The following is a 144,179-nucleotide window of genomic DNA, read 5'->3' as shown; positions in this document are numbered from 1 at the left end:
GGCCTAAAACTGCACTGAAGTTCACTTTTACATAGTCAGTATGGTGGATCAGACTTAAGAGGGCCTCAGCATGTTATGTGACATGACTCTGTGGCCAGTAAAGCATCACAGACACAGACAAATGACTCGTCTGATGAACACTGATGATACGAGGACATTTATCTGTCTGTAAATTGGATTAAAGGGACATAATAGAGAGTCTGAGCTTTTTAACGAGGTATAACATGCCCACGTGGACTATCAGCCCATATCAGCAAGATAGGTCCAACCCTTCCAGACCACTTTGGAAGGTCATACATCCAGCGACCAACTTTGGATCCCTAAAAGGGGGAGTATGGATCACTTTATGTAGTGGAAACACTGGGGCCATTCCGTCCCGTACCAGTCCTATTGAAATGAGGCGATAATGTCCCCAGTGTTAGATCCACGCTCCCCTTTAGGCCTCCCTCTGCTCTGTAGCTCCACTGCTCTTTCTCATGCTAATCCCAGTGAGCGCAGACAGACTCCCAGCATGCATCTGCTCTGCTCAATAGTACTGGGGCACAGGCCCGAGCCGCTGCACACAGCTGATTCTACTGTACCATTTTATATCCGACATTTGCAGATTTTACAGTTTGTTTATTTGTACCAAACAAAAGCTTTTCACAACATGCATCCTCTGTGTGTCAAAAGAAACTAAACACAACTCCAGGTCTGTTTCTGATGCCGTTTCCGACATTAGAACATTAAAACATATGGGCCCTTTAAAAAGAAAAAACAAAGGAAATGTTGCATTATAACAAAATCATCCAAATATTCTACTTGGGATAGTAAAAAAAATAAATAAATAAAAATGTGTCTGTATCACTGTGATAGTGAATGAATGCTGTACTTGTGCTCTTTAACCTCATGCCTCTAAAAACAATCACAACCACATGATTTACGCACACACACACACACACACACACACACACTCTCTATTTGTAAATCACAGGTGACCAAAGAGCTCCTTCATTCAATATGTCAGTGAAAAAACAAATCTGACTGCAATGTAAAAAAAAAAAATGCAGACATGTCAGTTTCCAGGCAGTGAGAGTCACCATCAAAGTACAGTTCCCATTCTTTTTTTCTTATAAACTTTTAAAAAATTAAAATTAAAAATGGCTATTCAAAGTTGAAAAGTTGGCTCAGGCATAATCAGCTCTGTGGTAACTAACGATCACATGATGTTTATTATTTTACTTTACTTCAAATCTGTTTCTAAAATGCTATAAACCGCTCAAACCTTTTGCAGAATCTAGTGTTTTAAATGTGCTTTTTGGACTTAAAACAGCTGTGTTATGGACATTAGCTGGTGAGTCTCCGCAATGTTGAAGTCTTAATATTAGCAATAATAATTAATGTAATTAATAATAATTCATGGAATGGCTCCATTCCCTTTCTACTAAAAACTGGTGGTCCCTCTCCTGTCAGGCTCGTCAGTCTGACTTTAAAGTGGTCCTTAAGGTTGGTTGGTTGGACGGTTGGTTGGTCAGTTTATTAGCTCTTTGGTTGCTATGATACACACACTTGGATTTCCAAATATGGATCTCTAAATTAGCCGAAATAAGAACTAACTTCAACTGGCTTTATTTGGCTGGAGCCGAACGCCGTGGATGACGTCACATACCACATCTTCAGCTGACTCACTTTCTCAATTCTGCTTTCTATTGTCCCATATAAATCCTCATAATCTAAATAAAAAAGATGAGTCAACTCACTAATACACACTGTGGTTGACAAAGCCCTACAGCCCGACAGACCTCTGAGGCAACTGCAACAACACACAAAACCCACACAACACTGTAGCCACAGCTGCCCTGACCTGCCCCCATCACAGGCCTGGTGTGTCTGACTCCGACCTCCCTCACACACACATGCACACACAAGCATGGCAAGTGTTGAGCCCAACGACACAACAGAAATATGAGGTGAAGAGAGTGGGATTCTTTGAAAATGATTTGATTACATTTGAGCCTGGATCAGTGTGGAGCTCTGATAACAGTGAGGTGAGTCAGAGTTCAGGAGGTGTCAAAGGTCTGTCAGAACATAAACCACAGACTGAAGGTCTCATCTCCTCATTGAAAACTCCTCAGCACACTACAACATCAGTGTTTTAAAAGCCGACCTGTTTCTTCACTCGTCTCATCTGAGAAAGGGCCATAAAAATACTGTGCTGTGTTTCCCAGGTAACGGGACACTCCAGGATTCCCATAACACCGTGCAACCGCGCCGGACCCACCACAGCCCGCCAACAAGCTGGGAAGAATACTTGAACAAAGTATTTAGTTACAGACTACTGCATATCTCTATTAACATATATTTTGTAACATATTACATTCCCTGGTTCAATCAGAGTAGCTGTTGTATACCCAATACTACAGTTGTATACCCAATACTTGAGTTGTATACCCAATACTTGAGTTGTATACCCAATACTACAGTTGTATACCCAATACTACAGTTGTATACCCAATACTACAGTTGTATACCCAATACTTGAGTTGTATACCCAATACTACAGTTGTATACCCAATACTACAGTTGTATACCCAATACTTGAGTTGTATACTGTTGTGTGCTGAATACTTGAGTTGTATAATGTTGTATATTCAATACTTGAGTTGTCTAACTTTTAGTGTAACAGTTTGGTGATGCACTAGAGTTGGTTTGTCCTCAGTTACATTTGTGTGAGTCACTTTTTAAAGAAATGTTTCCTTTTCAGAGTACTTTTCACCATCTACCACTTTACTCCTACTTGAGTAATATTTGTTTTTATTGAAGTAACAGTACTGTGACTGTGTGAAGTTGTGGTGACTCTTGACTTGAACATTTGTGTTTCTTGCAGTGTTCCTTCAGATGACTCAAATGTCATTAAGTCCATATTATAAATCACGTTTGTCCAAACAAGTTACTCTTTAAGTTACTCTTACTACAGTAGTTTTCACAAATATATAGTTTGACTCTTCTTTGATGTAACATTACTCTTGAGTACAATTGCTGGTTACTCTTCCACCTCTGGTCTAAAGTTTCAAACAAATGTTTGAAAAATGTTTATTTGTTGCTCAAATCAAACTCCACCTGCGAGCAGCGGCCTATAACGAGCACCCGAGTGAACTTACTCTTTCATTTCGTCCTTAAACACCAGTCTAGAGCAGCATGTAGAGTACACAAGCGCCCTGCCCCACTGCTCCACTGCTCCACTGTCCCATCACAGCGCGGACTAGGCCACGCTTCAAACTGCGCTCATTCGGACGCGTAACAAAGAGGTGAATAGCTCTGTGTGTGGCGTCCATGGGAACATAGGCTGTGCACAACAACACCGCGGTCAGCTGCCTCACCTTTTGGCGCAAAAACACGGAAAACGTGCAACAAAGCTGCGCGCAAAAGCAGCCAGGAGAACGGGCCATAAGAAGGGTCCAGGCGCAGGTGCCAGAGCGGTCCTGGGGAGGGAAGCGGGACAACACGAGCTGCGGGCTCCTCAGCGCGGACAGGACAAGGATGTAGCCGAGACAAAGTTAAGAATGTGCGGATTACATGGGCCAAAACGAGCCAGTACAGCAATACAAGTAGCACCGTGAGTAACAGGTTGGCGTGGTTCAGAGCCGTAGCAAAGAAACAAAACAAAGCGCCACAACTTACTGTGATGTTAACTTCGTGCTTTTTCAAACGGTACTTGAGGCTCTTCATGGCGCACGGTGTTTGTTCCACTTCTGAGCAGTCCCCTTTGGTCAAACTAATTCATAAATAATTGAAAAATATCCCGAAAGTTCCAGCAAAGTGTGTGGATTCCCTGTCCGTGTCTCTCCTCCTCTCACGGGACGAGTTTCACCTGACGCCGCAGCCACAAACCAAAGGTCCGGCCCGAGTGTCCAATCACAGGCCGGCGGGGGCGCGCTGGAGGCGGGGAGAGCCAATGGGCTCGCAGGGGAGGAGGGACTTCCTGGTTGAGAGGCGCTGGGACAACGTAGGAGGGATCCTGAAGGAGGACCGTGGTGACGTCACGCACCTGTAAGGAACACCTGGAAAATGACCTCAAATCTGTTCTGTTTAGTTTAACAAGTTAAAGGCGCTGTGTGCGTGTGCGTGCGTGTGTGTGTGTGTGTGTGTGTGCGTGCGTGTGTGTGTGTGATTTTATTTGCACAGAATGAGCCTCACGTGACTCTCATTTGTGTTGCCAGTTTCAATGCAGAAATCCATTTGTTTAAATCTAAAATGTTTCTCTGATCTGATGGTCTCTCCCTAAACTCCAGCACCTGCACCAGCCCTGAGTCAGTGCTAGTGCAGCCTCTGCAGCTCAGGGAGAGAATTCTAGAGGTTCTGAGCTTCACATGAGGCCTGTTCATAAACTGAGAATGAGACACACTTGGATGTGTCTCTGTCTGCAGGTCAAGGCTCTGGAGACACAGGTTCAGTTGTGATTGTGATTGAAAACAAGAAAACAACTATATGAACACTACATACAATTTCTTTAATAAAGACATTTTTCCCAATTTTATTTTATTTTTTTAAGTTTTGCTTCCTGTAATATAAAAACTAGATTTAAAGCCCATCAGAAGATCTGTTTCTAGCACTCATGTTTTCTTTGTTCCATGTTCTGTTTGTTTTTGAAGGACTCGACTGAAGTGATTCATTCATCTCTTACAGTGTAATTGTTTTTTTAAAGTCATGCTTTGAATCACGTGATTCAACATGAGTGATAAAACTTTAAGATGATATCAGCTCTGAGACAAAGACTGTTTTCTTATCACAGTCACTTATTTCAGGTCTAATAAACTACTCTGATAAATGTGCTGTTTTTATTTATAAACATGTGTCATGGGCCTTTATGGACTGTTTATGGTCTAGTGGCAGTAGGCTGGTGCGCTGAGCAGGTTGAGCCCATCTCATTCAACTTTTACTTTCTATTTTCTCAGTGTAGGAGAGAGTCTGACACACTCAGTGATCAAGAGCACGTCTAGTCATTTTATCTACTCTGGAAACAGAGACTACCTTTAGTAAGTCAGTAAAGATGCAGAAATTGGCCTCCAGTTGCAAAAAGCAAAAAAAAAAAAAAAAAAATGTATACAGAGTTTTAGCGCCCCCTGTTGGAGATGGTCGGTGTGGTGCCACTGTGAGTCAGTTATTACATTAGAGTTCAGGGTGTCTTCACACGGACCAGGGGCCTCATTTATAAAAACCTGCGCAGGAGTTGTCGTAAGTTAGTGCGTACGCCTGTAGCTACGAGAGGCGTGTGCCACGCGAACTCCATATTTAGAAAACCCACTGCACGCACCAAACCACGCAATCTTTGCTTTATAAATCCCACCTGCAACTACAATTTGCGCACGTAAACCCACGTCACGTTACGCCCTGTCCACACCTCCACCTCACCATAAAAGGAGCATGTAAAGTGACTGGTGAATGAGATTTCCCTAAACATGAGCCGATAATCAGTGGGTTTGAGCGAGACACGCGGGACAGAGGGAGGAGGACGCTCCACGCAGCACCACGTGATCACGACAAAGACTTTATTAAAGACTTTATTAAACAAGGTTTAATAAATAAATACAAAACTAAAAGTGACAACAACGACTCATCTGTTCATTTAATCATATTTCATAACATTTAGGCAGCACATATTTGCAGTAAAGCCCATGTGTTTTTTTCTGTTTCAAGAGTTTTATCGCTATATTTTTAAGTCTGTCTATGAAGTGTGTGTGGACTGGCCCTGTATATTTATGCATATGCACGTAGATACGTGCACGCGCTGATCTGAATGGTCAAATTATGAGCGCGTGTGAGAGATTCAGATGCCCTCCCCTGGAGAGGGAAAGGAGCGAGGGAGGGACACGAGGACACGAGGACACAGATTTAGCATGAAACACATCAGATACAGATGTTATTCTGCCAATTAAAGTCCACTTGCTGAACCTGTGAGTGTGGGTCTGGGTCTGTGAGTGTGGGTCTGGGTCTGTGAGTGTGGGTCTGGGTCTGTGAGTGTGGGTCTGGGTCTGTGAGTCTGTGAGTGTGGGTCTGGGTCTGTGTGAGTCTGTGTGGGTCTGGGTCTGTGAGTGTGGGTCTGTCTGTGAGTGTGGGTCTGGGTCTGTGAGTGTGGGTCTGGGTCGGGACGGGCACAGGCATTATTCTGTTCTTCATGCAGTCAGAGAGCAGCTCTCATGTGCTCAGTTCCCCATTACACAAAAATGTAGGGCAGATTTTGGTTGGGGTCAGGTTCGGGCAGTAGGCTTCGTGTTGTCCGCAGACTCGTGTCACTCTGGCGCTCGGTGCGTAAAGACTAAAGTAAAAGTGTTAAAGTTGCGTTCATTAAATCAAAGCCTGGCTCCTGCTGCGTCCAAGGGAAGAGTTTTTCTCTCAGGTCGGGTCATTATTTCGTCCTCTGTGTTGGTCACAGTCTGTGTTCTATAGAAGTCTATGGTCGCGGTGTGGACTGTGGGACTCTGCACTTCACCGTGTCCGAGAACGTGGCCGCGCTCGTGCACGAATGTCAAATGTATAATATTGTGGAGAATAATGAGTGGAATAAACAGCCCTTCTCCGTGTTTTGGCGAATCAAACACTTAAATGCGCAAATCTGAAGGTATTTCTTCTGTATATGTGGATTTTCTGATCAAACACTTCCTCAAACTCTGTTCACTTCTGCTTCTCTCCACGAGTGTCGCTTTTTCCCCGTGTCCCAGACTTTGCGTAGAACTTACAGGAGGTCCCGAGTTGGCGTGGAGTTAAGCAAAGAGCCACGCCTCAGGCGAGTTTCATAAATACCGCGGTTGGCGTAGAGAGCGCGTACGCACGGGTTTTTGCGTAAGCGAGATTTATAAATGAGGCCCCTGGAATTTGAAATGTGGTTAGACCAATCACACTGTTCTTATAGCTGTAGACTCTGTAGGTCTCTCTCTGAATTGTGTTTGTGGGAGAAGTTTTGGGTGTTTATTTGTTCTTTAGCAGCAGCAGCAGCAGTAGCAGTAGTAGTAGCAGTAGCAGTAGAAGTAGCAGTAGCAGTAGTAGTAGCAGTAGTAGTAGTAGTAGTAGCAGTAGCAGTAGTAGTAGCAGTAGTAGCAGCAGTAGCAGTAGTAGCAGTAGTAGCAGTAGTAGTAGTAGCAGCAGTAGTAGCTGCAGTAGTAGCAGTAAAAGTGTGTGTAGCAGAAGACTCTATGATGTACGTGTCTCATTTCTCAGTTGATCTGAAAGTTATGCAAACGATGATGCTTTTCATGCTTTGTATTGTTGTAATATTTCCTGGAGCACATGTCAGACAGTTGCCATAGAAACACCAGTAGATCCTGTCAAACAGTGCACTTTGTGCTTCAGGCCCAGTGTAAATGACTCTCTGTCTCTAAAAATAAAATCAAATGTGGAAGTGGAATCTGAGCTTCAGGAGTGACCAGTGGAGTGAGTGTAAGCTGCATGGAACAACATGTGTCTAAACAGAGAGATGTTCTGCAAATGGACTTTTCAGAGTTTTAACCAGGTTATCATTTATTCTTCTCTTTTGAAACTGTATTTAGAATGATTCATGGATGTTTGAGTAATCTCTATTCTCCTGTATTCAACACATCTTTGCTCCACTCTCCCCCCCATTTTCACCATCATCAGTACACACTGTACTGTACTGTACTGTACTGTACTTACTGTACTGTACTGTACTGTACTGTACTGTACTGTACTGTACTGTACTGTACTGTACTGTACTGTACTGTACTGTACTGTACTGTACTGTACTGTACTGTACTATACTGTACTGTACTTACTGTGCTGTATTGTACTTCAGTCTCCAGTATTGTTTTAATCGGTGATTCATGTAGGAGTTACTCCCCCTAGTACAGACCTGGACATTGTGCAGCTCTGGGGCCACACACGGCCCTGTCGTTGACTCTGACCGGCCTGTTTCAGCTCACTTGAAATTACAAAATAACCATCATTTTATTATTTGACCTCATGCCTGGACTAAAGCTGCATTGCTTTTATTTTAGCGCAGGGGTGTCAAACCTACGGCCCGGGGGCCGGATCTGGCCCTCCAAGACCTTTAATCTGGCCCTCGGCTGATTTTCTACTAAAATATTTTAACTATATTTTTTATTAAAATCTTGTTAATTTTCTGTGGTGTTTATCACAGCAGTGTCTCCAGCGTCTCTGTACGTGGCCCCTCCCACCAGAGCAGCACAAATAAAGACTTGTCTCTTTCCAAACGCTCTTAAAGGACGATCGTTTTGACTGTTGACCGTGACACCCTCATCAGAAAAATGTCCAACAAGAGAAGAGTGTAGCCAAGTGCAGGATTTTCCAAGAAAAATTGACTTATTCCTGTTTGCAAACAAGTTGATGTTAAAACATTGTGTTGCATTTTTCTTAAAGTTTCAGGTTGTTCATAATGTTATAATATTTTGTAAAAGAAAGAGTTCATCAATTAAAAAATATTTCTGTAATAGATTTGTGTTTCTCTGCACAAATATTTGAACTTATTGTTATTTTTGGGGTTTATATGGCATGAGTTTTCTGATCCGGCCCCTTTGGGATCAAAGTCGGTTGGATACGACCCCCGGAACAAAATGAGTTTGACACTCCTGGTTTAGAGGGTTTTTCAAATGACATATTTTGTTCAGTAGCCTCATTTTTTCATTGTTTAGTCACCACATAAACTCTTCCCAGTCTGAGCAGTGTTTTAGAACAATGATATTTACTTTTACTTTATAAAGAAATACACTTAATATGATGCAGAATTGAGTAGTTTAGCATTTTGGCCTCAACATTATTTTCTGTTTCTCCTGTGGCCCCATGGAAAAAAGATTTGCCCACTCCTGCCCTGCTGTGGTGTCCAGCTTTCCACAACTGCACGATGTCAGATCCCACTGGGCACCACAGGTTTTTTTTTTAACACAGAAGTCAGTGGATTTACTTCTTGTTTTAAGTCCTTTTAGATTAATATTGTAATTTAAAATGTGAATAGTAAAACATAATGATCCACGGGTGTCACAGATTATAACTAGGTCTTTAAAGTCTACAGGCCTGTGTGTGCGCGTGTGTGTGTTTCATTCATTTCATGTCAAGTTTGATTCTCACGTCCTCACATCAGAGTTCTCAGGTGGAGTTTGTGTTTAACTCACATTGCAAATGTGTTGACCTGCTTTATGGTTCGTATCTCTGTAATTCCTGGACTAAAGTTTGACGTCAAAAATGAGATAACATAATAATCCAAAAGGGAAAATAATCAGCAGGGGGAGGGGGAGGCAGACAGGAGGTGACAGGTCCTATATGAGATTTCACACGTTTATTATTCACATCACACCGGCTAATGAGACTGCAGCAGAAGTTTGAGCGACAGACAACAGTTACAGCTCCACAAATGAACACTTCTCAGGCATCTCATCTTATCTGCTCTTATTTCACACAGACTTTAACTCAAAGGACACATGAATAACTTTCATTGCATTGAACTGCATCTGACCCATGTCCAGATCGCTCGGCCTGCTCGGGACTGTAGCATTGTGTGTGTTTGTGTGTGTTTACTTTTACAAAATAAACTCACTTTAAACTCAACTTGTTTGGGCTTTAGGTAGTTTATTTCTTTATTTATTTGGCTCTTATTATGAAGGCAGTACAATCAGCTCGTCTTCCTGGGTCCAGTGAAATATAAACTCTCCATTTCAACATTACAGATGCACATCATTAGTCAGGCTGGAACCACCTAGTGCCTCCGCTCAGTTTCATTTCTCTCCAGTGACTAGGTCAGGAATCAGAATATACTAGACGGTTCACAAAAACCCCAGAAGTGCGAGTTCGGTGAAGAGCCACATATTCAGTGTTGTCAATGATTCCCGAGATCGAGGATTTAAAGCCAGAACAAATAGAATGTTTGGTGAATGTAACGAACGGCCTGTTCACATGCACTTTCATTCACTTTGCACTTTATATATATACACATTGCCCTTTATAGCACGGAGCACTTATAGGATATGCAAATTTGCACATATTAAGAATTGCACTCCTTTGTATTGTTTTAAAAAATATATATTTATTGAAAACTTTAGCGAGTGTCACGTGGGCCGGTCGGACGGGCACTTCCGGGTTTGGCGGCCGTCAGTCTGCGGAGATACACCAAAAATTACAAATGGGTATTGTGCAATATATGTGCCGCATTTTAAATGAGTTGTGTCTGTGTGTGTTTGCGTGTGTGCCATGTGGATATTTTAGAGGGTGAGAGTGGTATGTGTGTGCATGTTTGGTATTTGATAGTGCTTTTACTTACCTGTGTCTTCTGTCCAGGTGTCTGGCTAAAAGATTCTTTCTGTTCTGATTCACCTGGGTGACCATTTTGGATTGGAGATTATACCCCCACCCTGAATCTCCCCCCAGCCATCACATCTGTCCACTGTCAGTAAACATCATATTCCTTTGTTGTGGCGTGGTCCTTTGCCTGAGAAATGACACATCAGTGTGTGGTATAACACAGTGTCCAGTGTAATTTAAAGTCTTTGATTTAAACTGAGCCATGACAGAGAGGAACATCTGCTCTGTCTCAGTCTTTTTACTATTAAACCAACTGGATTTGAGCATTGGAACTGGCAACCTGATGAGAGAGAGTCATGTGACGCTCATTCTGCTTTCTGATTGGAGAATCATCTTGAGCCAAAACACCAAATTATAACATATAAACACCTTGATCATGTCCAACATTTTTGTAATTAAGAAAAAATCATTTGATTTGTCAGTAAAAACTATATTTGATTTGAACGTGTTTCGCTCATATGTGAGGACACAGACAGATTTTTAACTCCAAGGAGCCGTTAACAGTTAACACATCACATATTTAGATCATAATGTGACTTTTATTGTTTAGAAAATACTGAATTTGCCAAAAAACAAAGTATTAAGATAGTCCAATGAGGTTCATTTGGTCTCCCAATATTTTATGTTATTAGCTTCTTTTTCACACTAAGTGTTTGTTTTCATCCCTGACAGTTTTGACAGTTCCCTGCGTTCTTCCTCTGAGTGGTCATGTGATGTTGTGGTGTGAGAGTAAAAAAAAAAAAAAAACATCGCAAAAGACCACTGTAAAAGACATAAGCACATTCTGGACTGGGACAGAGGAAAACAAACATCGTCACATGTGCCTATGCAGGGTTAGGGTTAGAGGCTTTTTTATTCTCACACACCTGGGATACTGTCCTGAGGAAGTGGGACTGCAGGTGGCGCTGTCGTCCTGCCTACACCAGGAGTCAAACCTGTTTAAATCAGCTGAGCGACACGTCACAGAAACATCACGAGACTCTGAGGAAGAGAGCAGAACAAACTGTCAGGGATGAAAACAAACTCTTGGTCTGAAAAAAGAACCTCATAACAAAGTATTAACAACAACACAATGAAAATAGTGCATATAGTGTCAGGTTTGTGATGTTGTAGTGTGTTATTTTGTATCATGTTTGTGTATGTTTAGGGAGAATAAGATCTATTCACGCTTACATCACAAACCAGGAAGACGTTTGGAAACATGCGATGACAACTTCTGGTGTAGTTCTCGACACTGGACTCGACCAACTGTGATCAAACCCTCTGAAGTAAATGTGATCAGTGGTAAAATGAAGCCTGAAGATGTATGTGCTGTTTGGAATCATCTGGAGTTTGTCCCTCATCTCTTCTAATCACATGTACCAGTGCATTTAGAGTTGTGTGTCAGTGGGGAAATGATGAAAACTGAGGGATGGTTGGAATTGCTGAATAGAACAGAACACTACAATGACATGGTGATGAAGAAAACTGGGATGTTTTCTGAATTTTTCCTAGATTTGATCAGACTTACTACTGCGCACAGAGCCAAAAGGAAGTTGTCATTGCATGTTTTCAAATGTCTTCCTGGTTTGTGATGTAAACGTGAATAGAGCCTATATAGGGCTCGGGAGAGATTGCTATATTACTCAAACATGCATGGATGTAAAACCTTTTCATGCATGTTTTTGATGAGGGAACAACATTACAAACAACTTTAAACAAACCTAAATACAGACATATAAAGTGACAAACCTGAAACAAGGTCATATAAAGTGACAAACATTAAACTAAGTCATATAAAGTGACAGACATTAAACTAAGTCATATAAAGTGACAGACATTAAACTAAGTCATATAAAGTGCTTGTTCTCCGTCACACAACAGTGTTGTATTAATATGTCGGTGGGGGAGATGATTTATAATGACTGTTGATGGCTCTGCTGCTGCTGTGTGCTCGAGTGCGTTTGTGTGAAAAACAGGCTTGATTAGCTGTTAGCAAACAAGCGCAGCAGGTGTGGAGCTCTGTACACTCGGGACTACACTTTTTTTTTAGAATGTTACACAATATGGCATTAAACATTTGTGTCCGATGATTATTTCATTACAAGTGGTTTTTCTTGCTGAAAAAAAACCCCCAAAAAAACTGTAATCCTCTCCACAGATTATAATGTAGTTTCCTCCTCACAAACATACTTGGAGTTTTGTTTCATTTTCACATGTTTAACACACAAACCTTGCAGATTTAGGCCGAGTTCTTCTCTCAAACAGAAAACACTCTGTTCCACCTTGTGATGTCGTGTGGTAATACAGGAAATGCTCCACTGTGTTTTTTATTTCCACACGTCTTCACTAGAATCATTTGGATGATTTCAGCTCTGGAATTGCTGATCTCTATTGAACTAAAGGTAAAAGGAGCTGTTCTCTTAAAAACTACCACTTCATGACATCACAAGGTGGAGCAGAACATTTTGAGCATTGGGGATGTAGACAGATTAATAATCCAGGGTTACTCAAACATGTAATTGATGAGGGAATAATGCTGGAACATAATTTATACTCAGTAGAATGTGTGGCCAAACCTTGTCAAAGTCTGATCTTGTCTGAGGTCAGAAGCAGCTCTGGGTCTGCTCAGGATTTGGACGGGAGACTGGAAATTCCAGGTGCCACAGGGGGGCGCCAGTGGTAAAACACTGTTGTGTCCTCAGGCAAGACACTTCACTCACATTGTCTAGTATGAATGTGGTGTATGAGTGTTGATGGTGGGAGCCAAAGGTGCACATTGGCAGCCTCACTTCTGTCTCTCTGCCCCAGGGCAACTGTGACTACAATAGTTTTGTATCACGTCCAGGTATACAGTGAATGAATAATGCACCACACTGCAAAGTGACTTTGAGCACCTGGAAAAACATTTTTTTATAATATATGTGCATTCTAAGTAAAACAGTAACACAGATAACAGAAAAATGCACCTGAAAACTGCACTTTGAACAGAGTGGTCATTTTTCTGAGCATAACGAGTTGGCACATGTTCACGGCTTGAATGACTCTGGACTTTATGTAAGAGTGACGCCCGTCACTCACTGCGCAGACGGAGACTGTCCCAGGCTGGCAGCTGTTACTAAGCAACCCACAGCAGCAGGGACAGAGTGAGCAGACAGGGACAACAGCTCACTTAGACCAGAGTATGACAACACTTTTCATGCTATTATTCTATGTCTATGATCCAAAACCAAAACACTGTAAGAGTCATATTTTTAAAACTGGAGTTCATTCATGGTCAGTGTTCTCTTAGACTCATATTTAACTAAAGTTAAATCCATGTTTTTTGTGTTTGTTACATTGACATGAGGGATTTAGATGCTGTGTCACCACAACACCTGCACATTAGTCAGGGCACACTGTATGGTCACAGTTGTATCAGTTTCACATCATTTAAAGTGTCAGTATCGGGAAGGCACCGATCTGATACTGGTATCAGATATCAGATGGTATCAGATATCAGCGCTGATACTCAACATTTTTTCTGGATCGAATATCAGCTTCCAAAAAACAGTTCTGTCAATAACCCGGTTGGACAGTTCATGTATTAATACTGTTTACTGATCGTAGTTGGACCAGAAAGTCTCATAATGTTTGAACTTGTATTTCTAGAGTTGGTTTGTCTTATTTTATTTTAGTTCAAAGGGGGAATAGTGCTTATTCTTCATATTGGACATCGGCAGATACTTAAAGCTGTAATATTGGAACTGGTGTCAGAACTGAAAAAGCTGGATTGGTGCATCCCTAGTATCAGTAAACATTTTATGTACATTGTTTTATAATAAAGTCACAAACATCTCCAGGGACCTTTTCTGATGATATAAAAAGGTGAAAAATAAACCAGATGCCAAAGTATTTACCTGATCAATATTTATATATATTAGTAGAGTTTGTGAAGGTCGCTCATATTTAATCTAATTAGTTTTAAGATAACTCACTGTCTGCAATTTCTTTTAATGATCAAAACAAAAAAAACAAAAAAACAAAACAAAAAAAAAACCCTCCAAAAGCAACTTGGTCCCATTCATTATTTACCCATAATCCACCACTGCAGCCCTGTCAGATTTAGTCATGTGGTACAGGAGCTCTGTATCAAAAAAATAATTCAAGGGAGGTATTATATAAAATATATAAAATATATATCTTTCTACCATGATATAACCTTGTTCCCTCGTTAAAAACATGCACAAAGAAGTTTTAAATGTCTTATGTTTAGAAAATGTATTTTATCTTCTTATATTGAAACTTTGTGTTTTCCTCTAATAAGACGGCGCTGTAAAAAGTAAAATAGCATGTTTACCTGACATGTTACGAGAGGCTAGTGACTGAAAACCTTGACGCACACACGGGACTCACTTTTCCAGAGACCCCCACTGGGAATTATTTTCTGTGTTTTTAATGTTTCATTCATGTTAATTCACCATGCAATTTAAAAGGGGTGTAATGGTCTCGTACATGTGTCATAAAGAGAAGTCATTGTCTGAACTTTAAAATGTCAATGAGTTTGGGACATTATGATGGACTTTGTGATGTATACGAGACATAAAAGGGGAGTGTCTGAACTCTTTAACATATGACAATCTGTGATTACACTGTCTGAGTCAACATTACTGTAAATTTCCTGTAAATACCAGTTATAGTCTGTCAATATTTTGAGGAGATGGTCAGTATAAAGCTGCCAGTTCTGTTGTACTAGGAGAGGTGACGTGGAGAGATGCTGTGTCAATCAGCTTGAATCCTTGAAGACCTGTACCTGCCGAATAAAGAGACATGTCTGTGAACACCTTTAATCCTTCTGGACTCTCTTTTAAGACTCTTTTCAGGCCCCTCCAGGAAAAGCTAACATCTTTTTACAAAGTTGTCTTGTAAGAAGAAAACATAAAGTTTCTATAGGTTTTAGATGTCATCGTGCATGCTTGAGTAATTTAGCGATCTCTCCTGGTCCCACGAGCCTACGTCTTCCATCCTCTCACACGACAGTTCTCCATAAATTGACAAAAACACAGCCTCTTGGAAAAAGTGATGCTGTGTTCGTTAGCATTAGTGGGATGCACACTGTCTGAAGGGGGAGTGACTTAGCACAGAGGGCAAAGGGAGGGAGGAAAAACAAAAAACAAAAGTCAAAAACAAAAGTAAAAGTAAAAGTTATAATGCATATGAATATGTTGTTTTCAGTGAATATAGCATTTTCAAAACACTAAAAGCTAACATGGTAAATAAATGTTTTTTGTGTTACACTTCATACTAGTGATGGGTAAATGAGTCGGAGCTCCGGAGCACATCTCGTTCTTTCTGAAACAAATTACTCCGAATCTCTGCCTCAGAGCTCGTGTCGCAGCCGCTCACGTGACCAAAGTGTGGAAGTGTCGGTCCCTCCCCCTACTGCTTCACTGTGTGTCGATCGCTTCAGTGTATCGAAGCGTTTCATTGGCTCAGCGAATGTTCCGCTCTGCGATTGGTTCAGAGTGTTCAGCGCACTTCTGTGGTTTGACAAGCGCTAAACTGCTACAGTATAAAAGATGCACCAATATTTGTTAAAAATGTTGGGTAGTGAGGAGTATTGTGTGATGGTAGTGATGGCATCTACAAGTGGAAAAAAGTCATCCATGGTTTGGGATCACTTTGATCTAATTCCACCTAACAAGGTCACCTATTTTCTTATTTACAGCTGCTATTTATGTTGCTCTTTACATATTATTTGAAATCATCATCATTATTGTTGTTGTCGTTGTCTACGGTGTATGTTCTGCATTAACAATACTTCATCGATGTTGAGACACCTGTGTGCCAATGGTTAAATTTGTCCACTAGAGGTCAGTGTTTGTCCGAGGCCTCAGACACGTCGAACCATTTGAGACAATATTGTGACTGAGGTGTCAATGCTTCTCGAGGCTCCACTCGCCCATCACTACTTCATACCCATAAAAGTAAAACACTCCCTCTTTAAAGATACACCATGTCACTTTTCTGGTTGTCTCAGTGGATATGTTACTACTGAATGTTCCAAAGTATGGCATTAACCATCTGAATACAGCCAAAAATTTCAATGTCCTCACTCCAGTTTTCCTAGAATATTGTCTATTCAGTGGAGTCCAGCGTCTGTCAGAGCCTCAGGAGAGCAGGTTCTGAAAGAGCGATGGGTTTGTACTGGAGTTTAACAGTAGTAAGTTGTGATCAGATCTTCCAGTGGAGGCAGAGTCGCGGTCGTATAAGCATTTCTCAATCATTCTGTTCTTTCTTGTTGAACAATCCCCAGAGTGGATAAAGGAAGGCAAACAAGAGTCCAGTGTGACCTGATGGTGATTATGAAAGCTCCAGGATGCTGCGTCTGGAGCCTTGAGACTGTGGAGTGGATGATGTCACACTACATCCGCTTGTGCTTGTGGAGGGATGTAAATGACAACAGCCCCCAAAATATTTGCAGTAATTTATTGTTGTCACTCTTGAAGTATGTGTTTGTACCGTTGAGTCATTATTACATAATATTACACTGTAAACAAATGGTTCTAAACTTATATACTTAAAGTTGGTGCTCTGTGTACCTCTGTGCCACTAAAGGAGCTCAGGGTAAGTACAGTGCCAGCTCATTCCTCCACAGCATATGCACTTAAGTTTGCTTTTATTAAATGTAGCAGAAGTTAGTCTAAGTGGTTGATATTGATTTATAGTACATTACACATGAACATAATGCAAACACAACACACACGTTTTACATAAATGGGACTAAAATTATGATGAATGAAAATATACTAATAAGTAATTGTGCAAAACTGTTGCCCCAGACCACTTGCTCTAAAGTTTGTTTTTATTACATGTATTTAAAGTTGTAACTTCAATAGTATTCAATATTTTTTACTATTGATTTATAATGTACTACTCAGAAATATAGTTGTGTTTAAGTCATGTACTTGCAGTTGGATTAAATTATACATGTAAGAAAGCCCTCTCCCCAATGACGTTCTATCACCACCACCAAGCCTCTGGAGCAGAGGAAGAACTGCTTGAACTTCTTGTCTGATTGATGAGGATGGCTCATCCACTCGATTTGGTGACTAGTGTTTCTAAACTAACACACTCAGCCAGTGCTGCAGCCATTTTAGTTCAACATTTGGTTCAAGGTGTTTGGAGTGGAGCCTGGCGGCTCGGGGCCTGGCGGCTCGGGGCCTGACGGCCTATGTGGCCTGATTATTCTTGGTGTGGAAGCTGTAGAGGAATGAGGCCATCCAGTTTTTTTGAACGTGTGAACTAGGGCTGTGCAAAAATATTGAAATATCAATATATCATATCCTTTAATGTGATGTGAATACAGTATCGGTATCATGGGCTGATGTATCGATATATCGCTAAGAGTATTTTCTAGTATATTTTACTTTATAATTTTGTTACAGAGCTACAGTTTTGTTCTTTGTTTAAAGGACAGAAACTCATTTATGCAACACATTTGACATTTTCACTGTTTTAAGAATTATCTGTATTATCTGTATTCATCCTCATTTATCTGTACACATACATGTGTGCTGTGTGTGTGTGTGTGTGTGTGTGAGACTGAGTTGTGTGCTTGTGTGCTTGTGTGGGGGGGTAGAAGGGCCTATGGGGCATATGGGACTGTTTTTTAATGACTGTAAAGCACTTTGTATGAAATTGCTTCATAAATAACATTTGATTTTATTTTTTGACTGGGTAAAAACTAATGATGTGCCTTGATGTTTTTGTAGATTGTTCTGGTGGACTGAGGGCAAAAGGAGAAGCTGCATCCAGAACATAAATACAATAGTTATGTACATGTAAATATTGGATTCAATATGTAAAATGTAAGTAACATATGGATTTTTTACACGTGCAGTCCATGCTGAGTTTACATCCAGCTCGATGTGTGTACATTGTTGAGGTGCATGTGAAGTTTTATCCATAAACTCTTTTACTGTGTCTTTTTATCAAGTTACTCAAATAAGTAAGTAAGTAAGTCTTTATTTATATAGTGCTTTCACAGACATTTCTGCCCCCAAAGACGCTTTACACTTTATTCAGCATTATTCATTCACTCTATACCCTGGTGATGGTAAGCTACTATTGTAGCCACAGCTGCCCTGGGGCAGACTGACAGAAGCACGGCTGCCATGCCACTCGGCGCCATCAGTCCCTCCGACCACCACCATCACACACACACACACACACATCACTTTCATACTAGACAAATTGGGCGAAGTGTCTTGCCTAAGGACACAATGATTGAATTGACTGTATTTTAACTGACCTTGACTATCAACTGTTTATGGAGTCCTATGGAGCTCCAGCACACACTAGAACAATCTGAAGTGTGTTGATGTGTACTTGTTTTTTTTAATGCTAATGTGATTTTATTAGTGCACTTAGTGTGGAAATAACACACATGAGTACACTGATGTAAAGTGTGATATGTTCATGTGTGATCAGTACTCACTGCTGTGTTGTACTGCATCCTAAAGTGCTCTTGGAGGACAGTGTGACAACATTTGAAGTACACTGTAAATCACCACTGAAGTGTTTCATCAAACTTATTTGAAATACCATGAACTACCATTTTTATATTTTTTACTCTTTGTTGTGTCAATATATTGTGATGTGAGACTCCTGTGTCCAAATGATTTTCCTTGTGGATTAATAAAGTTTGTCTAAGTTTAAATCTAAATACAAAGAGTGTGCCTAAACTGCATTGCAAAGATACTTGAAATCATCACCAAGAAATACACTTGAGTGTGCTTTAGTGCTACTTTATGGTGGACCATAGCACATGTTATGTGTGCTTTTCAAGTGTTACTACTGATATATCATTAGTGCACAGTGTATTTCAGTGTGAAAAGAGCCCACTCTAACATGCTAATCATGTTACACTTCAACATGCTCATCTCAAGCACACTTATGCTCTAAGTGTACTTGGATTTAGTACACTTCAGACACAGACACAGATGTGGACAAAATAGTTGGTACCCCTCTGGCAATGAAAGAAAAATCAACAATCTTCACTGAAATAACTTGAAACTGATGGCCTCTCATTGTAGTTTTGCTGACGTTGTTTACGGTGGATCAGGTTGTGCTGCTGAGTAAACTGTGCTTGTTTTGTGCTCTGATAGATGTAGTTCATTCTATAGTGACCAAAATGAATACTATACAGCTTATATATAATACATATATCCATAATATACAGATGTGTTCAGAATTGTTGGTACCCCTCTGGTAATGAAAGAAAAATCAACAATCATCACTGAAACAAAATGAAACTGATCAAAGCAATAATAAATAAAAATGTACAAAAAATTGTCCAATGAAAATCAAACATTGTTTTTCAGCTGTGGTTCAACAAAATTATTAGAAAAAACAAAATAATGAAACTGGCCTGGACAAAAAATTATGGTACCTTTAATTTAATATTTAGTTGCATAACCTTTTGAGGCAAACTCTGCAATCAAATAATTTCTGGTACTTTAACCCACTCCACTCCACTAACCCTAACCTGTTCCACTTGGTCCAGGAGTACGGCATCACGACTCATCAATTTCTGGAATACTCACAACTCAAACCCTCGGTACAGTCAAAAATTTATACTAGTACAGCAAATCTATGCCTTCCCCCTGCAATCTCAAAATGAATCAATATCCCCAACCCCAAAAATCTCCTATCAAAGATTTATAAAATAATATCTCACTCCGACCAAACTATATCATTACCGTCAATAAAATGGGAACAAGATCTCTCCCTCACTCGTGATGCTGACTTCTGGACCCAGATCTGTAAAAACATTTAGCTTATGACAAAAAATGCAAATCTACAACTCATACAATATAAGGTACTCCACAGAACTCACTACACTGGTCAAAAAATGCTGAAAATGGGATTCACATAAGAAATTAATTGTCCAAATTACACACAAAGCTGTCCCGACACTTCTATTCACACCTTCTGACATTGCACACCCATCAGGCACTTCTGGGAAGAAATCACGGACTCACTATCCCACTTCATGGGTTGTCGCATTCCCATGTCCCCCTCATGCCTTCTAGGAGACCTTTCAATAATCACAATAGATAACACAAACCTTAAACTTCTCCTTGTGGCACTAACTATCACCAAGAAAACTCTCCTCATGAACTGGAAATCAAGACATAACATACATCTGACACACTGGAAAAATCTGCTCATTGACCATATCTCTCTGGAATACACATCTACTACCCCCGTCAGCACAACAGCACCACACTCACCCTGGTCCACCTTCCTCCATTTTCTACAAATGTAATTTCATATTTGATTATTTATCTCCTTGTTCCCTAACTCTTTTCTTTGTCTGGTAGCCAACCACCTTTTGCCTGACATTTAAATAGATAATGATGTCCTGAGAGAACACACACACCCATACACACAACACACACACCTGTACAAACACACGCAATGTCAAACACTCACACACCACTTTATTTTAAAAAGAAACAGAGATGGGATAGACAGGCTATGTATAAAATCTTACTTTAAAGGTTGTATAGAGGATTTTCCAAGGAACGAGAAATCCAGTGACTGTTTGTCCTTTTTCAAATGTTGCGCATGCGTGAAACCACCCCCCCTCCCCTACAGCTCCTACGTAGAAACGCCTTCTCCCGCCTCCTCCTTACGCCAGAAACAGGTTTGTTTACAGCCGGTGCTGCACATGACTTGTAAACAACTAACTACAGTGTTGGTTAGGCAAGACGGAGAAGTGAGGAGGGGGGGGAGGGGGTGTGCGGACATTTCGTTCGCGGACGAGAAGTGAGGAGCAGGGAGAAGAGCGGAGCAGGGAGAGAGGAGAGGAGAGAGGAGAGGGGAGAGGAGAGAGGAGAGAGGGGAGAGGTGCGCGGAGATTCCGTGCCCGGAGAAGTGAGGAGCAGTGGGGAAGAGCGGAACGGGCAGCGGGGACAGGAGCAGGAAAGGGGAGCAGAGAAGAGTGCGCGGAGATTCAGTGCGAATGAACTAGCTACAACACACAGCAGCAAGCGGACTCTTTCTTTGCCTTGAAAATTACGTTTTCAGACATAGGATATCGCTTTCGTGTCCTGAAAAACGTTTGTCTAGCTCTTGGAAATAAAGTACGTTTTCATAATAAGCAGAAGTGACCTGTCCAGGAGTAATTTGGCGACCAATGCGTCAGTCTTTAGACCCTGCGTCTGCTTCAGTCGCGCCATCGCTGCTTTTCCCCTTGTCTTCTTCTTTCAGCGACCTCAAAAACTGACTTTCTTTTGCGGCTAACTGCTCCTGGATTCTTGTCGCCATTGCAACAAACTTTGTGCTAACTGCGAGGAAGATATAGGTAAAAAAAAGCCGCTAAGAACTGTTGCGTTGGTGGAGTAAACAGCGTCTGTGCGGCTTGCGTCTGTGGACTGCGTGACAGGCGTACGTAAACCATGTACCGGCAGCGCGCAGGCAAGTCAGTTACGCTAGAAACGTAGGGAGATTGATTGACAGCCTGTCAGCTAACAGATAACGAGGCAATGTTGTTATCTATTGGCAAATGTTTAGCTGGCCCCACCACGTCCAGAGTTGATGAATTTTTATTCTTTTTTTTTTGGTCATCATAATTACAAGGCTACTGCACCTCTATAATGCTATCATTGACAACTTGAAACAAAAAAAACAAAAACAAAAATCCTCCATACAACCTTTAATACACTAAAGAACACAGCACAGAAGTTGTCTGCCTCAGGTTCCTAGTGGGCTGGGCCCTCTCTGCTGTCGCCTGGTTTTGGATGTGGGGGTCCACCTACAGGTGCCCAGGCTCGTGCTCTCCCGTCCCCTCAGGGCCTCCCCTCTCTGCTCTGCCTCCAAGCTCCTTACCTCCCTGATACTTTTAATGCATCAAACCCAACTTTTTTTTCATATGTCAATCATGGATGAATGTAGGTTCATGTGTGTGAGTGTGTGAGTGTGTGTGAAGGCTTGTGTGTATGTGGTTGTGTGTGCATGTTCCTGTGCAGGCCTATATGAGTATTCATGTCATGCTCTCTGCCTGAGGTTTACTCACTGAAAACGTGGTGGAACATCAGGAGGAACAGTCCAAACACATGTGACATGAAGAACATCAGGAGGAACAGTCCAAACACATGTGACATGAACATCAGGAGGAACAGTCCAAACACATGTGACATGAAGAACATCAGGAGGAACAGTCCAAACACATGTGACATGAAGAACATCAGGAGGAACAGTCCAAACACATGTGACATGAACATCAGGAGGAACAGTCCAAACACATGTGACACGAAGAACATCAGGAGGAACAGTTCAAACACATGTGACATGAAGAACATCAGGAGGAACAGTCCAAACACATGTGACATGAAGAACATCAGGAGGAACAGTCCAAACACATGTGACATGAAGAACATCAGGAGGAACAGTTCAAACACATGTGACATGAACATCAGGAGGAACAGTCCAAACACATGTGACATGAACATCAGGAGGAACAGTCCAAACACATGTGACACGAAGAACATCAGGAGGAACAGTCCAAACACATGTGACACGAAGAACATCAGGAGGAACAGTCCAAACACATGTGACACGAAGAACATCAGGAGGAATAGCCACAAATGCACCAACTCTGACTGGTTTGTGCTGTACCATTTCAGTTGGAGCTCCTGTCCTGTCCTGCTTCATGTTCATGGCCATGATCCATCATGTGTGATGTCAGGGGTGAGGTCAGGTGAGGGATTGATAGGAGGGTGGCACCCCTTTCTACACAACCCCACATCACTGCAGTAAGGGCACAGAAGCTCTTTTTGACATCACATGTTCTTCCTGGTGGAGGACGTGTTCTTCCTGGTGGAGGACGTGTTCTTCCTGGTGGAGGACGTGTTCTTCCTGGTGGAGGACGTGTTCTTCCCGGTGGAGGACGTGTTCTTCCCGGTGGAGGACGTGTTCTTCCCGGTGGAGCACGTGTTCTTCCTGGTGGGGGACATGTGAAGGTGCATTGGAGCTAAAGAACATGTGTACTAGTTTGGTATCACAGATTGTCTCTCTTAAGCGTCCACATACTTTAGAACAGGGGTGTCAAAGTCATTTTGGTCCGGGGGCCGTATTCAACCTACTTTGATCCCAAAGGGGCCGGATCAGAAAACTCGTTATTTTTGGGGTTTATATGACATAAGTTCAAATATTTTTGTAAGGAAACGCAAATCTATTACAGAAATCTTTTTTAATTGTGGAACTCTTTCTTTTATAAAATATTATGAACAATCTGAAATTTTAAGAAAAATTTAATTTCAACACAATGTTTTAACATGAACTTGTATGTAAATAGGAATAAGTCAATTTTTCTTGTAAAATCCTGCACTCGGCTCCACTTTTCTCATGTTGGACATTTTTCTGATGAGGGTGTCACGGTCAACAGTCAAAACGATCGTCCTTTAAGAGCGTTTGGAAAGAGACAAGTCTTCATTTGTGCTGCTCTGGTGGGAGGGGCCACGTACAGAGATGCTGGAGTTGCTGCTGTGATAAACACCACAGAAAATTACCAATATTTTAATTGAAATATAATTAAAATATTTTAGTAGAAAATCAGCTGAGGGCCAGATTAAAGGCCTTGGAGGGCCACATCTGGCCCCCGGGCCGCATGTTTGACACCTGTGCTTTAGAAAGTTCTACTCCCAGTACATGAACACACAGGACCTGTTCAACAGCAAAACCAGTACATATGTGTGTAACCTGACTGCACCCAGTTTACATCAGGACCAGTACATGTGTGTGGCCTGAAGGTCACGTGAAGACGAGGCTGTGGAACGTTCTCCTCACGTCTCCTGTCCTCTGCTTTAACATGGACCTTTTTAAATCCAGAGTTACATGTTTAGTACATTATGGGCTTATTCCATTTAAACTTGGCCTATGTTATTACATTATCAGTTGTTATTACATTTTCAGTTGCTACATGTTGCTCGCTCATGCACCAAACCACCGTTGTGTTCCAAAGATCTCCTCATACCACCACTTTGTGTCTTCAGTATTTCAGAGCTGCTCTGGGTAAAGTGCAGTGATGCTCTCTGCTCCTGGTGTTCCTGGTGCTCCTGGTGCTCCTGGTGTTCCTGGTGCTCCTGGTGCTCCTGGTGCTCCTGGTGCTCCTGGTGCTCCTGGTGCTCCTGGTGCTCCTGGTGTTCCTGGTGCTCCTGGTGCTCCTGGTGCTCCCGCCTCATCTCTACTTCAAACAACCGCTCTGCTGCACTGCATCTGTGTCCTCCTCCTCCTCCTACTTCCTCCTGCATACTCCAGCTCCTGCTTCCTCCTCCCCCTGGGTTCTCCTCCCCCTGCATCTTCCTCCTCCTACCTCCTCCTCCTGCCTCCTCCTTGTGTGTCATCCTCTTCCTGCCTCCTCCTCCTCCTTCCCCTGCATCCTCCTTGTCTTGCATCCTCTTCCTGCATTCTCCTCTTGCTGCCTCTTCCTCCTGTCTCTTCCTCCTGCCTCCTCCTCCTGTGGCGTTCACATGTATGCTGCATTAGTATGAGTGCAATGTAAATTGCGGTGAAAAGGAATACTACAACAAGAATGCGTGCATAGCAAAAATAAACGCACAGGAAACACACTTGCACAGCTGCTCCTAAAATAGAGCGCAGGAGAATAATATCTCCATTGTGTGAAATATGCTGCTGTCTTTCTATATTCTCTCTCTTCATTCAGTAAAAGTGCAGAGAACAGACAATAAGAAGACGGGCTCAGGGGTTGCACTTGTGTGTGCACAGAGCCACTGAAAAGCACAGTGTGAAGATGCTAAAAAGAGGAGCCACTTCAGTCCACATCGTCACGTGCCCTGTGCTCCACTCACCAAAAACAGGCCCAGCTGCTCCACGAGGAAAATACTGATTAACAGGAGAACTACTGATTTGTAAGAATTCACTGTTGATAAAAGATTACATTTTTTCCCACTTTGAATTTGAATACAGAGTGGATAAAGGAACTGTATTAAAGATTTAGTTTTTGAAATTCCACAAATTATTAAAGAAAATCAAAACTTTTACTGAGAGACATTTTAAAGCTGCGTTGTTGTTCGTTAGGAAAACTGCATGTGATTTAATGTTCCTAATTTTTTAAATCTGAAAATACATGTTTGAATTATTTTTAATTTTTATTCTGAGCACAATATTCAAGCCTCAAATTCAAAAGTCAAAATTCAGATTGTAAAATTCGCTGTGTAAAATTTCACAACAAAGATTCATGATGTCAAGGCAGAAGCAATCGATCCTGTGTCCTGTGTGTGCGAGAAGGACAGAGGCTGTTTCCTATTGGCCGCTCTCATTTGTGGGCGGAGTTTGAGGTTTTGATGAGGCAAATTTTGACCAATCAGATCACTTCACTGCACCATTTCCTCCTTGTTACTAACTTAGATTGATCACTTTTGGATTCCTTTCGATTCCTTAGGTCTTGGCATCTTGGAACTTCCTGTGAATTTTTTTCACTGCAAATTTTACACTCTTGAATTTGAGGGCTTGAATATAATTGTGCTGAATATTTAAAAGGTGATTTTTTTTTTTTTTTTTAATTTAAACAATCTGAAAATGTACGCTTAAAATTTCAGCAACTAAAATTCAGAATAAAAATAATTCAAACATGTTTCAAAGTGAGAAATTCAACTGCATTTAAAATTCTAAATCTGATGAAACAAATTATCTTCCATACTCATTTAGGTTTCAATGCTGAAATCCAGCTGGTTTAAACTTGTCACTCTCTCTGATCTGATGGTCACTCCCTAAACCCCAGCACCTGCCAGTCCTGAGTCAGTGCTAGTGCAGCCTCTGCAGCTCAGGGAGGGAATTCTGGAGGTTCTGAGGTTCTTCACATGAGGTCTGTCCATAAACTGAGAATGAGACAAACTTGGATGTGTTTCTATCTGCAGGTTGAGACTCTGGTGACGCAGACTGGCAGATGACTGACGCCCATTTCGCTGAGGGTCAGGAGAGGATGAGGAGGTCCTTCACAGGCTTCATGGTCACCAGCGCCTTCGTCATTTGAGATCTAAAAACAGACTCCAGCTGCTGTGTGATGTCCCTCTGTGAGGCACATGTGGAGCACTCTGTTCTCACAAGTGTAACTGTGTCAGGTCAGGTCCTGTGCTCTGCTCATCACGCACAAACTCCACTGAACAACACCACAGAAGAGTGTTTTACTTAAACTGGAAATACACACTGTGGCACATTTAATTAGGTTTTAACACTCAAATCATAAACAGAATTCATGTGATATCAGAGCAGTCCTTTTGAGGTCAGACCGCCCCATGCTGCTGACCCGGCTGATAGCCTGTCTTTCATCACACCAGGGGTCCCCCAGTGACTCACAACACACACATTAGTACACACAGCCAGATCAGTCATTAGGAGATCTGTACACTGAAAAAAGAATACAACATCTATTTATACGAAACGCGTTCAGGGGCCTGGACTCAATCCTGCTTCTGTTTAGGAGTTTGATTTTCGACAAAAGGGCTGAGTTTCTACTGCAGGTGGATAAAGCCTGCTGCATAATCCTGTGAGTTTACAGTTTGAGAGAAGAACTAAGTAAAGTAAATCAAAGCTAAATGTGCAGGGTTTGTGTGTTGAACATGTGGGGATGAAACAAAACACAACTCCACGTATGTTTGTGATGAGGAAACTACATTATTACATACGCCATAATCTGAGTCGTTTAAATAAACTCGACAGTCAATACTGATTCCAATACCACTTTTTCTTTAAACATATGTGAAGAATCCCTCAATCATTCAGGTAGAGTCCATGGTGAGGAGAAAATTCTGTTTGACAAAAGTTAGTTTGGTTGAAGACGTTTCTCAGCTCATCCAAGCTGCTTCTTCAGTTCTGGTCAGACGCTGGTGGACACTTCCTTATATCTGTCTGCAGAGAGGAGCTAACTACACTGAAACTACTCTGAAACTAACAAACACACGTGTTTACAGTTTCTGTTAATTATGTCTATTGACCTGTACAGGGTGTGGGTGAGTAATTAGCAGAACAATTCATGGCCATAATGGAGCTTCCACACCTCTGGACCTGACCTGACTACACCTGTTGTTCTCTTGTTTGTTTTGATTTAGGTTTGAGGATGGAGTTGTGAATAGGAGATAGATGGTGTCTGAGGCCTCCATTTCTGTTTAGAGAAGGATTCTCTTTCTTAACAAAATGGCTTCTTTCACTCCCCTCTCAAACCAATTCTTTTGTATGGCTAAAATCTGGACCTCGCTGTCCTCAAATGAGTGGCCTGTGGATTGTAAGTGGAGATGAACAGCAGACTGTGGTCCACTGTTGCTCTCTCGTCTTTGTTGGTTCATCCTCTTGTGAAGTAGCTGCTTAGTTTCTCTAATATAGCGTTCACTGCAGTCTTCACTGCACTGAATGGAGTAAAATGGAGTTAAAAGCCACAGTTTAGACCTGGTTTTAGTCCTAATTTATTCCTGGTTTAGACTTGGTTTAGACCTGATGTAGTCCTGATTTATTCCTGGTTTTACTCCTGGTTTAGTCCTGGTTTAGCCCAAAATGTGAAAACAGGAACATACCGTGATGTAATCCATTTATTTCAACAAAGTAACTGTAATCCAATTACCACTCACTGAAACAGTAACTGTAACTGAATACAGTTACTCATAATTTGTACTCTGATTACATAACTCCGGTACATGTAATCTGTTACTCCCCAACACTGATTACTATTATTAGTTTGCACGACCATAAACAACAACAAGAAAAAAAACTTTAATTTTTCATTCTCATTACTGTTTATTTTGTATGATCATAAACGATAAACTTTGTGCCTACGATAACATTATTGTCAGTGTTGGGAAGGTTACTTTTAAAATGTATTCCCCTACAGATTACATACACCAACATGTAGTTTGTAATGTAAACCATTAAGTTCCTTAAGGTGAGTAATGTAATCTGAATACTTTGGATTACTTGATATTGTCATGTTTTTTAAAACTACATGAATGTACCAACCACATCCTGAAAATTCTTGTTTGTTCTTTTCAAATTGTCTGTTGAGCCCAAGTCTCCATGAACAGACTTTTGTTTACTGTAGAGAAACAAAGACTAGAATATGTTAACATGAAATGTTTTATCTGCTTTAAAGACAATAAAAAGTCCAGACTTTCCTTAACCAGATTAAAAAGGTTATTGATAGAGAAATGATTTTTCTATGAGATCACTGCTGCCTTCAGTTATGTTCATCCTACTGTTAGTGTCATACTGTTTAGTCCTGGTTTAGCCCAAAATGAGAAAATGGGAAAATACCACAATGTAGTCCATTTATTTCAACAAAATAACTCTAATCCAATTACCACTCACTGAAACAGTAACTGTAACTGAATACAGTTACTCTGATTACGTAACGCTGGTACATTTGTTACTCCCCAACACTGATTATTGTTAGTACGACCATAAATGAAAATATGTTTCTGCATGTGTGTATATGTGCGTTATGTATATGTGTATAAACATTTATATTGAGAATATGTACTGGATATCTATGATGTGTATATATGTGTGTATGTATGTGCATGTGTGTGTACCTGTGTGTACATGTTTATATATGTATGAGTGATATGTTTTTGTATATATGTGTGTATATTTCTGCATAATAACAGGTAAGCACTCCAAAGGTGTTTTAATTAATTAATTTTTTTTAAGTATGAACAATGTGATTATGTAAAACAACTGGGGTAGGACTCTAATATGTTTTGTAAACTTCATCCTTCTCCTTTTCAGCACCAGGTCCCAAATATGTTTCATGTACATATCACTATTTTTGTTATTGTTTTTGAATTTTGTTGTACATGGCTCAAACAAAAAATAAATGAAAATGAATGAATGAACACAGGTCTATGTGCTCTTCTACTTGTTCTGACACAGATCAACATCATTCTAAAGACATTGAGTAAAGGCTCATTTTTGTGCTGTGAATGCGACTCTGATACTGAATGCGAGTATCTAGTTTTGATGCTTGTTTTAATATCGATTTTGTGATTTTCTGTACTTTTGAAAACCATACACTCTAATGTCAAATGTGGGCTGTGTGGGTGTGAAATTGATTCTGATCTTTCTGGAGCTGGGACACAGTTTGCTGCCTCTCAGGAAACTCTCTGTGAAATGTCAGGTGTGTGGGCCCGCTGTGCAGAGGGGACGTCAGCAGCCTCCAGCCGCTCTGAGACTTCACAACTGGATCAACACGACCACACGTGCCCTGATGGAGAGCACCCATGACTCACAGACCTGCTAACTATAAAAAATGTTTTCCATGTATTTCAGCAAATATTGACCAAAGTATTGAAAATCAGATACTAATCAATTAAAGCCAGTATTGAAACCAAATACCCTCTAAAAAAAGTCCCATTAACAGCATAGAAATTAACCTTACCTGAATGATGCTGAGCTGTATCAGAACAAGTTTACGAGCACATAGACTAGTACACACACATGGACCAACATGAGCCTACTGCACCACTACACACATATAAGACACACGGGAATAAAAAAGAAAGTACCATTTAATGTTGTTTTCTAAATAAAGAAAGTTGGACATTTGAGATGCTACAAGCTTTTATACACCATATGTGACAACAAATGTGACAGAATATCTTCCAGAGGAAACACTTGGAGGGAATGAACCATTTTATCACCAACTGAAACACCAGAGCAGAGTAAGAGTGAGGCCTCTTCTGTTGTGTTCACCTGGCGCCCCCTGGAGGCTGATGTGATGCTGCAGGACACAGAGGAGGAACACTTTGTCTCTTCCACAGGATCTGCTGACCCTCCCTGACCAGTGCTCCTGTGAAACTGACCTGAGACCTTTGACTGACACACAAAGGACATGCAGTTGCAACAGTTTGCTGCAGTAAAACTTGACTGGTGTTATGATTCGTGCAGACGTAGTGGCCTCTCGCTCTCGTTGTCAGCGCATGAGACAGAGAGAAACATCATTTGGATTCTTTTGTATGTCTAGAACATGTGAAGAAATTGTCAATAAAGCTAATTTTAAACTTTAAACTTTTGAACTTTCATATCAGAATCGGTATTGAGTGTGGTTCCTCAGTTGGAGTGTTTGTTCACTGATCTGTCCCACAGGCTGGGGGTTTGATTGCTGCTCCCACAGATGAATGCTGTTGTTGTGTCTTTGAGCAAAACACTTAAACCCCTCGCCCCCAGTGTCTGTGTACACTGGTGTGTGAGAGTGTTGAAGGTGCTGTATAAAAATGTGACCATGTGTGTCTGTGGTGTGTGTGTCTGTGGTGTGTGTGTGTCTGTGGCGTGTGTGTGTGTATGTGGTGTGTGTGTCTGTGGTGTGTGTGTGTCTGTGGCGTGTGTGTATGTGGTGTGTGTGTCTGTGGCGTGTGTGTCTGTGGCGTGTGTGTCTGTGGTGTATGTGTCTGTGGCGTGTGTGTATGTGGCGTGTGTGTCTGTGGCGTGTGTGTGTGTGTGTATGTGGTGTGTGTGTCTGTGGCGTGTGTGTATGTGTCTGTGGCGTGTGTGTGTGTATGTGGTGTGTGCGTCTGTGGCGTGTGTGTGTGTCTTGTGCACCTCCTTCTTCTCTGGGAGAATCTTATTTCTCTTTCCTCGCTTCCTTCTCTTTGATTCTTCTCAATTTTGCAGGAGATGCGTGAGGAAGCCTCACCCACAGAGGAAACACAGAGAGGAGAGAGGAGAGAGGAGAGAGGAGAGAAAAGGAGAAGAGAAAGGTGCAGAGGAGCAGAGGAGAGAGAAGGAGAGAAGAGGAGGAGAAAGGAGCAGAGGAGAGAGGTGAGAGAAGGAGAAGCGAGAAGGAGAGGAGCAGAGGAGAGAAAAGGAGAGGAGAGAGGAGGAGGGGAAAGAGGCAGGAGGAGACACAAGGGTGAATGGGACAGTCTTTCCTCAGGTGCAGGTTCTGACCAAAATGACCTTATAATGAGGACTATACTAAGGACTATTTTATATCATCATTTCATTTAGAGATAAATGTGTTTGAACATTTTTAATGACTGAGGATTATGTAACATGTGAAAGTCTTTGCTGCAGTTGTGACAATATTATTCAATAAAACTCTGATGTGTGCCTCCCCTTTTCTTCTTCTTGCAGTTTTTCCTTCCCTTCTCTTGTCTGAGCTTTGGGACACCACTTAATATGATGCATTTGATTGACAGAGGAAAAATGGGGAATCGAGGAGAGGAATTGAGGAGATGCGAGGACAGAGGAATGAGATACACCCTCTACACACAGTGTGTCCTCGGAGCTAACCAGGCTGCTTCACACGCGTTCAGTCAAAAGCTCGGAGCGTGTCTGAGGATCGCTCCACGGGTGGCAGTAGTTCAGTTGGTAGAGCATTCGCCCACTGATCTGAAGGTTGGCGGTTTGAATCCAGTTCTCAACATAAAAAACATCACAGGTTGAGCGGTCAGATCCACTGACCCACAGGTTGGCTGGTGTGATTCCAGCTCCCACAGATGAATGCTGTCGTTGTGTCCTTGGGCAAGACACTTAACCCACCTTGTCCACAGTGTCTGTGTACACTGGTGTGTACACTGGTGTGTGAATGGGTGAGTGGTTCCTTGTTGTAAAGTGCTTTGAGTGCCTTGAAGGTGGAAAAGCGCTATAGAAAAATGTGACCATTTGAGCTGCAACAGTTTAGGGTAAACAAAAATAAATCATATAGCTATTGTGTTTAGATTTATAAATTATATTTTAAAAGTTTGCAGTGCACATTTGAAATATCATCAACGAGCAGCGAAATCAGAGAGAAGAATGAGACATTTATTTAATACAAGATTTATATTTATGGGATTTCAAAAAGGTTTAAAATGGAGGTTTTCAACTGACAACACATAAAGTGGAGCTGTGAAGGACCAAAAAGGTGCCCAATTGTTCACTTTTATGGTACAAGCATGAAACTTTGCCAGATTAGTAACATCCCTAGGACCAACATTTCTGGATATGGAACCAAGCCCAAGTCGACCCTGGAGTCGAGTACCATGCATGTCACAAAATGGCTGACATGGAAACAAGGCTGGGAGCTAAATTATTGCTTAAACTGCCTTTTTTTTTTTGGGAAAATAATGTTAAATAATCATATAGGTTATTAAGAAGAATATGTATTCTCAAGATAGTAGCTACTGCAAAGCGGTGTCAATGCTGTTTTTAAAATGAAAGTAAAAATGAAATCACAAAAAGATATTTGTTACTAAACTAATGGTGTTTTTTTAAAGGTGCATTGTGTAACTTTTCTGGTCGCCATGGAGATGTTATTGCTTGCTGGAATGTTTCACAGTATGGTATTAACCATTTCTATCTCCATGGAGACTAAACCAGACCAAGTTACAGGTCAGATCTGTGGAGAGGCCACCCTGCTCACAGTCACAATGCCTGTTTTTCTAGGTATTTTTGAGCAATAAAACCACCTGTGATTGAATACATGTAAGGTAGATCTGTTTAATGTCATACTGTGGAACATTCCAGGCAGAGCAGTGACATATCCATAATAACAAGCAGGTGACAGACCCCCAATCAAAAAGTTACACAGTGCATCTTCAATAGTATTATTTACTGTTTCTAGTGCTTTTATTTTTTATTTTTTTTGTTAATCTTAGAGCAAACTAGGTAAATTTGCTAAATAATCTGATCAAAAATGTGTAAAAATTAGAGTATGTGAACTCTAGTGGCCTCTGTGGTATCAAGTACTATGTGACATCACACAGGACTGCCCTGATTACAGCCTGTTGTTTCTGTTTATAAAACCCTGGTTATGAGGGGGAGTTTGTCATGTGGATACCTGTCACACTGTTCCTTATACCCCCTAGCCCCGCCCCTCAGTTTATCAGATCTATTTGAAATGTGTTTGTGGGTGGAGTTTAGGTGTTTAGTCCCACTTTAAGGCGAATGTAAAACATAATTTTATGTAGGTTTGATTTTCTATCTTCATTTCTCTCTCCCTCCTCTTTGTTTAGCCTGTAGATTCAATGGTTCAATCAGCTCTTTGGTCTTCCTTTAAGTTTCCTGGTTTAAATGGTGAAAAAACTACTCAAAATCTGTGAATAAAAGTACAGTTACATAGCAAAACATCTACACAATTACAAGTACTACTGCGAAACTTGTACTTGAGTGAAAGTATAAAGTACACATATAAAAATCACTAACTACACAAGTGACTAGTATTTAAGGCTTTGTACATAAAACTTCAAGCTGACTTAAGTTTCTTTAATGCAGGCTTGTTATGGACGTTACAGCTGCTTGTTACCATGGAGATTTCATTGCTTTGCCTGAAATATTCAGCAGTAAAGCATTACATTTATTTATGTAACCTTCATTTTATTTGGGTGTTTTAATTGCTCAAAAATACCTTGAAAAAATATGAATTCTTATTGTGAGTGGGGTCACCTCTCCATAGAGCTGACCTGTAAACATGGCCTGGTTGTGCCACTGGCTTGTCTCTAAGGAGACAGACAAGTTTAATGCCATACTGAGGAACAATATAACACTGCCATTATCGCTCCCAGCAGAAAAGTTACATAGTAGTGTAATGCTACTAACAAATTTCTGCCCAAAAAATATCTGCATTAATATTAGAATTGCCAGTGTGTAAATCATCTTGCATTTTATTATCCTTACCATAATAAATGAATGTTAGATTAGCAACATCTGTGCTTAAATTGTCTTTTAAGGGGTCACGGTGATGAATTTAAATTTGGCATGTGCCACGAATAAACCACAATCATCACCAAATGAATGTACCCTAAAACACATCACAGTATCATAATAACAATCATGACAAGAGCAGAGGTGGACGGCTCATTCCAGTAATCCCACACCAGACTGAAAACACCTAAAAAAATTGTGAACATGGTGATTTGGGATTATGACCAAATTAAGGCAAGATCTGACCAGGTTTTGTGATGGTGTCGTATTTTCATTGTGATCTCTCAATGTGGAATGAGCTGTAGATATTCAGACTATAATTTAATCAAAAAGAGGAGGCTCTGTTCACACCTGTACTACAGTGAGATATGGATTGTAATAAAGATATAAACCCATTATTAAGACCACAAATGTACTATGTTTTAGCTTCAAATGTTAAAATAAAGTCTAATTAAAAAACAAAATGCTTAAACTGCTGAAATAATGTTTTTGTTTGTTTTTTTCTTCCCATAATGTGAGATGGCTATGTAAAGGACAATGCAATTTAACGTCTTTAGGTTCACAATGTAACATTTCCAGTGGAAGGTGAGATACCTGCTTGTCTCCATGGAAATGTTATTGCTTTGCTTTCACCGTATGACATTAACCTTATCCATCTCCCTGGTGACATGAGACTCTGCTAAATGTAAGAATGTCTGCATTTTAGATATTTGAGCAATAAACACATTTTCAATCTTTAACTGAATGAACACAAGACTGGTATGTTTAATGCCATACAGTGGAACATTCCAGCCAAAGCTGTAACATCTTCATGAAAGAAGCAGGTTGTGGACCCCCCACCAGAAAAGTGATAATGCACCATTAAGAATTTTAGAATTTTAAGACACCAGATCTGCCCAGCCCTGCAGATTGGGGATGGAAGCGTGATTGCAGTCAGTGGTTAGGACAAGTGGCAAAGGACACATTCTCTGATCTTAAAAAGTGTGGATGCAGAAGCCTGTGCTGGGTGATACAAGTGCGCAAAGACAAATTTGGCATGTACAGGGTCATGCAAATGTGGCAGCAGCTGCACTTAGAGCACTTTGAATAAGTTTACTGATTTAAGGTAGATCTCTGTTCTGTGTTTGGGGTTAAGCTTCCACGCAGCATTTAACTATCATTATGAACCATGATATGGCACTTACAGATCTTTAGAGTTGTAAAATGTGTTTTGTTATCAAAAACCCAATAAATATGGCCAAGATAAAATATTGAATTAACTTGGATTTCAGCCACAGGGAACCCACACAACCCTTACATTCTCAAGGAAAACGATCATGTGACTGCCTTAATGCTTTGGAGTTTATGAAAAATTGTTGCTCAACATTACAAAATGGATAACGAAACAAATTCGACTGTCAGAAAGGGATTATGTAGTATTTTTTAAGTCAACCTCATTTTCTTATAGTCCATTTTGTGACATGTCCAGTTCTCAGCTCCAGTGTTGAATTACACTTGGTTCCATATCCAGAAAATAATAGTCCTGGGGGTGTTACTAATCTGGCAAAGTGTCATGCTTATACCATAAAAGCAAACTATTTTGGTCCTTAACAGCTCCACTAAGTAGGACTCTCTCTGTAATCATTTTTTCAGTCTATCTCCTCCTCTTATTGTTTCTTTAATATGTTCAATAGTACAGATTTTCAGGCTTATACAGCTGCCATGGTTGGCGTCTTTGTAATGCATAAGTGGTGTTACAATTAATGAATGTCTTAATACCAAAACTTTGACCTGAGTTCATGTCTATGAAGGAGTTAGTGTGTAGTAGTGTTCACAACAGGTACAGTTACCAGACCTGGAGCAGCCTTAGTGTCCAACCATGTCTTTTGTTTCAATGGAGGAAGAGAACTGTTCACCAGCCTGTCACTGAGCGCTGGGGCTTTTCTAAAGCTGATGGTGGGGGACGGTTTAGACCTGGTTTAGTCCTGGTTTAGACCTGGTGTAGTCCTGGTTTAGACCTGGTGTAGCCCTGGTGTAGCCCTGGTTTAGACCTGGTTTAGTCCTGGTGTAGTCCTGGTGTAGTCCTGATGTAGTCCTGATGTAGTCCTGGTTTAGACCTGGTTTAGACCTTGTTTAGACCTTGTTTAGACCTGGTTTAGACCTGGTTTAGTCCTGGTTTAGTCCTGGTGTAGTCCTGGTTTAGACCTGGTGTAGTCCTGGTGTAGTCCTGGTTTAGATCTGGTTTAGACCTGGTGTAGTCCTGGTGTAGTCCTGGTTTAGACCTGGTTTAGACCTGGTTTAGTCCTGGTGTAGTCCTGATGTAGTCCTGGTTTAGACCTGGTTTAGTCCTGGTTTAGACCTGGTTTAGACCTGGTTTAGGCCTGGTTTAGACCTGGTTTAGACCTGGTTTAGGCCTGGTTTAGACCTGGTTTAGTCCTGGTTTAGACCTGGTTTAGACCTGGTTTAGGCCTGGTTTAGACCTGGTTTAGACCTGGTTTAGTCCTGGTGTAGTCCTGGTTTAGTCCTGGTTTAGTCCTGGTTTAGACCTGGTTTAGACCTGGTTTAGACCTTGTTTAGACCTGGTTTAGTCCTGGTGTAGTCCTGGTTTAGTCCTGGTTTAGACCTGGTTTAGTCCTGGTTTAGTCCTGGTTTAGTCCTGGTTTAGTCCTGGTTTAGACCTGGTTTAGTCCTGGTTTAGTCCTGGTTTAGTCCTGGTTTAGTCCTGGTTTAGACCTGGTTTAGTCCTGGTGTAGTCCTGGTTTAGTCCTGGTTTAGTCCTGGTTTAGACCTGGTTTAGTCCTGGTTTAGTCCTGGTTTAGACCTGGTTTAGTCCTGGTTTAGTCCTGGTTTAGTCCTGGTTTGCTCCACTGTGTTTTTAATCTGCACACACTTTCAGTAGAATCATTTGGGTGGTTTCAGTTCTGGTATTGCCAATCTCAACTGAACTAAAAGTAAAAGGAGCTGTTCACTTAAAAACTACCACTACATGACATTACAAGGTGGAACAGAGCATTTTGAACTTTGCAAATGTAGACAGATTAATAATAAAGTGATACTCAAACACGTGTAGATGAAACAAAACACAAGAGCAGGTCTGTTGTTCATGTGCAGTGAAAGGTAGTGTCATGATCATTTCACACAATACAGCAGGAAACTTGGGGGACAAGAACAGTTGGTGTGAGTGCTGCATTTGGCCCCAGGTCATAGGACACTCTTGACTTTCAAAATAAGCATTGCAGTTTTTCATTGTAGTATCTGTAAGTATCAAGTAAATCTAGTGTTGGGGAGTAACAGATTACATGTACTGGAGTTAGGTTAGGTTTTCCTGTTTTTACATTTTGGGCTATATCCCTTTTTTTCTTTTCAGTAATTTCACTCATTGCCGGACACTAAACAAGGTCTAAACCAGGACTAAAACCAGAACTAAAACCAGGTCTAAACTATGTCTCAAACAGGATTTAACAGGACTAAACTAAATGCTGTGTGGACCATGTCTCCTCCTCTTCTATCAATAATATTTTTAATTTCATTAAGTAAAGACTTTTTTATTGTGTTTTAGCAGATAAAACATCTTACATTATGATTTCCTTGTCTTTGCTTCTCTACAGTAAATCAGGTAATCCAAAGTATTCAGATTACGTTACTCACTTTAAGTAATTTAATGGATTACGTTACAAACTACATTTTGGGGTATGTAATCTGTAATCTGTAGGGGAATACATTTTAAAAGTAACCTTCCCAACACTGAGTAAATCTGAATGAGGCCAGGGCAAAGCCAAGTCTACATCAGGTACTCCTGCCTCACACGGGCCCCAACAGGAGCAGAGGAACCCAGCAGCACTTCCAAAGGAAACACTGGTGTACTCATTCTATTTCCCACACAAAGTGTGCACATGAAACAGACTGATGAGTTACAACATGTGCAAGTGTAACGTAAGATCAAATCTGTTCACAGCCCCATGCTCCATCCAGAACTACAGGTCAGATCCTCCAGCTGAAACAGTCCTGAACCAGACTTGCTTTGATCTGGAGTTTGGTCTCCAGGTGCTGCACTGTTGTATTTTATTTACATTCTTTCAGTAATCCTGGTTATGAGGCTCTGGTTCAGTTTCTCCCTGATCGTTCCAATAATCCTTTCACTGTTTTAGTGTTTTACAGCCTTTTTGAAGCCTCTCAAAGCTTGAGCAGACTGAAGCAGACTGAAGCAGACTGAAGCAGACTGAAGCAGACTGAAGCAGACTGAAGCAGACTGAAGCAGACTGGGCAGACTGGGATAGACTGGGACGGACTGGGACGGACTGAGGTAGGCTGATGGAAAAGAGACTATGATTCACACCATCAGACTTTAAGACTACTACCACTCGCACACTTCATACGCGGCAGGGTGGGTGAAGTGTTGTGCTTCGGGACACAAAACCAGAGAACTTAGTGTGATGGGGACTCGATCCCCCGACATTCGGGTTGGTGCAGGAGAGTTCTAATCACTGAGGCAGTCTCAGGACACATAAAAGTGTTGTGTGCAGTTTTAAATCCATCACTGTGAACAAAAGGCTCTGTTCAGAGCTGTCATGTGGCCTAATGGTTTCATTTATTCATTTTTCATTGTTCAGTCTCTCTGCTGTCAGCACACACACTGACCGCACAACCAGTCCAGACATGACTTGTGGGCATAAAAACTGAGAACAAGAATTCAACATTTTTACCTGTGATGCAAAAAATTCAGGCAAAATTTAGGATGTTTGTGTTCTCAGAGATGACAACTTTGGATTAGATAATGAATTAAGCAAAAAAAAAAAAAAAAAGAAGCCCAGGCATGTTTTTGATGATGGGAAAAAAAGATAACATGGTTGAAGCTCCAAAAGGCAATTTGGCATGTTATGTGTTCTGTTAGAAGTTAGAAAATGTGAAACGTTAACACAGAGATGACAAAGTATGATTAACATGACAATTCAAGAATAGAGAACATGAGTGTGCTTCACCTCCTCACGAGTGTCTCCAGTGCACATGTGCGTCAGAGCTTCAGATCAACTTGAGCTGAGGTCAAGATGTCGTTACAGCCAGTTCTAAAGGATCAGCCGGAATGATGTGTACAAAAAGAGCAGATGCATTCTGGGACAGGGAGACTCCAGTGGACGGGTTTAGTCAGGTCAACCTGTTCACAAGCCACCACACACTGTGGCTTTACATGTCTGATGGGGACATGTCATTTTCTGAAGACTGAAGTGAGTGAGCTGAAGGTTTAGTGTTTTAGGTATTTCCACAAATACCAAAATAGTGTTTAGACTCAGACTTAGACAAACTGTATTGTTTCACAGGACACAGGAGCTCACACATCACAATATAATATAACAACAAAGAGAAAAATAGAAACTGTAATAAAACTCTAAATTCTAAATAAGTAGCAAAAAAGAGCAAGAGACAGGTGTCAAATAAGACATAATTATATACAGTATCTTACAAAAGTGAGTACACCCCTCACATTTCTACAAATATTTAATTATATCTTTTCATGGGACAACATTGAAGAAATGACACTTTGATACAATGTGAAGTAGTCTGTATACAGCTTGTAATAACTCGACACACAGACATTCATGTCTAAACTGATGGCAACAAAAGTGAGTACACTCGTGAGTGAAAATGTCCAAATTGGGCCCAAAGTGTCAATATTTTGTGTAGTCACCATTATTTTCCAGCTTTAACCTTCTTGAGCCTGGAGTTCACCAGAGCTTCATAAGTTTCCACTGGAATCCTGTTCCACTCCTCCATGACGACATGACAGAGCTGGTGGATGTTAGAGACCTTGCTCTCTCTCCACTACCCTCCGTTTGAGGACGCCCCACAGATGCTCAGTAAGGTTTAGGTCAGGTGACATGTTTGGCCACTCCATCACCTTCAGCCTTAGCTTCTTTAGCAAGACACTGGTCATCTTGGAGGTGTGTTTGGGGTCGTTATCATGTTGGAATACTGTCCTGTGGCCCAGTTATGGAATGGAGGGGATCATGCTTCAGTATGTTAGATGTTGCATTCATGGTTCCATCAATGAACTGTAGCTCCCCAGTGTCAGCAACACTCATGCAGACCATGACACTCCCACCACCGAGCCTGACTGTAGGCGAGACACACTTGTCTTTGTACTCCTCACCTGGTTGTCACCACACACACTTGACACCATCTGAACCAAATAGTTTTATCTTGGTCTCATCAGACCACAGGACAAGCTGCCAATAATCCATGTCCTTCGTCTACTTGTTTTAGTAAACTGTTTGTGGGCTTTCTTGTGCATCATCTTTAGAAGAAGCTTTCTTCTGAGACAAAAGCCATGCAGACCAATTTAACCAAATTTAACAAACCTGCTCCACACACACCTGAGACCTTCTAACACCAACAAGTCACATGACTCCAGGGAGGAAAAATGGCTAATTGGGCCCAATTTGGGCATTTTCACTCACGAGTGTACTCACTTTTGTTGCCATCAGTTTAGACATGAATGTCTGTGTGTCGAGTTATTACAAGCTGTACACAGACTACTTCACATTGTATCAAAGTGTCATTTCTTCAGTGTTGTCCCATGAAAAGATATAATTAAATATTTGTAGAAATGTGAGGGGTGTACTCACTTTTGTAAGATATTGGACATGTAAATGTACAAGTCAAAATAAAATAGAAACTTATTGATCATCTTTAGTCCATCAAGACTTTCTTTAGTTGACTAGAGACATACAGCACCCATGTCACTGGTTTTAGTATTGATTAGTATCTGATTTTCGATACTTTTGACATCTCAGAATAACAAGGCCATACAAAAACTTACATCTCCTGAAAGTAGGTCAGCTCAGCAGGAGACTGAACTGTAGAGCACTCGAGCGGCTCACGACGAGACCAAGAAACAAGGAGGGATTTACCTTAGTCTGACTCACACTGAAGAAGAAAACTACAGCACACACACAAATCAGCACGTAGAATGGACTAAACCAGGATTAAGCCGGCACTATAACAGAAGTAGTAGGACTAAACCAGGACTAAACATGGTCTAAACCAGGACAAAACCCCTGGACTTTACTGTGATGGAACTATCAACACAAATATAAACTAATAAGAATATGAATAAACCTGTTTTATACATTTTCTGAGTGTTCTTCTACATTTTCTGAGTGTTCTTCTACATTTTCTGAGTGTTCTTCTACATGTTCTGAGTGTTCTTCTACATGTTCTGAGTGTTCTTCTACATGTTCTGAGTGTTCTTCTACATGTTCTGAGTGTTCTTCTACAGTCCCTGACAAAAGTTTTGTCGCTTATCCATTTTGTAGAAACAAAAGCTTATAACCTGACTTTAAATTAATCGATTGGTTTTAGAAATGTCTCATATGAAGCTAAAACCCTCCCAAATTATGCTCAATATACTAAAATAAATTTGCTTCACTGAAGAAAGATTGATCATTTAATGAACACAGAAAGGTCAGATTTTGACAAGACAAAAGTCTTGTCACCTACAGAAAATTGAACAAATAATTTACTTCATATACAAAAATATGTTGCATAACGTCAGTGAATGAAGTAGTGGTGCTGTGAGATCCATATTTAATATCTTGTATGACGTCCATGAGCTTGAAGGATGCATCCATGCGGTTCAACAGTGATTCATACAATTTGTTGATGAAGTCATCAGGAATAGCAAAGAAAGCGTCTTACATGCCTCCCAGAGTTCATCAAGATTCTTTGGTTTTGCCTTCCATGCTTCCTCTTTCATTCTACCCCAGACATGCTCAATGATGTTCATGTCTGGTGACTGGGCTGGCCAGTCCTGGACCACCTTGATCTTCTTCGCCTTGAGAAACTTTGATGTAGAGATAGAAGTATGTGATGGAGCACCATCCTGCTGCAAAATTTGACCCCTTTTATGGTTGAGAATGTAAGAGGAGCTAATACTTCTTGATTTTTTAGGTTATTGATATTTGCCTTCCACCCTGCAAATGTCTCGCACACCCCCATACTGGATGGAACCCCAGACCATGATTTTTCCTCCACCAAACTTAACTGTTTTCTGGGGTGAATCTTGGATCCATGCGGCTCCAGTAGGTCTCCTGCAATATTTGCGGCGGCTGTGATGTAATTCAACCGAGGATTCATCTGAGAAATCCACCTTCTGCCACTTTTCCAGTGTCCATCCTTTTAGCAGGCTGTGGGCCTTGGCAAATGCCACACGGTTTTTTAATTGCCTTTTTGTTTAGTGCTGGTTTCTGTGCACTGATTCGACCATGGAGGCCATTTCCAGACAGAATTCTACAAACTGTTGTGGTTGACACAGGGACTTGAGGTGACCAGGTCTGGTGGAGTCTGCTGCAGTGGAAAAGGGGCCTTGGATTTTCGAATCAACAAACGGTCCTCCTGAGCAGTTGTCTTGCGGCGTCTGCTGGACCTGGGCTTGTCAAAAACATCTCCAGTCATTTCAAATCTTTTTCTTCTTCTTTGTACTTGATGCTGAGACACATTGAAGGTGTCACCACCTCAGCAGTGGATCTGGTCTTCAGCCTCTTGATAATTAAGGCTTTGGTCTCAGGGTGGATCTTAGGCATGTTGTCAGAGGTCAAGTTGCAGTTGATGTGAAGGTCTGGTGTGCTGGGGTTCTTTTTATACACACCCACTAATTGATTGATCAGTAACTGATCACAGGTGAGGCTGTAATCTAGGATTGGGTGCATCATATGACAAGACGACAAGACTTTTGTCTTGCCAAAATCTGACCTTTCTGTGTTCATTAAATGATCAATCTTTCTTCAGTGAAGCAAATTTATTTTAGTATATTGAGCATAATTTGGGAGGGTTTTAGCTTCATATGAGACATTTCTAAAACCAATCAATTAATTTAAAGTCAGGTTATAAGCTTTTGTTTCTACAAAATGGATAAGCGACAAGACTTCTGTCAGGGACTGTACATGTTCTGAGTGTTCTTCTACATGTTCTGAGTGTTCTTCTACATGTTCTGAGTGTTCTTCTACATGTTCTGAGTGTTCTTCTACATGTTCTGAGTGTTCTTCTACATGTTCTGTTCGTGTCTCTCATGATGTTATGGCATTTGTGTGAACTCCAAACACATGAAGTGACCTCATATATTTGTGATCCTCTCACAGCAGAGCTCCAGACTCATTTCTGTTCCATGTGTTCTTTTAGATGTATACTTAGAGAGTGACGCATGCTTCCCACACAGTCAAGTACTCTGTCAAGTACTTCACTCAAGTCTAATCCACAGCTTCATGCCTCTGCCATAATTATTCTTGTACATGTACTCAAGATAGACAGACTCAATGCTCTTTATGGTTCTTTATGTTTTTTTGTGGCTCTTTATGGCTCATTATGGCTTTTTGAGGCTCTTTATGGCTCTGGCCAGCCTGTATTTTCAAGGTTGTTTGTGTTTTAGTCCACTCTGCCACACTGATGAAAGGTGAAAGTAGGAATAATCACCTAAACACGGGCCATAACAAATCCAAATCCAAACACATACTTAATCCATTTAATCCCACTGGTCATAATAGTGACTGTAAAAAAAAGGTTTCATTTCTAAGGCTATAAAAATGTTCCTGAATGATCTATCAATGCATTTCCAACAGATACTGAAATAATAAAGGGTCTCGATGAAATCTGTGCAGTGTCACATGGTTACTGTAAATAATCACATGACCAGAGCTGTTTACTGTCTGTTTGTGCCAAGAGAAGAGGACTGCAGCAAGAAAGCTCCCAAAGAAAAGGAGAGTAATGTATGTTGAGATAGAGATAGGATGTAGATTTTTTGTACACATCATGTTTAAAGTGTTTAGTATTGATTTATTTATTTGTAATTATTCAACTTTGTTTAATGTGGTCACACAACTCACAAACACAAACCGGCAACAACAGTGACCAGTGGGAAAAGCCATTGTATCTACATGTTAATACACACAGACTCACACACTGCTGCTACACAACTGTCTACATGATTTTACACACACAAACACACACATGTACAGAAACACACTCACACATGCACACCTTCACACATGCACACACACACGCAAACACACACACACATACATGCAAACACACACACAGACATACAAACACAGACACACACAAACAAACAGACACACATACACATACACACCCTCTCATGGTGCAGTGACACACACATGCACAAACACACAAACAGACACACATACAAAGACACACACACAAATAAATAGACACACAGACACACACACTCTCTCATGGCGCAGTGACACACATATGCACGAACACACAAAAAAACACACAGACACACACACACAAACAGATACACACACAAGGATACACACACAAATAAACAGACACACACACACACACACACACACTCTCTCATAGTGCAGTGACACACACACACAGACACACACACACAAACAGACACACATACAAACAAACAAACAGATACACACACACACACACACCTACACACATGCACACACACACACACAGACATACAAACACAGACACACACACACAAACAAACAGACACACATACACACTCTCTCGTGGTGCAGTGACACACACACACAAACAAACAGACACACACACCTACACACATGCACACACACACAGACATACAAACACAGACACACACACACAAACAGACACACATACACACTCTCTCGTGGTGCAGTGACACACACACAGAAACACACACAGACACACACACCTACACACATGCACACACATACACAAACACAGACACCCAAACAGACACACACACAAAGACACACACACAAACAAACAGACACACAGATACACACACTCTCTCTCTCTCATAGTGCAGTGACACACACACCCACAAGCACACACACAAACACACACATACACGCACACCTACACACATGCACACACACGCAAACACACACAGACACACACAACAAACACAACAGACACAACAGACACACACATGCAGACACAGACACACACAGAGACACACACACACAGACACACACAAACAGACACACAAACAAACAGACACATAAACAAACAGACACACACACAAACAAACAGACACACAAACAAACAGACACATAAACAAACAGACACACACACAAACAAACAGACACACAAACAAACAGACACATAAACAAACAGACACACACACAAACAAACAGACACACAAACAAACAGACACATAAACAAACAGACACACACACAAACAAACAGACACACAAACAGACAGACACACACACACAGAAACAAACAGCAACACACACACAGAGACACACAAACACAGACACACACACAGACACACACACAAGTAAACAGTCACACACACACACTCTCTCTCATGGTGCAGTGACACACACACAAACTATACTATACTACTATATTGAGTCTGTCCAGTGGTTGATATAACACAGTGTCCTACAGTATCACAACTGTGCCCGATCATAAAACACACTTTTTTCACACACATCTCTGAAAATGTCTAAAAATGATGACTGATTGTTTCAAAGGGATACTAATGACACATGAGTTGGATATTTTTGTGTCTGGGAAAAAAATTGGGAATAAATGTTTTGAGAAAAAATGTTTAGTGTATATTACTCATGATTTGATCTGTTTTAATGTAGCTCCCTTATCACAAACGGAGCTGCAGTGTGCTCCTCTGTGTTTTTAAACATCATGCATCTTCACTAGAATCATCTGGATCACTTACAGCACTGCAACTGCCAGACTTTGAAGTTACAGCTCTTGTTTGTTGAAACATTCTCTCTGCTCGGTGCAGCAGGAGATACTGGAGACTGAGGCAATCTCAGCTCATCCAAACCTGTTGTTATTGTAGTGCGCTGAAATCAGTTCAGTCGAGGCTAAAAATATCTGTCATTTTATAAAACTACCACTTGATGCCATAACAAGAAGGAACAAAGTATTTTGAGCTTTGGAGATGTAAACAGACTAATAATCCAGGGTTACTCAAGCATGAATGAAACACAACATAAATCCAGGTCTGTTTTTCAGGGGGTAAAAAGTCACATGGACAAAAGCAGTTCACAAGAGTCAATTTTTCATAATATAGCACTTTAAATCTAAGAAAACAAAAGATAACACAGAGAAAGAAATGTAACTTCTACAGAATCAACCAGGGGATTCAGTCTGGCCCATATGGAAAAAACTGGAAAAAAATATAAGAACTGACCACTGTCTTTGTAGTAAATCTGTTAGGATTAGTTTTTTTGTTCTCTCCCTCTCCCTTTTTGTTGCAGGGCTTGAGTGGGGCAGGGGGCGTGGCTCGCTTCTTACGGAGCAGATGAGACACACCTGCAATCAATTCCTTCATCAGCCTCTGTATTTAGCCCTGGTCTTCTCACCACCACTTTGCCAGATAATTCTGTCATGTTAGGTAGCGTTCTATCAGGCTCTTGGATATATACCGGTTTCGTTTGCTGTTTGTCTTGGACTTACCTGCTCCTGTTTTCGCCCAGGTGTCTCCGTGGTTGTCTGCTGTTGCCTCTGGAGAAGCCGGCCAGCTCCCTGCCTCCTCAGCCTGCCTTCCGTTTGTAAAATAAACTCTTAAAACTTGACTGAGTCCCGGCTCTGCTTTGGGGTTCCTCTTGCCAAACCTTAACAAAATCTTTATAGAAGGTTTATATGTGTCATGTGTGGTTTACTCCTGCATTTTTCTCATACAACTATATTATGAAAAACTAGTAAAGATAAAGTGAACATTTTGCATGACATTTACAGGTCATGTGCATGATCAACTACATTTTCTTTGTATGTTCCATGTAATGTTCGTATTCTTTAATTTTATGTTGCAGTTAAAAAAAAAAAAACTAAATCCCAGTCAGAAGGGGGCTTTGAACCCAGGTCAACATGTGAAAGTCCAGTGACCTACAAGTTGAGCAAACCAGCTGATACCTGAAGAAAGAGCAATAGGAGATGTTGAGGGCAGTTACAAGTACCCTGGTACTTGTAGAGGCAACAAGGAAAGTGGCTAAAAATCTTTTCACATCATGTATGTTCACTGTGATATCAGTGGTAGAGTGTATATCTCATGTCTTTTTAAGGTTGTAATGCAATATTTGTATTACTATGTTTACCCCCATGCTGTCCAACACACACTCGCACACACAGTGATAATTTCATCATCTCATCATTTCACTTGTTTTTCTCAGATTCTGTGGTAAAAATGACCTTTGTCCAACACTTGTGAGGATGTTGTATGTGGGATTAGTGTCATGTTCAGCCCTTGCAGGTTACAAAGTTTTGATATGTTTCATGCTGCACATATTTACCAAAGATCTTGTAACTGTTTTCACTGTCATATACAAATCTTTTAGGATTCAGATAAAACACGTTCAAATGGTGTATGATTTGTCAAATGGTGTATGATTTTTGGGGGATCTGCCAGGGGAGTGAAGCAGCATTCATCATAATCATCATTTTAAATCTTTCAAATGTGCAACATCATGTCACGTCACACATGATTGACCATATGGTTTTTGATTCACGAGATCGAATTCTCCACATGCTGCTCTCCCCTTTCCTTTTACGAGGCTTCTTCCACTTCAGATCTGAGCAGACGACCAGAACATGTCGCTCATCTGTCATTTCTGATCTGACCGTTCCCTTTAAACCTTCTGGGATGGGACTTTGGGACAGTCAGTTTTCTCATACACAGCAGCAAAAAACTGGAACATGCTTTCAGCTGAACTTTAAACTTGCACTAACTCCCAAACTTTCTCTCATGGGCTAAAATGACGTCTTCAAGCAGCAGAGTGTCAACACCAGGCTTCTTCAAACGTTTGAACATTCTGACTGACTGTCCTGTAGACGTGTTGTGGAGATGGAAATGTGTTGTGTTTGACTCATGACATTTGTCTTGATGGTCGTGTTGTTGATGAATTGTATTTTAGAGGATAATTACACCAATACGCCAAAAGTGGAGTGTTAAAATTGACTCTCACAGAATCAACTTTAACATTTTCTCAGAGTTTATATGAGTCCAATCTGTTCTAGAGTTAATTTAACATTTTTGGAAATGTTAATCAAGTAACATTGGACCAAAGTTTCTGTTTAACCCCAAAATCCAGAGTTATATTCATGTTTTGAGAGTAAACAGATCACACTTTGTAGAGTTATTCTGATTTAGCTAAACAACACACATAGAGGTATTTTATTTTTTTACTTTATTTGAGTTAATTTAAGATGAAATTATGTACAAAACTGGTTCAAAGTGATCTTCTCTCACAAGAGGTTGAAGTGGTGAACAGAAGGAGCCAAATTAACAATAAGAGAAGTTGAATTAACCTCAACCACATCAACTCTGACAAATAACCCCAACTCGAACCCCCATTTAACTTTCAAATAGTTAAAATAACACTTTTGGTGTTAAAAACAACTCTAAAATATTTTACCCTAAACTTTTAACCCTCCAGTTTTTGCGGTGTACAGATGAAACATACATATTACAGGATTTTGATGACACTAACATTTTTAGAAGATAATGATGAACTTGAAATCTTGGATTGATGGAAATTAGAATGAATTAATTGTGATTGTTTAAATGATGAATTTGATAGTGATTATTTTAAGGAGACACTGTTAATGATGAATTGTTGTGTCAATAGTTTCCTTAATATGTAATGTGTTTTTATTTATTTTATTTTTTTATGTATTATGTACCTGAGGACTGTGGATGGAAAGGAGCTTGTAGCTGAATGTTGCACAGAGCATCTTTTCTCTCGGAGTGTTCTGTGTACTGTCCTTGGTTTAAATCAATAAAGAATACAATAAAGCGTCTATAGTTTTGATGATTATTGGCACAGAGTCTTCAGGCCTCGTACATTCATGGCTCGGTGAATCCAGACTCAAACCTTTCTGTTTTATCAGTCTGGTCCCTGTGCAGTCCAGTCACTTTTGTTTATTTCAGTGATGCATGTGAAACAAAGGACCATCATTTACAAACAAAATTTCCCACTCCTGAACAGAGTTTAGAGCTTCTTTCATTGATTCTGCAGAAACCTGATGTTTTTTTAGTCCTCTGTGATATTTTTGCTCTTTAGTTTTCCTCTTAAGCAGCCATATTTGTTTTGATACGGACAGACCGGTGCTCTCTCTGATTGGATAATTCAACTGTCAGTCGCTCTGAACTTGGGGAGATTTACCAGTGACAAGACCAGAGGTGGATGGAGTATCACAAATGTACTCCAGTAAGAGTAAAAACATATGTGGGAAAACTACTGTTCAAGTAAGAGTAATTTAATAGGCGAGTTTCAGCTGACGTCATTGTTGTTAAAAGCCCGCGTTGCATGCTGGGAAATATTTTGGTCAGAATCAAGAAACACGATAGCGGTCAAACACAGTGCGTAACCTCTCGTATTTCTCCCCGATAATGGTAAATTCCTGCTGCATTATCGGATGCACAAATAGAAGCACGGAAGAAGGAAAATGTCTTTTTCGTATTCAGAGTGAAAAGAACCGCTAACGGTGAATTAAATGGTTTTCAAACATTCGCAGAGCAAACGCAGAAGATCCTAACAAACCGTGGACTCCAACAAGTTCAACAACACATTGAGACTCTTGGAGGTTTTCATCTTTTCTGCTGTGAATGACCCAGGAGTTTCCACCAAGTCATTGTGGATATCACCAAAGTGAATATTTGTCCAGGTAGTTGGAGATTCTGACCAGAAATTTGGTTTGGTCCACCTTTTGTCGGGGTTAAAAAGGGTGATTTGGCTCCATCGATGTTTATGACCAATTTCTGGTAAAATGGTCTTGGGTCCTCTGTCGTTAGAGTGGATAAATAACCGGGATCAATACCCTTTACGTGCTTTCTCGCTCCGTCCATGTTGAATTAGTGTTTATTGTCGCCAACCAAAATAATTCCCAGCATGCAACGCGCGCTTTTGTCAACAATGAAACTGGCCTACTGTTGGGACATAACTTCTGATTACTTAAGAAAATGTAACTGAGTAAATGTAAGTGGGTACTGGACAAGTCTGACAAGCTGCTAAAGCGCTGCAGAAGTGTGTACTCTGGATCCCAGGTGAAGAACAGTGACAGATGTTGTCATGTTGTGTTGCCATGGTGACGTTCACATGTGAGTGGGATGTCCAGGCTCACGTGGAGGCACAGACACTGGATCTACTCTGGGTGTTCTGAGGTGGGGACAAGGGAAGGGTTGGTGCTGTGAGGACTCTGACAGCTGTGAGCAGAGGAGCTACCAGATCATTTACAATATGTTGTTTATGAAGAGAAAAGAGTTTTTATTTAAGTGGGCCAGTTCTGCAAAATCAACATTTCAGAGCTTTTGACCCTGTTATATTTATATCTCCTTCTCATTGACCCTCTGAAGTTGTATGTAGAATGATTCATGCATATTTGTGTTTTCTTTATTCTTCTGTGTTCAAGACTTCATTGTTCTGATCTAGCTCTGTTTTCAGCTCCACGGTGACACCCACTGTGACACATGTTCTTCACTTTTATTTTCTTAATTGTGATAGACATATAATGACACAGATTTGATTTAATTTAGAATTATTTAAAATCCTCTACTCACAAGTGTGGTGTGCAGCTATCCATAGGAGGGGTCCACAGCGTGCGGCGCTTTGTTCTGATGATGTTTATGGAGGTGTCAGCTCCCATTCACACAGCAATTTTATAAGAGTAACTCAGGCGACCTGGTTGTTTTATTAAAGAGACAGTCTGGAATTTTGGACATAGGGCCTCATTTCCATAGTGAGTCAGAGTGTTGGAGACGTGTGGAGACACTTTTTGAAATGTTCCATCCAGTCCTTGTATTTGCAGAGGTCGCTGGTGGAGACTAGTGCATGTCAATGGCCATAGTTCTCCTGCCACTAAAAACAGTCTTACCCACTCCACAAAACACCTGAAGAAAATCTATTATTACACCAGACTGTCCATGTGAATGTCTGTGTCGATAGAATAATGCTTGAAATAAAACTAACCTTGCATCACATGAATCGTTGAGGGGCTATTTTCTCAGCAGCAACAGAATTTTACTTTGCCTGTAAGATCAGTGTTAGGTGATATCAGTCCACCGCTGCTGAGCTTTCTATCAGGAAGTATAACTCACTGCTGCTCAGACAGAAATCCTTCAAATGCAAGGTTAGTTTTACTAATACTGATAATGATAATATAACTGCGTAACAGATTGTAAGTATATAGCAGACAAAAGCAACATATGTGCTCTTTAGGTTCATTGAAATACCTGTGGGTCTGTTTCTGTTAGTTTCCTTCAGAAGTCTCTTGGCCAACTGAATTGAATTTTCTTTTTCTCTTACCTGGCAGACTGCGGGATTACTCACTCAGACATGTGCCCTTTACCACTCCAGACTCTTGGACCTCACAGTCATGCAGCTCATGTGTAGTTCATGTGGTCCTCACTGCAGGCTGTTGGAACAGGCCTGCTCCTTCCTGCTTCTGGTCACTAATAATGGAACTAATGACTCTACTTCCTGTGACTTTGTGCCGGGTTCTACTGAAGGTCTTTTACTTCCACAGTCATCCTGCCTGTACACCTCAGTGCTCAGTGCTATGGGCCTCAGTGATGTGGACCTCAGTGATGTGGACCTCAGTGCTGTGGATCTTATGAATAACATGGACAGATGTGGGCCATTGTGACAGTAGCTGCTTGTTTTTCTAGGTTTATACAGAAATCTACTTCGCAAAACAATAACAAAGGCCAGGCTCAGGCAGACGTGCTTTTCATGTTCACTTTATTGAGTTGGAAGAAACAGTCTGATACTAAAGTCACAGAAACACTGACCACTGGTTCAATTGTTCAGAGCTCAGATTTCATGTCAGTCTTTGGCTCCTCTTCATCAGATAAACACCTCCTCTGCCTCACGTGACTCTACAGCCCGTATCTCTTTGTTCTTCCTCTGGGACAAATCTTCGAAACCGTGTCTGCACACGGCACTCACCATAATGATGCTATGATTCATGAAACATAACGGCGCTCTGGAGCAGTACAGACATGTGCACACAGACATGTGCACACAGACATGTGCTCACAGACATGTGCTCACAGACATGTGCACACAGACATGTGCACACAGACATGTGCTCACAGACATGTGCTCACAGACATGTGCACACAGACATGTGCACACAGACATGTGCACACAGACATGTGTCGATACACACATGTATTATTGTAAATGTATTACATTATTAGAACATTCAGTAGTTTCATGATTTGATTTTTACAAACGGCTAAAGTCCCACGTGTCTGGCCGTGAAACACTGCAGAGTGTTCTCCGTTACATTCACCGTCCCGCGGAGTGACAGAAACAAAAGCGCACAGTAAGCACAGCGACTCTCTGGTTTGGACACTCCACTTTACGCACATTACGCACAGACGCACAAGAGCGCATGGTTTAGTGACAGGTGTAATGCAGATGTATGATGTATGTATGACATGATATATGATATGATGTATGTATATATGATATAAATGTGTGCATTATGATATCCAACAGCACTTTAGGAGCGTTCGCCTAGCTCTCTGCGTAAATTACGCACGGCATTCTTCGTGCGTCCTGGTCCACTTTGACGCACCTAGCCCCGATGTACGAGCCCCCGGAGCTTCTCTCTGAACTCCTTCCTCGTGAGGCAGTAAATGACGGGGTTCAGGCAGCTGTTAGTGTGCGCGAGGCACACGGTCAGAGGGAACACGTACGTGTGCACCACGTAGTACGCCTTGTCGAAGTGTGCCGCGTTCAGCTTGACCAGCACGCTCCACAGAGTGATGGCGTGGTTGGGCATCCAGCACAAGAAGAAGGACAGCACCACGATGGTCACGGACCTGGTGACGCGCGACTGTCGCTTTGGGTTGACGCATTTCATGCTGCGGTCCCGGATGACCCGGAGCAGGAGCATGTAGCTGATGGACACGATGAACATGGGCAGCACGAAGCCCACGAGGATCTTCTGGATGTGGTAGAGCGCAAGCCAGTATTGCCCCCCGGGAAAGCGCAGCAGACACAGGTTCTCACCGGTCACGTTACTGACCGTGGAGAAGATGGGAGTGGGCGCCGTGGCCACGGTCGCCAAAGTCCAGATGAACGCGCACTGCCACTTGGCTGAGCACGAGCCGTGCGTCTTGGTGTTGTTGAGCGCCGTGGCCAGAGACCAGTAGCGCGTGAGGCTCATGGCCGTGAGGAAGAAGACGCTGGCGTACATGTTCATGACCGTCACGGACAGGACAATCCGGCACATGGCGTCTCCAAACGGCCAGCTGAAGTCCAGAGCCGTATCCACGGCCCAGAATGGCAGCGTCAGCACGAACTGCAGGTCCGTGAGCGCGAGGTTCAGAACAAACAGGTTTACGCGGGAAGTCTTCCGCTCATGCTTCACCCGTATGAAGAACAGCACAAGCAGGTTACCCACCAGCCCCGTGGCGCACACCACGCTGTACACGAGGCAGATGAGCAGGCGCAGGACGGGGCTGCCATCCGCGCTCACATCTATGTCCTCCAGGTCCAAGAAAAGCTCCAGACCGGACACGTTCAGAGCCGCGCTGCTGTTGTCCTCGTTCATGGTGACTCTGGTTTAGACCCAAAAGGCGAACACCTGTGCGTATCTTTACGCACCTGTGCGCACTGGCTCACGGGTTGTGTCTCATATCCTTGACTTGTCTCCAGCTCCACGACAGCTCCAGTCCAGTCCGTTCTCCGGTCTGATGCAGAGCGCACGATCCTGTCCTCTCATCAAATTCTCCGCGCGCACAAAAAACCCTGAGCGCGCGCTCTGGAGACGCTCTGTGCGTAAATGTCCATTAACTGGCAAATGTATTCGTACTCCGTTCCACTTTAAAATATGGACTTCTTCAACATGTAGGGAGGTCCACGTGTCGGAGACAGTGGAACACTGAAGGAGGAGAGGGAGAGACGAGAGCTTTATGCTGATGGATAGGTTCTACACACCGGGTCTCTGTCGCCACCTAGTGTTCAGTCTAGACTGTGAAACGTCGCCATCTCCTCACATTTACATAAAAACACAGGACACCGTGAACACTAACATCTCCTGAACACATGAACACACCTCTGAGGGTCATATCCTCTGCATTTGATCCATCTGTCAGCACTGGGGCACCCTGTCAGGAGCAGGGACCCACCTTCTGATCCTGAGCCGGGCTTTGTCAGGAGTAGAATCCTCCAGAACTGGGTCAGACGATTCTGCTCTCAAGACAATAACCTAAAGACTTAAAAGTGTAACAAGAACCCTTGAAACTAATTTTTATTTTTTTTTTGGAAAATGATATTTAGGTAAAACAACAACAACAACAACAACAGATAAAACAAGAATAATTTAACAATTTAAATCAATAAGGAGCCAAAATACAATAACAATAGAAAAGTTGTTCCATATATATATATTTTTTTAATCTGCATAAAATTAAATTAAAAATTGAAAAGTTTAAAACTGCTCAGTATGCCAGACAGTCAGCCACAAGAGCAGCCAGTCACTGCCATGATGAGATTCTTAAGGTATTAGTTAACTGTGTTTATCTGATCACTAAAATACTGTCAGTGTCTGAACATTAATATTTGCTGTAAGTACATGTGCTGGTTGGACTAATCAGTCTCCATGGAGGATACAGCACGCAGGAGTCAGTTAACTTAAACTCCCTGTATTTAGGGAGTCCCTCTTGCTCCATCTGGGAGTTTGATATCATCACATCTGAAGGAGTGAAAAGCACCAGAGCAGCGGACATCATGACTCTACACTGAAATGAAGGAGACCAGAGTTAACAGAATGCATTTATTACATCTAAACTTTTCTACACAAACGGTAACATTCAAGAAGTAAACAATGTCTTCCAATGCAACGTAATAAATATTTGTCACTTGTTTTTTACAAACTCACTGTACACGTCCCGCCCCCTCTCCACATCTGACCAATGGTGAATATCTTAAGGCAGTGAGCTGTGGTCCAACTCCCACAAGAACAACCAACAATGTTTCAGAGTCCACAGTCTGTCGTTTTCATCAAACAACTTTCTTTTTCTAAAAATATATAAAATTATTGACACACAGATTTGGGCTTTGTGGTACTTTGTGTGTATCCCTCCATTTATGCAATGGATAAACAGTGATAAACACATCACTCCTTTTACATTTCTACTTACAGCCAGGTATTGTGATACAAACACCTGGCTGAAGGGGCGGAGTTTGAAGTGCGAACACCTGTCAGCCCAATCACACTGTTCCCTCTACCTCCAGACCCCATGAACACGACTCCCACACCTCACTGTATGCTCTGAATCATGTACATGGACGTTCTTTAGTATGAAAAAGTACAGTGAACTGTTGAATCAGAAACACTATTTCAATGGGCACAATAATTGCCTATAATTAATATAAAGGCCCCTCCATAGAACTAAAAGTGCTTGCGTCCTCATGGGGTGTTACTCTGTGTAAAAGCTGCTCTCCCTGTGGTTTCCACTCTACACACATGTTCTGAAATACATGGGAGTCTTTGTTTAGCAGCTCATGGTTTATTCTCGTGTTCATGTGTTTACAAAGGGAAGTGTGGATTTGGGGGGGGGTGACGTCTGTGCGGTATTGACTGTAACACAACATATTTAGATCACCATGTTGCCTTTAAGTGTTTTGAAAATGCTATTTTTGCCCAAACCAATGTATTAACATGTTTATAAATCTCACTTTTGTTTTTGATAGTCTGAGTCTCAAACTCCAGAGTCACTCCCCCTTAAGAGTGCTATCACAACACAATCCACATGCGTCCCGCTAATCAAACCACTGCACATCACATCAGGTTTGTCAAGTTAGAATCCTGTGTTTGTATATTTATGGAGAGCTGTCGTGTGGCAGGATGGGTGATGTAGGCTTGTGGGCGGAGTCTTGTACAGAATCTTACAGCTAACTATAAGGAGGGTTTGAATAGTGCCCAGGAGAGATCACTAGATTACTCAAACATGCATGGATACAACTCAAACCTCTTCAGGCATGTTTTTGATGAGGGAACATTATAACAAGGTAGAAACTCTAAAAAACAATTTTGACATGGATGAAAAGATAAATTATGACAATTAAGTAGGGAATTGAAATGAAAAATTGAAATAAGACCATTGTAAATGAACACAATGCAGTAGACAGATCCTAACGGGGTCACAGACTGTATAAAGAAGTGGACTAGAGGAGGGTAACATCACTCACAGCATTTGGCTCCAGTCTTTTAAACCTCACTGAGGCTAGAGGTTCTAGGGGCAAATTTGGAGCAGAATTCCATATTTGGAATTCCGACCACGAGTATCATAGCAACCAAAGAGCCAGGGAGAGGGCGCTTAGCAACGCTGTCAATCTAACCCGCTGTTAGCACTAGTGGGAGCGACTTCATGGAAGAAGGTGTCTGATTTGTCTGTTGTTAATGTTCATATCTTGATTTATGCACAAAATAGCAAAATGAAGTGAACTGGAGCCATTGTTGATGGAGCCCAAAAGTGTGTCCATCTTCACTTCCAGTTTGGACAATGGTGGCAAGTGGGTGAACTATGTCCATTTTTATATACAGTCTGTGGGTGGGGGTCAGGACGAGGGGTCAGCAGGCCGCGCATGTCTCCTAGAGAATCAGGCTGTCTCACACCACTGGAATCACTGGGTTTTATTACAGTTTGGTTTTACACATTGAAACAGCTCTTTTAAACAGCTCTTGTGTCACTGTTGGAGGCTTTGTGATTCTCAATACAGAGTTTTTAAATGCTGCATTCATGAGTTAGGACAGCGTGTTACTGACCATGTGTCTTATCTCTGCACAGGATACATTTATTCTAAATCAGCCGACACGAAGAAGCACTCAAGAGACACACATCTTACTTTAGAAACCAAGGACCAACAGAAGAATGTGACACTAAAGGTTTACAGACTCATCACTAAAGGAGCATTCTTGTTCAAATGTGATCAAGTGGACAGTACATTTACATTTTCAAATTTGGATGTAAATACCAGTTTAAATGTAAAAATGTAATTTTAAAAGTTTAAAAGGTAGAACTAGTTCCACTTCCAGAATTCCATCTCCAGTGCCACTTTTGCCTCTTCATCTAATTGAGTACACACTATAATATAAACACAAGCATTGGCCTGCACGTCACACTAAGGAGTCACAGATTTATTTTCTTTTAAGACAAAATGATGCAATGCTGCAGAATCCTACATGTATCACCCAGTAAGAAAATCAAACTTGTCACTGTGGGTGTGTCAGTGCGGGTGTGTCAGTGCGGGTGTGTCAGTGTGGGTGTGTCAGTGTGGGTGTGTACTGGTGGCGGTGAAAATGGAGACTGATAATATGTAAATGAGAAGCAAACAACTATCACATGGTTAAAAGGTCTGAAAAGTCAATTTGGCATAGTACAAATGCTTCAATAAAATTCACCAAAATCTTCAAATTAGACAAAATCTTATATCATTAGGCAAATTTTAATGTGAAATGCGTAATATCTGCCAGACTCTGGGCAAGTAAAATGCTTCTAAACAACTTCCATGTTTTATAAGAAAGTACTGTTATTAAATGAATGAATGAAATGAAGATCACATTTGAACAGTCACTTGATTTGAGTGACAGTCTTTCTGTGTCTCCTGACTGTGGCCCTTCAGTGCTTCTGTACAACATGGAACACTGTACAATACATTCACAAGAGAACCCTGCTGTGGTGAACAGGGAGCAGCACAGGCAGAGAGCGCCCCCTGTAGACGCCCTGTGTGCACTGCACTGGCTCCGCGTGGTACCCCCTCCCATGGCCTGTCTCTGGGCACTGTCCGCCTGCACTTCTTTGGGCTTGAGGAGGGACGGGACTAGGCCTGCCACGAGAAAAACTTATACTTCAAAGTATTATTCAATAAATGACAGAACAACTAAATGTGTATGTGTAAACCTTTAGTACTACTGAGTACGTGTATACCATATGTACTGTGTTAGCATTTAAGATGAAGAGTTGAATGAATTACCGTCTCTTACTCATTATAAACACCACGAGCCACAAGTGGGGCTCCAGTTCTGAAGGCAATGATTTTGGACAACACTTATGTCTCATATTTTGTGCATATACAATTTTAAGTAAATATTTTTTGTTATAATTTGGTGCAGTATTCCAAGTAAAATGTAACACAGTTTATTTGCCAACTACATTCTGCCCCAGCTCCACTGGCCCCTGGGGAGCCAATCAGATTTCAGAGCTGTGTTGTCTGGCCACTCCCTAAACACTCCTGCCTTCACCTCAGCGAGTTTATGAGTGTGTTTTAAAAGGATTCAGAGCAAAGAGCAAACTAGGTGTCACGCAGCAACTAGCATGCAAACAGCACACCTGATTTGTGGCAGATATAGCCATGTTTAATTACACACATACAGCACATAGTGGTCTGATTCTGACCCAAGAGCTACTTCTACAAGACGTGTACTGGAGAAAAAATATGGACAGAAATGAGGTACAAGTGATATTATCTGTGGAAATATTCACTTCAGAATGTGACAGAGTGACAGTGTTCTCGTGACAGGCCTAGTGGAGACACACAGTTTAAGACATTCCTGTAGTTTTGGCCCGGTGTAGGCACTCCCCCTTGTGGCTGTGCAGGCCTCCTACACCCTCCCAACATTTAGGACACGTGGCACACTACTGCACTACAGCTTACATATCAACATTTTTGGCATTGTGCAAAAAATAAAACAGAATAAACAATAAATGGTTTCAGCTGGAATAAACACCTTCAAACTGATTCTGCTCGTAGCTACGGTGGCCCAAGATGTGCAAAACTAATTGGCAAAAAACAAATACTGTCTGTTGGAAAGAGTTGTGAAAACAATATCACCGTCAATTTTTTTATTTCTATACATTTTTCTCCAGAGGTGGGTAGAGTAGCCGTAATTATACTCCATTAAAAGTAATGTTACTTCAAAATGATTTCCCTGTGCAGCTATAACCACACACTTTGACAAAACGTTACAAAGACAAGGGGCTCTGCAGCTGTGTCCTGACTCCCTGATTTCAGAGGCCGTGACTGACACAATCGACACTCGAAATACCAAACTATAGTTTATCTCAGGTAAAAGAAACTATTTATTTTGTTCTAAACGTTACAATAATTTACAAGAGGTGATGCGTTCTGCATCTGAGAGACTTTTGATACAAATGAACAGCTGTGTTTGGATCGTCTCAAGGTTTGGATGGAGGTTTTTTTACTCTCTGTGGTCCGATTCCAGACTCTTCTGGATTCTGGAATCCTTCTGGATCAGAATGTAGAAGGGACTCACTGCTCAGGCAACAAACTAATATCACTCAAGTAGAAGTACAAAGTAGTGGTCTAAGAAATTACTTAAGTATAACTAAAAAAGAATTTGGGAAAACTACTACGCACATAAGAGTAACTTAAAGAGTAACTGTCGGGACATAACATCTGATATATAATTTGAAGTTAAAGTAATTCTAAGGAAAAAACATGAAATAATGCACAAAATCTGTATTTTCAAAGGACAGGCACAAAATGAGACAAACTAAATATTATCTGAAGGAGCTGCAAGAAACACAAATGTTCCAAATCATTTCTTATTGTCACATAAAGCTTTTGTTACTTTAGACTCACTCACAGTGGGAAGAGGAACCCAAATCTACTTGGTACTACAGTACTAAATGTATCAAATGAATACTAAAACTATTACTTCAATGAAACTATTACTCAAGCAAGAGTAAAAGTATTCTATGACAAAAGTACTATCACTTTAAAAAGTTAGTACTACCCACCTCTGATTTTTTATACAATCATTTGGATCTAGCGGGGAACACAAACAAACCTCCAGATAGTCTTCTGAAATAGTTTCAGTTGTGATGTTCTGTTAAATGAACATAACAGAGTAAGTGATAACATTTGAATTTTTAAGTAGAAATAAATGTACACACCAACACTTCTTTGTGCATACATTATAAAGCTGTTCACATGGACTCGGTTTTGTACTTCTTGGCCATTGCGTTAAAATCTTGCAAAACTGTAAAAAAAAAATCTAACTAAAACAAAATGGCTAAACTCCACTTACACACTCCCATAGCAAGAACCTGGACACCTATGGGAATGCATAAATATATATATATATATAGATATAGCTGTTTAAATATTATAAATAACTTAATAGCATAAACAAAATCATACACTGAAAGCTCCAGGAGGGGAGAAAAAATCTTGTACATGGCAACCGGCGAATGTACAGTCCAAGCCTTGAGTGGGTGAAAGCTGTTCGTAAAGCAGCACTAGACTGTGGTCGGCGTCGGCGTACAAAAGTAGGAGGAAAATAGATTTTGTTCTCTGTACACAGTGCCCCCTTTCGTAACAAAAGGTCATTACATGTTTTGTGCCACATCGGTACCGGTTCTGCGGTTCTGTGCACAAGCCTCCCTCCTCCCCAGACTTCATAAACTGGGGCTAGTCCGGCCTCATGGTGCTCCTAGACAGTCTGTAGCCAAAAGGTTTACCCTGCGGATCTCCAGAACAGTCATTTCTTTAGGTCTAAACTGTTTCTTAGTCAGTCTAACGATATGATGTCTGGTATTCCTCCGTATATCGCTGCCAGAGCCGCTTCGCTGCTGGCGCGGCTGGCTAGCACCCCTGGGTGATGTGTGATGTGTGAGGAGGCGTGTGAGGGAGGGTGCGAATTCAGATGCGGGTCCCTTAGCTGGCTGTTGTGGTGGTTGTGGTTGCTGTTGTGGTTGCTGTTGTGGGTGCTGCTGTGGGTGCTGCTATGGGTACTGTTGTGGGTGCTGCTATGGGTGTTGTTGTGGGTGCTGCTGTGGGTGCTGCTGTGGGTGCTGCTGTGGGTTGTTGTGGGTGCTGCTGTGGGTGCTGCTGTGGGTGCTGCTGTGGGTGCTGGACGAGCTGCTGCTGCTGCTGACGCCGTTGGTGGGCGTGGTCAGCGAGGGGACGGAGCTGGCCCCCGATTGGTTGAGGTACATGTGGGAGTGGCCTGAGGAGGAAGTGGTGTAGGGCAGAAAGCGGTTGAGAAGGAGCTCGTGGTCATCGGAGGCGGAGGCAGCGGCGGCGGCAGCCATGACCATGTTGTAATGCTGATGACAGGAGCAGGGAAAAAAAAAAAAAAAAACAGAATTACTGCATGTATATTTTCAGTATGTCACAAAAAACAGCCTAATATATCCAAGAAGTGAAGACCATGCTGTACGCGATGAGAAAACAGAATATTCAGTGCATTCAAAATTCTAGTGACATTACTGTATTTTTCGGATTATAAAGTGCACTGGATTATAAGGCGCATTAAGAGAAACAAACAGACAACACTTGAGACCGATTTTTAGTCCAGGCGTCCACGATCCATCAGCAGATCATGGCGTAATTCGCCCGGTGTTGCCTCCCTGTCTTGGTGAATGTGTGTTATGAAAGTGAATGTGGGTGGATCATTTAAGCTTTTTTTTTTTTTTTTTTTTTTTTTTATTCCTGCGAGGATGGCTCAAATATACATTGAGTAATAATGTGTTTAATGCAGCTTTGACACATTTTACGTGTTACAGAAAGGAAACTTAAAACCACATGGCTCATTTGCATAAACTATAAGTGCCGAAGAAACAACTCGCTCCTTGTGTGCTGATGTGGCAGCAGTGTGCGATGAGTCGATGCAAAACTGTACTTTGCCCTTTAGTCCGTGAGACTCCTGACTGTAGTAGCCATAATGCTCTGACAATCCATCAAGCAGTGCAGCTTCATAGTTTACCAAAGTCATACTAAAACATTTTGACAGATTTTTGAGCACCTTGTACCACATAAAATCTGTTTGAGGTCAGTAAGCACATCCCGAATTACTACATAAGGCACACCAGATTATAAGGAGCACTGTTGATTTTTGAGAAAATTAAAGGATTTTAAAAATATGGTATAATAAATGCCTTCAAAGTGAAGATGATCTGGATAAAGTAGTTCATGATCACTGTAGTACATGACATGAAACAAAAGCTTTGGACAAGTGTGGTGATGATTTATCAAATTAAAAACACAGACTTTCTACCTGTGGTGCAACAATCCTAGGAAAATTTAAACCTTGTTTATTCTAAGTCTGAGAGACAAAGGACTTATGTGGGAGTTAGCATGGGAATCATGGAAATAAACAGGGAATGAACACTAGTGAAACTTGTCTTTAGTAGGAGTGATGCACAGAAACATAACCTCATTTTATAGAAATAAACTGAGATATTTGTGCTGTCACATTAGAAACAGCAACAGCCTCAAAAAACTTCACCAATGAGGAAGACATTTTGGGCATTTGATTATTGGGAGTGACTTCACAGAGGTATAGACAAGGCGCAGTGCAAAAAGGTGTTTAGAGCATATGACCTGTTCCATAGCACATGCATAGTGTTGAAAGATACTTTTACAGAACGGTCTTTTGTGTAAGAAGACTACATCTTTTTTATACTGAAAATTTAATGGAAAAAAATACATAATATAGGTCAAATTTCTAAAACTCCCCACTGTATAATTGGCCTAAATTCTAAAAAGAGACAATCAAGTCCCCGTGGATTGTGGATTGTCTAACAATGGTGGGGATCTTCTCTGTGTGTAAATGTGTCCAGTAGATGATCCAGAGCCACACAGTTACTGCAGTTAGTGCTCAAGCATCCGCACCATGTGTAAATCCACGCTATTCCTTTTAGTAATGTAATAATCAGAGCGTAGAGGTCCAGTACAATGGTGGTATTCACAGTAGTTAGTCAGATGTGTCATAGGCCTCTGAGATGTTTTTTTTTTTTTTTTTTACAGATCATCAGAAATGTGCTCAAACATGTCTGTAAATATCTTGGTCAAGTTTCAACTATTGTGCAAAAATTTGAATGTAGTGTAAAACAAAACACCACCACACAGAAATATCCCCAACACCTTCATTTTGTGTCATGTTTATTACAGATGAAGGTACAAGATTACTCTGAAACTATTCTGAAGGTGCACATTTTGAATGATGAACAGACTGCAAACTAAGAGCTATTGTGTACTTGTAAAACAACCCAAAACAACACTATTCACTACACACTCAGATCAGATATCATCCTAACTCTACTGTGATGCTAGGACTTGTCTTTGGAGGGGCTGTGGGTGGAGAATGCTGCTACTGCTGCTGGTGCACAGTAGAGGGGGCAGTTACCTGATGATTGTCGCCTTGAAGAAAAGAGAAGAAGCTCAATTCTGCACAAACACAAAAGGAAGAGTCAGTTTCATCACAAAGAAACACACACAGTTTAAGAGAGGACACATCTGGAACGTTGTAAAAGGACATTCATTTCTGTAACAAGTTTTTAAGAGTGTATATGTCTGGCTGCTCATCCTAGAGACTTTTTCAGTTCTGTTCTGGTAACTCACCACCTTATATCAGTCTGAGGGGAGGAGCTAACTAAACTTAAAGCTGACACACCCTAGTTACAGTTACAGTTACAGTTACAGTTACAGTGAGGAGGATCTGTGATTAGTCCACTTTGGCAAGGTCTTCCTCTGACTCGCATCTAACAACAAACTGCTTTGTCAAAGAAAAACCAACAGCTCATTTCACAAAAACATTTCACAAAGGACACAAGTAAGGACTTCGAGGTTGGTTAAAATCCCATGATATGATGTTAAAAACTGAGCTTAAAAAAAAACAATGTTTCAACTGATGAGTGGATGAATACCAAAATATCAACCGATCAATAGTGACTGAGGTATCAAGAAGGATTGATTCTCATAAAAAACATGATATGGATATTTAAAATAGACTTTTGAGTTACGTTGTTTAGAATGCTGGTACCTGATTGGTCACTGGGCTGTGTGGTGATACCTGATTGGTCACTGGGCTGTGTGGTGATACCTGATTGGTCACTGAGCTGTGTGCTGGTACCTGATTGGTCATTGGACTGTGTGCTGGTACCTGATAGGTCATTGGGCGTGTGGTAGTATGGCCGGTAGTCTTGGATGAGGGGGGGCACTGGGGGCACGTAGCCCGTCTCCACAGTGGGCATGCTGGGTGTACGGCTCACAGGGGATGCCTGGTGGTGCAGGTTCAACACTCTGTACACATATGAAGAAGCAGACACTATTTTTAGCATTTGCGCAGGTATGAAATATTCATGTTTCATAAGCAGGGTGTTCAGACTGCAACTTTTAAATGAGAACATCTGGGCTGTCAGAATGTGCTTAAAGATGGGGTATTATGCTAAATAGACTTTGTGGAGCTTTCTACCTTGTTGTAACGTTGTTCCCTCATCAAAAACATGCCATGGAAAAGAGGTTTTAGATGTCATCCGTGCATGTCTGAGTATTTTAGTGATGAATATAGCATTCAAAACAATACAATCTAACGTGACAATTTAAATAGGTTGTAGCAATCAATACAACAAAGAAGTGTAATACCTGTTTTTTAAAAGACAGATTATGTAAAATAGACTTTTGTGACCTGCTGAGACAAGCCTCCATCCCGAGTCTTTACCCAGCCACCATACAGTAATCAGTCCATTACATCATTCATCAGTGAATATCTTAATTGCATATTACAGTTGAGGTGTGCTCCTTGAAACTGAACTGAATTTCATTCTTTTAATTAACTCATAGAAAGTTTTTTTTAAACAAATTTCTTGTCCATAATACAAGAAAAAAAGTATAAATGTGTACTGACCCTTTGTTGATGACAGGGGGCGACGTTGGGGACAGAGAAGGGCAGGCTCTCTTGATGGGTGGAGGCTGCGTGTGGGGCTGTGTCTGAGCCTGGTGCTGCGGCTGCGGAGGAGCGGCCGGTGCAGAGACAGGGGCGGGGACAGGTGCAGGGGCCGGAGCGGGGGCAGAGACAGGTGCGGGGGCCGGGGCGGGGGAGTCCGGGCCCTCGTCCTCAGAGGAGCTGTCCAGGGTCAGGTCGATCACCTCCACCCTCTTACTGCTGCTGCTGTGGTTGTGGTTGGAAAGGGCTGAGGAGGACGAGGAGGAGCTGTGGTGCTCTGACGATGAAGAGGTCCGACACGAGCCTGGGAGGAGGAGGATGAGGAGGAAGAGGAGGAGGAGGAGGAAGAGGAGGAGGTAAAGGGGAGGAGGAGGAAGAGGAGGACCATGGTTAATAAAACCATGTCACTGAAGAGATTATTATTACTAGGTCACGATAATTACTGTATTGATTTTTGTTCCATCAGTGCTAAGTGGAACAATAAAATATGGGGGTTGGTAATCACCCGTTATGATTAATCCTTCAGTCTGCCCCAGGGCGGCTGTGGCTACAATAGTAGTTTCAAATGAATCAGAAAACACACACCAAAGTTCTTGTAGAGGAGCAAATGCAAGGAACAGTAAAATAAAAGTGAAAAAATGCATAACACACTCAGACAGCTGATGTCCAAAAGCTTTTTAAAAAATTTTTTAAATAAACGTTTGGGCAGAAAAGCCTTGGTCAGATCATTTTTCTTGCTTTGGACCACAGTATACAATAGCAGCTTACCACCACTTAGTGTGGAGTGAATGAGTAATGTTCTGTAAACAGCTTTGGGTGTCATGAGAGGCATCATATAAATACAATGATAAATTAATTAAATTCATTCATTCATTATTGTGGGTTTGTTTTTGGGTTTTAGTTCATTTTTTTGTAATATAATAAGATTTCAAGTGTAGAGGTTTGAATAACTTTCATCTATTGCTCATTTGCAAACTACATACTGTGTTTCATACTACTATTGATTTATTACAGCTTATGTTTCTAACCAGATTGTACTAATCTAACTAACTAACATGAACTGTCCCGACACTGTGAGCGTTGTCCATTCCAGTCTAGTGCAGCTCAGTCTGCTACGCTGACTGTTCTGAGTACAGCCCAGCAGCGCAGTTTCACTTATCAGTAACAGAAATAATCAGGGTCAATATTTGTGAATTTACCTTTTGGATATTTCATGTCAAAGTACAAAGTAATCGATAGGAAAAAACTGGACCCACCTGTATGACATCATCACATTCTAGAATCTGAAACCACCTATAATCTGTATTCACATTACGTCACAAACCAAGAAGACGTTTGGAAACATATGATGACAACTTCCGGTTTAGATTCCGACACTGGATTCGACCGACTGTGATCAAACCCTCTGAGGTAAATGTGATCAGCGGTAAAATGAAGACTGCAGACGTATGCGCTGTTTGGAATCTGGAATTCTGGGCCTCAGTGCACTCGAACTTGTGTGTCAGTGGGGAAATGATGAAAACTGAGGGATGGTTGGAATTGCTGATTCGCCGAACAGAACGGAACACTACAATGATATGGAGATGAAGAAAACTGGGACGTTTTCTCATTTTCCTAGATTTATTCAGACTTACTACTGCGAACAGAACCCAAAGGAAGTTGTCATCGTATCTTTCCAAACGTCTTCCTGGTTTGTGACGTAAGCGTGAATACAGCCTATTGTGTCTGTGGGAATAAATTTGTTTCAGTATTTAATGTTTATTGTCTATATTTTCAACACATCGCCTTCAAAACTGGGAGTGATGACGGGACTAAAGTGTTCAGAGGAATGGCTTGATTGTCTGTGGTAAAAGTCAGGTATTCTCGGATTTTCTGAGTCCACATTTGACTTGGATATTTGCAGCTCTTTGTGCGCTCGTGAGGTGGGATTATTGAACTTTCTGTCCATGCCAAAATTATGCATCTGATTTAAAATTGAACATAGTGGTGCTCACTTAGAAGGAGGTTCAGGTTTCAAATGTATGGCCGGATTTCAACTGACATCACTACATTTCATCATTGCACAGGGATCGGGGCACGTCACATGACAATCGTTCAAACGCACACAGTCATTCATTAATCTACTTCGGTAGTTTATGGAAAGGGAAATAGAACTAATCACATTCCCCCTTCTGGGAGTATGACATCCTCACATTCAAAAATCTGAAAAACGATATAACAATTATAACGCAGAAAATAAGTTAAAAATGGAAGGTAAAGCGAGAATTCCTATTTTGCCTGTATCTTGTTGAAATGTCCACGTTCCCTTCCTTTGCAGCGTTGTATGGGGTTACTATGGGAACAGACGTTGACCGTGTGCTATGCTAAATGATGGCTCAACAAATTTAAAGTGACAGGCATAAACAAAGGAGGGGCCACGAAAATGCTTCTCTTTAATCTGAACTTCATTAGCAGCTCTCCGTACTCCCTCCTGTCTCCCCCTCCCCCATATCCCGACCTCCCCGCTGTCTGTCCCTCCCTCTCCCGTCTCCCCTCCTTCCGTCCCTCTACTCCCTCCGTCTTACCGTCCAGGCCGTTGTAGGAGGCGGCCGACACCTCCTGCACTTCCTTCTTTGCCCTCATGGGGGCCCAGCTGCCGTCCTCCTTGAACTGAATCTCGTCACAGTCGGTGCAGTTGTTGAGGATCTCCACAAAGAGCCTGCGAGGAGGAGGAGGAGGAGGAGAGCAAGGGGACGGGGAGGAGATGAACAGGAGGGGGAGGAGAGGAGGAGGAGCGCAACAATGTGAGAGAACGCAAGGATAAGTGGGTGTAATTATGATAATAGTAGAACAATTAAAGAGTTTTAGAAGAAACAATGGCACATCCTGTATTTTTCAGGTTTTAAGAAATTCAAATTCTTCCTTTAATGTTACACAGAATGCAGTCTAGAGGCCAGTGGCAGCTCACACTGTGGGGTGATGCAGTCCAAATAAGTCTAAAAACAATAGCTGCCAGACAGTGGTCATTTTGACAACCAGTTTTCATTGAAACTTAGTTCTTTGATTTAGCTTTTGTTTAGTCTCGTCCTGTTCATTTAGTCTACTCTGTTTCATTCAGTTAACCAAAAATGTATATATTTATCCAAGAGCCCATATTACTGTTAACAGACAAATTGTGCATGAACAAAACACTCTGATCCACCTTGTGATGTCATGTGGTAATTAGAAAGTGCTCCACTGAGTTTTTTCAACTCTTTCACCTGCACAAGAATCATTTGGATTATTTCAACCCTAGAACTGACAATCTCCATCAAACAAAAGGTAAAAGGAGCTGTTCACTTCATGACATCACGACATGGAACAGAGCATTTTGAGCTTTAGAGATGCAGACAGACTAATAATAAAGGGTTACGCAAACGTGTGAATGAAACAAGGTTTTTGATGAGGAGGCAAGTTTTAACACGATTTAAAGTTCATAAATCAATGTTGCATAATGAAGGACCATTACATTTATGATAATCAATTACTGACAGGGATGTAACAATAACTGAAATATCGTGATATTGTATCGTCAAAGTTCTCACAATAATATCGTGGACCATCACAATATATCATTTACAATTACAAGTCTCTTTGCTTTAATTAAGAGTTATGGTGCCGCAACAGCTAAAAAAAAAACACAGAGTGAACTACACAGACCATGATACTTTGCTCCATTTCAAGAAATAACTGTTATAAGCACTTTTAAATCTCAGTTCTTTGGATTGAGTCTTGTCGAGGCATTTTAAGAGGAAAAAGGAGCATATTCACAGTTTTGTCAGTCTCCATAAAATATCACAATAAATATCGTATTGTGAGATGTATATCGTGAAAATATCGTACTGTGAGATTTGGATATTGTTACATCTCTAATCGTGAGCGTCCCCACTTTATCATAAGGTTTCCCACAATATCACAATAAATATCGTACGATGAGGTTCATACAGTGAAGATATCGTATTGTGAGCCTTGGATATCGTTACACCCCTAATTACTGATTATTAAATTATCTCAGTGCAAGAAATGTGAGCGCTGAAATGATCAAATGAGGCTGGTGAAGATGAGTGGGAAACTAATAATACAAGGTGAGCTAACAGTTTTGACGTCTGGAGAAGGGAATGAATGTTTAAAGGGATTTTAAATGCAAGATTAACACTTATACTGACAATAATCACACAAACAGAAATTACATTTTTGGTAAGAACGACTGAACATGTCCAAACAAAGCTGGAGATAAATCATGGCTGATTGCAGAAAAGCAGATGTTTCAGACAGATAGGGCCATAACTCACAGATGATCACATGTGAATCAAACTCCACTCGTTTTTATGATCAGTTTTATCCCCACAGCAAGTTCCAGCTCGACTTCACCCAGAGGACGTCCCTCATCTCCCACAGGCAGCCGTCACTGTCTCTCACCAGTGTGTGTCTCATCAGTGTGTCTCTCACCAGTGTGTGTCTCATCAGTGTGTCTCTCACCAGTGTGTGTCTCATCAGTGTGTCTCTCACCAGTGTGTGTCTCATCAGTGTGTCTCTCACCAGTGTGTGTCTCATCAGTGTGTCTCTCACCAGTGTGTGTCTCATCAGTGTGTCTCTCACCAGTGTGTGTCTCATCAGTGTGTCTCTCACCAGTGTGTCTCACCAGTGTGTCTCTCACCAGTGTGTCTCTCACCAGTGTGTCTCTACCAGTGTGTCTCTCACCAGTGTGTCTCTACCAGTGTGTCTCTACCAGTGTGTCTCTACCAGTGTGTCTCTACCAGTGTGTCTCTACCAGTGTGTCTCTACCAGTGTGTCTCTCACCAGTGCAGGATTTGGACGTTTGTTAGTCAAATGTGTGGAGACCTCAAAGATGGCTCATTTCCAGTTGCGTAAGAAGGTGCAGTGAATCTTTGGTGGTGTTTCCTTGCTTAACTCATGAAGATGTTATTGCTTTGCTTCTAATGTTCCTCAGTATGGCATTAAGGATAAAATCTTGCATTTGTTCAAATACAATTTTTTTTATTCCAAAAAAACAACACATTGTGGAACATTCCCCTTTACTGCCTCAGACCCTTCCCCCCTCCATCTCCCCTCTGTCTCCCCTTTGGTCCTCCAGGCCCCGGGCCTCCTCCCCCCTCACTCTCCCCTTTAGTCCTGAACATGACCATGCGTGTGTGCAGCCTCACCCGTCGATGATGAGGTGCCCGTAGGGCGCCTTCTTGTCACACACGGGGCACACCCAGGTGGGCTTCTTCTCGTTCATCTGGAGGTAGAGCGTGGCGTCGAAGCACTGCAGGTGAGAGCACGTGAGCGCCCGGCACGGCACCGTCAAACGCATCTTCCCTAACTGTAGAACAACACAACACAGGTCAGAGTACTGCCCCCTGGAGGCCACTCACACTCACAGGTGGAATAGACAGAGAATGTGACACAAGAAATATTGATAAACTAAAGTCAGGAACATTTTGTTTGACTAGCGTTACAATGATAAAATTTCAAACTTGGTCTCAATACTACGTAAAAAAGCTTGAAACTTCCACAATGACAGGGAAAAAAACTAAACAAAAAAAAATTAGCACAATAGAATGAAATTTTCAGCACAGAATAAAAGTGCATTTTTTAAGTTACCGTGTGGTTTTATACTGGTGTTTTTAAAGTTCAAGTTGCTCTAAAACTGTTAACATTGTTTTACATTTTGCTCATATTAATCCATAACAGCTTAATAACACAAACTGGTCCATTGACTTCCTGTTCAAAATTGCAGAATTGAAAAACCCCATCTCCTGATCTTAGAGTCTTCATTTTATTTAAAAAAATAATAATAATAATACTAAGAACAGGGAAGTGAGCAGGGATAAGTGCTAAGCTTCAAATACAGGACATTACAGGATTACTCAAACATGCATGAATCAATCCAAATAAAAGTTTGAGTAAGATCATGATGACTGATCACTGCTATAACACTGTGGTAACATGCACACTCTAACTCTCATTGTTACCATAGTTACAAGATTATTTAAATTAAGTGTAATCAGCAAAATCATCTCATTTCTTTCTGATCGTGATCTCTGATCACTCACATGGGAGTTTGCAGTTTGAATATCATTTAAGTCATCTTAAATGCCCAGAAATCCTCTCATAATCAGATTTCAGTGTGCGTGTGGACAAAGTCATTACAAAGTTTGCAAAATATGTGCCCATTCATTTACACTGATTTAATGTGGATTTTGTTTGTGTTTCAATAAAAGGCCATACATTCGTGCAATAGCTGGGTTTCACATGACGTCACAGGGCTCCGTTTGTCAGCACAAAATCAGATGGAGGGCAGGAAGTGAACTGACTGGAGGAAAATGCCGATGTGTTGTGTAGTTTACGGCTGTGCCAACTGTTCTAAACGAGAGAAGAAAAGCGATTTTTTTAGAGTACCGAATATAGTCGTCCACAAAGGTCAGAATTGGGAAAAGCCGACAGAACAACGCCGTAAAAAGTGGATTACAAACCTGTTTGCGGTCAGGAGGAGCAGAATTCGCTAATGCTCGTGTCTGCAGTGACCACATCGTCAAAGGTTTGTTACAAAGATAAATAGTTTATTGTGGTTTACCTAAACATAAACGAATCATTAACGACTAACGGCGAACAACGTTTGTTGACATTAAATAGTTCAGATAGAGGTTAGTGCCGATACACTGCAGTCTTTCCCATAACAGTTTATACACATAAAATAAGAGAAACACTCACCCCGGCGAAGACCAAACGATAATCATCATTTAGGCGTTTTAGCACCGAGGTTGAGGACCCATCCACTCACAAAAAAAGTTCTATGCCTCCAAACTTTTGTACATCTTCATCTGTTGTCTGGTGTAAAACGATGTCTGAAGAGCTAAAGAGTTGGTGATCTCCTCTGCCTCGATTGTCAGCAAATCTTTTACTTCAGTTGAAAATTCTCTCATTTTCAATAAGATGGGGTCACGCCCAATATATTTGTCAACTAACTGCTCGTACTTTTGCCTCGCTACTGGCTCTAAATCCTGACAATAAGAACTCTTCTCCATATCTGTGTTCTCCAGAGCCGTGTTTGTCGTGTTTGTCTTCACTTCCTGCCCTCCACCTGAAATTCGCGCATCATCGTGATCACGTGACTGAAACCCTCCTATTATATTAATCGCATTCCCTAGAAATAGCTCTTCAGTTTGAATTTTTTCTTTTTTTTTCTTTTGTTTTTTTAACCTCAGTCTGTTAAAATAAGCACAATGAAAGTGTACAACATAATACTAGTCAAATAAGTGCAGACTAGTCAATTACTACAAAAAATTGTGGTAGTAATAGTAGTGGGTCTATAAACCTCATTTAGCCAAAACAAATTCAAACTATATCCTTGGATACACTCAAAGTAAAAGGTTACTGCAGATGAGACCAGAAAACAACTCGAGTTCATCTGACAGATCTGAGGCTTGAGTGGAAACACCGGCATTAGTGTGTATGTAAAGGGCAGGTGTATGAGTGTGAGCAGAACCAGGGCGCGCCAGGACACACACACACGTGGAGAGCAGCAGATGGGTCTCAACATGAGCACATATTTGACACTGGAGACTTTAGGGGCTTTCCAGGAATTTATGCAAAGTTTTTTAACAGTGTTTTCTGAGTGAGCGGCACTAACCCAGAGCTCTGAGCTGTCGCAATATTCAGAGCATCCATACTGTACGTACAAACACTATGTGGAAATGGCAAAGAAGTAGCAATTAACTTAAAGCAGGTCTATTCTGTTAAATCAAGCTTGTTTCCCTTTTCATTTATGGAGTGTTCATGCATGTTTGAGTGATTCATCCCGTAACTGTTACTCTCCTGTATTCAAGCCATCATTGGTCCGATCAATCCCATTGCTCTGCACTTACTTCCATAAGTACCACATTTTGTTACAAATGGTAACAAATCCTCTCCTCCCTATTGTGATGTGCAGTTCACCAGAGAAACCGACAGCATGAGGCGCTTTGTCGTGCTGTTGCTTATGGTAACTTGTCTCTTAGTAAGTAGTTTCAGATCAATATTGTGATTTCAAATTTCCAAACTGTAACATAATGAACTTTTTTTTTTTTTTTCTGTAAGTTTCCTTTATTTCTTGGTTATATGATAAACCCTGACCCAGATCTTATGATGAACTATGTGCACAGGGTTGTAAAAGACATTTAACTCTTCCTATGCCAGTACTATGGGTCTTCCATTCTATCATCCTCCCATCACTGTGCTACTCTGAAGTGTGACCTTTGACCCCGTTTAAAGCCTGGACCTACCGGGCAGAGCAGGGACACACGGAGACTGGTGGTGGCGATCTCACTGTCCGGGTCTGCGGTCAGCTTCTCTTTGACTGCACAGAGACGACAGGTCAGTACACACACCAGCACTGTACTCAGAGCCGTACCCACACACACACACACACACACACCCACAACTACACACACAACTACACACATAACTACACGCACAGCCACAACCACACACACAACCACACACACAACCACACACACAACTACACACACAACTACACACACAGTCACACCCACAGCCACACCCACACACACAACAACTACACACACAACTACACACACAACTACACACATAACTACACGCACAGCCACAACCACACACACAACCACACACACAACTACACACACAACTACACGCACAGTCACACCCACAGCCACACCCACACACACAACAACTACACACACAACTACACACACAACTACACACACAACCACACACACAACTACACACACAACTACACGCACAGTCACACCCACAGTCACGCCCACACACACAACAACTACACACACAACTACACACAACTACACGCACAGTCACACCCACAGTCACGCCCACAGCCACACCCACACCCACAACAACACACAGAGTAGTTTAATCTTGTGACACCCTCTCACCCACACTCACACCCATCCACCCCATCACCCAGATTCACACCCCCAGCCCGAGCCCACACTCACTGAGGGCTCTGGAGTGGTCGGGGTTCCTGATGCCTTTGGCCCTGAGCCTCTGTAAGAGCACGGAGGATGACTGCTGCTTCACCAGGTACACAGCCATCGAGTAACTCTGTGAACACACACAACAACAAGGATGAATTTCAACTACTGTGCAACCTTTTGGAACTGGCCTGGGGTCTGGAAGAGTTTGCTAAACTGTGTCTGAACATGAACAGACAGAAAAAAAGCTGGGGCAGGTCACTTTTTTGTAAATTAGGTAATATTGTTTTGTGTCTCCCAAAGAGTATAATGTAAAAGCAGCACTTAACAACAAAAGCAGTGCTCTGATTGGCTCATTAGCTGTGTGAGGGCGGTCCACCCAAGTGTCACTGTTCTAAAGCCGAGTGTGTGCCTGAAAATGAATACATGTGGAAGTGGATGTTAACAATGTGTGTGTTGATAAAAAGTCACGAATGTGTGCTTTTAATAATCTAAATCCCTTTTGGCTTTAAACACACTTTAATCAATATGTCAACACTAAGACCCATTCTGCAGTTTAAATGGCCACATGTATTTATACTGATTATTACTGTTACTAAAACTCAATACACAATATGTCGATCATCTTTATGATTTAGAGATCAGATTACAACTGAACCTGTGGTTAAGAGGAGGTGATGGCACTCGGACAGAAAAGAGAGACTGCTGTAACATACACTGTACAGGCTGTGCCATAGACTGTAGTGTGTATGGGCAGTGTCACAGACTGTAGTGTGTATGGGCAGTGTCACAGACTGTAGTGTGTATGGGCAGTGTCACAGACTGTAGTGTGTATGGGCAGTGTCACAGACTGTAGTGTGTATGGGCAGTGTCACAGACTGTAGTGTGTATGGGCAGTGTCACAGACTGTAGTGTGTATGGGCAGTGCACTCTTACCAGCTGCTGCTCTGCTCCAGTGACTGTGCGCCCTTTTCGTGTCTTTCTCATTATAGCACATGCCCCAACATTGGGCTGGACACTAAATGAGTGGAAGTAGCTCCTGTGCGCTACACCTCTGCTGATGAAAATGAAATTGCTGATAGTAAAAAGCAGGACACAGCCCCAGTGTGTGTGATGAAAGATTTGAGTAGAAAATGCTGTGCAGTCCCACACAAACAGGACTTCTGCTCACCCTAAGGGCAGAGAGAGGGGAGCACTTCTCTGGATTTCTTACTTTAATCTAAACTAACTAAATCAAGATGAATGTTTATGTGTTGAGAGCACCACATGCTCTGGACTGTCCTCTGCTGAATTTGATGTGTGTATATTTGAATAGATTATTTTGCCACAATTTTTACAAACTTTAGCATTGATTATTTGCATCAATATTGGGCCAATAAGAGGTGAAAGTGTTTTCTGTCTGAATATCAGAGCTACTATGAGAAGGAACTTTCCAGAGCATGAGCTGATGGAACCATTTCATGACTGTGCCAAATGTAAAGGCAGAAGTCAAATGTGACGAGATGGTTTCTCCCATGTGTACAGTCCAGATCTCTTCCCATCCGTAGTACACAGAGTTACCATGTGATTATACACAGCATTAGAAGTGGTTACCCTGCCAATCTCCCCGCTCCAGGACACTACGATGGTGTTGGGGACAGTGGTGGACAGCCGCACCAGAGATGTGATGTTGATGGGTCTGCTGGGACGCTTGGGCTCCACGCCGTTTTTGGTGGGAGGCAGATAACCCTGAGAGACAGAGAGAGAAATACATTTAAAAATCTTTGATTTGGTTGCAGTTTGAGCTGGACCACATGATGTAAATTTGATTCATGATGTCATCCCTGTGATAATATTTTTGTAACATGGTCATATTGTGATTCTCTCTTGTTTTATTTAAAGGGTCTGTACATGTTTGCCAACAGCAACAGGACAGAGGTGTTTTTATGATGTTATTATGTTTGTTTCTTTATTGCTGCTGCCGGAATCTGAATTTCTTTTGGGAACAATAAAATATCTATCTATCTATTACACTATTTTCTGATCTCTGCAATAGCAATACAACATGACTTAATGCTCACTAAAGTCTACTTAACGTAATATAGAACCTTTAATGTGGCTTTCCACCAGCCCCTCCTCCGACTGCCGAGTAACGGGTGGATTTAAATGGTCACAGTGAAGTGAAGGGTAAACACGGGCATCAATAAAAATCATTCTGGTTCTGTTTAAAATTGCTGGAGGACAGGTCTGTATTCAATGGTGAAGAGAGGACATTTGTTGACCTGGTTTATGGTTCATATCTCTGTAATTACTGGGCCTATCCACATGAAACACAAACTGGTACAAAGTTCAAAGACAGACAAAATGTTGTGAAGTAGAGCCATTATTTAATGAGAGAATATTATGCAAAAGCTGTTTTGTTAAGGTTTCTACCATGTTATGACATGTTTCCTCATCAAAAGTGTCCATGCGTGTGCAGTCGTTTCATTAGAGGGATGCAGGGCAGGGCCATATGGGAAAAGAAAGAATCAAGATTTTTTTCCCAGATTGATAGATCTTGATTTTCGATTCTATCTTCCATCTTATTGAAAACACAAACAGGCATAAAGAGCAGTGTGTCAGGATCACGACAGGTTTTATTTCATGTTCACAGGATCAACAAATCCAGAGAAAGTCAGATTTAGGAGAGAAAGAGAAGAAAAGGTGAAAGCTGCTGCTGCTGGGAGAGAGAGAGAGAAAGAGAGAGAGAGAGAGAGAGAGAGAGAGAGAGAGAGAGAGAGAGAGAGAGAGAGAGAACAGTCAGGCAGCACCGCACACACACAGAGACACACACACACAGACACACACACACACACACACAGACTCACACACACAGACACACACAGACTCACACACAGACTCACACACAGACGCACACACAGACACACACAAAGACGCACACACAGACACACACACAGACGCACACACAGAAACAGACACACACACAGACACACACACAGGCGCACACACAAACGCACAGACACACACACACACAGACACACACACAGACGCACACACAGACACACACACAGACACACACAGAGACACACACACACACAGACACACACACACACACACACACACACAGACGCACACAGACACACACAGACACACAGACACAGAGAGACACACACAGACAGACACACACACAGACGCACACACACAGACACACACAGACACAGACGCACACAGACTCACACACAGACACACACACACACAGACACACACAGACTCACACACAGACACACACACAGACTCACACACAGACGCACACACAGACACACACAAAGACGCACACACAGACACACACACAGACGCACACACATACACACACACAGACGCACACACAGAAACAGACACACACACAGACACACACACAGACGCGCACACACAGACACACACACACACACACACACACACAGACTCACACACAGACACACACACACAGACACACACACACAGACACACACAGACTCACACACAGACTCACACACAGACTCACACACAGACTCACACACAGACGCACACACAGACACACACACAGACACACACACACACACACAGACACACACACACAGACACACACACACACACACACACACAGACACACACACACACACACACACACACACACACACACAGACACACACACACACACACACACACAGACACACACACACACACACACACACACACAGACACACACACACACAGACGCACAGACACACACAGACGCACACAGACACACACAGACTCACACACAGACAGACACACACACACAGACGCGCGCACACACACACACACAGACGCACACACAGACACACACACAGACACACACAGACACAGAGAGACACACACAGACAGACACACACACAGACTCACACACAGACACACACACACACACAGACACACACAGACACACACACACAGACACACACAGACTCACACACAGATTCACACACAGACGCACACACAGACACACACACAGACACACACACAGACGCACACACAGACACACACACATACATACACACAGACGCACACACGGAAACAGACACACACACACACACAGACGCGCACACACAGACACACACACAGACACACACACAGAAACAGACACACACACAGACTCACACACACAGACACACACAGACTCACACACAGACGCACACACAGAAACAGACACACACACAGACACACACACACACGCACACACAAATGCACACACAGACACACACACAGACACACACAGACACAGAAACAGACACACACACAGACACACACACAGACGCACACACAGACGCACACACAGACACACACACAGACACACACACAAACGCACACAGACACACACACAGACACACACACAGAAACAGAGGGGGAGAGACACTAGACTTTTAGTCAGATTGTGCAGATTTAAATCAAAACGTGTGAACGTGTGAGGAGACATGAAGAGACGCGCTGAAGCTTTTTCCTAAACAGGAGCATAAATCCTCATCAGCACCACGCACACTCATACTCATGATTGGCTGTAGACCTGTCGATTAAAATGCGCTCGCCTTATCATTGAGATCGACCTAAGAAGAAATCGCGATCTATTGACCTTTCAGTTTCTGGAACTGCTCTAGGCGGATGTGTGCTGAATGTGTTGTGATAGCACTCTGAAGGGGGTGAGACATTTTCTAAACAATAACATTCTGATCTAAATATGTTATGTGTAAAATAAACACAAAGGTACAGTTTGAAGAATTTTACATCACACAATGTTCAGTCCTGTTCCTAAAAAGAAATACACCTATTTCTCAGTGTAATGGATTTTCTTTGAGCAACAGCCAAGAGTTCCAGTGGCCCCTTGCATCCATCTGAAATGATCACATCTAACTCGAGTGTCCCGTGGATGCTCCCTGTCCCAGCTGGATTACATGTGTGTGTGTGAGGAGTAGTGTGTGTGCGTGTGTGACTCACGGGCAGGTTGCAGGGCTTGCCGTTGACTTTGACACACAGATTGGGGGGAAAGTGGTCGTCTTGTGGACAGCTGGTCTCAGACAGACAGAAGCGCAGCTGAACCTGGACTGAGAAGTCACACTTGGTCCCCGAGATGTCCCTGCAAGAACACAAACACACACAGTAACACACACACTCACACACTGTAACATACACAACACACAGAGCAACACACAGTCACACACTCCCTAACACACACCCAGTAAACACACACACTCACTCAGTAACACACACAGACACACAGTCCGTAATGAAACCAGCTGTTCTATTAGCCAGCATTCTGCTCACCACACACAGCAGATGGACAGAGCAGAACCAGTGAAATACCAGGAGTCAAAAAAGCATTTGGGGAGAAAAAAAACACTTGTCTACTGAACAGGACATATGGATGGAAATGCACAAGTTAAAATGTTTTTTTTCTTATTATTTTAAAGAAACTGTATGTAGCCTGCTCCTTTTACAGGTTTGTATTTTCTCCGTATATGGACAGAACACATGGCTCATGTGAAAGATCAGAACCTCCAGAATTCAGTCCCTGAGCAGCAGAGGCTGCACTAGCACTGACTCATGATTGACTGCAGGTGCTAGTTCCTGATTGTGTTTGTGTGGTGTACTTACATGGAGCTGCTGATCTGCTGCACCTGCTGAGGCGTCAGGGCGAAAGCGAAGCATGTCTCCTGGAAACGCTGACTGTTGTCTGAGGCTGAGGAGAGACAAGAGGACAGGTCAGTGCTTGAGACAGCAGGAGAGACAGGAAGTCATGTCAGTGTACGGGTGAGTGTACGGGACAGGAGGACAGGGCAGTGCACGCAACAGGAAAAGAGAGACAGGAGGACGGGTCAGTGCACGGGACAGGTATAAGCACTGGTCATTTTGTCTGTAACAGCCTCTCAATCTGCAGTCATCAGTTTACCGACGTCATGTGTATGAAACAGAATAATTGAGGGGTCATCAAAAGAAATAAAAGTACTTCGGACACCTCAGCCTCAATACTATTTGCACAATCACACACAAACTGAAAGAAGTACAGTGTGAAGCAGCAACAATGTGCTACTGACAACTTCCTCTTCTTTATAAAGACGGTGAAGTTTTCACATCCAGCAGGGGGCAGTCTCATATGTGAAGCAGTGCACCGGTCAAAGCACCAGGTCTGTTGTGTCTACTGTCACACAATGTTAAGTTCAGTCTATGGATTTAATCTATATTTAATTGAGAAAGAGCTGCTGTGGCAAAGGCCGACTGTAAGAATGTAAGAAGTGTTAAAGTGAGAGCTCAGATCATATTAGAAATAACATACACCCAACCCCACCACAACACACATACACACACATACACACACACACACAGTGCACACACGCACACACACACATACACACACACACACACACACACAGACACACACACATGCACACACGCACACACACACACGCAGTGCGCACACACACATGCACACACACACAGTGCACACACGCACACACATGCACACACACACAGTGCACACACGCACACACATGCACACACACATGCACACGCGCACACACACACACACACGCGCACGCACACGCACACACACACACACACACACACACACACACACACACAGTGCACACACGCACACAGTGCACACACGCACACAGTGCACACACGCACACACATATGCATGCGCCCACACACACGCACACACATGCACACACACATGCACACACACACATGCACACGCACACACACATACACAGGACACACACAGGCGCGTGCACACACGCACACAGTGTGCACATACACATACACAAACAGGTGTACAGCTCAGACACATGTGACACACATATGGGCAGTGACTGGTTTAGTTTGTGGTAAACCCAAAATCAGGAGAAACAGAAAACGGACACCAAAACCCGCAGAGGTGCAAATGCAAGGAGCAGACAGACAAAAGTGAAAAAATACATAGCACACTCAGATGGCCGATGTCCAAAAGCTTATTTATTTTCAAAATAACCTTTTGGCAAAAAAGCCTTCATCAGATATTTTTCTTGCTTTGGACCACAGCACACCCAAAGTCAGGGTCAAACAAATGTTCAAAAGTAGAGATATTATTTCTGAAAAACAAAGAAAACCACATCTCTGCATTCAGTCTGTAGTGTAAGACCACTCACCACACAGGATTTATTTTCTGTCGTTGAACAAACATTTTTGATACTAAAGAATAGACTTGATACTGTGCACCCATTTTTATGTGCACATTTTAATTCTCAACATAAAATGATCAAATCAATAATTCAAAATGTCGGACAAATAAAGTGATCAAGCACACTGAGCAATGAAATACAAAAATAATAATAAAAAAGCTCAAACAAAAGTGTCAGTGCAGCTCAACAGGGAGGGTCATCAGGTCAGGGCAGTGTGAGGAGAGTAACAGCCCTCAGGACAAAAGTGTCATCTCTGTCCTGAAACATGGGCATCAGAGCAGCCTCCAGGGGGAGCAAGAAGAACTCTACAGACACAACAGGAAAGCCTCTCCTAAGCCTCTCGTTCTCTCCGCTCTATTGTTGATGAGACGGGATATTTCTTCTGCCATTCCTCTGCACATTTATTTACACCACCAAGTCTCACACTAGCTCTGATAAAACTAAAGATGAAACTTTAAATAAGTGTCTAGTTTTGATACTAGTTTTAATATCAACCCTAACAAAACATGAACACCTCGCTCCATAAGAACCCAGCTCCAACTAGTTTTTTTTTTTTTCTTCTCATTTTGCTTATTCATGCCTGAGATGTTTCTGCTAATCCCTCAAGTTTGTATAATACATGTTGGCAGAGGAAAGCGTGTGAGTCTGCACAGAGTTCTCCTCAGGTCCTGGTTTTCTCCGTCGCCCTTCTCATGTCCCTCTCCATGTCCACTCCATGTCCTCTTCATGTTGCCCTCATGTCCTCCTTATGTTCCTCCTCATGTCACTCCCCATGTCCTCCCCATGTCCTCCTCATGTCCACTCCATGTCCTCTTCATGTTTCTCCTCGTGTCCTCCTCATGTCCTCCACATGTTCCTCTTCATGTAATCCTCATGTCTTCCTCATGTCCCTCTCCATGTCCTCTTCATGTTGCCCTCATTTTCCTCCTCGTGTCCTCCTCATGTCCTCCTCATGTCCTCCTCATGTCCTCCTCATGTTCCTCCTCATGTCCTCCCCATGTCCTCCTCATGTTTCTCCTTTTGTTCCCCTCATGTCCTCCCCATGTTCCCTTCATGTCCCTCCCCATGTCCACCTCATGTTTCTCCTCATGTTCCTCCTTATGTCCCTACCCATGTCCTCCTCATGTCCTCCCCATGTCCACCCCATATCCACCTCATGTCCCTACCCATGCCTCTCCTCATGTTCCCCTCATGTCCTCCTCATCTGCTCCTCATGTCCCTCTCATGTTCCCCTCATGTTGCTCCTAATGTTCTCCTCATGTCCCTCCTTCTGTCCCTCCTGGTTATCTCCAGATCCCAATCTTTGTGTCCTCATTGTGTCCTCCCAATATCCCTCCTCGTGTCCTCCTTATGTCCCTCTCATGTTCCACCTCATGTCCCCCCTCGTGTCCTCGTCATGTCCCTCCTTATGTCCTCATTGTGTCCCTCCTTGTGTCCTCCACATGCCCCTCCTCATGTTCCTTCTCGTGTCTCCCTCGTGTCCCTCCCCATGTCCCTCCTTGTGTCCTTGCTGCGTCCCTCCTTGTGTGCTCCTCATGTCCCTTCTCATGTCTCCGTCATATCCCTCCCCATGTCCCTCCTTGTCTCCTCCTGGTGTCCTCCACATGCCCCTCCTCATGTCCCTTCTCGTGTCTCCCTCGTGTCCCTCCCCATGTCTCTCCTTGTCTCTTCCTGGTGTCCTCCTCGTGTCCCTCCCCATGTCTCTCCTTGTCTCTTCCTGGTGTCCTCCTCGTGTCCCTGTCATGTCTCTGTGTCTCATTCATTAGCCTAATGTCCGTCTCACCAAACACAGGGTCATTTAAGCGCTCGCTGTGAGCTGTTATTTCCCCGGTGCTTTGAGGTGCAGCCTTTGTACTTCCAAAGACAAATAATAGAGTGTTCAAGCAGCCCTCCTCCTCTCCCTCCTCCTCCTCCTCTTCCTCTCCTCCACCTCTCCCCTCTTCTCCTCCCTCCTCTCCTCCTTCCTCTCCTCCTCCTCTCCTCTCGCCTTCTCTCCCGTTCCTCCCTCCTCCCTTCCTTCCTCCTGTTCTTCTCCGCTCTGCTCTCCGGGCAGCGGGCTATAAATAGAAGAGTGTGCTCTCTCTCTCTCTCTCTCACTCCCGCTCACTCTCTCACTCCTTCTTTCTCTACCTCTCTCTTTTTTCTGTCTGCCTCTCTCTCCTCTCTCTCTGTTTCTCAATCTCTCTAATGTGGCTACAAGTGCCCTGGGGCAGACTGACAGAAGTGAGGCTGCCAATCTGCATCATGGGCTCCTCCCACCACCATCACACACACACACACACACACACACATACACACACACACACACACACACCACTTTAACACAAGGCAAAGTGGGTGAAGAGTCTTGCCTAAGAATCCTCTCTTTCCATGGAAACCCGACCGAAGTTCAACGGGATATTTGTCCAAACCCGTGAGAACCAAATATTTAGCACTTATGTTGGGGGTCGGGTCGGACTCGGACACATCGGTGCTTTGAGACTCATAAGTGTCCAAAAGATCAGAGCGCTGCACTTCTAGTTTAGACACAAGTCAAAACTCAAAATTATTATTTGTGAAATGTGGTGCAATACTTCAGATTACGGATGGGCATTCGATGAAATTTCATTAATCGATCGTCAGGAGAATTAACGATCGATTATCAATTAATCATTAATGTTTTTATATTAAAATGATCATCATTATTATTACTGCTAATCAGCATATATAAATTCAACTTTACGACATATAAACATAATCACTCTAGAGCCACATCAGTCAGTTTGACATTAGAATGTCTTTAATGCAGCTTTGTGCAAGTCTCACAGAAACTAAACTTAAAACCACATGACTATTTTGCATAAACTAAGCGAAGAAAAAATAGCTCTTGTGCAACTTCTGTTGGACTAAAGGACATGACACAGTGGAATATAGGACAGACCAGGTGACTATATTTGCGTTTGTCAAACCTGGGACACCGTACGGGCGGTGGGAGGTAGGGCCTCGTCATCGACATTGAGCGACTCTCACTTGGCAAAGCTTTTTAATGTTTGTGTGTGCTGCTTTGTACACTGTGCACTGTGTTCCCATTTGTTTCGACCAGAACGAAACACAGGGAATTTCTGGTACAAGTCATTGTTAAACGTGCATTTGTGTATGTTGCAGGCTGACTGACTGTCTGTGTCTGCTCGCTCTTTCTGAGCGCACAGAGAGCAACGAGAGACGCTCAGTTTAATGACCCAATGAAAGGAAATGAAAACCTGAACATTTGCATCACTTTATAAAAACAAACAAACAAACAAAACAAACAAACCAAACAAAAAAAAAACCTGGACAAGACAGACATGTCCGTGGAAAAACGGACATTTGGTTACACCCTACACTATGCACAGAAACCTACATTTGGTTTGTCGATTAAAAATGAATGTAATCGATTCTTCATAATCAATTATCGATTGAATCGACTAATCATGCTCATCCCTACCTCAGATACAGGATTTTTAAAGCATAAAAATTGGCAATAAAGTCCACAGGAAGTAGAGTCACTATCATTAATTTGCAGCTTCACCTTGATCCATGTGCCGTGTGGATGTAAACGGACACATGTGAGGAACTACTCTCACCTTTTTACTTTTAAATAATGCCTCAAACTGGAAACAGATGCAGTTTTGTCTCTCTCTCTCTGTGTGGAAGAGCAGACTCAGTTTTGCACTTTGCTCAGAACCAAAGGAGAATGGCCAAAATGATGCAAGTCCCTCGGGATGATTCATTCTATCAATTATAATCATCTTTTCAGTGATTACAGATGCCACAGAATCAAAACAATGGGAGAAGCAACAATTAGATTTAAAAGTAAACTTTGTTGAAAAAAATATAGCTATTTGCAGATATTTTTTTATTCCTAGTTTTGTATGCCCCACAACAAAATACAGATATTGGTTTCAAAATGTCAGACTCAATGGCAGGCCTTTTAAGATTATATTTATTAGAGAATGAAAGCAGTTCACCTTTTAGCATTATTCATACGGCAACATAAATATAGGAACAAAAGGCAGTGTAGCATCTGACCAGAAGTGCACTGAAATAGTATTTACAAAAAACAGTGGTGATTTTTTTCTCCTCATATCATGATTTCCAGTTGATTTTGTGCAATTTTTTTTCCTGAACATAAACAACATTCAGACCTACTTTTAATCAGGTTTAAAGAGAAGATGCTCACATCCCAAATCTGAGCAGTGTGCAGGACTCAACACGTTTAACAATACAGCAAGAAAAAGATTCACACAGCTGTGTTAGCTCTCAATGGTTTGATTATTACATAGATCAAGAGCTGTTTGGGGCGTCATGTCTGAGTGAGGCAGAAGAGGCTTTTCTGTTATGTCCAGAGCTCACCTGCTCTCCCTGGAGGTTGCTGTGATGCTGCAGGACACAGAGGACACAGAGGAGGAACACTTTTGTCCTGAGGGCTATTACTCTCCTCACACTGCTCTGGCATTGTTGTTTGAGCTTTTCTATTATTGTATTTTACTGCTCAATGAGCTTCAACTGCCCCTCAGGGACAAAAAAGATTGATGCAGGACTGAGGCATGTTTTTCTCTGTATATATATAGTAGTTGTACTTTTAATCACTGACATTTAAACAAAGAAGAACACTTTCTTCCCACAAAGCCTCTGCATCTGCTCCTGACAGAGGACTGACTGTAGACCTCTTCACCTCAAACACCCAACTGGAGACAACACAGTCTCGATTCACATGTAATGACTCACACCTACATAGTACCATAGGATATAGGTACTACTACTACTACTACTACTAGTACTACTACCACCACCACTACTACTACTACCACCACCACTACCAGCACCATTACTACTACTACTATTACTACCACTACTACTACTACTATTATCTACTATATCTACTATTACTACTACTACTACTATCTACTACTACTTACTACCTACTACTGCTACTACCTACTACTACTACTACTACTACTACTACTACTACTACTACTACTACTACTACTACTACTACTACTACTACTACCTACTACCTACTACTACTACCACCTACTACCTACTACCTACTACTACTACTACTACTACTACTACTACTACTACTACTACTACTACTACTACTGACTTAATAGCCTATGGGTGTACTGCAGCACAGAAGGACACTGTGACAGTGAGGGCCTGATGTGGACATGAGTCTGCTCTCCTTTATCACTAAGTGCACATGAGAGTTTGCATTACTTCAACATCATCAACAGTTAACATCAACTTTACTACAAACCTTGCTTTTTTTCCTTTTTTTTTTGGAGAAGTTTATAATTTTCTTTCCTGGTTTGAAATGAGCAGCAGATATGACATGCGTAGAAGTAACTCCATCAACTCCAAGGGCCAAAACGTGTCTAAATTACACAATAGTTTTTATTAGACTAATACAAATAAATGACAACATCTTTATTTAGTTAAAAGAAGGTTTAAACTGCCAGAAAAATGTGTTCCTTGTGAGTAATTGTTTCTGTATGTTGTATAAATGTTCTGTGTTGATGACATAGGTAGAGAGATTGTGTTTTAGAGCGCACTCACTATGTTGACATACGTACATGCTCAGATGCCCCCTGCATGGAACAGCACAGTCTGGTTTACATTAGGAGCAGACTAGAAGAGGCATTCAACTGCATGAGGTAAGAAACAGTCAGGGAAATATGAGACATGTGTTTTAGATCAGCAGCGATGCAAAACTATAGCTTCTCCACCGAGCACGTTTTGTTTTGGTCCGTTGTGTTTAAGTGAAAGTGAAACCTGTATTAACTGATGTAAAACTGTGATAAATGTTGAGCACAGGTACTACCCCACCAAACAAAGTCTTTAAAGATGACTTACTTTTATACGGTATTAACTGCTAACACACATTTAGATCACCATGTTTCCTTTTATTGTTTTGAAAGTGCTATACTCACCCAAAGCAACCTAATAAAGAGACAGTCTGGAATTTTGGACATAGGGCCTCATTTCCTAGTGAGACAGTGTTGGAGACGTACAGAGACACTTTTTAAAAAAATATTCCATCCAGTCGTTGTATTTGCAGAGGTCACTGGTGCTCAAATGCATATCAAGTGCATATCAATGGTCATAGTTCTCCTGCCACTAAAAACAGTCTTACCCACTCCATAAAACATCTGAAACAAATCTATTATTACTAGGGATGGGCATGATTAATCGATTAATCAATAATTGATCATTAAGAATTTCATCGATTACGTTAATTTTAATCGACAAACCGAATGTAGGTTGCTGTGTGTAGTGTGACCAAACAGGTGTGTACATGTGTCTCTGCATCAGAAGGAGCGAGACACAAACAGTGGGTCAGTCTGTAATGTACCGAAGCACAAGTGTGTATTTAACGATGATTTGTACAAGAAATTCCAGGCTTTCCGTTGCGTTCGGGACAAGTGTGAGTCCATGTGCACAGTGTATAAAGCAGGAACATATGTTTCTGTGTCCAGTGGGAAAAAGCTTTACCAGGTGAGAGTCGCTCAATGTGGATGACGAGTCCCCACCTCCCTCCCCCCGTACGGTGTCCTGGTTTTGACAAACGCAAATCTGGTCACACTAACCTGTATTCACCTGAGTCATGTCTTTTAATCCGACAGAAATTGAACCACATCAGCGACACAAGAGCTGGAGTTTTATCTTCGCTGAGTTTATGCAAATTAGTGATGTGGTTTTAAGTTTTGTTTCTGTGAGAGTTGTGCAAAACTGAATTAAACACATTATAATGTCAAACGGATTGATGTGGCTCTAGAGTGGTTACGGTTTATATGTCGTAAAGTAGAATTTATTTATGCAGATTAGTAGTGCAGATAGTAATAATAATGATGATCATTTTAATATAAAAACGTTAATGATTAATAGATAATCGATCGTTAATTCTTCCAACGATCGATTAAGAAAATTTAATCGAATGCCCGTCCCTAATTATTACAATAATTTGAATAACGTTTGGGTGAAAAAGAAGGCCTTTGTCCCTAGTTATTGACATTTAATTTAATTTTACATCTATCTCAATAATTCAACTAAACAGCTAAATATCACTATCCCGGGTTGGTTTGATTTAGTCTTTGTTTAGTTAAATTAATCACTATTCACACAGTTACTTTAAATCCATTTTATTTGGTTGTATCTATTCATTTTGTTTTACACCTTACCACCTTACCTGTGACTCCACATGGTCTGGAGACAAAGAGGGGGCGTCACCTTCGTCAGCCATATTTGTTGGCTTTAGGGGGAGGTTTTGGGCCAGACCATGTGGAGGGAAGACTCGGATTCAGATCTTTTTGTTTAATGGATTTTGTTTATATGATTTAGTTATTTCAGGCCCTCATAAGCGATTCTATAGCACACCTAGAAACAGGGAAGTTAATAAGGGGTCCGGTCAAGTGGTAACGGAGGGAAACAGGGGCAGATTTTTTACATTCAAATGTCTCTTATTCAGAAACTAAAGGGACTATTGAAATAAGTAAAGTATCAGAATGTAGGAAAGAGTTACACTCCAACAGGGTCAAGTTAAACCTGTGATATTCTTTCAAGTTGTTGACAAAAAAATAAAAAACTTATCCATGCGTTTGTCTCCAGTAGGTTAGACTACTGTAATGTTCTGCTCACTGGTCTCTCCAAACGAGCTGTGAGACAACTGCAGAACATCCAGAACGCTGCAGCTCGGGTCCTTACTCGAACTAGGAAGTACGAGCACATAAGTCCTGTGCTCAGGTCTCTGCACTGGCTCCTGTGGCTCAGAGAATAGACTTTAAAGCAGCTCTACTTGTGTACAAGTGTCTCCATGGCCGAGCACCAAAGTACATCTGTGACATGTTAGTGTCACATGAACCATCTCACACTCTGAGGAGCTCAGGGACCGGCCTCCTGCTGGTGCCCAGAGTCACGACTAAACAAGGGGAGTCAGAGTTACAGGTTCATGCAGCTAAAACCTGGAACAGTCTGAACATGTGAGACAGACTCTTCTGTGACGCTGTTTAAATCCAGACTCAAAACATTTCTGTTTAATTGTGCATATAACTGAAAGGTTTTCCTTCCGCACTCTTCTATCCAATTTATGTCTCTCTTTTTTAAAATTTTAATCTTCATGATTATTTATGTTTTGATTTGTTTTTATTATGATTTTAATGTATTTCTTATTCTGTAAAGCACTTTGAATTACTTTGTGTACGAATTGTGCTGTACAAATAAACTTGCCTTGCCTTGCTTTGCCTCATGTCAGTAACGGAGGGAATGAAATATGCAGCACTTTTTGGGCAATAAATACAAACAGTCATAACTAGAGGTTCTCACTTACTAGAGATGCGCGGATTGCGGTTACAACCGCGGTATCCGCGGTTAATCCGCGGGTCGGGCGGATGACGTGACGAAAAATTATATTTTAATTAAATTCGGGCGGGTGGCGGTTTAACTACTAAAAAAAAAAAAAAAAAACTTTTTTTTTAAAGTTATTGTTAGTATTGTTACCTACATCTGAAAAGACGAGTGTCATTGTCTATGCTTGTAGTATGAAGTGTACGTCATATCCTTAATTAGCCCATTTGACCTTTTTTTTATGTTCTGAAGGTTCAGGTTGTGTCGGGTTATTGATGCCTAAGGTTTAGAGGCACATATTATATGCAGTTTATTTTATTATTTCTAATTTATTTCAGCTGTTTGCTAACACGTAAGTGGCTATAGGGCCATATTTATTTAGTTATGCTTTTTTTTTGTTTTGTTTCGATATCAGATATATTTTAAAACACGCAGACATTATAGCGTAGACTGCCACTCGGGGGATTTAAAACTTAAAGAAAGACCGATGGAGTGAGGCTATGACTTTGAAATAACATCGGGCAATGGCAGAATGTTCAGAATGTAACAACATCCAACACGAAGGCAAGAAGGTTCAAAAATAGCCTAGTTGGAAAACGTTGCGCAAGAAAACCAGGTAAGTTTGGGGTTGTTACGGACAATTAAGAATGCGAACATACACGCTGAGCCAATTTTGGAATGAATGAGCTATAGAGTTTGCATTTTTATCGAGGCTCCTTAGTTTGTTTGCTGTATGATTGTTCTAAAATCTAAAATCAATCGGCGGCGGGTGCGGTTTTGAAAACCTTCGGTGCAAAATGGACAGCGGGCGGATGATGAGTTTTGTGTCGCGGTTGCGGATGAAAAAATAGCCCATCCGTGCATCTCTATCACTTACATATCCTTAACAAACTGGTTTGAATATTTGCTTCATATAGTTTTCTACCATATGGTAGAAGATTAGGTTGAAAAACCTCTGACTTTTTGAGTCATGAAATTTTTTATTCATCATGGTAACGGAGGGAAAAGTAACGGAGGGAAAATTGTGTGAGCAAGTAGAAGGTGCATGATTTTGCATAATTTGTTGCTTTTTTCTTCTGAATACTTTAATATTACTTCAAAATGAAAGGAAACTATTTCTATAAAATATGTCAGTCCTTCCAAGCAAATTTTTATCATTTTAAATAATTATTTTTGAAAAATCATGAATGGACATATATTCTAGCCTCTTAGTGTTTTGGCGGTGAATTACTTTGCGGTGCACAGACCTACATCAGTGTATCAGTGTTTTCAGGCGTCCACACAGTGCCAGACCAAATCCGTACACAAATGAATTCATGGAAGCTGGCGGCAACAGATTGTTCCGTCTCTGGAGCTGTTTTCAATCGGATTAGTGTGAACGAACACTGCATCCTCAACGAAAACGACTCAAATACATACTAGCATGGATGGGGCCTAGGAAATGAGGTCCTATGTCCAAAATTCCGGACTGTTCCTTTAACATGTTTTATAAATGTCACTGGTGAGTTACTCCCCCTTCAGAGCACTATTACAACAAAATCAGAGTGCATCCCGCTAATGAAACTACATTAAGCTTGTGAAGTTCTTCTGTAGAGACATGAATGTCACGTGGGAGCATGGGTGACAGGCTTGTGGGTGGAGCTTTGATGGAGTTCACGTTCTAACATGGTAAAAAAGACACAAACAATCTTGAAGCGAAATGTTGCTCTGAGGGATAGAATGAAGTTAGTCTGTCTCCAATTGATCAGATGCATTTGAAGCAGAAGTATCTGTGGAACAAAAAGTCTAATCAGCGTCCTGGAAAGAGGAGCCGGATGAGAGCGTGGATTTGCCTCTTGTGTAATTACAGTTGTTAAACACATTTCTGTCACTGCGTGGGTTCTAATTTGTGTTTAATGGTGCTTATTAAAATATAAACATGAATAAATCATCGGGACATTAATTTTTGGATGGGAGTGTAATTACTGCAGCAGAGCAAACTGGAGGCTTTCATCACAAACATTATTATAGAACACAGGACTCATCACAGGTCTAATCAGAGAAGACACAGGCTACGTTTGGGCTAATCAACAAGGTCAATACAGCCACACATACTAACCTCTGCTAACTACTGTTAACCTCTGTGTGTGTGCCCCTTGAAACTGTGGTGGTAATCTTAAAAGGCACTGTACCTGTTTTTTTTTATTATTATTTTGTTCAAAAGTGTGCTGTCCTCATGTGGCGTGCAGTAACAGGATGTATTCTGAATTTCAATTGCTGAATTTATAATCTCTTAAAAGCTCTCAAATTCGACTAAAGCCTAAATTCAGAGTGTCAAATTTGCAGAGGGAAAACAAAAATCACAATAATTGAGGAGATGAGTTTTTGATGAGGAGAATTCTGCCAAATTAGATTGGTTACAACCTTTTCCGGCTAGATTGACTTGCAAAAGGGCTGGAAGATTTTTTTCCTCATACTGATTGACCTCCATTATCAATTTGATTTCTTTAGCATTTCCAAAAGCAAAATGAAAATGGCTCTTAGTAGGGATGGGACAAGAGCTCATGAGACAAAATCTCCACAGGATTGTGCACACATGAGAAAAATTATCATGAGAGAATTTTAAGTTAGAATACAACAAAATTAATTAATTATAACTGAGAAAATTTCAATTGTTCCAAATTTCTGTCAACGAACTTTGCAGTCGATTTCAAATATGTTTATTTCAGGGTCGAAACAAATTAAACTTCCCAAGCATTTCAAATCCAAACTCATGTACATGATGTACAGAGCAGAGCTTTTGTTTTATGGGTGAAATCCAGAGGGTGTTAAGGCTCATAACTGCACCAATCACATTTGCATAATGCAGCTCTAATGACTGTAACCCAAGAACCACTCTCTGTCTTTAAGCACATGTCTCCTCTGGTCTTCACCATAAGGACAGAGACTGACCCAGGAGTACACAGAACCCAGACTGACCCTGAACTAAAAAGAACCCAGACTGACCCTGAACTAAAAAGAACCCAGAGTACACAAAGCAGAGGCTGTTACAATGGAACCATAAACAGGTTTTATTAATTTGTTTCAGTATTTTCCAGAAGGAGCTGCTTTAGATGCATTATTACAGGATGAACTGGAGGGTTTAGGGTGAAGGGATCACAAAATAATGACAAAAAAAAAAGAAAATAAGGCTTCCATTTTATTTTTTGTTCTTCTGAAAGTTGTCCTCTGCCCAGTATCCCTGAATGCTGCAGAATGGAGCTGCCTGGAGACCCCGGGGAGACCTCTCACATCACATGCATGGGCAACTGCTACAGGACATGATCATGTTCTAGAACTGAAAATCTCAGATGGACAGCCCAGGTGAGGCACTAAGAATACATGTGAGAATAGAGAAGGTTTCTATTGTGTTCATCTCCACACAAACAGGATTTTTTCAGTCTTGATTGATTTGTAAACGTGCAACAAAAAGCACACATCACAGACAAGAAGAGAACTGGATGAGATTTGAAACCTCTGAGTGTAAAGACTGCAGCAGGATATGGTAGCGAAGAGACTGTACACCTCAAGTTATAAGTTGTGAGCACACCTCACGTCAGCTGATTCCTGATACAGAAAAACCACTCGCTTTGAGATTCTTAAGTTTTCCAAAGATCAGAGCACTGCACTTGTTATTGCAATGAGTCAAAACTGTGTTATTATTATTTGTGAAATGTGGTGCAGTACTTCAGATTCATGATTTTTAATACACAGAAGGTTGGTGATAAATAAAGACACTGGAGTCACTATGGCTAATATGCAGCTTCACGCCAATGTGTGTGCTGCATGGATGTAAACAGATACATCAGGAGCTACTCTCGCCTTCAGACAGTGCTCTTTTGTGGATTGGGTGTCATTATTTAACTTAACTTTACGAGAGGAGATAAAGACAGTCATCTTTAAATTATCTTCGCCATTTCTTGAGTTTGTATCTTGCACCTCTCTGTCTGTCACTGTCCATCTGCCCCTAACGCTCTGTTTTATCGGCTGTTGCCATGATCATTTTTGTGGTTATAGTATGGCAGAGGATCCAATGTTGTGTCAGTGTCCCTGAAGTTGGAGAGAAGCAAATCAGGCCTAAATCAGGCACATGGCCCTGTGGTGTGGGGGGCTTTAGACACCATCCACAAATTAATCGACTTAACGACGGAAGCCCTACAGCCCTGTTCTCCACCTGCTCTCTGTGCTGTGGAATATGGATCTGAGCTTCCATCCCACAGAGCAGAGTTCCCAGTGTCTGGTCTGAAATCACAGTCACTCCTCCACAGCCCCACATAGAACACGAGCAGAGATCTCACATCCATCCGCACGAACCCACAAGCTCTGCACACTCTGTTTTTATCACCAGAAGGCAAGATTTCACGGATGAATTATAGATACGTGACCAGTTAGACCAGAGTGGTGCTGGGGTGGCATTGCATTTTTTATTTATTTATTTATTTTTGCTCCTGAAAAATTTTGCATATGTGTTCAGAGTAAAAAAAATAAAAAAATTAGTGCTAGCCTTCCATTTATAAGACAGTAGTGGACCTGAGTAACTGTTCAAAACATGTTTGAAGAGCTCTACAGTGCAGGGTTAACAGGTGTATACAAAATTCATGCAGGGTATTTATTTATTTATTTATTTTTACTTTTTTATTTTATTTATTCATTGGCTTATCTTGTCCATCAAAATTTCAAATGTAATTTATCAACAGTTCATCGCCTCCCTATTCATCAAGTCCACCACTGTAGCAATAAGAAATACATAAATGCAAATCTTCTAAAATAATAAAAGTTCTCCCAAAATGTTCTCCAAATGATTACGAGGTCTGCAGAGGGCTAAAGGACAGATAGTGCAATCACATCATGTTGCTATAGCAGCAACACAGGGATGGGGTAAAACATCGTGTCACCATGGCAGCGGAGTGACAGGAGCATTAGACTGTCAGGGCAACAACACAGTGACAGGAGCAGAGTCAGGTGACCATCACTCAATCAAAACCACTTTATTTGTCCGTGAGGGGCAGTTGAAGAACAGTGAGCAGTAAAATACAATAATAATAGAAAAGCTCAAACAAAAGTCTCAGTGCAGCTCAACAGGTAGGGAGACATGAGATCCAGAGTGAGGTGAGTAACAGCCCTCAGGACCAAAGTGTCCTGCAGCATCACAGCAGTCTCCAGGCGGAGCCAGGTGAAGTCTGGACACAACAGGAAAACCTCTCTCTCTCTGTGCTGTGTTTCGGGCGGTGATGAGATGTATACACATATTTGCACAAGCTGCTCTTCTTAGTTAATCAAAATCCCCAAAGATTAAGTTAAATGTGGAACATAAACATTTTAAACAAGTTAAAAACTGCTCAGTGTGCCAGACAGTCAGCCACAGGAGCAGCCAACCACAGTGGCAGCAGCACAGTGACAGGAGCATCAGGTCACCATGGCAACAGCACAGTGGCAGGAGCAGAGCTGACAATGGAAGTCTGATTGAAGTATCAAGTCTAAAGGGAGACTAAACAACTTTTCCTGGAATGTTCCACACTGTATATGGTGCTAAACATGTCTCTCCATTTCTTATCTTTTTTTCTTTTTTAATTTCTTCTATTCAGGATCTTTCATTTTAACATGTCGGTATATTTCAGTTATTGGTAGTTGGTGAATAGAACTGCCAACCTTCCAGTTTTAAGACAGTTGTACTAAAATCTGAGCCACAGTTCAGAATGTTTGAAAAGATTTACTAAAGAGTTAAAAAAAGTGTATTATGTTCCTATTAATTAAACCCACTAAAGAGAAAATAAAGAGAAAATAAAGGCGAACGTTCTGCTCTCCACAGCCATCGTGAGGTCTGCACAGGCCTAAAGGACAGACCGTGCGAGAGGGAGAGAGAGAGAGAGAGAGAGAGAGACGGGTCGCCATGGCAGCAACACAGGGACGGAAGAGGAGCATCATGTCGCCATGGCAGCAACACAAGGACAGTCCAAAGCCTCACGTCGTCATGGTAGCCACACAGGGGCATAAGCATCAAAGCGCAGTGGACAGAAGAGAAGTGACAGCAGCAGAGTCAGGTCGTCATGGCAGCAGCATGGTGACAGGAGCTTCAGGTCGTCATGGCAGCAGCACGGTGACGGGAGCTTCAGGTCGCCATGGCAGCAGCGTAGTGACGGGAGCTTCAGGTCGCCATGGCAGCAGCGTAGTGACGGGAGCTTCAGGTCGCCATGGCAGCAGCGTAGTGACGGGAGCTTCAGGTCGCCATGGCAGCAGCGTAGTGACGGGAGCTTCAGGTCGCCATGGCTGCTGCCATGGCGACCGTCACTAACCCTAGTGACGGGAGCTTCAGGTCGCCACGGCAGCAGCACGATGATGGGAGGTTCAGATCGCCATGGCAGCAGCACGGTGACGGGAGCTTCAGGTCGACATGGCAGCAGCACGGTGACGGGAGCTTCAGGTCGCCATGGCAGCAGCGTAGTGACGGGAGCAGAGTTGTGTCCAGTTGCTAACAGAGAAGAGTGAAGAGCACTGTCCTCTGAGCGTCAGTGCTAATGCTAACAGTTGAAGTCTGACTGAACGATTATCAAGTCCCTGAACATTTGGACTGTGCCTGGAATGTTCCACAGTATGGGATTAAACATCTGTCTTATCTTTTCCTTATAACTCCATGGAGACAAGCAGGTGATTCCATAAAGCCAAGTTACTGATGAGTTTCACTTTCGTTTTTGACACTGTTTTCTCCCTTTGCTCTCAGTGCTAAATCACTCCCCCTTTAGAATGACATCACAGCACAATCAGCCTGCACTCCACTGATGAAACTAATGCACATCGCATCAGGTTTGTCAAGTTGCCGTCTACGTTTTGTGTCATGTTCTTGTATGTTTCTGGAGTACTGCGTGTGGGAGCGTGGGTTGGGCAGTGTCCCCTTAATTAGCACTTAACGATGTTTACAGTGAATCATCGTGATGGACGATGATATCGGGAGAGAGGATGTGTGCTGAGAATTATGATTGATGTTATCACCAACCATACTATCTCTTTAAATGTAACTCATTTAATTGTTTCTTTTATTTCATTTTAATACTATGTACCCTTTTCTACTTAAAATGTATAATTTGGTTATTTTACTAACCTAATTACTCATTCAGGGCTTTGGCACGTAAGAGAAAAAAGGCTTAAATTTAAGAAGAGTTAGTACATTGGTGCTGCTCTTGGTTATTAAGAAGGGCATACAAGCGCATGAGACACATGCTCTTATTTTGATGAATAACTTTACGCTTTCACTACGTGTTACTTGGATGGAGGAGAATTATGGAGAACTTTACACATACTCATTCGGATACATCTTTATGCACATGCTCCACGCTGAATATTTTACCGATGAGGAGCAGGATTTTGACGGAGTTGTGGTTCATATTATATGTTTGGCTTAATTTCACATCAAGAAGAAGGCCCAAAACGTCACATTGTGGTGTCACTGAAATAAAAATTTGGGAGCTTCAAAGAACTGCAGTGCAGATCTCTTTCTTCATTTGTACAGTGTTTGTCTTTAGACACAGCAGCCGTAATTTTTGTTAGATGTGCATGTCTTTATCTACTAATATTATTCTCACAGACTAATACGTCATGACTCTGAAAGGCTTCTTAAACTAGCAGCATATTAGTTCTGTTCTTGATTTAATTTACAGTGCAATCCCTGCAAAGATTTTAGGTTAACACCTAAAGAAGATCAGTGCATGTTTCTGACAGGAGGGGGAGCAGCTCTCCATCATGATGTTAGGTGATATCGTCCAACAGAAGAACTCTAGTGGGAGCATGGGTGATGTAGGCTTGTGGGTGGAGCACTGGATATAATCTTACAACTAACTCTAAGGAGGGTTTGAATAGAGCTCAAGAGAGATCTCTAGATTACTCGAACATGCACAGATAACATCTAAAACATGGCGTGCTTTTTGATGAGGGAATTATACCATGGTAAAAGTTCATTTTGCTTAATATTTCCTTTTTAAATGACATATCTTTGTGATCAGACTTAACAGTTTCTCCACTGTGAGTTTTCTCTTGTTTTGTCATATAAACATCTGTATAAATGTGTTGTGGGGAAAGAAGAGAGTGTAATTCTGCTCTAATGGGTCTCCCTGCTCCTCTGCGCTGAGAGCACAGCTCCTAAACCATCGAAATATTATTTTCATCTACAAAAAGTGCGAGGGATTTTAAGGCTTTTTTCATCATATCATTTGAGCAGAGATGAGATGGCACAGACACCAATTTACTTCATAATGAGGCAGTAGACGTGAAGCAACAGAGAGTGTGACTGAAATATGAACTGCTAAACTAATACAAGAATCCCATTTCAGAACATGTTTGTAGATGTCTAAATGGCAGGGTTAGCAGAATAAGACTCCCTGGAGATACAAAAACTTTTTCTGCCAAAAAAAAAAAAAAGAAGGAGAAACTGAAAAAAAATGATTAATTTGCATTATATTCAGCTCTACAATGGTGCATGAGAAATGTTCAACACAGTTCTCTAGTTCTTTGACTAAGGGTACACACATTCAAATTCAGACTTAAGTCAAATAAAACCTGGTCCTTAACCTGGACTAAACCTGGACTAAACCAGGACTGGAACAGGACTGAATCAAGTCTATAACAGAACTTAAATGTGTTCAAACCAATGCTCCCTTATTATCATTCATGGTACAGCAAGTTTAGAGTTTAGACTGAATGTAGAATATTTATCCTCGTTCTTTTTTGTTTGTTTGTTTTGTTTTGTTTTGGAGTCAAAGCTCCAGTAGGACCTCTTTCTGGTGGGACATGACAGAGTAGAGGAACTCGGAGCATCAAACAACAAAGTGAAACGTATAAAACACTTTAAGAAGTTGTTTTTGGTGAATATAGCATTTTCAGAACAATAAAAGGTAACATGATGTAAATATGTTATGTGTTAGCCGTTAATAGCCCACACAAGTAAAATGCCTCCAATAAAAAAATAAATAAAAAAAAGTGGACATCATTAAAAACCTCAGAGCGCCTCTCTTGTTCACAGCACACTGGCATTGTGGCTGCAGGAGCACACTGTTACGCCCTATGTCCTGCTCTCTATAATTGAACATGATCTAGTACAAAGAAAGGCCTGAGCAGAGCTGCGTCTGCAGAGAGCGTGTAATCCTGGTCTGATGAACCACTGTCTGAGCTACACAAACATGAAAATATGGATGAAATACAATAGTCCAGCTTCATTACCACAGCACATAAAGCCACTTCTCCTCCACCGCACGCTCATTTAGAAGCCTGAGCATTCTATTCATTAGCGACAGTCTGGTTTGTCTCTGTGCCTGGGTTTGTCTTGGAGAAAACAGGAACAACATGCATTATTAAGGAGCTTTTGTGGAGACCAGGCGGCACTAGCTCTGTTGGTCGCTTATCCTCTGATGGTTGGCAGTTCGAATCCCACTCTCAGCTAGGGTTGTCAAATACTGAAAAGTAGACACTAACCAACATTCAAACTAGTATCAAAACTAGATACTGATTGGAGTAGCTACAAAAGTCACAAAGTCAGAAATGAACCTTTGCTGAAGCTTTAGAATCATGTTGAGCTGTATCAGAACAAATATAAGAGCACATAGACCAGTATACACCCATGGACCAACATGGAACCTACCTGGACCAAATTGGAATAGAAAGGAAAGTTTTAATGTTGAATCACATTCAGTTTGATTCAAGACTGAAAGACTGTTTTTTAATTATCACCGTGGTACCATCAATATTGACAACCTAGTGTGCACTATAATATCAAAATCATTATTGGTAGTCAGATCATCTAGCTCACATGAATACTGTTGTTGTGTCCTCAAGCAAGACACTTAACCCACTTGGTCTCAGTGTTATGTGTACACTGTGTGTGTGTGTGTGTGTGAATGAATGGTTCCTTGATGTAAAGCACTTTGAGAGTCTTGAAGGTAGAAAAGCACCTTAGAAACCTGAACACTGACCATGTTACTACGTTTGTGTGTAGAAACCTGAACACTGACCATGTTACTACGTTTGTGTGTAGAAACCTGAACACTGACCATGTTACTACGTTGTGTGTAGACACTGGGCAGTGGTCCGTCTGCAGTGACAAGCTCCTGGACAGAGGGGGAGGGGGGATGAAGGAGGGGGATCTGAGCATGTTTATACACCGCTCTGAAGGCAAATTCATCACAAGACGGACGCTGCAGCTATTAAAATGCTAATGTGGGAAAATTTAGATGTTCCCATATATTTGCAATAATTTACACAATGTTGTTATGCTAAAAAGCCCGAGGGATACGAGCAGTTTTAACCCTTTCAGAGCAGCAGCAGCAGGGATGGAAGGATAAGAAAGGAGAGCTCAAAATCATAACAAGATTTTTTTTTTTATCACTGTTAAAATAGACTAAGATTGAGAGCTGTAGACCAACAGATTAAGAGGAGAGAGTATCATGTCAAATTACATGTGGACAGTGGTGCAGTTGATTCTTCCACTAACCAGGAGCTTACTAGTACAAGTCTCACTCTAAGCATGTATGGTCACTGGCTCTCTGGGGTAAGAAAATATCTCTGCCATTGCTCACTCAGTATTGTGTGCAAATTACAGTATAATACAGCCAGACTGCATTGTTATATTCTACAAAGAATTCTGTACAGTCTGTGCTCTTACTGGTTTAAAAAGGTGCTACAATCACAGCTAAGCCTGTGTCACCAGAGCCTTAACCTGCAGATACTGTGTTCATTCTCAGTATATGGACAGACCATGCCTCATGTGAAAGCTCCAGAGGCTGCAGGTACTGGGGTTTAGATAGTGACCATTCAGATCAGACAGATATATTTTAGATTTAAACCAACTGGATTTCAGCACTGAAACTGGCAACCCAAATGAAAGAGTCATGTGAGGCTCATTCTTCATAATCAAGTATAACATGCCAAAATGTCCAGTGTTTTAGTGTCAGTAAGATCTATTTGAAGTGAACACGTTTTCCTCGCACCTGGGAACATGTTGATGAAAATGATTTATTAATGCCTAACATACAGTTTCTTGAAGGTGACGAGGGTTTTGCTAGGGCTCTTTTAAAGATACACTATGAAAGCTTTATGGTGTTGGTCTATCAGTGCATCTCCATGGAGATCCTCTATCAGAAAAGGGGCCTCTAATGAGAAACATCACCGACTGCCCTAATGACCCAGTAAACACAATAAAAAACTTTAGATGTTTTTCCTCCATGTGTTGGATCAATAAGTCAGTGTGATCTGGTTGTGGTTTTCTCACAGTCTGTCCTCGTCCTTCTCAGTCTGAATCTATACCTCATTTGGAACCAGCAGAACACAATATTTATCTAACTGTGACACTGAGCCAACTTTTTATCACCCAAAAATATGACTCCGATCCATCACGTCCGACAGACTGCAAAAACATGTTCAAAGCTCTCCAACCATAGGGATATTAACAACCACATAAAGCCTCATGTACTGTTATTCATACTGTCAGGATGAGGAAAGCACCGTTCATATCACCACACGAAAAATGGATAGTTCTTCCAAACAGGTACTGATGCTAATGGAACTCAGATAATTACTCCAATTATCCAATGTAATCCAAAATTCCAAATCTAAATTCAGGTCATTGCTCTTTTACATAAGAGCGGGTTATTCAGTTAATCATTCATTTTGATCACTGGATCAGCATTCACACTAAATCTATGATCATTAGGATGCAGCCCATTCCAGGGGTCCTTCTGTACTCACAGCCTCTCTTCTACTGTCACACTTGTCTTGGGGCCTTGGAGCAGGTCTGTATGGAGCAGCTCCCTCCAGCACAGTTGTGTTTCTGTGTTCTGTGGTCTGTGTACAGGGGCAGAGGCTTTGCTCCGTGTGACTCTCATGTCACCCAAACAGAACTCAAGTTTATGAAATTAAATCAAAATGGTGTCTGAATGATACTGTTAATCTTAAGGCAGACCTCAGCCCTTCACAAAAAAGATGTTTAATAATTCCCTGTTTGTGGTGCTGTGATGTGGCTAAAGCTAAAACCTGCCTACAGTGTGTAACCATAGACTGTCATCAGGTTTCTCTACATTTATTTCATTTCTCTGCTCCTCTACAAGCTGCTTCTACCTCTCTTTGTGTAGTCTAGAGGGTTTGGCTCATGTTAGATGCATTATAGACTGGAAATATAGTTTTGATCTCGATGTGAGTGCAGTGCATCGATAAACAGGAAACAGCTGGCTAGGTTTATTTTGCAAAGCATGTGGGCTCAACATAGAAGTCACATCAGTGGAAAAATGGCAGTTTTTCAACTTTGAGTGATTTTCAGTTTATATCTATATGATGGTCGTTTACCAAAGTCCATATTATAAGACTTGCACTATATGTTTTGGGTCGTGTGCTGATACTGGCATGCTGCTGCTCCTCCAGTGACTGGTGAGCCCGTCCCAGGTCCTAACCTCACCAGACCCTCTTGGCAAACTAGTAGTACCTCCAGTGGTAGTACCTCCACTTAAACAGGGCTGCACTGATCACTTGGCGTAGTGGAAGCACTCTGGGTCCACAACACTCTGCTCCGTACCACTGCGTACTGCTGCTATGGAAACTACTCTGGCTATTAGGGCTCCTCCCTGTGCACTGTAGGAGCCTGGAGTGGGGCAGAGTGGCTGTCTGTGGAACAGACTACAAATACCTGTCTGCAGGGGCGTAGTACAGATACTTGTTAGACCAATCACACTGTTCCACTGTTATTTGAGAGGGATTTGTTAAACAGCACAAATCAGCTCACCTGTTGGAATTCAAACCAAGTCTATTCCTTCTGGTCAGACTGAGTTAAAATAAAGCCACACAAAGCCTCAGACAGTGCAGTGCCATTAGTTAGCAGTAAATGTTGATTACATTAGTGTTAAAGAGTTTTTCAAATGCTGTATAGATGCTTCTTTGTCTTATTATTATTATCAAAGGGTATTTCTCAAAGTGTATTTCTCACGGGAAAACCAGTTCCTCATTATCTGTTATCTTCCGCAAGGACAGTCCTCCCTACACACATCCCTCCCTACACCTCAGCAGCTGGCACACACACACAATACACACTTTTATTCTCTGTGTTTTTTACTGTGATAGAAAAATGTAAAAGCCCATTCATTCTTGTAACCTGTGTGATTCAATAAATACATGGCGTTGGACGGCGGCTCTTCGGCAGTTAAGAGCTGTAGCAGCGCCTCTGTCCCTCGCCGCGAGTAAAACCCTGAATTCTGCCTTCTGAGTTTCTTTGTGTTAATATCTCTGTTATTTTCTGACAATTAGCTACAAATATGTATTCAGTGTTTTGCATAGGACTGTGTTTGTATTGGCTTTACAGTAGTAATACCATGTGGGCCAGTCTGAATAACACATATTTTGTATATTGTGTTTCTAAATAGACAGTATCACTAAAGGCATGATATGCAACAAATTAACAACAGAATTAATCAATAATTACTATAAAAGCTACTTATTCAACCCTCTACAGATCAAATCTTATGGTTTTGGAACTAAAATAACAAATATTTCACAACTTTTACAAAGAAAATGATAATATGATAAAAAAAAAATATATATATATATATATATATATATATATATATATACGTGTGTGTGTATATATATATATATATATATATATATATATATATATATATATATATATATATATATATATATATATATTATATATATGTGTGTGTGTGTTTTTAATGATATGTGGATAGTGATTATGGTACCAGGCTGAATCACGTGTAGTATTACTCCTCAGAGCACAGTACACAAGTACGAGTACAAAAGTCTTACCGAGGCTGGTGGGCTTGATGAGCTCGTCCAGCAGGTCGTAGAAGGGCAGCCGCTGCAGTTTGACGTCGGGGTGGACCGGGTGCAGGGGCCCGGAGGTGCCCAGGCGGTGACTCAGGGGACTCAGCTCGTGCTTGCCAGGACCCAGCAGAGACAGGGGCAGGAGGGCGGCGGGCGAGGGTGATCCCCCGTGACCCGCCTGAGCTTCATACGCCAGCTGCGTGAGCCCCGGCAGAGCACCCCCCCCTCCGGCGGCGGCCGGGTGGTGTGGCGGGCTCAGGGGCAGCTCCGTGTGGGACATGATCTTGGCGGGGAAACGGCGGCGGTACAGCTCTTTGATCTTGAGGTGCACGGCGGGGCTGCAGCCGGCCTTCAGCAGGTGCAGGGCTTTGGTGAGCAGCTCGTGTTTTCGGCCATGTTTGTTTCGTCCGGCGTATCCCAGCAGCACCTGCAGCTCCGACACGCGCAGACTCATCACCATCTGCTGCAGAGACAGAGGCAGGGTCAGCATAGTACTACACACACACACACACACATATACATTATGCAATATACTGTTAAAAAAAAACATAGAAAATCAGATACTTATCGATATTGAAACTAATTTTGAAACTAGACACTTTTTTAGCATCAATACCTGCTCAAATGAGTAACAATCATAGGACAGAAATGAACCTTTCTTGAATAGTTTTAGAATGATCTTGAGCTGAATCAGAACAAGTATAAGGAAATCACATTTTATTTCCTAAATAAACATGTTTATTTCACTATAGTGGAGCTGGTAAGGACCAAAATAGTTCACTTTTATGGTACAAGCATGAAACTTTGCAAAATATTTCTGGATATGGAACTAAGTCTAAGTTTTTAAGACTGGAGCTGAGAACTGTGCATGTCACAAAATAGACTACATGAAAGCGAGGCTGGTATTAAAATACTGCGTAATTCTTTTTTATCATTTAATTTGCTTAGTTATCCATTTTGTAATGTTGAACAATTATTCTTTCTAAACTCCAAAGCATTGAGGTGACAAGACTATTTTCCTTGAGAATATAAGGGTTGTGCTGGTTCCCTGTGGTTGAAATCCAAGTTTATAAAATATTTCATCTTTCAAAGCCATATTTATTGTTTTTTTGATAACAAAAAACATTTAACCATCTCTAAAGATCAGTAAGTGTCATATCATATTTCATAATGATAATTAAATGCTGCATGGAAGTGAGGTTTAACCCCAAACACTTAAAGGTGCATTGGGTATCTTTTCAGATGGAGGGACTGTCAGATGCTTTTCTCCATGAAGATGTTATTTCTGAGAAACCCTTGTTCATGCCATTTCTAGGTAGTACACTGAATGACCTTGTACCTAGTACCTTGTGGTACTAAAATTACTTCATTTGACTTCCATTGTCCACACTGAAGCTCAATCTGTGTATTGTCCACATGCAGGACTTGTTACAACCTCAAATGCCTTTTTAAATACGTATTACCAAATACCATACATATGATTCTAAAGAAAGAAAGAAATAAGCTTAGATAGTTTTACACGGCCTTATAATAATGCACTATGAAGTGATTCCATTTTGTAATTACTGTATTGTATTTGCACTGTATATATTTTTTGTTACTGTATGTCTTCATGAGATTCAGTTCAACTATAATATACTTTCTATAGATATTACTGCTTGAAAAACTTTAATTTAAATTAGGATCTGTTGTTCAGACACTGAAGCTCATCGTCTACATCGTATTTGTTATAATCTTGAATACCTATCTCTCTATTTGTGTATGCTTTGTTTACCATATTGCAAGTGGCCTTCAAACTATGCTATAAATTACATTTTCTTTCTTTCCAATACAATGTATATGATTCTAAATTAGACATAAACAAGGGTCAGTTTACACTGTACCCAATTGTGCTCTATGAGATGAGTTTATTTTGTAAGTACTAAAATCCTACAAGATTTTATTTAGTTTTTTTCTAAATGTACTTAATTTTTATACCTATTTTTTGCTTGAAAATATACTTACCTTTGGGTTCACTGTCCAGACACTGAAGCTCATTGTCCTCAGCTCATTGCATTGTCCAGATTTAGTACAATCTTAAATGGCTTCTTTTAAATCTCTCTTTATTTCTGCCTATTCACAGTATTTATCCTTTGGTTACATATTGTCTGTATCCTTCTAACTGTGCTATGAAAAAACAATGTAAGAGTACAATACTTATTTCCCAATACCACACATATGATCCTAAATTCGACATAAAATAGGACAGTTTTACATTGTACAATTGTTGGCTTTCTCTCATAGTTGTTTCACTTTTTTTTCTCTCTCTCTACATATTTTTGGTTGAAAAATTATTTTGAAAAGGTGCATTATGTAACTTTTCTGGTGGAGGCTCCATCAAATGCTTCACAGTATAGTATTAAACCTTTCTATCATTATGGAGACCAAACCCAGACCAAGTTATAGGTCAGATCTGTGGAGAGGCGACCCCGCTCACCGTCAGTGTCTGTTTTTCTAAGTATTTTTGAGCTAAAAAAACAAAAAACAAAAAAAACACCTATAATTGAATAAATGTAAAGTAGAGCTGTTTAATGTCATACTGCGGAACATTTCAAGAAGAGCAATAACATCTCAACAGAAACAAGCAGGCTGTGGACTCCTGACCAAAAAGTTACATAGTTCACCCGCCCAGTTGTAGTACAATGTTAAATACTTTCTTTTAATCTCTCTCTGTTTCTGCCTATTCACAATATCTCTCCATTGTTCACCACACACACTGTATCCTTCTAACAGTGCTATAAATAACCAATATAAGATTCCTGCTTTACTTCCCAGTACCAAACATATGATTGTAAGAATCTTGGGTTACTCATATAAGTGGAAGCATTAGTGATAATGTGTGATAATTTAACATTATTTTCCAAAAAAGGTGGTTTAAGCAGTAATTTTGCTCCCAGCCTAGTTTCCATGTCAGCCATTTTGTGACATGCATGGTACTCGGCTCCAGGGTCAATTTAGGCTTAGTTCCATATCCAGAACTATTGGTCCTAAAGTGTTACTAATCTGGCAAAGTTTCATGCTTGTACGATAAAAGAGAAAAATTTGGCACTTTTTTGGTCCTTAACAGCTCCACTACTATCACTGTGGTAATGGAATCTGATTAAAGGGACAGTTCAAAATTTTGGACATAAGATCCCATTTCCCACTGAGCCAGAGTGTTGGAGACCTGTGGAGACACTTTTTAAAATATTCCATCCAGTCGTTGTATTTGTAGAGGTCACTGGTGCTAGGCTAGCGCATGTCAATGGCCATAGTTCTCCTGCCACTAAAAACAGTCTTACCCACTCCACAAAACACCCAAAGCAAAACAATTGCAATGTCAGACTGTCCATGTGAATGTCTGTGTCGATAGAATAACATTAGATGTAAAGCCAACATTGCATTTGAAGGATCTCTGTGTGAGCAGCAGTAGTGAGTTGTACTTCCTGATAGAAAGCTCGGCAGCGCGGACTGATATATGAGAAAATAGTCCCTCAACTTGTGACAATTCACGCAATGCAAGGTATGTTTTTTTTTTTCAAACATTATTCTGTCAACACAGACATTCACATGGACAGTCTGGTGTAATAATAGTTTTGTTTCGGGTGTTTTGTGGAGTGGGTAAGACTGTTTTTAGTGGCAGGAGAACTATGACCATTGACATGCACTAGTCTAGCACTAGCGACCTCTGCAAATACAAGGACCAGATGGAAGTGTCTTCACACGTCTCCAACACTCTGGCTCACTAGGAAATAAGGCCCTATGTCCAAAATTCCGAACTGTCCGTTTAAGCACGGAGTCTATTTATTAGTATCGAAATCGAATTTGTAAGAATTGTGACAATACTAGTCAATGTAGTGCAGTCCTATTGGTCAGCCCCAGGAAGAAATGGACTCAATCACAGTGAATAGGCAAGAAGGAAATGGCAAAAAAGAAATACATAACTTTTTCCTCATATTGCTCAGTCGATTTTCTTTTCAAAAATAAAATAAAACTGGCTTTTGTTATTGATTTTATGAACATGACAAACAACGACTTCAGATCGGCGCCACTGAGCCCCCTCACCCCCAACCATATCACTGACCATTAGAAAAAAACACATGAGTATTTTTTTAGCCTGCCCTAGTGGTATGTGTGCAGTGATGATAGCATGCGATGCAATAATCAATACTAAATATAGACCTGTCATGATAAAACATATGAAGCACGAGATACTGTATATGGTACAGATATACCGCGATAAAGGATAATACTCAAACTACTTCATGCCACTCATATAAAACAATAATGCAAGATAATCCCAGTAAACCATTTTGAAATAGACAGGATCATTAAATGGCCTGAGCTGCAGCAAATAAACAGCAGAATGAAGCAATAATTATCCACAGAAGTGACTTATTCAACCTTGTGCAGCTCAAATCTGATCGTATTACAACTAAAATACCCCAAATCTCCACTTTTACAAAGAAAAATATATTGTTCCAGCTCCAATATATTGAGCGATAAGTCGATATAGTAATTCTGGTAACAGGCCTAGATAAACTAAAACGAGAAGAACTAAAAGGCTCACGGTGACTAAAGTGAACGATGTAAAAAGCACTGACACAGATGTCCCAGGCAGCCCAGGAGCAGGAGGAGCAGCTCTGTGGGTGGTCCGGGCTCATGTACTGTGCGGAGGTACAGGCACAACAAACACAGCAGCCCCACAGATCCCCTTACACCCACCGGGAAGAGGTGCACCACTAACCTCTGTAAATATTGACCTGCCTGTAGGTCACCAGAAGGTCATGTGAAGGTCGCTATGTGCTAGTCTGGCCAAATAAAGACCTGAAGAGCAAACAAAAGGATTCAAGACTCTAAGTAGGGCTGCGGATGGAAAATGTCATATTTTTTCCAACGTTGATCGCTCATGATTTTAAAGCGTAACTTTAAAATCATCTGAAGCCACTTTTTACACTACTGCTACTAACGGTGGATATGAGCCCGGTCAAGCAGAAGTAAACAGTAAAGCCAAAAATTCAAGTTGATCTGATATAAAAATGTATTCAACAGATAGCATATGTACTCTAGTTTATGAAACTGTTGACCTTTTTTCTGGACCATTTTTGGTTCTAAAGTTACATCCATTTTAAACAGACCATGTATGAAACATGGAACAAAAATTATTTACCAAATTTCAAAGACCTGCAAATCATGTAAATAAATGGATGTATTTCATCATATCTTGTGTTATTCCATCTTTGAACTGTTGATGAAGGTACATGATGTTTCCAAAAAAAATGTATTTAAAATGATAAAAATTTGCTTGGAAGGACTGACATATTTTATAGAAATAGTTTCCTTTCATTTTGAAGTAATATTAAAGTATTCAGAAGAAAAAAGCTGCACCTTCTACTTGTTTGCACAATTTTCCCTCCGTTACTTTTCCCTCCGTTACCATGACCTTTCTTAATAAATAATCTCATGACTCAAAAAGTCTGAGGTTTTTCAACCTAATCTTGTACCATATGGTAGAAAACTATATGAAGCAAATATTCAAACCAGTTTGTTAAGGATATGGAAGTGAGAACCAAGAGTTATCACTGTTTGTATTTATTGCCCAAAAAGTGCTGCATATTTCATTCCCTCCATTACCGACATGAGTTTTTACATTTTTTGTCAACAGCTTGAAAGAATATCACAGGTTTAACTTGACCCTGTTGGAGTGTTAACTCTTTCCTACATTCTGATACTTTACTTATTTCAATAGTCCCTCTAGTTTCTGAATAAGAGACATTTGAATGTCAAAAATCTGCTCCTGTTTCCCTCCGTTACCACTTGACCGGACCCCTTATGTGTGTTAACAGCGTCATATCTACTGTTCCTCGGCTTTTTGGCAACAAACCAGGTCAATTTGCAGCTCTCTGGTCAAAAACACCGATGTTTGTGCTGCCTTCAGTGGCCTCTGCTTTTCCCAGTAGTTGGTGACATCACACAGCACTGTCCTGATTACAGACAGATGTTTGTAATAAAATCACCTGAAGGGGCGGAGTTTGTAAGCCCTCCTCCCCCCTCACTCCCCCCTTCAATCGTCGCCATACTGTCCAGTTTAGCTAGTTGAAATGTGGTTATGGGCGGAGTTTAGGTGTTTGGTCAAACTTCAATGGAACTGTATGTAACCTACGCTTCTACTGTTTTCAAAAAGTACTACAATCACAAATGAGCCCGTGTTGCCAAAGTCTTATCCTGCAGATGGAGGTCACATAAGAATCATTCTCAGTATATGAACAGGCCTCATGTGGAAGCTCAGAATCTCCAGAATTCCCTCCCTGAGCTGCAGAGGCTGCACTAGCACTAGGGCTGGGTTAAGAAGTCGTCGATATGATATATATCTCGATGCAGTGCACTTTTGGTTTGATACAATGTATTTCAAATCGATTCAATACAGTTCAATAAAAAATAAAGGTTAAATCGAGGCTGTGATACTAAAAGTGTTTGTTAAACCACGTCTTGTGCAAAGTGAATAAAAAACACACCCATTTTAATCCTCAAAACAGATAAATGTCAAAAGTGTTGCATAAATCATTTTCCCTCCACTGAACAAGCAACAAAACTGCAGCTCTGAAACAAAATAATTTAATAACATATACCAAAAAAATACTCTGACACAGTACCGATACCAGGGACTGCTGTATATTTATGTACATGTTTCAATATTTTTACACACCCCTAACTATACTAGCACTGACTCATGACTGGTGCAGGTGCTGGGGTTTAGGTAGAGACCGTTCAGATCAGAGAGACAGTTTAGGACAACTGGATTTCAGCATTGGAACTGGTAACACAAATGAGACAATCATGTGAGGCTCATTCTGCTTTCTGATTGGTGAATCATCTTGAGAACCAGAACACTAGAATATAAGACAGAACTTGGCACACGTGTGTGCAACTAAGAAAAAAGCATTACAACTGTTAAAAAGCTAAATTTGTTTTGATCATGTTTACCTCATCTGAGGGCAATGTTTATGGAATATAACATCTAAATCTTACATATGGTTCCTTTAAATTTTTATATATATTTTTTTTTTTCATTAGCTCAAAATAAATATGGCTTTAATAATACGGTTTATGTACATATAAAAAAAAGACTTAAATAACAAATGAAGGTTTCCCACTGCAGTGCCAAATAAAAGACTGAACTCTGCTCCAGACCACATGTTTTTACTAACACTGGATTGGTTGTGGATTTGTCCATTAAAGAGGAGGATTCGACTTCTATGGGGTATTAACTGCTAACACATAACATATTTAGATCACCATGTTACCTTTTATTGTTCAATGCAATATTCACTGAAAATGTTTTATAAATTTCACTTTTGTTTTTGCTCTTCCCTCCCTTTGCTTTGTTCAGAGCACAGATCACATTACAAATGTTGTGCATCCCACTAATCAAACTACTGCACATCGCATCAGGTTTGTGAAGTTGTAGTGTACAGTGTACAGTAGTGTATCATGTTTTTGTATATTTATGGAGAATTGTTGTGTGGGAGCATGGGTGACGTAGGCTTGTGGGTGGAGCCTGGTACAGAATCTTACAGTTAACAGTGAGACGGCTTTGAATAGGGCCCAGGAGAGATCGCTAGATTACTCATACATGGATAACATCTAAAATGCATGCATTTTTTTTTCTTTTTTTTTAATGAAGGAACAACATTATACCATGACAGAAAGCTTGATTTTAGTCAATATTAAACAATACCCCCTCTTTAAAAAGAACCCCACTCATCACTGAGATGAATTTGCCACAAAATGTATTTGTACTGCTTCTTGTAAATCTACTCCTTCTTTCATTATAACAATATTTTCCTACCCAGTATTTACCATGTAGTTTGTTATTAAATACATTTACTTCTATGCAAATACATGGGATTAGTATAAAATACTGTAACACGATATTGTGCTGTGAAAGTGGCTTTTTGTTGTGGAATCCACAGTGTTTTCTTCTTTTTTTTTCATGAGACAAACAGCCCTATTATATTTTATGATCTGGATTTGGGGATTGTGTTTTGGATTGTTGGAGCAGCCCCAGACCACACTCCTATGAAGGCCTTCTCACACAAATGTACTGTAGCCTTCCCCAGCAGTCCTGCCTCACATGGACCCCAATAACAGAACATGTCCTGAGTGGGGGTGGAACCGGGTAGCCTCTGGTTTATAGAAGAAAACACCACTGCAGCCACCAATCTGTGACTTTTGTGAAGAGCCTATGCAAATATGCATTTTACCAGGGCTGCAAGATTAATCACAATCAAATCAAAATCACAATTTGAACAAATCACAAAGGCTGCAGTTTTTGAAGTACATTTCTTCCACAAACACCACAATAAAAGAGGAGACAGTCAAATCCTCCAGACATGCACAATAGGTGAGATAGTCCTAAGTAAGACCAGCTCAAGATCTGCAGATGGGTCCCTGAGCACTGCACTGCTCCTGGGGATGGGTCAAATGCACAGGACAGATTTCAATATGAGGACAAACCTAAACTTAACCAGTTCAGTTTTTTCAGTTCTGTTACAATATCAGTACTTTGGCTTTAAAGTTGCTGTAGCTGATTTATTCATTTATTTTCTGTGAAAGAAACTGACTCCTCAACATGAAAGATTTATAACAACAGCAGCAGAGTTTTGCTATGACAATAACGCTAACAACAGCTAGCATGCTAAGAGCGCACCACTGTTACTTCCTGGTTCTCGGCCAATAAAAAAAGCTTTGTCAGACAGGCAGTATACAGCAGTTTCATTTGGACCCTAAGCTCCTTTTACAGTATATCTATACTGACGCAACACTCATTTTATGACTTTAACTGCCAGCCAATCAGAGGCTGACCCTGTACAGGCACGTGATTGGCCAAAGCTGCTGTTATCATCCTCATTCATTTGCCAAACTACAGATAGTAATAGGCCAGCGGGACGGTTGTGAAATCTATTGTAAAACACCACTTGACTGTATAAAGTCCATAAACTGCAGTCTCCAGTGACAGCTCTTGTCACCAGGGCCTGTTTGTTTAGGCCTCATAAACACATGTGTTCAGACGTTTGTCCTGTCGTCTGCTGAGTCAGCTCTTCTACACAATTAAACAGAGTCACATACGGAATTATACTGCAGAGAACTGTGCTAAACATTTAGCTCCAAAACGGTCCGATCAAGGTTCTAGCCCTAAACAGTGAGGGGGGAGGAGGGGTGGGGTTTAAGGACTAAAGGGAAGAGTGAGGGGGGAGGAGGGGCGGGGTTTAAGGACTAAAGGGAAGAGTGAGGGGGAGAGGGGCGGGGTTTAAGGACTAAAGGGAAGAGTGAGGGGGGAGGAGGGGCGGGGTCTGGAGGACCAGAGGTTAGAATGAGGAGTGAGTCTATTAGATTTTGATCAGGCCAATGAATGCAACTGTAGGATTTCCCTGAATAGTCATGCCAGTAATTGTGAAATCGTGATGTTTCTTCTCAGAATGATTTGAGCGCTGCAGCTGTCACATGTCACATCCCTAGAACAGAGTACTGCCGTGTAGCCGCTTTTCTTCTCTAAGTCTGTCACTTTTAAACAATCTGGCCAATAAATGAGCAGGGTCCATGTCGCAAATGTACATGTACCCCAAACCAAGCCACGCACTTCCTCTGCTCCATCACAGTGACAGAGCCTCTATTTACTGTGACAGCCTTTCAAATATTTGTGCATAAAATGTTTACTCAACTGGGCAAATATCATCTGCCCGCCTTCAAGCGGAGCCTGTGCCTCTCCATTCTGCTCTACAGCCCCACAGCCCCAACGTGAAGGAGCTGTGCAGCCCTGGGCTTGAACGCTCTATGGCCTCTATACCTGACACTGACGGCGGGGTGTGTGTGTGTGTGTGCAGGTACGTATGTATGCATATGTATGTGTGTGTGTGTGTGTGTGTGTGCATGAGTGTGTGTGTGTGCATGCACGTATGTATGTATGTATGTGTGTGTGTGTGTGTGTGTGTGTGTGTGCATGAGTGTGTGTGTGTGTGCATGCATGTATGTATGTATGTATGTGTGTGTGTGTGTGTGTGTGTGTGTGCATGCACGTATGTATGTATGTATGTGTGTGTGTGTGTGTGTGTGTGTGTGTGTGTGTGTGCATGAGTGTGTGCGAGTGTCTGTGTGCATGTATGTGTGTGTGTGCATGAGTGTGTGCGAGTGTCTGTTAATAGTAGAGGTGTGCAAAAATATTGAAATATTGATTTGATGTATCGTTTAATGAGATGATACAGTATCGATATTCTGGGCTGCTGTATAGATATATCGCCTTTTTTTTTAATTGAACTGTATCGAATACTTTTGAAATATATCATATCGAATCGAAAGTGCACTGTATCGAGATATGTATCGTATCGTGGCTTGTGTATCGAGGCATGTATCGTATCGGTAACTTCTTAATGATACCCAGCCCTAGTTAATAGCCACATTTAACTCTTCCAGAACTAAGGGCAATTTTAGTACATTTGTGTTATGGTAAATGGTAAATGATCACATTTTTCTAAAGCGCTTTTCCACCTTCATGGCACTCAAAGCGTTATACATCCTTATAGTGTTATGCATGCTTTTTTCAGTACAACCTGTTATTTCACAATCTGCTGCTGTAGTCGTGTCATATGACTGTAATAAAAACTACAACACCAGAAATACAAAAAAAATAAATACATACACTCTTTCATACAAAACACACAGCAACAGCTACAAAAGTGCAAAATATCAAGTCTATAAGTAAACTCAAAATATTTTTATTGCCGCAAAACAAAAAAGTGCAATGGCCCCATGACTTTCCTGGTGTCAGTCATCGAAACAGCTGGTTCAGGTCCAGGACACAGAGCCACATCACTTCCTGCATTTCCATGGGGTTTATTACATTTGGATTTGAACGTTTGAACCGAAATAAACCTGAAAATAAAAGGGATGCACAATTACACAGACCAAGATGCTCAGTTGTGTCTAGAAGTGGCACATTGCACTCGCTTTTTCAGTTCGTTCCTCCGTTCCATTCCTCATCTGTGTGGTTGCTGTCTGCTCCGTGTGTGTTTGTGTGTTCTGCGGGTGGTGCGGCTTTATAGTTTACTGAAGTCGTGCTGGGACACCTGAGTGGATTCATATATAGGCGAGTTTCATTGTTGACAAAAGCGCGCGTTGCATGCTGGGAATTATTTTGGTCGGCGGCAATAAACACTAATTCAACATGACGGACGGAGCGAGAAAGCACGTAAAGGGTATTGATCCCGATTATTTATCCACTCTAACGGCAGAGGACCCAAGACCATTTGACCAGAAATTTATCATAAGCATCGATGGAGCCAAATCACCCTTTTTAACCCCGACAGAGCCTGGACCAAACCAAATTTCTAGTCAGAATCGCCAACTACCTGGACAAATATTCACTTCGGCGATATCCACAATGACTTGGTGGAAACTCCTGGGCCATTCACAGCAGAAAAGATGAAAATCTGCAAGAATCTCGATGTGTTGTTGAACTTGTTGGAGTCTACGGTTTGTTAGGATCTTCTACGTTTGCTCTGCGGATGTTTGAAAGCCGTTTAATTCACCGTTAGCGCTTCTTTTCACTCAGAATACGAAAAAGACATTTTCCTTCTTCCGTGCTTCTATTTGTGCATCCGATAATACAGCAGGAATTTACCATTATCAAGGATACATACACGAGGTTACGCACTGTGTTTGACCGCTATCGTGTTTCTTGCCTCCGACCAAAATATTTCCCAGCATGCAACACGGGCTTTTAATAACAATGACGTCAGCTGAAACTCGCCTATAGTGTGCTCTGGATTGTGGGGCGCGCAGTCGTTTTTTGATGGGGTTGGAGGCTTAAGAGCGTGTCTAATAGCCCGGAAAATACGGTAATCTAACCTTTTCACTGAAAGTAACTTTCTATCTTTTATTTTTGTAAAGTTATGTGCAGCTACACAGTCTGGAAGTGTTAAAGGCGCTGTACCTGATTTTTACCGTCTTAAAATCGGAACTTGCCTAATGCCTTCCGAGCATCATTCACAATTTTTCTTTTTTTTTGTTTTGTTTTATTTTATGCTTTTCAGTACTTTCAGAGGCCAGAGTGAAGTTTCCATGAACGTAAAGCTAACAACAGCTCATATGTTAACAGCACACTTACTGTTTCACAGAGAATAAAAAGCTCAATGCTCATGAGATGCAGACAGCAGGCATCAGACTCATTTTCACTCCCAGAGCTGCTTTTATAAAACTGATTTGACGTAATTACATGGAAAATAAATGTTGAACATTGAACATAATCCTTGTATTGGCAAATACATTTGAAATCTCATTTCAGTGTGTCCAAAACATTCAAACAGCTTTCGAAAAGTGTTCAGGAGGAATGTGGACTGTGTTCAAGTGGGGGATTTTACTTCTGTGGGGTATTACCTACTAATACACACATCCACATATTTAGATCACCATATATTATATTATATATTATTATGTTATATTTACAATATATTCACCCAAAAACAATGTATTAACATGTTTCATTTTAGTTTTTGTTGATCTGAGTCCCCCGTCCCTTTGCTCCCCACATTAAATCACTCCCCCTTCAGAGCACTATCACAACACAATCAGCGTGAATCCTGTTAATGAAACTACTGTGCATCACAACAGTTTTATCAAGTTGTTGTGTAGTTTTGTATCATGTTTTGTATATTTATGCAGAATTGTCATGTGGGAGCATGGGTGATGTAGGCTTGTGGGTGGAGTCTTGGACAGAATCTTACAACTAACCATAAGAAGGGTTCGAATATGGCAGAGGAGAGTAGGGTTGGGCGGTATCCAGATTTTGATACCGTGAAACCGTCTCAGGAATTTATTGGGGTATGTGGTATTATCGTATTACCAAAGTAAACTACGAAGCTGCACCACTGTACGGTCTATGCGTATGACCTGCAGACTTATTAAAACGTCTCCAACGCGACACGTGCACAGAACAGACTCACCGTCAGCCGCAACATCCTACATCTCAGAAAAAAACATATATTCCACTAAAAAACATATATTCCACTGAGTCGTGTCCTTTAGTCTGACAAAAGCTGAACCACGTCAGCAGCACAAAGAGCGAGCTGTTTTTATCAGCGCTTACAGTTCATGCAAATTAGCCATGAGGTTTTAAGTTTTGTTTCTGTAAAATGTAAAGAAATGTGGCCTGAAGCTAAAATCCTGACAAACTGCAGAAGTACTAGTATTTTTTGGGGGGGACCAACTCACTCGCGGTCGGACTTGTCGTCTTGTCTGGGTCTCTTATAAGTGTCGTATGACAGCAGAACAAAACTGATCGAACATCATCTCCCCAAGAAACATTATAGACACTATTAGTTTTAATTGGTGATTGCATTAACCTGAAAATACAACCACACATTCATTTGTACTGAGCAAACAAATGTAGATATCAGTCAATTTTAATATTATATTAAGTCTTATGAGCTGCAGATTTTTTTTATGATGTAATGAAACTGATACCGTTGCTACTTTTTGATACCATCGTAAACCGTAATACCGTATTACCGCCCAGCCCTAGAGGAGAGATCACTAGATTACTCAAACATGTATGTATAAAATCTAAAACCCCTTCAGGCTTGTTTTTAATGACAGAACGTTATAACATCATAGAAAGTAAAAATAAAAAATAAAAAAATTAATTAATTAATTAATCAGCCCTAAAGTCTCGTTAAACAAATGCAGACAAGCAGGTGACAGGACACCAGGCCAACAGGTTAGATCTGTGGAGAGGCGAGCAAGCTATGTTTTATATACTTGCAATTTACTAATGCTCAGACAAATAGACACAGTGCCAATGCCGTAGTGTGGAACATTTCAGGCAAAACAACAACCTCCACCTGAAAAGTTGCATAGTGCAGCTTTAACTAGAATAAATCGCACAGTTCAAAACATGACAATAAAATAAACTAAGGTAGGAGATAAGACGAGCTCTGGAGCAGCTTTGGCTCAGTGTCAGACGGTGGATAGATCCAAGACCGTGTCATTTGTTGTGTCCGGAGTCATGGAGGGGGAGGGGGTGAGGAGAGAGAGCATGAGGGAGGGGGAGGGGAGCCAGCAGCTGAGCCTCTCCAAAACAAATCAAATTCTCCACAGAGTCAGTAAACGCACCACCAGGGAGGGGGAGGGGTCGAGGTGGGCATAAAGAAATCATGATTCCACTCTTGAATTCTGTTCTGATTCATAATTAGAGGTGGTTCTGATGGAAAAAACACTGTCTACAGAAGTTCTCAAACTTATTTATCCATACTTCTATTTTGTGCTCTCATATACTATACTACTCATAATACTATACTACTCGTGGGTTCAGTCAAGTGGTAACGAAGAGAAACAGGGGCAGATTTTTGACATTCAAATGTCTCTTATTCAGAAACTAGAGGGACTATTGAAATAAGTAAAGTATCAGAATGTAGGAAAGAGTTAACACTCCAACAGGGTCAAGTTAAACCTGTGATATTCTTTCAAGTTGTTGACAAAAAATTTAAAAACTCATGTCAGTAACGGAGGGAATGAAATATGCAACACTTTTTGTTCAATAAATACAAACAGTGATAACTCTTGGTTCTCACTTCCATATCCTTAACAAACTGGTTTGAATATTTGCTTCATATAGTTTTCTACCATATGGTACAAGATTAGGTTGTAAAACCTCTGACTTTTTGAGTCATGAGATTTTTTATTAAGAAAGGTCATGGTAACGGAGGGAAAAGTAACGGAGGGAAAATTGTGCAAACAAGTAGAAGGTGCAGGATTTTACATAATTTGTCATCTTTTTTCTTCCGAATACTTTAATATTACTTCAAAATGAAAGGAAACTATTTCTATAAAATATGTCAGTCCTTCCAAGCAAATTTTTATCATTGTAAATACTTTTTTTTTTTTTTTTAAATCATGTACCTTCATCAACAGTTCAAAGATGGAATAACACAAGATATGATGAAATACATCCATTTATTGACATGATTTGCAGTAGAGCCCGACCGATATATCGGCTGGCCGATATTATCGGCCAATATGGGCACCTGGAGACATATCGGCTATCGGCCGATATGCTTGCTGATATGGGCCGATATTTCACGTGGGCATGTTATACCTATAAAGCTAAATTATAAATCTTAGACTCTCTACATTGTGTTCATTTAATCCAATTTACAGACAGATAAATGTCCTAATATGTAGCTCCGCATCAGTATTTATCTACGGTGTAATTTGTCTGTGTCTGTGTCCGTATTGTCCCTGAACACACCACCAGAGTGACGTCACTTCACTCGCGTGTGTTTGTTTACACCCGCAGCGTTGCGCAACATTGAGATTATATTCTTTTTCGGACAATCGGTTTGAGTCTGGATTAAAAGGACATTTGTTAGTGCAGACTTGTGATGTGAGGAGGAGCCTGTGTGAGCGGTGAGTGTTGGAAATACATCGACTGTGAAGCTAGTTTTGTTTTGTTAGCGATTAGCTGCTGTAGCTCTCACACATAAACAGGCTGTTTTCTATTGGTCTATTGTAAAATGACTACATTGGTCGTATATTTGTTACTGGACAAGCATTGATATGTAAATGAGCTGTGAATAGACGTGTGAATGATCCACATTTATGCATATAATTAATTACCGCGGTGCGCACGTTTTTACAGCTAAAGGCTAATAACGATAGTTTACTAGCTAGGAGTTATGGCTCGGTCACGATCGAAGCGGCTCTTAGATCCGGCTCTTTGAAGCGAACAACGGAAGCATGTTTCTTATTGGGAGCCGTGTTTTCTCTTTTTCTCACTTTTTCTCTTCATGCCGCATGTAGACCCGTAGTTTGAAAGCAGCAGCGGCTGAAAACGAAACTTTCAGAAATCTGCGTGTGCATAGGATAAAAAAAAGTGCATATTTGGCTGCAGTTCAGCATAAAATGAATAAACCAGGACTAAACTTGGGCTCGAGTGAAGGAGAGAGATAGAAACCGAGTCCAGACACTCAGTCCTGGTTCAGTTCTGGTTTAGTCCTGCTTGCAACAAAACAATCTCAAGAGTTGCTTGGGAGCCGAAAGAGCCAGCTGCTTTAGTGAGCTGAGCCGGTTCTCCAAAAAAAAAAAAAAAAAAAAAAAAACTGGAATACCCATCACTAGCAGTGACAGTAACAGTAGCTAGAATGTGATGCAAAAATGCCATTAGGCCAATCTACTGTATGTAAATATGATGTAAAGAGTCAAAATAACAATACATGTTGCCTAAATAAACCCAATTCAGAATCCACTAGAGCCAAACCTAAGTTTTTTAATCAATTCAACATTTACAGTGAATTTTTACATCACTAAATATATCGGCGATTATATCGGCTATCGGCAGCACCAACAAAATCCATATCGGTCGGGCTCTAATTTGCAGGTCTTTGAAATTTGGGAAATAATTTTTGTTCCATGTTTCATACATGGTCTGTTTAAAACGTATGGAACTTTAGAACCAAAAATGGTGCAGAAAAAATGTCAACAGTTTCATAAACTAGAGTACATATGTATCTGTTCAATACATTTTTATATCAGATGCATTAACTTGAATTTTTGGCCTTGTTGTTTAATTCTGCTTGACCGGGCCCTTATATACTATACTACTCATATACTATACTACATTATACTAACATTGACCTGAATAGTTTTGGAAGAGTCTTGACCCATAGCTGGACTAGTATAAGCCCACATGAACAAAGTACAATTATTTTATGTTGAAAATGACATTCAACTGTCTAAAAACAAAATCACTGTGGCATTGAAACTGTATCTAGTACAGATAGAACGATATATCGGATGACATACATAATCTACACAGGACAGTACACAAAATGTGACGGCAAAGCTCACATAACCAAAATAATCTAAATGTCTAAATGTATAAAGGGCCATCACATCCTCTGGAGTCAAAACAATTGGTATCAACATCGGCCACAAATGAATTTTTAACTGAATTATCATCACACAACAAAATTACCTGACCAGCCAAAACCACACAATTTGATAAAACTTTCCAAAACGAGAGGATCTGGAGCCGTGTCCTGTCTCTCTGATCTCAGAGAGCATGATTGAGAGGCGGCTTAATCAATCAGAGAGACGCATGCTCCGTTCAGGTCAAAAACCAACATGGTTTACACAAAAAAGGAGAAAAACAAAGGACTGCGAAACAGTGCGGGTTTTAACAGAATCAACAATCAATGCACCAAACTATTATTTATTTCAGGTAAAAGTAAACATTTATATATAGTACTTTTGAATGCTACAAGAATTTAGTCCAGTCCAACAGAATGTAGAATGTAGAAGGGACCTGCTGCTCCGGCAAACAACACACTTTTGTTTAAGATGCTGATACTTTGAAGATATGGAGCATTGGAATATGCATCCTCCATAATGAGCTCGTCAAAAAGCTGACAAAATAAGAACAGAAAATTGCTGTGGAAGATTGCACTTTTGTATTTAAATTCACTTCTTGATCTTTTATTTGTTTAAAATCTGAACAATATTTTTTTCAGTACACATTCACTGAAATAAATAATTTTGAGTGACTCAGCTTTTCAGAGGAGACAGACCTATGGACCTCAGATCTCCAGCACAGACTCACACAAAGCCTTATCAGAACACTTTATTACTATACTGCTACATATACTTCTCTATCAGTACTTCTATATTGTACTTTAATTATACTATTACAGGACAGTGACCTGAATAGTCCTGAAATGATCCATAACTGAACTAAGACCACATGAAAAAAAGTACAATCACTTTCTTCAGCATAAAGAGGACACACAAAGTCTTATTTAACACCTTATGGCGAGGAGATAACTGCACAAAATGTGACTACTCAGCTCTCTTAAAGGTTTGCAGTAAAACAAGGCTTGGGGGAAGTTTGTAGTAGCTTTAAATTTGGGGAAAATAATCCATATCAGCCCCACATATCATCCAAAAAATGTTGGCCATTGATTTGTCTATAAATATGGTATCAGCCAAAAACAAACCTGTACTGATACGATCAGAGACATGTGCTGAAGAGTGCTGTCATAACCAAAGTGACACATGTCTGCTGAGGTCTTGTAAACAGCTCTTCATTTTAAAGAATCTAACTGGTGTTTAATGGCTCTAACCTGTGGCACTAGTGTCCTCATGCAAAGTGCAGCCGCCAGCAGATCCTCTAATGCAAAACACATGACAGAGCAGCACACAACCTGAACTAGTCCACACTCACGCCTACGGCTGGGTTTGATTTCTTTTCAGTACCAGTACTTTGAAACCTGTGTTCCCATAAAGTTCCTGAACGGATCTTTATTTCGGTGCCTGGATTTTTTATTTTCTTTATGTAAATTAATTACAAATATTATTAAGAATATATTTTCTCCAGGAAGAACAGCTGATAGCTTAGGTCATTAATTAAATACAATTAAATACAATACATTAATTAAATACAATTAATCAATGAACCTGCCCAGGAACGACACTGGTGCTACAACCTGGTATAAACATCTCCCCTGTTAAGGTTCAAATTGTGCACTGTCCCTTTCTTATTAAATAAATAAAAATAAACAAAACAAATGAGCATGCTATATTATATATATATATATATATATATATATATATATATATATATATATATATATATATATATATATATATATATATATATATATATATATATATATATTATATTATATTATATTATATTATATTATATTATATTATATAGGTGGCGCTCGGTGCATGTGCTCTTTGTTTTGAATAACTTTACACTTTTAATTTTGATATAAGTTTTATGCTGCATGCTGTTTCTTCAGCTCTTCTGTTTTATTGGTAAGATGAGACACTGGGCTTTGTTTGGACACATGTGGGACTGTGTTAAACCTGAGTGCTGTTTGTGCCACACATTTCAGTCGTGTCGTGAGGCAGAGCACCTGCTCTGCTGATAAATCGGTGCGGTATTTACTGGCTCATTGATGTGGGCATGTAAAGACCAAGAACCGAAAATTGGGGCCAAACAAATGTTTTTCGGTGCCAGTACTTATTGAACCGATTTTTGGTACCCAGCCCTACTCATAGGATGGTAAAAACATACACAAAACACCAAACAAGACTCTGTGTGCAATCATTAATGTCAGCTTTATAAGAATGAACTCAAGTAAATCTATCAGACAGAAAGAAGCAACATCCAAACAAAGTAGAGCTTCACTAGCCTGATGAGATGGGCACGAGTTTCTTTAGACTGATGGTAAAACACACCTGGACTTCTGTTCTGTTTCATTCATACATGTTTGAGTAACACTTTATACATTACTCTGTCCACATCTCCAAGCTCAAAAATCTGTTCTACTTTGTGATGTCATGAAGTGGTGGTTTTCATGTCAACATCTACCTTTTGTCTTTTGTTCAGTAGAGTTTAATAACACAATGGATTACAACTGTATTACCACATGGCATCACAAGGTGGAACCAAGTGTTTTATGTTTGAGAAAACACTCTTGAACTCAAAACATCAACAACAACAAAAACACCCCAGGTATGTTTGTGATGAGGAAACAAGATTAGAATATAGATCTGAACGTGCAGCTTAAACTAAACTTAAACTAATGTGCACATTTGGACAGCACCGTTTGTTTAGGGCAGAGAACAATGAAAAAATGAGGTGAAGCCCTGAGGCAGCGGCTCTTATACCAACAGAGCCATGTGTATGTTGTAAACAAAATTGTACTGCAGAACAGGTCTAGTGATAATGACACAACAGTTAGGAATGCACGATCCAATCCTCGTATCACATATCAGCACCGATACAGAAACATGTGTGACTTCCATTTAAAATAAGTCTCATAATGTTTGAACTTTTTTCAAGCTGTTCTGTGGCTATATGAGGGATAAATAAGTTCTTCATAACACATTTGGAGCAGCTTTGTTTTAGTTTTACATAATAAAACTCTATAAATGCTGTTTTCAGTTTTCTGTTCTGGGACTGGTTGATACTGAGTATCGACAGATAATTAAAGCTGATTTTGAAACTATGAACTATTCAGGAAAGGTCCTGTTTGTGTTTCAGCATCAATACAGTTTCAAAACTATCACTATTTAGTGCTGATTAATATGTGTATCAATTACAGATCTCTGTCCAGCCAAAACCTCACACACTGACAATACTTTACAAAAATGTGTAGGTCTGGAACAGAAGCCTGTCTCACCAAGAAGACATCATGAATGAAGAGAGATTTTTCAGTCTTCATCTGAGAAGCAAATGCTACAAACGTCTGCGGCTGGACCGTCCTAACTTGTAGGACAGTCATCACGCTCTACGGTCCAATTCCAGACCCATAATGTAAAAATGTTTTTTTTAATGCAATAGTTCTTAGGTCTAGTCATTAGAATTGACCAGGTTTAACATTTATGAATTTCCCTTTTACAGATTTCTCATGAGAAATGCCTTCCATGAAATCAATAGGGAAATGTGATTCTTTCCTCCATGTGGGAGTATGACATCATCCCACTCTAGAACCTGAACAACACCATGTTTCTTCATCAGACAGACCTGAGCTGGGTTTGCTTTTTGAAAGATCCTATGACTGACTGCCTTCTGCCACAGGACCAGTGGATGTGAGGTGTGGAGTATTCTACTGTGAAGCAGTATGCCTGTTACAGAGCTACACAGTTAGCATGCTAGTCCTTTAGCTCTGTGGTCTCACACACACATCCTCAGCTGACAGCACAGGAGCACACACAGTGATGCACGAGCTCCTGATGGGTAATAATGTGCCTTATTCAAACATACAGAATAGAAATGGCAGAGTGATGTCACCCACAGTGTTCCACATACTGTTGTTTTATTCCAAATGAAAACATAAAGTGCACTGGACATCCAAACAGTTCCTCAGTGTAGGTTAGTTGAAGGCTTTTCATCAAATAGCCATACTTTTTACTTTTACTTGTCTCAAGTAACGTGTCTGCATTCCAGTGATTATTCTCCACCACATGAACACAATGAACTAATAGAGAGTGTGTGGATGAAATCATGGAGCTTATTGGAGGATAAAGTATTAAGTGTAGCCGGAGGTGACAGAGCACAGAATAAATATTTTCACTTGTGACGTAATCCAAAAGTCGTGCAGTGAAACAGGAGGCAGCAGAGTACACCTCTGATCCAACCTCAGTATATCATTAGAAACAGCCCCAGACCACAGAGGAGTGGGCTGCTGCTCCGCCTCATGAGCTTCTGCTGGAGGTGACTAAAGATCTACAGTACAGTTTAAAGTACAGCAACCAGCCAATGACCAGCCTGTATCTGACCCGTGCCCCTGCAAAGGCATTAGGGGACCCCGTCAGAAGAGGACAGAGTTTACTGCAGTGTACCACAGACATCCACTTCAGGGTTTTGTCTTCTCATTCATCTGCTCATACAAGACAAGAACTTTAGACAATGACCAACCTATGTGAGAGCAGCCGCCTCTGAGCCTGTGTGAGAACATGACTGCAGTAGACTTGGTAAGCTCGGCCTGTGGGCGGAGCATTCCAAAGAATCTTAGAGCTAACTGTAAGGAGGGTCCGAACGGGGCTCAGGACAGATTGCTAAATTACTAAGACATGCATGGATGACATCTAAACCCTCTGCAGGCGTGTTTTTGATGAGGGAAAATGTTATAACATGGTAGAAAGCTCAAAAAATGTATTTTTGTATATTAGCCCTTCTTTAATAAATGAAACGAGAGGTATGGTCCTGTCTGCTGCTGACTCCTCTGCTGGACTTTCATGGAGTCTTAGTTTTTACTGTTAAATGTTGAAGATCAAAATCATTTCTTCCTGATATTTATGTTATGGCAGTGAATGCTCAATGGGAGAAAAAAGTACAATTTGAGAGTTCAGTAAAGAATATTCATCAAAAAAACAAGGTTACAGAAATAAACCAGAAGGTTCCTGGTTCAATTTTTCTGTGGTCTTGCTTTTATCGGAGTGGGTGTCATTCCAGTGTTTTGGTTTTCCCCATTGAGTTAAAACATTTCAAGCCTCTGAACGTCTGGACTCATCATCTGGTGATGGGTCTCTGGGTGCCACCCTGTGATCACCCACTGCTCCTGGCACTTTCCCCAGAGCCACTGACTTCAGGACGAATCAACTGCAGCCACCAACTATAGAGACTAGTACTGTCACGATACTAAAACTTCAACTTCAAACTCAAACTCAAACTCATGAGTGTATACTAGTCTATGTGCGTATACTTGTTCTGATACATTGTGAAGACATTCAGGAAAGGCTCATTTCTGTCCTGTCATTGTCACTTGTTTAGTATCAATACTTGCTACTGATTTTCAACACTTCTGACAACTACATCAGGGAAAAACTCTTAGTTTAACTGTTACTTGACAAAGTTCCTTGATTTAAACTCATTACAAAGCATGTGGAAGTACAAAGTCCAGAGCTTAAATTTGGATCGCCATGAGGACACTATGAACTTGAGGCCTATAGGCTGAGCTCAGTGTCCTCTCATCTGCTCCGGCTCCAAGGTCATGGAAGTGCTGAGACATGCACGGCTCGTGATGGTCGCCGTAATGGACCTGAGTAAACAAACTGGAGGTTAGCATCATGCACCGCCATGCTAGCTCTGAGCTATTGTCACAACACCATGTCAAACTCCATTTCGATACCAAGGAATAGAAGCTGTCATTACGGTTTTCAATACCACAATAATTGAAAGTTCGGTGTTTGGTTCCCAAGACAATTATCCAATCAGAAAACAGAATGAGCCTCATAAGTCTCTCATTTGCAAGTTTCAATGCTCAAATCCATTTGTTTAAACCTAAAATGTCTCTCAGATCTGAACGGTCACTAACTAAACCCCAGCACCTGCACCAGCCCTGAGTCAGTGCTAGTGCAGCCTCTGCAGCTCAGAGAGGGAATTCTGGAGGTTCTGCGCTTCACGTGAGACATGCTCATAAACTGAGAATGAGACACACTTGGATGTGTCTCTGTCTGCAGGTGAAGACTCTGGAGACACAGGCTCTGCTGTGACGCTGATCACAGACTGTTTACAGTATAATAATATTTTTTTGCAATATTCTCCCAAAATGAAGATAATTTAGAGCATTCCCAAACTAACTGCATAAATGATCCTTCAGTATTATGATCACAGCGTGCAGCTGTGAGAAGAGAGCGCTGCTCTTTAGAATACCACACAGGGGGTAACAGTTCTATGCATAATGTTGAAATGGTCATTGGAGTTGTGAGATGAAACCTGTACATTTTCCACTTCACTTTGGAGCCATCTTTAAAAGAAATGTGAAGTGATCCACTCATGTTTTTGGTGGGTGTGTACTTTCTTCTGTGGCTACAGTAAAGCTGAACAATTTTCAACAAAAAATTACTAAATAAATATAATAATAATAATATAAACAAACCTAATATTTGAAACCCAATTTTGATACTAAAGAATAGACTGATTCTTTACATTAAATCCTAGAACTTTCTTTTCTTCCATGTGTCTTGTATGTGTGTAATGGTCAGTGGTGCAGTAGGTTCATGTTGGTCCATGTGTGTGTACTAGTCTATGTGCTCATATACTTCTTCTACTTCTTATATCCTGATACAGCTCAAAATAATTCTAAAGCTATTCAGGAAAGGTTCATTTCTGTTCTGTGAATGAGATTTTTGAGTATCTAGTTTAACTCGTTTTAGTATCGATTAGGATTTGATTTTCGATACTTTTGACACCCCTACATGTAATTACAGTTATATTACAAATAAACCATCGCAAAAGACAACAAAGTCACATTTTCCACATAACTGTGACCTCCCCCAGTTTGAGAATGTTGTAATGTCTCCTGAACCCTAACACAGGCATATCTCGCACTTCGGCCCAAGTAATGATACCTTTAAGAAGTCATGCAGCAGAGATTTACTGGCCATTGTTGGTTGGAATGAAATTCAAAAAAGCTACATGAACTGAAATTAACACACACAAAAAAAAAAGTCTCTGGGTCAGTGACATTCCTTTGTCTTTGGCCACAGCTGTGAGGGCTCTTAAATCCACCTCGCCACACAACAGCGCCCAACCACTCCAAGTCACAAGCTTTTCTTTCTTTGTTTCTCTCTATCTGAAACAACCCCCCCAAAAAGCTGACATTTGTGTTGTGAACAGTTAAGTCTAAAATGTATTCACCTACTCGCCTCGAAAGTCAGTCAGTGTATCTAGAGGAGCAGTGGTACTTAGAAATATAAAACAAAAGAAAATCAAATAATTCCTGTTCAAAAATGTTCGTAAAAATAGTGAAAAGGCTATTTTTTTTCTTGTGAGAAACGAGTTTTTATGTTTCCTGCCTTTTGTCGGAGCTACAATGCTGGGTGTAATTTGGCCAGTGGAGGTAGAGGAGGGATGAGGGAGGGATGAGGGAGGGAGGGAGAGGAGAGAGGGGGGAGGAGGTGAGAGCTGCGCCTGAGTCAGAGGCTGCTGTGGGGGATGGGTCGGCCTGGCACCACCGCAGGCCTGCCTCCAGACTGGAGCTTTATATAATGACCAGGTAGAGACGCACATACTCCCCTACACACGCACAACTCTCACACACGCACACACATACTCCCCTACACACGCACACACATACTCCCCTACACACGCACAACTCTCACACACGCACACACACACTCCCCTACACACACACAACTCTCACACACGCACACACATACTCCCCTACACACGCACAACTCTCACACACGCACACACATACTCCCCTACACACGCACAACTCTCACACACGCACACACATACTCCCCTACACACGCACACACATACTCCCCTACACACACGCACAACTCTCACACACGCACACACACACTCCCCTACACACACACAACTCTCACACACGCACAACTCTCACACACGCACACACAAACTCTCACACATGCACACACATCCTCCCCTACACACGCACACACTCCCACGTACACACATAAACTTTCACACATACACGCACTCTCACATGCACACACAAACTTCCATGCACTACACACACACACACACAAACCTACAGACAAAAACTCCCACATGCTCACACACACACGCACACTTAAACTTCCACACACACATAAACATACACACAAAAGCACACATACATTTCCCACACACACACATGCACACACACACACACACACACACACACACAGTCCTGCACGCACACACTCTCACACACACACACAGAGTCGTGCGCACACATCCTGAGCACAGCATTATTAGCCTGGGCAGTGTGTGTCTCTGGGGACAGCAGAGCTGCATTACTGCTCAGCCGCTCTGCAGGTGAGGACAGGCCTCAAAAATGTCTAATTGACTTTTTTTTACTCGAATAAAAACACATTTGGTTCATAAAGTGCTGTTTTGGACACAGACAGGCGTCTTAAATTATGAATTTACTCCAAACCTGGTCTGGCATTTACCTATATTATAGCTACAGTTGTCCTGGGGCAGACAGGCAGAGGTGAGGCTGCCGGTCTGTGCCAACTACCACAACTCACTGACACACCACTGTCAGACTAACAACACACGACACACGACAAAAATGTGTGTCGGATCAGTAAATATTCACGTCCAGATGACAATGGAGCACTAAGTGAAAATGATGTAATACATATGCCACACCTGTATGTGGCGCTGTAAACCGCCACAGAGCCAGGACTGAACACACAAAACTACAAAGAGCACATGCATATAAAGTCTAATTAATAAAGATTAAGAGGTTTTGATGCAATAGGACAAATAAACTGAGAAGCGTCCGCAGCACAAACTCAACTCTGTTGCCCGCCATGGTTGTTGTTATGGTTGTTACCGGTTGCGTGAGGTTTTCTTTTCTGGTCACGTGGTGATGACTGGGTCGCGACGTCATCGATTTCCAAAAGTTGCAGTTTGCTTGTCCATATGACAACACAAACGCTCGCTTTCTTAGATTTCTTCAATCTGGAACCCGTTTTCAAAAAACACCATTTTCACCCACCCAAAACGCTGGCTCCATGTCAACGAAAGGCCAAAACAAATAAAAACGTCACAGTTTGGACCAAAAAACGTTGTCGTGTGGACACCACCTAAGCAGCTGGGTTAGCAGGTTGTACACAGAGTAAGACAATGGAGACACATCCAATGTGTCTCATTCTCAGTTTCTGGACAGACCTCATGTGAAAGCTCAGAACCTCCAGAATCCGCTCACTGTCTCTCTCACTGATTAATTTATTTAACTCAGGGACAATGCACAGAAAACACTGACCTACACAAAGACGTAATATATTTAATTCATGTTTGGCTGCAGGAGAGATATTTTAGGTTTAAACCCACCGGATTTGAGCATTGAAACAACCCAAATGAGAGACTCTTATTACAATTCCTTTAAAACCAGCATGCTTTGCCTAATTTTGTATCTGCTGAATGATACATATGCACATATTACTGGCTGGTTATTGTGTTGCTTCATTATTAAAAAATAAAATAAATCCAGCCCCTTTATCCATCTGAAAATCTAAATCTACTCATTTATTTGAGAATTTGAGTTATTTCTCATCCACCACATGAGAAAACAAAAGCTTAAGACTCCATTTTGGCTGCTCCTGCATAACAGTCTTTGCACTCCCAGAGCAGTGGAAGCACACTCCTCCTCCTCCTCCGGCCGGTGACACCTCTGCACCGCCACAGAACAGGCCAGGAACAGGCCAGCGAAAAGCACAAAAGACCTACACCTGAAAACCACAGTCTAGATCCTTAACCAGAACCTCCCCTTTGTCTGGAGCCAAAGAGCAGGAACAGAGGGGGAGAGTGTCCAGAGAACGAGCTCCGGTGCTGGGTCCCCTTCACCCGGAGTGCCCCTTTAATCCTGGAACTCTGGGACTTTAAAGAAGACAAATAGAGTTGGAAAGGAGGAGGTGTGTGATGGAGAGGAGGAGGTGTGTGTTGGAGAGGAGGAGGTGAGTGTTGGAGAGGAGGAGGTGAGTGTTGGAGAGGAGGAGGTGAGTGTTGGAGAGGAGGAGGTGAGTGTTGGAGAGGAGGAGGTGAGTGTTGGAGAGGAGGAGGAGGTGAGTGTTGGAGAGGAGGAGGTGAGTGTTGGAGAGGAGGAGGTGAGTGTTGGAGAGGAGGAGGTGAGTGTTGGAGAGGAGGAGGTGAGTGTTGGAGAGGAGGAGGAGGTGTGTGTTGGAGAGGAGGAGGTGAGTGTTGGAGAGGAGGAGGAGGTGAGTGTTGGAGAGGAGGAGGAGGTGGTGTGTTGGAGGAGGGAGGAGGAGGTGGTGTGTTGGAGAGGAGGAGGTGAGTGTGTTGGAGAGGAGGAGGTGAGTGTTGGAGGAGAGGAGGAGGAGTGTGTGTGTTGGAGAGGAGGAGGTGTGTGTTGGAGGAGGAGGAGGAGGTGTGTTGGAGAGGAGGAGTGTTGGAGAGGAGGAGGTGTGTTGAGGAGAGGAGGAGTGTGTGTTGGAGAGGAGGAGGTGTGTTGGAGAGGAGGAGGAGGTGTGTGTTGGAGAGGAGGAGGAGGTGTGTGTTGGAGAGGAGGAGGTGTGTGTTGGAGAGGAGGAGGTGAGTGTTGGAGAGGAGGAGGTGTGTGATGGAGAAGGAGGAGTGTGAGTGTGTTGGAGAGGAGGAGTGTAGGAGGTGTGTTGGAGAGGAGGAGGTGTGTTGGAGAGGAGGAGGAGTGTGTTGGGAGAGGAGGAGGTGTGTTGGAGAGGAGGAGGTGTGTGTTGGAGGAGGAGGAGGAGATGAGGTGTGTTGGAGAGGAGGAGGTGTGTGTTGGAGAGGAGGAGGTGTGTGTTGGAGAGGAGGAGGTGTGTTGGAGAGGAGGAGGTGTGTTGGAGAGGAGGAGGTGTGTGTTGGAGAGGAGGAGGTGTGTGTTGGAGAGGAGGAGGTGTGTGTTGGAGAGGAGGAGGTGTGTGTTGGAGAGGAGGAGGTGTGTGATGGAGAGGAGGAAGAGGAGGAAGAGGAGGAGGCGTGTGCTGCCCACACTCAGAGCTCTATGTCTGGCAGTAGAGTGAGTGTGGAGCAGGGCTCTGGTTCTCTGTGGAGGCACAGAGGGTCTCCAGCCTCAGCCTGTGACAGCAGCACACCCCAGGCACTGTGGTTTGAAAAAGCTTAAAGCAGGGGCCTAAAACCGGCCCACAGGCCATTTGGTACTTTTACATATCTATGTGTTTTACTCTGAGAATATAATGCAAATAAACCAGACAAACAGCAATGAGCATGAATATTAAGGCAATTTTTTCAAACTATGCTTAAGAGTGATTATTACTGGAATCGCCCCGTCACACCGGTCCCATCTTACTGGTACTTAGAAGAAAAAATGTTGTGGACTGAACTGCGACCTTAAAGAAGACTTATTTGGCTTTTGTCTGATATCTGTGATATATGTGTTATATGTGATATATGTGTAAATATGTTATAGGTGATATCTGTGATCATTAAAGCAGCAAGTCCACTTTTAAACTGTACAGTTACAGTACGTGATCCAAACAAACTGCAGCTGCCAGTCCAGACCAATCTGATGGCCCATATGGACAGTGGATGATTCTGTTTCCATTTGTACCAAAATCACAACATAATGCTGCCAAATCCTGCACGTATCACGATTAAGAAAATAAAAATAGAGTCACGGTGGATGTGTACCAGTGGAGGTGACAACGTGGGCAGATCAGAATAATGACGTCTTGAACAGGAGAAGAACATGCACATGGATCACTCGAAAAGCTCTAAAACTATGTCTCCTTTAAGACTAAGGGGCTTCTGCAGCAGAATCAAATGAGTCAAATGTTCAATTATTCAATGAGATGAATACAAATCATTTCATGCAGGAGGAAGAACGGGGCTGGTTCCTGCTGGACATTCTGTCTTCATAAATATGTCATATTTAAACCACCAGCAGAGTCTGTACTTCACTTTCACACGTTGTCTCTCTGTTCTATAGTGTTCACTGTCAGCCCGGGCCAGTAAAAACACAACACCACAGCAGCTATGCTCCTATGTAACCTGTGTCTCCAGCACGAGCACTACACTTACTGTATTCACATGCAGAGAAACCCCAGCGCTGTAAGCAGACACACTCCACACCAGACAACTCTAGTACTTTATTTATTAAAGGCCCAAACACATTACAGGATTTTTTGGTCTTAAATGATTGTTAAATGTGCAACAAAAAGCACAAACCACAGACATAAGGAGAAGTGTTTGAGATTTTAAATCTCCAATCGCAAACACTGCAGTGGCATCTGTCTACAGACCACAGGATATAAAGTTGTGAGCGCTGTGATGGCGTCAACTGTTTCCTGTCTACAGTAAAACCACTCGCTTTCAGATACTTGAGTGTTCAAAAGTGAAATGTGGTGCAATACTTCAGGTACAGGATTTTTAAAGCATTAAAGACTGGTGATAAAGTCTACAGGAAATAGATCTGCTAATCTGCAGCTTCACCGCGATCCATGTGCTGTGTGGATGTAAACACACACACGTGAGGAAATACTCTCACCTTTCTACTTTTAAACAACGGCTCAAACTAGATTCACAGCGTGGTTTTGTGGACTGGATGTCATTACTTGCAGGGATGATTTCTATGAATAATGTGGATGAAATGCTGCAGCTTAAATTTACTGCTTTACGAGAGGTGAGGAATAAAGTCTTATTATTTTCGCTACACACACACAAACACACACAAACACACACACACACGAGAAGCACAGCAGCTTCAAAAACGCACACAAAGACACAAAGTTGGGTCACGCAGCCCTGAACTCAGGGGGAAGAAACTCGCAGCCTAAACCAGGCAAATGGTCCTGTAGTGTGTGGCGGCCTTTAAGAGATTCATCTGTCAATCAAAATTTGTAGTGACAAATCAGACCAAAAATCAGATCTAATTATTGGGTTATAATTATTATTTATGATTTCTACTGAGCATGCATGTACAACCTGACTACTACAACAGAAAGTAAATGAAGCAAAACACAACACCAGGTAGACTTTTTAGAGAAGACAATTCATACTTCATACAGAAGATCATTCTAAAGCTGTTCAGGAAAGGTTCACTTCTGTCCTGTGAGCAGTTCATTATAACAGTTACAAATTTAAATAAATTCCAGAATTAGAAAAAAAAATTTAGAAAATAAAAATATTGAAGTATAAATGTGATTTCAGGGCCAAATGTAATACTGTGCACTGCTCACTTCTCTGTTCTCCAAATGAGTTCAAGAGGAATTTACATTGAAGTTTGGGGAAACCACAGTGTGAAGTAACACCACAGTCATGAGATGTGTTTATGTTCCAGACAGAGTCATGTGACCTGAGGAGAGTCATGTGACCTGTCTGTATGACTTCAGTAAACACTTCCTAGTGTAGACACAGAAGGGAAGTCCCATTTTTCATGACATGGCCAATGAAAATCAGAACACTAGAATAATGAGATAACCCAATAATTTGGACTTATTTTGTGTGTTAAATCAGACCTATCCTGCAAAATCCAGTTTACAACCATGTCTCTCGCACATTTACTCACTTGAAGTTGTATTTGGAGTGATTTGTGCTTAATCTTTAATCACTAATTTTCAAGATGCCATATTGCAGAACAACCCCCATGTACTTCATCCTCCGGTTTTATTTTCTTAATCTGTGACACACAAAGGATTTGTCAGTGACCTGTCATTTTGGTATAAATGAAAATAAAAAAGCCATCCAAGTGTCAAACACAGCAGCCTTAGTGAAACAGACTTCAGAGTGCTCCTACACAGACCTCAGAGTGCTCCTACACACACCTCAGAGTGCTCCTACACACACCTCAGAGTGCTCCTACACACACCTCAGAGTGCTCCTACACACACCTCAGAGTCCTCAGAGTCCTCCTACACACAGAGAGACCTCAGAGTCCTCCTACACATACCTCAGAGTGCTCCTACACAGACCTCAGAGTGCTCCTACACATACCTCAGAGTGCTCCTACACACACACAAACCTCAGACCAACATATTAAAAAGTCGTCCAGAAAACTCACAGAGAGGTTTAAGACTGTCAGATTTCTGAGACCGGATCATTCTCAGGTGGTGGGATAAACGCTGGTCATTACAGCACAAGCTCCAGTGGCAGACGCCCTCCTACCTGTGTCCTACCTTTCCAAATGTGAACGGTTGCCACGGCAACAGCACCAAGAAACAAAATCGGCAGCACAGCCCGGAGCAACCCCAGTGCTTGGAATGACCATCCTCAGCCTACTTTTCTATTCCACTGAAGAGAAGGAGGATTTCATTTCACAGCAGAGTACAAATCTTTTCTTGATAGTTTGGACGAGGACTGCACGCTTTTGTTCCTCACAGGCCTCTGTCCAGCTCTACTCAGACGACACAGGAAATGTGAGGCGTTACAGCAGAGTCTGTCCTGTCCCTGACAGGTTCACCACTCACTATATTTGGTTATAAACATGGTTTGAATTTTGTAGTGATGCCATCATGAAGAGAGACGGTGGGGAGGGGGGCTTTAGATGTTTCAGAACCCCTGCAGCTATCTAATTACTAATGAAAAAGGCTATCATATAACTTAGGGCTGGGAGATATGGATCAAAAAATATATCTCGATATATATTTTGCAATATCTCCATATCTGTACAGGAAAAATAAAACCCCAAAACTACTGCAAAAACAAATATGCCAAATTCCACAATGTCTTTTTTTTATTGACGTGCAAGATGTACGCAGTGCTTCTGCCACATGTAAAAACCCTAATTACATAAATAATAATTTTACTGTAAAATAAAAGAAATAATACAAATTGCTTTATTTTCATTCATACAACTCAACTCAAACGCATTAACTCTGTTAACCTTACGATAACCATGAGCTCCTTCAGCAGAAGCTCAGGAGGTTCTTTATTTTAACAGATCCATGTTCCTCACCAGTGTGAGGAGCTCTGAGGTTTCCCACAATCCACTGCAGATCAAACCCAACGTTTCCAAACACTATTGTACAAGTGACACTGCAGCAGATTCTTCATTCAAATCTTCTGCACAAATAAACTTTACATTACTAAACTTTATAACATTTAAACCGTAACAACTCTAGATCCACATCAGCCCGTTTGACATTATAATGTGTTTAATTCAGTTGTGTTTATGTTTTACAGAAACAAAACTTAAAAGTGCATGGCTCATCTGCATAAACAGCTCACTCCTTCTGTCCTGATGTTTTTCAGCTTCTGTTGGACTAAAGGACATGACTCAGTGGAATATGAGTGTTCTCTCTGTGACAGAGGATGTGCTGCTGATGCTGAGTCTGTAAATGGTGGAAAAGGTTTGTGGTGCTAGAAACTTTTCACTGGCACCAACTTTGGACCTTCACGGAGATAGTGACAGAGACACAAGTGAGCATCTGGGAGGCGGGGCAACGACAGAGAAGGCAAACAAGTGAAGCAGCTAAATCAGAATTAAATATAAATATTATATAAATATATACGATATGTCAGAATCCATATTGAGTTTAAAAAATATCTGGGCAATATGGGAAAAAAAAAAGTAAATCACAAATTATTTTTCCCATATTGATCCATCTTGATTTTCAATCGATCTTTTTCTGTCTTATTGAAAACAGAGACCGGCATGAAGAGCAGTGTGTCAGGATCACTAAGTTTTTATTTTGTGTACTTTGTGTTAGGACCAATAATTCACATTAAAATTTTGGAATGTGTTTGTACAATATATTAAACCTAAAAGTATGTGTGTGTTATTGTGAGGAGCAGAAACATACACGTGCTCTTTACCGCCATCAACAGAGATATGTGCAATGTCCATGCGCTAAATCAGGACTTACATTTCACTCATAAACAGAGAGATGCAGCTGAAAAAAGGTGAGGAGCTGGATCAGAGAGAGAGAAGGAGCAGAGACAAGGAGACACTGGACCTTTAGCCAAATTGTGCAGAGTTAAGTCAAAGCTTGTGAAACGTGAGCTCTCCAGAGAAAACAGAGACGCGCTGTAGCTTTTTCCTAAACAGTGTAACTCCTCATCAGCACCACGCGCTCTCACTGCCACATGATTGGCTGTCCTGTCCATTAAAATGTGCTTGTTTTATCTCAACTAAAGTTGAGATTGCGATTTTCTTCTTACGATTTTTTCCACAGTGACATCTGAAATTACACGTCTAGTATTTGCCTGGCTGTTCCTTACTTTGTGCAGTTGAATGCCTCTCCTGGTCGGCTGCTAATGTAAATCAGACTGTGCTGTTACGTGCAGCAGGTATCAGAGGACAGACTTCTCCAGATGTGTTATTTGGACCTCTGAGATTCAATTCACACTCCAGTCAGAGAGGAGGAGGTGTGTCAGGAAAAACATAAGGACATGAACATTTAGATGTGGACTCGGGCTGCACCATTTTGGTAAAAGATGTTTCTGATGAGTATTGTGATTAGGATTTGATCTAGGGGTGGGCGATATCTCCATATTTTAAAAATATTTTCTATTTTTCAATTCTGATTTTGCCGCTTCCCTTGTTTGCCTTCTCTGTGTCGCCCCCGCCTCCCTGATTTTGCTGCTTGTGTTTCATTCTCTCCTCACTACCTCCGTGAATGCCGAAGGTTGGTGTCAGTGAAAAGCTTTTAGCACCACGAACCTGTTCCACCATTTACAGACTCAGCATCAGCAGCACATCCTCTGTCACAGAGAGAACACTCATATTCCACTGAGTCATGTCCTTTAGTCCAACAGAAGCTGAACCACATTGGTGGCGTGAGGAGTGAGCTGTTTATGCAAATGAGCCATGCACTTTTAAGATGCGTTTCTGTAAAACGTAAACACATGTGAGCAAAACACATGATAATCTCAAACGGGCTGATGTGGCTGTTGTAAAGTTTAGTAATGTAAAGTTTATTTGTGCAGAAGATTTGAATGAATAATCTGTTGCAGTGTCACTTGTACAACAGTGTTTGGAAACGTTGGGTTTGATCTGCAGTGGATTGTGGGAAACCTCAGAGCTCCTCACACTGGTGAGAAACATGGGTCTGTTAAAATAAAGAACCTCCCGAGTTTCCTGTGCTGAAGGAGCTCATGGTTATGGTCTGGATAACAGAGTTAATGCAAAGAAGAGCTTGAGTTGAGTTGTTTTATTTATGAATGAAAAGAAAGAAATATGTATTTCTTTTATTTTACAGTAAAATTATTATTTATGTAATTAGGGATTTCTTGTAATCTTAAATGTGGCAGAAGCACTTTGTTTCTACATGAACTGCCGACTTCTTGCACTTCAGTAAAATAAAAGATCTTGTGGAATTTGGCAGATTTGTTTTTGCAGTTTTCAGTTTTAGGGGGTTATTTTTTCCTGTACCCATACTGAGATATATATCGTATATCGAGATACAGCAAAATATATCGAGATATATTTTTTGATCCGTATCGCCCAGCCCTAATTTGATCTGAGATTTATGTTTAGAGTCTGTTCACATTTTAAAGACATGCAAGAGCATTTAACAGACATTTAAAAGACTCATCATTCTGAACTGAGAAACCAGTCCAAGAAGACCCCATGGGGACACAGGGAGGGCATCTGACACACAAGAACATTTCAGAACATGCTACTTTTTTTACTTTACTTTTTACTTTTTTGATTGCAGTGAAATGATGGTTTGTGGAATATTTGCAGCCTTTGCAATTTAGTTTTGTTTTGTTTTGTTTCACATAATGTATTTTCCGGGCTATTAGGTGCGCACTTAAGCCTCCAACTCCATCAAAAAACAACTGCCGCCCCACAATCCAGAGCGCCCTGTACATGAATCCACGCAGGTGTCCCAGTACGACTTCAGTAAACAAAAAAAACCCAACACACGCAGCGCACACAAACACACACAGAGCAGACAGCGACCGCACAGTGAAACACATCCACAGACACACTCATCACTCCACGCCAACGAGGAACGAACCGAAAAAGCGAGTGCAGTGTGCCGCTTCTAGACACAACTGAACAACTGAGTCACTGTGAACACGCCGACAATCCGTTGGTCCCAGACAGCACCCTCCCTACACGCCACAACTGAACAAAGCCCAGAGTCACTGTGAACACCACAAACAAACAAAACCACTCACCCATCACACTGTTGGGTTTCGGTGCAGTTTATTTGTGAAAAAAGTTTGAAAATAGACCATTTAATGACGTGCGCCTTATAATCCAGAGTGCCTAATAGCCCGGAAAATACGGTAAATCAGATGAACCGATGCATCTATAGATGTTTGCATGAAGCTGTAGATACATTGTAAAGCAGCAGTAATGAGAAGACTGGTGCTAAACCATAATGATTATTTGCTGAGCCTATTCCAGCCTTGCATGTATATTTAGAGTGTGTACAGTGAATGTGTCCATGGCCTCTCATTATGTGCAGACAGCAGCAGAGCACAGACAGCAGCCCAGCACGTGTGTGTCATCATGGATTAACCTGCTCCACAAACACACTGTCTCCACCTGAAAAGCTCCACCCGCTTCACCTGTAAACCCACAACTCTACAACATCACCAGATCCACCTGTAAACCCCCACAAGCTCCACCTGTAAACCCCCACCTCTACACCCGCTCCACCTACAAACCTACACCTCTACACCAGCTCCACCTGCAAACCTACACCTCTACACCAGCTCCACCTGCAAACCTACACCTCTACACCAGCTCCACCTGCAAACCTACACCTCTACACCAGCTCCACCTGTAAACCTACACCTCTACACCAGCTCCCCTGCTCCACCTACAAACCTCACCTCTACACCAGCTCCACCTGCAAACCTACACTCTCTCCACCTACAAACCTACACCTCTACACCAGCTCCACCTAAAACCTACACCTCTACACCAGCTCCACCTACAAACCTACACCTCTACACCAGCTCCACCTGCAAACCTACACCTCTACACCAGCTCCACCTGCAAACCTACCACCTCTACACCAGCTCCACCTGCAAACCTACACCTCTACACCAGCTCCACCTGCAAACCTACACCTCTACACCAGCTCCACCTGCAAACCTACACCTCTACACCAGCTCCACCTACAAACCTACACCTCTACACCAGCTCCACCTGTAAACCTACACCTCTACACCAGCTCCACCTGTAAACCCCCACCTCTACACCCGCTCCACCTCTACTACACAGCTCCACTGCAAACCTACACCTCTACACCCGCTCCACCTCTACACCTACACCAGCTCCACCTACAAACTACACCTCTACACCAGCTCCACCTACAAACCTACACCTCTACACCAGCTCCACCTGCAAACCTACACCTCTACACCAGCTCCACCTGTAAACCTACACCTCTACACCAGCTCCACCTGTAAACCTACACCTCTACACCAGCTCCTCTCTCCTCATGCTTGCATCAATAAAAGAATAAAAAAATAAAAAATAAAAAAAATGTATGCCAAGTTTTTTTTTTTTTTTAAATCTACCTTAAAAAAGCTAGTATTTAATATTTAGTCTGTGGTTTTGAGGATCTTAGCATAAGTAAAGACTGATGGTTCATTCTAATGTATTAAACATGCAAAAAAAAAAAAAAATGAATGAATGAAAAGAAAGAAACTGATGTGCACAAGGGAAAAGTCAAATCAAACATTCTGGGAAGACTGAGAAGCAGTTTGTCTTCAAATCTACAAATTTAAAAATATCAAAAAAAAATTCACAAACAAAAAATGTACTTTATAGGAATTTCGTCTGGACTTTTTTAACCTAATTACAAATAATCTACAGCAGACACCAGATAAACCAAAACTTATACGAACCAAACATCTGAACTCTGCAGACTTTAGAAAGAGAGATCAGACACTTCTGGTGACAGAGGCCAAAACTACAGAGCCTCAGCTTCACACAGAGCCCATGTGTTTGAGCTCCAGAAGGTTCATTTTACTCAGGCATTTTAGGGAAAATATCAAAATTTGTATCGAGTGACAATTGTTTTTGCTTAGTGTCAGAGTTGATCTTATAATGAGAATATATATACATTAAACAGTAAATGGCCTGTATTATGCAAATGATATATATTTCTTGGATAATGTTGCTTCCTCATCAAAAACATTCCAGGAGTTGTGTTTTGTTTCATGATAACATGAAGCTCACACGAGTCAGTTTTGCATAATAAATGACATTAATGCCAAATTCATACAGCCACTTATTTGCTGTTTTCTGATTTCTGTAAAACATTTTGACTTATAGAGCAGGTCCAGGAGTGGAGTTTGCATGTTCTCCTTGTGTCAAATGAGCAGAGCTGCAATGTTTAGAAAAAATAAATCAAACTGTGATGGGGCTCGATTTGGACACTGCTCCTGACAACAACTGGGCTCAATCTTCAACAGACTTATCACAAGGTCACCCATAAAAACAGCACCCTACATATCAGCATTAGGAGCAGCACCTAACCCTTGCTGCCCTGCTCAGATGCCCTCCTGAGGTTCACCCATGGCCTTTCTGAGATGCCCTTCCACAAAGTACAGATGCCCTTCTGTGCCCGTCGAAAAGAATTCACATTTGTGCAAAGGCTGGAATTGCTAAACTAATAAAGAATTCCACGCATTTCAGAATAGGTCTGAAAACTACATCATCAGTTTGGTTTGGTTTTGAATAACAGGACATTATGATATTTACAGAGGACGTATGAGTGAAATAATTGCAGTCTTTGTGACCTGATAATTGCAGCTCTAAAAGTGAGTATCCTGTGGTTCCAGTTTACCTCATCAACCCAAAACATGCTCACTGCACAGCACGTGAAAAGGAGGTGATTCTTACACGCTTGACACACTGCAGCCTTTGCTAGATACCCTTCCTTATGGTTCAGATGCCCTTCCTTGAGGTTCAGATGCCCTCCTGCGGGGTCCCTGCGAGGGTCCTGCGGGCGAGGCCTAAGGGGATTATCCACACTGGGGGATTACACTGGATGTGGGGCCACAGCTCAGGCTCAAATCTCTCAGATTTTACTGAACGTCCCAAAGCCACTTGTGCAGAGAGCTGTACACATGCACATGTACACATACACATGTGTGTGTATGTGCACATGTGCACATGATGCATTTACACCAATCAAGCTACACAGTTTCATATAAAAGCAGAGCAGAGACACACTGCAGACATCTGCCTCGTAGTCTCAACACTGGGTGACCTTAAAGGAACTTTATGTAAATTTTTCAGATACCAGTTAAACATGTTCAAATCACAAGTCTCTTATTGAGGTTGCCACCTTCAATGCTGGCAATGAAACTAAACCCCAGAACCTGCACCAGTCATGAGTCAGTGCTAGTGCAGCCTCTGGAAATCAGGCAGGGAATCCTGGAGGTTTTGAGCGTCACATCAGGCCTGAACATAAAGTGAGAACGACTATGTGTTCTCTGTCTGCAGCTTGGAAGTCTCAGTGCAACCACTATGTGTGACTGGGGGAATCTCTTGCCCAAAGACACAATGGTAGAATGAGGTTTGTTACTGGTGACCCTCTGGTTGGGACTTGCTGATCGTCCAGCGCTGTGACTGGTTACATTCGACAGCTGCAGAGTGCAGTGATCATATCAAATCATTTGCATAAGAAACTGCATTCATCAGAAAACTACAAATTAAATCTACATGTAATTATTTTCATATTATTATTGTCTAAATCTGGTCTTTCCTTACTCCACTTACTACCATGACTTGTCTCGTGAGATGTGTCTTGCTCCACTTCTAATCAAAATAAAGGTTTGTACTGAAGCAGGTGTGTCAGCTTCAAGAAATGCTCCTGGTGGTGGTTCCAGACTCTAGACTGTGCTGCTGTCGTCCTCCCTGATGGGACAGACACATTTCTCTATTGATCACATCAAACTTTGCCATGAAATCTCCAAAAGGTAAATTCACAAATGTTGAACCTGATCATTTCTATTAGTGACTAGAGTCAAGACCTCAGTGTTACAACACAAACCTGCATTTGAACAAGATTCATTTTTGCAGCCTAACACCTGTGTTAAATGTTATTGACCAGTGCAACACTGTGATGTGATCTGAAACCAAGTCAAACACAGAAGCACAGAGAACAGTCACACGTGTCGAATACTCTGTCAGTGAGACACTACACAACACTGGGCTGTCTCATCTGATTCAAGAGCCAAAGAATCCATCACACTGGTCATAAATTCTATTCTCACAAATACTATACCATGATATACTGTGGCCAGACCTCCATGTCAAAGCCTGAACTCGACAGATCTCTGATATGTGTTATAACTGGGTGAGGAGTTTGAGGAAGAGCGAGCACCCACTGGGAGAGTCTGCATGCATGGACTTCTACACAACACAAGGCCTTCAGCACCATCTTCAAGAAGAAGGGCAAACAAACAGCGTAAAAGCAAACCAACCACAGTGTGTCTAATGAGAAAGCATGAGACCTTTAAACACAGCCACTACACCAGAGTACAGTACTGCACGCGTATTACTGCATAATTCCTCTGATAAGACGGAGCATGTGCACATCCCAGATAATACATGTGTGGAGATAGCACTGTCCACTCCGTGTCCCCCTGAAGCCGGGAGGCCACGTCGCTCAATTAAAAGCATCAGGCTGTAATGGGCCCCACGTCAGCTCAGCTGTGTCTCACACATGGACACACGAGTTTCGTGACACACTGTCATGTCTGATAGAACATTCAAAGATGCTCTGAAGTGTCGTGCACCTGAGCAAACGCACATGAAAGCTGCTCCTGTCTCTTCACATTCTGAGCGCTAAAACGGAGTTTGTGCTGCGCCCGGCGGAGGCTTATGGATCCAAAGACGTGGTCGGAGCTAAAAATAGTCCAAGATTAGGATCAATAGCTGCAGCTGGTTCCAACCGCGCTCACACTCAACTGTACAAATGTGCACCGTTAGAACGCACGCACACACACGCGTGCACACAAACACGCACACACAGGCGCACAGACAGTCTCCGGGGGGATACACTGTACATGACCGTGACACAGAGGAGACACACGGCTCATAAGCCGCTCACATCGCTCCAGTACCGGGTTCTCATCCTCCGCTCTCCCGCTATGGGGCCGCGCGCCTAGCAACAGGTCCAGCCACAGCCAGACCGCTCCGGACCGGGCTAAAGAGACGGATGTGGGCCGAGTGCATCTCTGTTTAAATAAAACAGCAGCACATGTGGATGTGGCGCGCTTTGCCGCGCTGTCATGTGCAGCCAACGCACCGCGCCGCGCGGCGCACAGTCTGGACACTGTCGCCAACAGCCCCTATTTTTACAGGGTTTTTTTTTTTTTTCTACAACCACCCGCCCCACGGTGCACACATCTCCCGCACACTGCACACTGAAAAAACGTGCTCACTTTAAACAGGTGAGGAGTTTGAGGAGCGGAGTGCGCCCGAGGAGCAGGCGGCAGATGGACGCAAACGGAGCTCCGCCGCGCGTCTCAATATCAACATAAACATGCTCACGGAGGCTTTGGCGCTCACGGCTCCTCAGACTCCCCACTGCGCTCTGAGCGCTATGAGGAGCGGCTCTGACAGGCTCTGTGCAGCGGCACACTGTACCGACAGCATCCCGCAGCGCACGAGCTTTCTCCCGCTCCACCACCGGGTACATTTCTAATGATTTTAGGCTGCGCCTTACCTTCAGTTCCGCACTCTCCGCCATCTTGTATTTCTGTGCGCAGGCGTGGTTAGCAGTTGTCACGTGACTGGGACGAGCAGAGCGCTGTGTGAACGCGCACAGCATGCGTGAACGCGCAGAGCGTCGGTGAACGCGCAGTGTGGCGTGAGCGCGCCCGGGATAGTGGTGCGTTCAAAGAGACCATGTTTTATTTCTTCTTCTGGACAAATGTCCTAAAAGCAGAATGAGACGTGCCAAAAGCACTGACTTTAGGACAGATGGTTCCCTCACAAACACCACGGGCGTGGGACAGTGTTTGGGACACTTTTATGTGACATAAAGTCTAACGGGCTCATATCAGAGCACATCATTTCTGTTCCCTCCACTTAAACTCCCAAACCTGACGTGCTGTGTGTCTGAGCTCTGTGCTCCTCTGTGTTCCACCGGTCTGTCATATGTGCCACATTATTATAAGTCAGATATAGTTTGATAAAGACACAGATGTGTGCAGCTTTACGCGGGTTGGTGAGTAACACGGTCCAATCAAACCAAAGCACAGCACAGGCGA

At 41.5% G+C, this 144,179-nt stretch overlaps 3 protein-coding genes across 5 annotated transcripts in view; all 3 read right to left on the bottom strand.

The window, feature by feature from the left end:
- Positions 1 to 3,849, bottom strand: part of uacab (uveal autoantigen with coiled-coil domains and ankyrin repeats b) — a 78,441-nt gene extending 74,592 nt beyond the window's left edge. Inside the window, 1 exon segment of the mRNA XM_055154474.1 lies at positions 3,661 to 3,849. Within this exon segment, the coding sequence (XP_055010449.1) occupies positions 3,661 to 3,708 (48 nt within the window). The 5' untranslated portion in view covers positions 3,709 to 3,849.
- Positions 3,850 to 52,506: 48,657 nt separating this feature from the next.
- On the bottom strand, positions 52,507 to 53,487 carry rxfp3.3a1 (relaxin family peptide receptor 3.3a1). The gene has a single exon (XM_020940604.1). It carries the CDS (start codon positions 53,485 to 53,487, stop codon positions 52,507 to 52,509), a length of 981 nt encoding a protein of 326 aa, XP_020796263.1.
- Positions 53,488 to 54,697: 1,210 nt separating this feature from the next.
- Positions 54,698 to 143,667, bottom strand: LOC110174506 (E3 SUMO-protein ligase PIAS1-like). Of its 3 annotated transcripts, none has more exons than XM_055154459.1 (13): positions 143,633 to 143,667; positions 102,983 to 103,463; positions 79,245 to 79,329; positions 78,588 to 78,726; positions 75,198 to 75,332; positions 73,629 to 73,734; positions 72,918 to 72,991; positions 69,816 to 69,976; positions 67,197 to 67,330; positions 64,594 to 64,936; positions 63,850 to 63,989; positions 63,094 to 63,134; positions 54,698 to 61,012 (listed from the first exon to the last, which is right to left on the bottom strand). In XM_055154459.1, the coding sequence occupies exons 1-13, from the start codon at positions 143,654 to 143,656 to the stop codon at positions 60,713 to 60,715; spliced, it is 2,163 nt and encodes a 720-aa protein (XP_055010434.1). In that variant the 5' UTR covers positions 143,657 to 143,667; the 3' UTR covers positions 54,698 to 60,712. The 3 variants fall into 3 exon arrangements, with proteins under 3 accessions (XP_055010434.1, XP_055010435.1, XP_055010433.1); XM_055154460.1 differs by lacking the exon at positions 143,633 to 143,667 and having other exon boundaries at positions 54,698 to 60,606; positions 60,767 to 61,012; positions 102,983 to 103,490; XM_055154458.1 differs by lacking the exon at positions 143,633 to 143,667 and having other exon boundaries at positions 102,983 to 103,490.
- Between the last annotated feature and the right edge of the window lie 512 nt (positions 143,668 to 144,179).

Source organism: Boleophthalmus pectinirostris, unplaced genomic scaffold (assembly GCF_026225935.1).
Source record: "Boleophthalmus pectinirostris isolate CB_2022bp ecotype Guang Dong unplaced genomic scaffold, ASM2622593v1 HiC_scaffold_19, whole genome shotgun sequence".
Classification (NCBI taxonomy): Eukaryota; Metazoa; Chordata; class Actinopteri; order Gobiiformes; family Gobiidae; genus Boleophthalmus; species Boleophthalmus pectinirostris.
This window is presented reverse-complemented; position numbering and strand designations above follow the sequence as displayed.

Bases quoted from the DNA above. Each gene is read 5' to 3' on its own strand.
- LOC110174506 (XM_055154460.1), bottom strand. From the start codon at position 103,490: ATGCTGACCCTGCCTCTGTCTCTGCAGCAGATGGTGATGAGTCTGCGC. The intron at 75,333-78,587 runs GTGAGTCACACA...TCTGTCTCTCAG, and splicing joins GCAAGCCCTGCAACCTGCCC to GGTTATCTGCCTCCCACCAA. The intron at 60,607-60,766 runs CCACAGCAGCAC...GACCCGCATCTG, and splicing joins ACAGCAGCACCCACAACAAC to AATTCGCACCCTCCCTCACA.
- rxfp3.3a1 (XM_020940604.1), bottom strand. From the start codon at position 53,487: ATGAACGAGGACAACAGCAGCGCGGCTCTGAACGTGTCCGGTCTGGAG.